Source organism: Heterodontus francisci, chromosome 29 (genome assembly GCF_036365525.1).
Source record: "Heterodontus francisci isolate sHetFra1 chromosome 29, sHetFra1.hap1, whole genome shotgun sequence".
NCBI classification, from domain to species: Eukaryota; Metazoa; Chordata; class Chondrichthyes; order Heterodontiformes; family Heterodontidae; genus Heterodontus; species Heterodontus francisci.
Genome location: NC_090399.1, coordinates 64,963,057 through 65,100,089, shown reverse-complemented (window position 1 = coordinate 65,100,089; position 137,033 = coordinate 64,963,057). Strand labels below are relative to the sequence as shown.

The following is a 137,033-nucleotide window of genomic DNA, read 5'->3' as shown; positions in this document are numbered from 1 at the left end:
TGAACAATATATAGTGTCCCTGTAAGATAGAGTGTGATAATATAGTGTGCATGCATACACAATGCATACATTATATGTAAAGTAACTGTGTAATATACAGATCATACAACATCATGTAATATAAACAGAAACTGCTGGATATACTTACCTGATCTGGCAGCATATGTGCAGAAGGAAATAGAACATAGAACATTACAGCGCAGTACAGGCCCTTCGGCCCTCGATGTTGCGCCGACCTGTGAAACCATCTGACCTACACTATTCCATTTTCATCCATATGTCTATCCAATGACCACTTAAATACCCTTAAAGTTGGCGAGTCTACAACTGTTGCAGGCAGGGCGTTCCACGCCCCTACTACTCTCTGAGTAAAGAAACTACCTCTGACATCTGTCCTATATCTATCACCCCTCAACTTAAAGCTATGTCCCCTCGTGTTTGCCATCACCATCCGAGGAAAAAGACTCTCACTATCCACCCTGTCCAACCCTCTGATTATCTTATATGTCTCTATTAAGTCACCTCTCCTCCTCCTTCTCTCTAACGAAAACAACCTCAAGTCCCTCAGCCTTTCCTCGTAAGACCTTCCCTCCATACCAGGCAACATCCTAGTAAATCTCCTCTGCACCCTTTCCATAGCTTCCACATCCTTCCTATAATGCGGTGACCAGAACTGCACGCAATACTCCAGGTGCAGCCGCACCAGAGTTCTGTACAGCTGCAGCATGACCTCATGGCTCCTAAACTCGATCCCCCTACTAATAAAAGCTAACACACCATATGCCTTCTTAACAGCTCTATTAACCTGGGTGGCAACTTTCAGGGATTTATGTACCTGGACACCAAGATCTCTCTGCTCATCGACACTACCAAGAATCTTCCCATTAGCCCAGTATTCTGCAATCCTGTTACTCCTTCCGAAGTGAATCACCTCACACTTTTCCGCATTAAACTCCATTTGCCATCTCTCAGCCCAGCTCTGCAGCCTATCTATGTCCCTCTGTAACCTACAACATCCTTCGGCACTATCCACAACTCCACCGACCTTAGTGTCATCCGCAAATTTACTAACCCACCCTTCTACACCCTCATCCAGGTCATTTATAAAAATGACAAACAGCAGTGGCCCCAAAACTTGTTCCATTTCTCCTGTCTTCCACCCGATCACAGACCTTCCCTTTTTGTTCTTTCCTCCTCTTCCCCCTTTCCCTGTCTCTGTAACTGGTTAAAACCTGTTCCCAGTTCAAACAACAGGTCATTGGCCTGAAATGTTAGCCTACCGTGGGGAACTTTATCAAACGCCTTACTGAAATCCATATAGACCACATCCACGGCTTTACCCTCATCCACCTGTTTGGTCACCTTGTCAAAAAAACTCAATAAGGTTTGTGAGGCACGACCTACCCTTCACAAAACCGTGCTGACTATCTCTAATGATCTTATTCTTTTCAAGATGATTATAAATCCTATCTCTTATAACCTTTTCCAACATTTTACCCACAACCGAAGTGCAGAGGAGATTTACCCGAATGGTTCCAGGGATGGAAGATTTTAGTTCCAAGGTTAGATTGGAAAAGCTGGCATTGTTTTCCTTGGAGTAAAGGAGATTGAGGGGAGATTTGATAGAGGTGTAGAAGATTATGACAGGCTTAGATAAGATAGACGAGGAAAAACTGTTCCCATGAACTAATAGTACAAGTACTAGGGGATACAGATTGAAGTTTTGCACCAGAGATGCAGGGGGAATAGGAGGAAGCACTTTTTTACACAGTGGCGGGGGTGGGGGGGGGGAATGACCTGGAATTTACTGCCCACAAGGCTGCTGGAAGTGAAGTGGAGACAATCAATGATTTCAAAAGGAAACTGGATGGGCATGTGAAGGAAATAAACTTGCAGGAACATGGGGATCGAGCGGGGGAGTGGCAATGACTGGATTGCTCCGTGGAGAGCTGGCATGGACTCGATGGGCTGAATGGCCTCATTCTGTGCCATAAATGATTCTACGACTGTCTGAGTCCAGCAGGTGTAAATGGGTATAACAGAACAATCACCAATAGCTGCTGTCCAAAAGCAAACAAAAACACACACAAAAAAACCCCACAAGATTAGAAAAGAAATGAAGGCAGAGGCTGTGGTCTGAAATTGTTGAACTCAATGTTGAGTCCAGAAGGCTGTAAAGTGTCTAATTGAAAGATGAGATGCTGTTCCTCGAGCTTGCGTTGAGCTTCACTGCAACACTGCAGGAGACTGAGGACAGTGAGGTCAGAGTGAGAGCAAGGTGGAGAATTAAAATGACAGGCGACAGGAAGCTCGGGGTCGTGTTTACGGACTGAGTGGAGGTGTTCCTCAAAATAGTCACCCAGTCTGTCTTTAGTCTTCCAACTGCAGAGGCGACTGCATTGTGAACAGTGAACACAGTATACCAAATTGAAAGAAATACAAGTAAAACGCTGCTTCACCTGGAAGGAGTGTTCGGGGCTATGGACAGTGAACAGCTCACACCCACCCTGACACACGACACTGTTACTCCCACAGTGTGAGCGGCTCACACCCACCCTGACACACAACACTGTCAATCCCACAGTGTGAACCGCTCACACCCACCCTGACACACAACACTGTCAATCCCACAGTGTGAACCGCTCACACCCACCCTGACACACGACACTGTCACCCCCACAGTGTGAGCAGCTCACACCCACCCTGACACACAACACTGTCACTCCCACAGTGTGAGCGGCTCACACCCACCCTGACACACAACACTGTCACTCCCACAGTGTGAACCGCTCACACCCACCCTGACACACGACACTGTCACTCCCACAGTGTGAGCGGCTCACACCCACCCTGACACACAACACTGTCAATCCCACAGTGTGAGCAGCTCACACCCACCCTGACACACGACACTGTCACCCCCACAGTGTGAGCAGCTCACACCCACCCTGACACACGACACTGTCACTCCCACAGTGTGAGCAGCTCACACCCACCCTGACACACTGTTACTGCAGCTCAATACAGTCTTGAGTGGAGAGAGACCAATCAGAATAAAGATCTGACCGTGATCATCTGTTGCTGGGCAGAGTGTGGGAATTCAGGTTTGTTCCAGTCATTCTGACAGCTCTCACAGCCGCTGCTGCCCCCTACCGACAACAACAACAACAACTCCCACTGCTCTGCACCACTGGCAAGAGGAACAGGAATGGTGCAGGGAGGGAGGGCTTCCCATTGCTGGGGCATTGGGACCAGTTCTGGGGCAGGAGGGAGCTGTACAAGATGGACGGGTTGTATCTCACTGGGGCCGGAATCAATGTCCTGGCTGGGAGGTTAACTAGTGCTGTGAGCGAGGATTTCAATTAAATTTGCAGGGGAAGGGGAACCAGAATAAATCATACCAGAGAAGGAAGAAAATAGACAGAGGAGTAGGAAAGACAGACAACATTAGAATAAAGAGTTATTTAGAAATAGAAGGGATGAGACAGGGGGAAAACCGAAGGCAGACTGAGCTGGTATTGGAGCACATGTGTGTAAATGCACTGGGTGTGGTAAATAAGGTTCGTAAGGTAAAGGCTCAGGTTGCCACATGGGATTATAGAATCATACAGCTCAGCAGGAGGTCATTCAGCCCATCGACCCTGTGCTGGCTCTTTGGTAGATCCCCTGGCCATTGCCCTGCAAGTACTATCCTCCAAGTATTTATCCAATTCCCTTTTGACAGTTACTATTGAATCTGCTTCCACTGCCCTTTCAGGCAACATGTTCCAGATCACAATAACTCACTGCATAATATTTATTCCCCCCTCCTCCGCGTCTTTTGACAATTCCCTTAAATCTGTGTCCTCTGGTTACTGACCCACCTGCCATTGGAAACTGTTTCCCCTCATTTACTCTGTCAAAGCTCTTCAAGGTTTTGAACACCTCTGTCAAATCTCCCCTTAACCTTCTCTGATCTAAGGAAAATGCTCCCCTCATCCTAGGTACCATTCTAGTAAATCTTCTCTGCACCCTCTCCAAGGCCTTGACATCCTTCCCAAGGAGTGGTGCCCAGAACTGGACACAGTGCTCCAGCTGAGGCCAAACCTTTTGCTCTGTAAATATTCAGCATAATTTCCTTTCTTTTGTACTCTTTGCCTCTATTGATTAAACCCAACATCCCTAAAGATAGAGAGGTGAGTACGGACGGAGAGATGAGGACAGATGGTGAGACTGTGGATGGGAGAGAGAGTAGAGAAGGGGTTTCTGCTATCTCTTCATGTCAGAGGAGGAGGAAGAGGGAGTGGGAAAGACAAAGAAAACATCTACCTGGGAGGAGGGAGAGGCAACTGAAAGAAAGTCACCAATTGCAGGGGTATGTGGAGCCACCAACACAGGCCGGGAGGAGGAACAGGAGCAGTGGGAGTTGGTGTCGGGACAATGATTCAGAGAATGTTACCTGGAGGAGAGGGAGGGAAGGAGAAAGAGGGCGGAACATCACAGGGGTGTGTGCGTGTGATAAAAATAAACTGAGCCACACGATACTAAAGCCTCCTCCAGCCCCCACTCTCCCATTCCTGGCCCGGAACAGCTGAAAGCGCCTGGGTGAAGTGGTGTGCTATTTCTGATCCAGACAAAGTCTTTTTTCCTTTAACAGAGGGAAAGGCCCCTCTTCCATTTTTCCAATACAAGGAAAGGTGGGTCTTCCTTTCAAACCCTTCCCAGAATAAGGCCGGACAGGATTATAATCATGCCTGAGACTCGGGCTGTGTGGAACCCTTAACTAAAAGGGCGACTCGACCTCTGCTGGTGACAGGGCGTGCAAGGACATCCATGGATATGAGTGCTGTTACTGCTCCCTTTGCTGGCAGGTCTACTGTGGATATGATCGTCTCCATACACCAGCTACAAGAGAAGTATACAAGAGTAGGGAACAGAGTATACCCCTTTACCTTACTTTTGTAGATCTCACTAAGGCATTCGACACCGTCAGCAGAGCAGGGCTCTACAAGATTTCGGGAAAAGTTGGCTGTCCGCCGAAACTCCTTAGTCTCATCCACTCCTTCCATGACAACATGCACTGCACTGTATAGTTTGATGGCTTCACTTCGACAGCTTCGGAGTTAAGAATGGAGTGAAACAGGGTTGTGTCCCAGACCCCACTCTGTTTGGTATCTTCTTCTCCATGCTCCTGACCTTCACCTTCCCTGCAGATATGGAAGGAGTCTACTTGCACACTAGGTTAGACGGCCAGCTCTACAATCTATCAAGGCTAAAAGCGAAGACAAAAACACACCGTGTCCTGATCAGAGAACTCCTCTATGCTGATGATGCTGCACTAGCCACTCACACAGAAACTCAGCTACATAGACTCATGGACTGACTCTCCCGTGCCTGTAACTTGTTCTCCTTGACTATAAGCATCAAGAAAACCGTGGTCATGGGACAAGGTGTTACATCTCCACCCCTGATCACATTAAATAACACCCCACTGGAAGTGGTTAAAAAATTCTGCTACCTGGGGTCCACGGTGACAGACAATCTGTCCCATGATGCAGAGCTCGATACACGCATAGGGAAAGCAGCTACCACCTTTGGCCAACTCTCAAAATGAACATGGGATAACACCAAGCTGACCCTTAGGACCAAGCTGATGGTTTATAAGGCCTGCGTTCTCAGCACCTTACTGTATGGCTGTGAAACATGGGCGAATTACAGCTACCAGGAAAAGAAGCTCAATAATTTCCATCTTCGCTGTCTGTGGTGCATTGTGGGTATATCCTGGCAGGACAAAATCACAAATGTGGCAGTCTTCTCAAAGACAGAGCTCCCTAGTGCATTGGCAGTAAACAAACAGAAGCGGCTTCTGTGGATCGGACAAGCCCGCAGGATGGAAGATGGTTGCATACCCAAGGACCTTCTGTATGGTGAGGTAGCCGGGGCCAGATGACCAGTGGGGCGTCCAAAGCTCTGCTTCAAGGATGCTTACAGGAGTGACATGAAGGCCCTAACTGTAGACTATCACACGCGGGAGTCACTAGTTGGCGACACAGCCTGTGGACTGGTGGGCACTACCAGCATGACCAGTTGCTGCAGCAGCTTGGCAACAGGTGCCAACATCAAACATAATGACTCAGAGTGTCACTTGGTAGCTTCACGTGTGGCATTTGTGGCAGAACCTGCCTCTCGGAGATTGGCCTTCACAACCATCAGTAAAGGTGCTCCAAGCCAAGACACCTCACATAAATGGATTGTTTGTGGCATGTCCATCATCCTTCATTGCCGGTGATGGGTGTGTGAAGACATACATGGACGTGAGTGCTGTCGCATTGCCCCTCTGCTCTGTCAGAAAGTTCCGTTCCATTTGGAGACAGGGCTCACGAAGTGCTGGTACAGATCCCCCTGCCACCCCCAAATAGAGTGGAAGTGTGAAGATCTCTCCAAACCACTGAATAAGTCTGATCCAAAACAAAGAAGCACAAAGTGACATCTATTTTGCGGCGTGTCTCCTGACAACACAGAGCATGTGCAGAGCAATCACTGAGGTCAACAGTGCGTATGAATATTTGCCGCTTATCAGTATCTATTCGCAAATGTGGGCAGTGACATCATCACGTAATGACGTCAGACGGAATAACGTCTGAGTGTTCCTTCGCCCCTCAATGGCCACGATCACCACCTCCATCCCCTCAACAGTACCCTGCTCCCTCCCTCGATCATCACCTCCATCCCCTCAACAGTACCCTGCTCCCTCCCTCGATCACCACCTCCATCCCCTCAACAGTACCCTGCTCCCTCCCTCGATCACCACCTCCATCCCCTCAACAGTACCCTGCTCCCTCCCTCGATCACCACCTCCATCCCCTCAACAGTACCCTGCTCCCTCTCTCGATCACCACCTCCATCCCCTCAACAGTACCCTGCTCTCTCACTCGATCACCACCTCCATCCCCTCAACAGTACCCTGCTCTCTCACTCGATCACCACCTCCATCCCCTCAACAGTACCCTGCTCCCTCCCTCGATCACCACCTCCATCCCCTCAACAGTACCCTGCTCCCTCCCACGATCACCACCTCCATCCCCTCAACAGTACCCTGCTCCCTCCCTCGATCACCACCTCCAACCCCTCAACAGTACCCTGCTCCCTCCCACGATCACCACCTCCATCCCCTCAACAGTACCCTGCTCCCTCCCTCGATCACCACCTCCATCCCCTCAACAGTACCCTGCTCCCTCCCTCGATCACCACCTCCATCCCCTCAACAGTACCCTGCTCCCTCCCTCGATCACTACTTCCATCCCCACAACAATACCCAGCTCGCTCTGCGATCACTGTCTCCATCCCCCTCAACTGTATCCCTCTGGGCGGCACAGTGGCGCAGTGGTTAGCACCGCAGCCTCACAGCTCCAGGGACCCGGGTTCAATTCTGGGTACTGCCTGTGTGGAGTTTGCAAGTTCTCCCTGTGTCTGCGTGGGTTTTCTCTGGGTGCTCCGGTTTCCTCCCACAGTAATGTGATAACCTCACATTTTTCCACATTATATTCCATCTGCCACGTTCTTGTCCACTCACCAAGTCTGTCCAAATCCCCTTGAAGCCGCTTTGCATCTTCCTTACAACACACATTTCCACCTAGTTTTGTGTCATCCGCGAACTTGGAAATATTACATTTGGTCCCCACATCCAAATCATTGATATATATTGTGAACAGCTAGGGCCCAAGCACTGATCCCTGTGATACCCCACTAGTTACAACCTGACAATGCAAGAATGACCTGTTTATTCCTACTCTCTGCTTTCTGCCTGTTAACTAAATCCTTAATCCAAGTCAGTATATTAGCGCCTATTACATGTGCTTTAATTTTGCTAACCAACCTCCTATGGGGGACTTTATCAAAAGCCTTCTGAAAATCCAAGTATACCACGTCCATCAACTCTCCTTTATCAATTCTGTTAGTAACATCCTCAAAAAACTCTAACAGGTTTGTCAAGCATGATTTCCCATTCATAAATCATTGTTGACTATGCCCAATCTCAATGCTTCCCATTTCAACACACATCCCTGCTCTCATGCCCATATTTCTGTCCTTGGCCTGCTATAGTGTTCCATTGAACATCAATGCAGTGGCGCAGTGGTTAGCACCGCAGCCTCACAGCGCCAGGGACCCAGGTTCGATTCTGGGTACTGCCTGTGTGGAGTTTGCAAGTTCTCCCTGTGACCACGTGGGTTTCCGCTGGGTGCTCCGGTTTCCTCCCACAGCCAAAAAGTTGCAGGTTGATAGGTAAATTGGCCATTATAAATTTCCCCTAGTGTAGGTAGGTAGTAGGGAAGGTGGGGATGTGGCAGGAATGTAGGATTAGTATAAATGGGTGGTTGATGGTTGGCACAGACTCGGTGGGCCAAAAGGCCTGTTTCAGTGCTGTTTCTCGAAACAAATGCAATCTCAAGGAACAGCACCACGTTTTCTGATTAGGAGCTCTAGAGCCTTCTGGACTGAACATTGAGTTCAATAATTTCAGAGCTTTATTTTGTTTCATAATGTTTTTACCATGTGCCTGCCTACTGGGTTTTTCATATTTGTGCTTTTGGCTAGAGCTGTTCATTATTCTGTCATTAACACTCTCTCTGCACTAATGCTTTGTCAATCACCACACCATTAGCACACTAGCTTTGCCTTTGCCCCATGACCTCCTTGTTAGTTAATCGCTCCTGCCCATTATCCGATCACGCACCTTCCCTTTTGTTCTCTTTCCCCCCCACCCTCGCATTACTTGCTTAAAACCTATTACATTTCAACCTTTGCCAGTTCCGTAGAAGGGTCACTGACCTGAAATGTTAACTCTGCTTCTCTCTCCACAGATGCTGCCAGACCTGCTGAGCATTTCCAGCACTTTCTGTTCTATTTTAAGATTTCCAGCATCTGCAATATTCTGCTTTTATAATATGATTGTGAGGGACATGGGCTGGTAAATAGAGACTGTCCCATTGTGACAGACATGGGCTGATGAATGGAGACTGTCCCATTGTGACGGACATGGGCTGGTGAATGGAGACCGTCCCATTGTGACGGGCATGGGCTGGTGAATGGAGACTGTCCCATTGTGACGGGCATGGGCTGATGAATGGAGACTGTCCCATTGTGACGGGCATGGGCTGATGAATGGAGACTGTCCCATTGTGACGGACATGGGCTGGTGAATGGAGACTGTCCCATTGTGACGGACATGGGCTGGTGAATGGAGACTGTCCCATTGTGACGGGCATGGGCTGACGAATGGAGACTGTCCCATTGTGACGGACATGGGCTGGTGAATGGAGACTGTCCCATTGTGACGGGCATGGGCTGATGAATGGAGACTGTCCCATTGTGACAGATATGGGCTGGTGAATGGAGACTGTCCCATTGTAACGGACATGGGCTGGTGAATGGAGACTGTCCCATTGTGTTGGACATGGGCTGATGAATGGAGACTGTCCCTTTGTGACGGACTTGGGCTGGTGAATGGAGACTGTCCCATTGTGACGGGCATGGGCTGATGAATGGAGACTGTCCCATTGTGACAGACATGGGCTGGTGAATGGAGACTGTCCCATTGTGACGGACATGGACTGGTGAATGGAGACTGTCCCATTGTGTTGGACATGGGCTGATGAATGGAGACTGTCCCATTGTGACGGACATGGGCTGATGAATGGAGACTGTCCCATTGTGATGGGCAAGGGCTGGTGAATGGAGACTGTCCCATTGTGACGGGCATGGGCTGATGAATGGAGACTGTCCCATTGTGACAGGCATAGGCTGATGAATGGAGACTGTCCCATTGTGACGGGCATGGGCTGATGAATGGAGACTGTCCCATTCTGACAGGCATGGGCTGGTGAATGGAGACTGTCCCATTGTGTTGGACATGGGCTGGTGAATGGAGCCTGTCCCATTGTGACAGACATAGGCTGGTGAATGGAGACTGTCCCATTGTGACGGACATGGGCTGGTGAATGGAGCCTGTCCCATTGTGACAGACATAGGCTGGTGAATGGAGACTGTCCCATTGTGACGGGCATGGGCTGGTGAATGGAGACTGTCCCATTGTGACGGGCATGGGCTGATGAATGGAGACTGTCCCATTGTGACGGACATGGGCTGGTGAATGGAGACTGTCCCATTGTGACGGGCATGGGCTGATGAATGGAGACTGTCCCATTGTGACGGACATGGGCTGATGAATGGAGACTGTCCCATTGTGTTGGACATGGGCTGATGAATGGAGACTGTCCCATTGTGACGGACATGGGCTGGTGAATGGAGACTGTCCCATTGTGACGGGCATGGGCTTCTGAATAGAGACTGTCCCATTGTGACAGACATGGGCTGGTGAATGGAGACTGTCCCATTGTGACGGATATGGGCTGGTGAATGATGACTGTCCTATTGTGACGGACATGAGCTGGTGAATGGACACGGTTCCATTGTGAGGGACATGGGCTTCTGTATAGAGACTGTCCCATTGTGACAGACATGGGCTGGTGAATGGAGACTGACAGATTGTGTTGGACATTGGCCAATGAATGGAGACAGATGCATCTGTCCATGACAATCTTGGTAGGAGTGACCACCGCACAGTCCTTGTGGAGACGAAATCCCATCTTCACACTGAAGACATGCTCAAATGTGTTGTGTGGCACTACAGCTGTGCTAAATGGGACAGATTTCGAACAGATCTAGCAACTCAAAACTGGGCATCCATAAGGCGCCATGGGCCATCAACAGTAGTAGAATCGTATTCAGCCACAATCTCTAACCTCATGGCCCAGCAAATCCCCCACTCTACCATTACCATCAAGCTAGGGGACAACCCTGGTTCAATGAGGAGTCTAGGATAGCATGCCAGGAGCAGCACTAGGCATACCTAAAAATGGTGTCAGCCTGGGTGAATGGAGGACTACTTGCATGCCAAGCAGTGGAACAGCATGTTATTCTGTTAAGACCAAGGCGGGAGTAATGCACTGTTAATTCAGTCCCACTACTCCACAGGTCATAGTATATTAGTAAAGTTTCCCACCTACTGGAAAGAAGATAAATTTTAAAATCTATTAGCCCCCTAGAATAAACCACACCAAACCAGATTTCTTTAAACAACAACAAAATTAACTATTTCTTAATAACTAAGTTATAAACAATAATGAGATAACTCTATCTGTGAAAAAAGATTCTTTTTAAACTACTTATTCTTCCTAACTCTCAGGCATACACACATAAATTCAAAAACACCGGTTAACAGGGGAAAAAGGCATTTTTGGTTTGCAACTGTTTCTTAGGAATAATAACATAATTGGTTGTCATGGTCTGGTAGGATATTTCCAGGACGGTGAGGTGTCCTAGAGTCGTATAGTCATGTGCCACTCGAAGTCTCTCCAGGCGAGGTTGTTGAATAGTGTTATAGGTTGGCACTCAAGGCACTTAGTCTGCAGCAGGGGTCACACAGTTCTTTCAGCAAAGGGTGCAGCAACAGATCTACTTGGGTTTTGAAGCAGCAGTTTAACAATAGAAGCTTTTTTGAGCTTTCAGGAACTCCAAAAACACAAGAGGCAACAGGAATCACTCTTGAGGCGGAGATTTTCCAGAGACTGGAGGCAATAGGAATTTGTTACCTTTTAAATTGCAGGGGATTTCTCTCTGCAAAGCAGTTTTCCTCCACCGAGAGCAGCAACTTCTCTTTTCTTGTTTTTTTTTCCTCTCTCCGGGTTTTTTCCTCTCTCTAGACAGACCCCAACCACACCACAAATTTAGGATCTCCTTTTCCAAGAGAGGCAAGTCTTCTTTTACAGAGACTAGGTCTTCTCTCTGGTCTGCAAAAACAGGTCCCAGCCAGGTCTCACTGCATGCTGCTGCTCCTGCCCACACTTCTTTCAAAGTGAAAGTAAAACCCACAATCAAGTCATGTGACAGTCATAAATCTTCCTGTCATTTCCCTGTTGAGTTGCTTGGAACAGGTGCCTTGCAGTCGTGCCCACTTCACTCAGTCCACTATTCAAGTATCAAGCCCTAAAGAACTTTTTGCAAAGAAAAATAGAAACACTCACATAACAATAGACAGGGCTAAGTGATCCCACAACTAATAGATCAGATCTAAGCTCTGCAGTCTTGTCACATCCAGTCGTGAATGGTGGTGGACAATTAAACAACTAACAGGAGGCGGAGGCTCCACACATATCCCCATCCTCACTGATGGGGGAGCCCAGCACATCAGTGCAAAAGACAAGGCTGAAGCATTTGCAATCATTATCAGCCAGAAGTGATGAGTGGATGATCCATCTTGGCCTTCTCCTTGGCCTTCTCTCAGCATCACAGATGCCAGTCTTCAGCCAATCCGATTCACTCTACGTGATGTCAAGAAACGGCTGATGGTACTGCATACTGCAAAGGCTATGGGCCCTGACAACATCCACGCTTTTAGCCAATCTGTTCCCATACAACCAGCTACAATACTGGCATCTACGTGACAATGTGAAAATTGCCAGGCATGTCCTGTTCACAAAGGAAACTCTCCTGAATACTCATTATGAACCCATCCTCCAAGCTACCTTTGCTAATTTGACTCGTCTAATCTATATAAAATTGTCCACAATTATTGCAGTACCTTTCCTCCAAGCCCCCATTATTTCTTGATTTGTACTCTGTCCTACTTTGGAGGCCTATAAACTATTCCCATCAGTGACTTCTTTCCTTTGCTATTTCTTATCTCCACCCAAACTGATTCGACATCGTGATCTTCGGAGCCAAGATCATTTCGCACTGCTGTACTGATCTTATCCTTCATTAATAGAGCTACCCCACTTCCTTTTCCTTTCTTCCTACCCTTGAATATTTAGTTCCCAGCCTTGGTCACCTTGCAGCCATTTCTCTGTAATGGCTATCATATCATGCTCATTTATTTCTATTTGTGCTATCAATTCATCCATTTTGTGATGAATGCTGCGTGCATTCAGATAAAGAGCCTTTAATTCTGCCTTTTTACTAATTTTCCCTCATATGACCCTATCTGCTGGTGCACGTTTATGTTTGTATGCTCTGTCCCTTCTTGTCACACTCTGGTTATCATTACCCTCATTGCTGCCCTGCACTATAGCCTTGTCCTTTCTTATTAATGTTTTAAAGTTCCCCTCCCCTGAACTATTTCGTTTAAAGCCCTCTCCAAAACCCTAGTTATACAATTCCCCAGGACACTGAGAGAGAGGATGAACTGTCACCTAGAAAGGCACAGATTAATCAAGGACAGTCAGCATGGATTTGTTAAGGGAAGATCTTGTTTGACTAACTTGATTGAATTTTTTGAAGAAGTAACAAGGAAGATAGATGAGGGTAGTGCAGTTGATGTGGTCGACATAGATTTTAGCAAGGCTTTTGACAAGGTCCCACAGGGCAGACTGGTTAAAAAAATAAAATCCCTTGGGATCCAGGGAAATGTAGCAAGGTGGATACAAAATTGGCTCAGTGGCAGGAAATAAAGGGTAATTGTTGACAGGTGTTTTTGCAACTGGAGGGCTGTTTCCAGTAGCATTCCACTGGGCTCAGTACTGGGTCCCCTGTTTTTTGTTGTATATATTAATGATTTAGACGTAAATGTAAGCGGCATGATCAAGAGGTTTGCAGATGACACAAAGATTGGCCGTGTGGCAGATAGTGAGGTGGATAGCTGTAGGCTGCAGGAAGATATTGATGGTCTGGTTAGGTGGACAGAAAAGTGGCAAATGGAATTCAACCTGGAGAAGTGTGAGGTGATGCATTTGGGGAGGTCAAACAAAGCAAAGGAATACACGTTTAATGGGAGAATACTTAGAGATGTAGAGGTAGTGAGGACCTTGGAGTGAATATCCACAGATCCTTGAAGGTAGCAGGACAGGCCAATAAGATGGTTAAGAAGACATATGGAATCCTTTCCTTTATTAGCCAAGATACAGAGTATAAGAGCGGGGAGGTTATGCTGGAACTGTATAAATCATTAATTAGGCCACAACTTGAGTACTGTGTGCAGTTCTGGTCACCTCATTACAGAAAGTATGTAACTGCACTAGAGAGGGTACAGAGGAGATTTATGAGGATGTTACCAGGACTGGAAAAATGCAGCTATGAGGAAAGATTGCATAGGCTGGGGTTGTTCTCCTTGGAACAGAGAAAGCTGAGGGGAGATTTGATTGAAATGTACAAAATTGTGAGGAACCTGGATAGAGGGAGGAGAAGGATCTATTCACCTGAGCAGAGAGGTCAGTAACTAGCGGATACAGATTTTAAATGACTGGTAGAAAGATTAGAGGGGAGATGAGGAAAGAATTTTTCACCCAGAGGATGGTGGGGGTCTGGAACTCACTGTCTGAAAGGGTAGTAGAGGCAGAAACCCTCAACTCATTCAAAAGGATATGCATCTCAAGTGCCATAATCTGCAGGGCTACGGCCCAAATGTTGGAAAGTGGGATTAGGCTAGGTGGCTCATTTTTCAGCCAGCGCAGACACGATGGGCCAAGTGGCCTCTTTCTGTGCTGTAAGCTTTCGATGATTCAACTGGTACCAGCACGGTTCAGGTGAAGGCCATCCCAACAGTACAGCTCCTACTTTCCCCAGTACTGTGCAAGTGCCCCATGAATCGAAACTCATTTCTCCCACACCAACCTTTGAGCCACACATTCAACTCTCTGATCTGACTTACACTTTGCCAATTTGCTCGTGGCTCAGATAGTAATCCAAAAATTATTACCTTTGTGGTTATGCTTTTTAATTTAGCCTCTAGCTGCTCATACACCCTCAGCAGAACCTCTTACTGAGTATTCCATCTTCTTCTTCTTTGGCCTCTTTGTCTCGGGAGACAATGGTTAAGCGCCTAGAGGTGGTCTGTGGTTTGTGAAGCAGCGCCTGGAGTGGCTATAAAGGCCAATTCTACAGTGACAGACTCTTCCACAGGTGCTGCAGATAAAATTGGTTGCCAGGGCTGTTACACAGTTGGCTCTGTCCTTGTGTTTCTGTCTTTTTTCCTGTCAACTGCTAAGTCTCTTCGACTCGCCACTCTTTAGCCCCGCCTTTATGGCTGCCCGCCAGCTCTGGCGATCACTGCAACTGACTCCCACGACTTGTGATCAATGTCACAGGACTTCATGTCGCGTTTGCAGACGTCTTTAAAGTGGAGACATGGATCTGATACCAGTGACGAGCTCGCTGTACAATGTGTCTTTGGGGATCCTGCCATCTTCCATGCAGCTCACATGGCCAAGCCATCTCAAGCGCCGCTGGCTCAGTAGGATGCATATGCTGGAGGTGTTGGCTGCCTCGAGGACTTCTGCGTTGGAGATATGGTCCTGCCACCTGATACAAAGGATTCTCCGGAGGCATCGAAGGTGGAATGAGTTGAGACATCGCTCTTGGCTGATATACATTGTCCAGGCCTCGCTGCCGTAGAGCAAGGTACTGAGGACACAGTCTTGATACACTCGGACTTTTGTGTTCCGTGTCAGTGCGCCATTTTCCCACACCCACTTGGCCAGTCTGGACATAGCAGTGGAAGCCTTTCCCATGCACTTGTTGATTTCTGCATCGAGAGACAGGTTACTGGTGATAGTTGAGCCTAGGTAGGTGAACTCTTGAACCACTTCCAGAGCGTGGTCGCCGATATTGATGGATGGAGCATTTCTGACATCCTGTCCCATGATGCTCATTTTCTTGAGGCTGATGGTTAGGCCAAATTCATTGCAGGCAGCTGCAATCCTGTCAATGAGTCTCTGCAGGCACTCTTCAGTGTGAGATGCTAATGCAGCATCGTCAGCAAAGAGGAGTTCCCTGATGAGGACCTTCCGTACTTTGGTCTTCGCTCTAAGATGGGCAAGGTTGAACAACCTGCCATCTGATCTTGTGTGGAGGAAAATTCCTTCTTCTGAAGACTTGAATGCATGTGAGAGCAGCAGTGAGAAGAAGATCCCAAACAGTGTAGGTGCAAGAACACAGCCCTGCTTCATGCCACTCAGGATTGGAAAGGGGTCTGATGAGGCACCGCTATGCTGAATTGTGCCTTTCATATTGTCATGGAATGAGGTGATGATACTTAGTAGCTTTGGTGGACATCCAATCTTTTTTAGTAGTCTGAAGAGACCACATCTGCTGACGAGTTCAAAGGCTTTGGTGAGATCTATGAAAGCAATGTAGAGAGGCATCTGTTGTTCACGGAATTTCTACTGTAGCTGGCGAAGGGAGAACAGCATGTCAATGGTGGATCTCTCTGCTTGAAAGCCACACTGTGCCTCAGGGTAGACATGCTCAGCCAGCTTCTGGAGTCTGTTTAAAATGACTTGAGTGAAGACTTTCCCCACTATGCTGAGCAGGGAGATTCCACGGTAGCTGTTGCAGTCACCATGGTCACCCTTGTTCTTATAGAGGGTGATGATATTGGCATTGCGCATGTCCTGTGGTACTGCTCCCTCATCCCAGCACAGGCAAAGCAGTTCATGTAGTGCTGTGAGTATAGCAGGATTGGCACTCTTGATTATTTCAGGGGTAATGCCATCCTTCCCAAAGGCTTTTCCACTGGCTAGAGAATTAATGGCATCACTGAGTTCCGATTTTGTTGGCTGTACGTCCAGCTCATCCATGACTGGCAGAGACTGGGCTGCATTGAGAGCGGTCTCAGTGACACCATTTTCCCTGGAGTACAGTTCTAGGTAGTACTCAACCCAGCGGTCCAATTGCTTGCGTTGGTCAGTGATTGTGTCCCCTGATTTAGATTGGAGGGGGGGCGATCTTCTTGATGGTTGGCCCAAGAGCTCTCTTAATGCCATCATACATTCCTCTGATGTTTCCGGTGTCTGAGGCCAGCTGAATATGACTGCATAGGTGTTGCCAGTAGTCATTTGCGCAGCGCCTGGCTGTTCTTTGTGTAGTGCTTCTGGCTACTTTAAGTGCTACGGATGTTAACTCGCTGGGGGCTTTCTTGTAGTTCAACAGTTCAATGCGCTTAGCGACTATGACAAGTTCCAGCTCTTCAAAGTGAGATAGAAACCAGTCTGCATTCCGCTTCACACGTTTGCCATAGGTGGTCACAGCTGTTTCATAGATGGTGTCTCTGATGTGGGCCCACTTGGTCTCAGCATCCCCTGTAGGAGTGTTTTGAAGGGCTTTTTCAAGTGAATTTAGAAACTTATGTAAGAGCTGTGGATAAGAAATTCTGTTAGTGTTGATGCGCGGGCGGCCCTTCCGCTTGGAGTGATGTAACTTCTTTGGTTTGAGTCTAACTTTGCTGCACACCTGAGCCACGTGCCAACTGGCACAGGGTCAAGCAGATTACAGAATTAAACGGGTGGCTCAAAGAGTGGTGTGGGAAGAAGGGGTTTTGATTCATGGGGCACTGGCACCGGTGCTGGGGAAAGAGGGAGCTGTTCCGTTGAGAAGGGTTCCACTTAAAGCAGGCTGGAATCAGTGTCTTGGTGAATTGTATAAATAGCGCTGTGGACAGAGCTTTAAACTAAAAGAGGGAAGGAGGGACCAGGTGAAGGGAGACTCAGAAATCTAATAAGAAAAGTTGAGACAATAAAGCAGTTTAGCGACTTGGGTATCAAATATGAGTTTGCACTTTTTTTTACGCAGCGGGTGGTATTTACCTGGAACTTGCTGCCCACAAGGGTGGTGGAAGCAGAGACAATTGCTAACTTCAAAAGAAAGCTGGATGGCCACCTGAGAGAAGCAGACTTGCAATTCGAGGATTGAGCTGGGGAGTGGGACTGACTGCATAGCTCCGTGGAGAGCTGGCATGGACAGGATGGGCTTCTTCTGTGCTCTAAATAAATCTATGAGTCAATGACTGGGACAGGAAAGGACAGAGAGTTTAACAGTAATAGAGCATCAGTGGATAAGGCCCATGCAAAGAATAGTAGTATGACAAAGAGGTGCAAGAACTACAGTGCGGTGATATTGGGGGACTTTAATTATCCAAATATCGATTGGGATATTGTGAAAGAGAAAGTGGGGGGAGGAAGTTCTGAAATGTGTTTCGAAGAAATTCCTTGACCAGTTTGTTCTCAGTCCAACTAGGAAGGAGGCATTGCTGGATCAGGTGCTGGGGAGTGAGGCAGGCGAATTGGACCAAGTGTCTGCGGGAGACACTTGGGTAAGAGTGAACATTATATCATCAGCTTTAGACAAGCAATGGAGAAGAGTAAGGAAAAATCTAAAGTCGAAGTTCCAAATTAGAAGAGGGCGAACTTCAATGGGATGAGAGGGGATCCAGCCAGGAAAAAATAGAACCAAAGATTGACAGGAAAAACTGTAACAGAACAATGTGTGATCTTTAACAAGGAGACGTTTCAGGTACAGGCTAGGTACGTTCCAACAAGGGCAACAGGTAAGGGAACCAACGCCAGGGCTCCTTGGTTGATGAGAGAGATAGAGATTATGATGAAACAAAAAAAATGTTGTATGATGCATGTCAGGTGAATTCTTCAAGAAAGAACCAGGCCAAAAACAATAAGTTGAGAGGGGAAGTAAAGAGGAAAATAAGACCGGAAAAGAATATGAGAATAGAATAGCAGTTAACAGAAAAGGGAACCCAAAAATCTTCTAATGGCATGTAAGTAGTAAGCCGGTAGGATAGGGCCTATTAGGGACAAAGAGGGTAGTGTATGTTTAGAGGCGCAGAGCACAGCTAGAATACTTAATGAGTACTTTGTATTGGTGTTTACTAAGGAAGAGGGCGCTGACAAAATATCAGCAGAACAGAGATGGCAGAGGTAATGGATGGAGTGAAAATTGAGAGGGCAGATGTACTGGAAAGCTGGCTATGCTTAGAGTAGATGAGTCACCTGGTCTGGATGGCTTGTATCCTTGCTAAAGGAGTTGGGGTGGAGGTAGCGGAAAGTCTTGCCAAAATCTTCCAATCTTCCCTAGATACTGGGGAGGTACCAGAGGACTGGAGAGTGACAAATGTGACATCCTTATTCAAGAAAGGGTATAAGGAAATTCCAAATAAATACTGGCCGGTCAGCTTACCATCTGCGGTGGGGGTTCAGGTTTAAGAAACAATAATCAGCAATGTGGTTGACTCTTAACTGTCCTCTGAAATGGCCTAGCAAGTTATTCAGTTGGCAAGGGCAATGAGGGATGGGCAACAAATAAAAACAAGAAATGCTGGAACCACTCAGCAGGTCTGGCAGCATCTGTGAAAAGAGAAGCAGAGTTAACGTTTCGCGTCAGTGACCCTTCTTCGGAACTGACAAATATTAGAAAAGTCACAGGTTATAAGCAAGTGAGGTGGGGGTGGGGCAAGAGATAACAAAGGAGGTCTAGATTTTAACTTTCCTTTTTACATTTTTTACAATCTTTTTTTTGCATTTATTTCATTTCATCTTAATTTGTTCAGTTTGCTTGCCCACTGTTTTTTTTCAGGCTTGTACTTGCTGCTGTTCAATATTCAGTGTATTAACACCTAATCTGTACTAATGCTTTGTCTTTCAACACACCATTAACATATTGTTTGCCTTTGCTCCGTGCCCTTTTGGTCAGCTATGTGGCCTGGTCCAATCGAGACCTCCTTTGTTATCTCTTGCCCCACCCCTACCTCACTTGCTTATAACCTGTGACTTTTCTAATATTTGTCAGTTCCGATGAAGGGTCACTGACCCGAAACGTTAACTCTGCTTCTCTTTTCACAGATGCTGCCAGACCTGCTGAGTGGTTCCGGCATTTCTTGTTTTTATTTCAGATTTCCAGCATCCGCAGTATTTTGCTTTTATTTTGATGGGCAACAAATGCTGGCCTTGCCAGTGACACCCACATCCTGTGAAAGAATAAAAGTCAACAGGCACAGGGAGAGGTTTGAGTTAATTAGGGAGAGCCGACATGGATTTGTAAAAGGCAGATTGTGCTTTAACTAATCAAATTGATTTTTTTGATGAAGTAACAGAGAAGATTGATGAACGGAATGCAGTGGATATTGTTTATATGGATTTGAAGAAAGCCTTTGACAAAGTACCACATAAAAGGCTGATTAACAAAATTGAGGCTCTCAGTGTCAGCTTGGATAAAAAAGAATTGTCTCAAGTACAGGAAACAGTGAGTCATGGTAAATAGTTGTTTTTCAAACTGGAAGATGGTAGACAGAGGTGTTCCCCAAGTTTCACTTTTTTTTTTGATAGGCATAAATAAGTTGGATATTGGAATAAAGAGTCAAATTTCAAAATTTGTGGATGATATGAAACTTGGAGGCATAACAGACAATGAGGATTGATACCTGTCAACTGCAACAGGACATAGATAGGACAACAGAGTTAACAGACCATTGGCATATGGAATTTAATAGAAAAGTGTGAGGTGATGCTTTTGGCAGAAGGGATAGGGAGAGGCAATATAGACTTAATGGCACAGTTCTGAAGAGTATTCAGGGACAGATGGTCCTGGGGGTTCATGTGCATAGATCTTTACAGGTGGCAGAACATATTGAGAGAGTGGTTAGCAAAGCATATGGGCTTTATAAAGTAGAGGTATTGAGTGCAAGAGCAGGGACGTTATGCTGAAGCTGTATAAAGTTCTGGTTAGGCCACAATAGGGTATTGCATGCAGTTCTGGTCACCACTGTTTAGGAGGTGAGGGTCCTTGAGAGCGTGCAGAGGAGATTTACCAGAATGATTCCAGGGATGAGGATTTTAACTACAAGATTAGGTTGGAGAACTGGGATTGTCCTCCTTGGAGCAAAGAAGATTGTGGGGAGATTTCAAAGAGGTGTACAAGATTCTGACAGGTTTGGATAGGGTAGACAAAGAACAGCTGTTCCCATTGGTTGATGGGAGAAGGACTAGGGGACACAGATTGAAGATTTTGGGCAAGTGATGCAGGATGAATGTGAGGAAGAACTTTTATATGCAGTGAGTGGTAATAATCTATAACTCGCTGCCTAAGAGGGTAGTGGAACGAGAGATGATGAATGATTTCAAAAGGAAATTTGGATGGGCACTTCAGGAAATAAACTTAGAGGGCAATGGGGATAGCGACAGGGAATGGGACGGATTATATTGCACAGGGAATCAAGGAATATGGGGAGCGGCAAGGAATGTGGATTCTAGGTAGAAGATCAGCCATGTTCGTATTGAATGGCTGAGCAGGTTCGAAGGGCTGTATGGTCTACTTCTGCTCCTATTTCTCATGTTCTTTTGGCTTCTTGGCCATTTTATTTACCTGCCCTGTTACTTTCAGGGATCTGTGGACATGCACTCCAAGGACTCTCTGTTCCTCTACACTTCTTACTGCCCTATCATTTATTGTGTATTCCCTTGCTTTGTGTGGCCTCCCCAAATGAATTACCTCACACTCCTCCTCCTTAACTATAATGTCAGCATTGTTCCCCATTTGTTTGTGAAAACAGATGCAAAGTATTCATTAAGAACCATGCCAATGTCCTCTGCCTCCACACACTGGTTACCCTTTCAGTCTCTAATAGGTCCTACACTTTCTTCAGTTATTCTCTTGCTCTTTATGTAGTTATAAAACATCTTTGAGTTTCCTTCATTTTACTCACTGATATTTCTTCACCCCTTCGCTTTGCTTTCCTAATTTCCTCTCTAATTGTACCCCTTCACTTTCTATACCCCTCTAGTCTTTCTGCAATATTGAACTGTTGGTTTCTGACATGGGCCTCCCTTTTTTAGCCTTATCCCACCCTGTATGCCGCTTGGCATCCAAGGGGCTTTAGATTTGGGAGTCGCAGCCTTTTTCTTTGTGGGAACATATTTGTTCTGAACACTCACTATTTCCTCCTTGAACATTTTGCCACTGTTTTACCTTCAAGTAGCTCTTTCTAGTCCACTTTTGCTAAATCAGGTCTCCGCTTAGTAAAATTGGCCTGACCCCAATTGAGAACTTATACTCTGTCTATCTTTGTCCTTTTCCGTGACTGGAATAATTTTAACTGAATTATGATATTATGATCATCACCACCAAAATGCTCTCCCACAGATACCTCTTCCACTTGTCCAGCTTCATCCCCTAAAACTAGTCCAGGACTGCCCCAGTCATGTTGAATCTTTGTAAATCACTCGGTAGGCCTCAACAGCAACAACCTGTATTTATATAATGCTGCTAGCATAGTAAAACATCCCAAGGCTCTTTGCACGAGTGTTATCAAAGAAAGTTTGACACTGAACCATAAGGACATACTAGGGCAGATGACCAAAAGCTTGGTCAAAGTGGTAGGCTTCAATGAGCATCTTAAGAAAAAAGAGCAGTGGGCGGAGAGGTGTAGTGAGGGAATTCCAGAGCTTAGGACCTAGGTAGCTGAAGACGTGGCCACCAATGGTGGAATGATTAAAATCAGAGATGCTCAAAAGGCCAGAATTAGAGGAGTGCAGATATCTCGGAGGGTTGTGGGGCTGGAGGAGATTAGAGAAAGGGAGGGGCAAGGCCATGGAGGGATTTGAGAACAAGAATGAGAATTTTAAAATTGAGGCATTACTTAACCGGGAGCCAGTGTAGGTCAGCGAGCACAGGGGTGATAGGGGAACAGGCCTTGGTGCGAGTTAGGTCACAGGCAAGAGCTTGGATGACCTCAAGTTTGTGGAGGGTGAACGATGGGAGGCTGGCCAGGAGTGCAATGGAATAGTCAAGTTTAGAGGTAACAAAGACCTGGATGACGGTTTCAGCAGTAGATGAGCTCAGGTGGAGCGGAGAATGGGAAACGTTACAAAGGGGGAATAAATGGTCATAATGATGGTGCAGATATGTGGTCAGAAGCTCAGCTCAGGTTCAAATACGACACCAAGGTTGCGAACAGTCTAGTTCAGCCTCAGACATTTGCCAGAGAGAGGGATGGAGTTGGTGGTTGGGGAATGGAGTTTGTAGCGCGGACAGAAGACAATGTCTTCAGTCTTCCCGTTATTTAGTTGGAGGAAATTTCTACTCATCCAGTACTGGATACCAGACAATTAGTGTGCCAACTTAGAGACAGTGAGATGAGGGGTCGAGAGATGGTGGTGAGGTACAGCTGGCTGTCGACCGCGAACACGTGAAAACTGACACCGTGCTTTTGGATGACATCGCTGAGGGGCAGCATGTCGCTGAGAAATAAGAGTTGGGTAAGTATAGATACTTGGGGGACACCAGAGGTAATGGTGCAGGAGTGGAAGAGAAACTAGTGATACTCTGGCTATGAGTAGATAAGAATAGAACCAGGTGAAATCAGTTCCCACCCAGCTGAATGACAGTGGAGAGGCATTGGAGGAGGGTGATGTGGTCAACCATGTCAGAGGCTGTAGACAGGTTAAGATGGACAAGGACGGATAGTTTATCTTTGTTGCAGTCACATAAGATGTAATTTGTGACTTTGATAACCATTTTGGTAATGTGGCAGGAGCAGGATCCTGATTGGAGGGATTCAAATATGGGGTTCTGGGAAAGATGGGCATGGATTTGGGAGGCAACAGCACATACCAGGACTTTGGAGAGGATTGCATAGGATTACATAGGATATATGGCATAGAAACAGGCCATTCAACCAACCAGTCCATGCCTGTGTTTATGTTTCACTAGAACCTCCTCCTCACCTAAATCTATCATTGCAACCCTCTATTCCCTTCTCCCTCATATGCTTGTTTCACTTCCTCTTAAATGTATCTACACTATTTGCTTCAACCACTCCCTATGGTAGCGAGTTCGACATTCTCACCACTCTTTGGTTAAAGAGGTTTCTTCTGAATTCCCGATTGGATTTCTTTGTGACTATCTTACATCAATGGCCTCTACTTATGCTCTTCCCCACAAGTGGAAAAGTTTTCTTTGTATCCACTCTATCAAAACCTTTCATAATTTTAAAGACCTCTATCAGGTCACCCCTAAGCCATTTTCTTTCAAAAGAGACCCAGCCTGTTTATCTTTTTTTTTTATTTCCAAAATATACTTTATTCATAAAAATCTGTAAAAATTACATTCCCAAACAGTTTAAAACAGCATCAAGTCAAAGAATACAGACAGTGCAAAGGTGATCAGTTACCTTCTATACAATCATGAGTTGCCTCACAACCCTTCCATTTCATTGTCATGCCATATACATTTTTACATTTACAGCACACAAAATTTCTCCGATACAGTTCGAGGGGTTTCCCATGGATCCAGCCCCTCAGTTCAGCTTGGTGGGGGGACCTTACACTGTGGTCTTTCCCCATTGAGCCTTTGCTGCGGCTGTCCCAAGCTTTAGTGTGTCCCTCAGCACATAGTCCTGGACCTTGGAATGTGCCAGTCTGCAACATTCGGTGGTGGACAACTCTTTGCGCTGGAAGACCAGCAAGTTTCGGGCAGACCAAAGGGCGTCTTTCACCGAATTGATAGTCCTCCAGCAGCAGTTGATGTTTGTCTCGGTGTGCGTCCCTGGGAACAGCCCGTAGAGCACAGACTCCTGTGTTACAGAGCTGCTTGGGATGAACCTTGACAAAAACCACTGCATCTTTTTCCACACCTGCTTTGTAAAGACACATTCCAGGAGAAGGTGGGCAACCGTCTCTTCCCCACCACAGCCACCGTGAAGGCATTGTGCGGAGGGGGCGAGACTTCGGGCGTGCATGAAGGATCTGACGGGGAGGGCCCTTCTCACCACCAGCCAAGCTACATCTTGGTGCTTGTTTGAAAGTTCTGGTGATGAGGCATTCCGCCAACCTGTTTATCTTTTTTTTTTATTTCCAAAATATACTTTATTCATAAAAATCTGTAAAAATTACATTGCCAAACAGTTTCCAAACAGCACCAAAAAATACAAACATTGCAAGGTAGATCAGTTTCCTTCAATACTGTCATGAGTTTCTTCCCAACCCTTCCGTTTCACAATTGTCATGTCAATTACAGTTTTACATTTACAGCAATTGAGAATATTAACGATACAGTTCGAGGGGTTTCCCATGGATCCAGCCCCTCAGTCCAGCTTGGTGGGGGAACCTTACACTGCGGTCTTTCTCCATTGAGCCTTTGCTGCGGCTGCCCCAAGCTTTAGTGTGTCCCTCAGCACGTAGTCCTGGACCTTGGAATGTGCCAGTCTGCAACATTCGGTGGTGGACAACTCTTTGCGCTGGAAGACCAGCAAGTTTCGGGCAGACCAAAGGGCGTCTTTCACCGAATTGATAGTCCTCCAGCAGCAGTTGATGTTTGTCTCGGTGTGCGTCCCTGGGAACAGCCCGTAGAGCACAGACTCCTGTGTTACAGAGCTGCTTGGGATGAACCTTGACAAAAACCACTGCATCTCTTTCCACACCTACCTGTTTATCCTTTCCTGATACGTACACCCTTGCATTTCTGGTATCATCCTTGTAAATCTTCCAAGCACCCTCTCCAGTGTCTCTGTATCCTTTTTATAATATGGCGACCAGAATTGCACCAGTACTCTAAGTGTGGTCTAACCAAGGTTTGATACAGGTTTAGTATAACCTCCCTACTTTTCAATTCCATCTCTCTAGAAATAAAGCATAGTGCTTGGTTTGCTTTTTTATGGCTTTGCTAACCTGTGGCACAACTTTCAATTGGTGTATTTGTGCTCCGAGATACCATTGTTCTGCTAGCCCACCTGGACTTGCACCTTCCAAGTAATAAGTGGCCTCTCTATTCTTCCTACCAAAATGTACTACCCCATATTTATCTGTGTTGAACTTCATTTGCCAATTATTTGCCTATTCTACAAGTTTATTAATGTCCTCCTGTAATTTGTTGCAGTCCTCCTCAGTATTGACTAACCTGCAAATTTGGTGTCATCTGCTAATTCAGAAATTATGTTTTTGATTTCAAAGTCCAAATCATTAATGTAAATTGTAAACAGCAGTGGTCCCAGCACTGATCCTGTGGAACACCACTTCCCACCTTCTGCCACTCTAAATAACTACCCATTACATTCAATCTCTGCTTCCTATCTTGAATCCATTCTGCCACTTGTCCCCTAATTCCACATTCTCAGACCTCATTCATTAGTCTATTACAGGGCACCTTATTGAAGGCCTTTTGAAAATCCTGTTAAGTTGCATCTACTGCATTACCAATATCTACTCTCCCTGTTACCTCTGCAAATAATTCAGTAAGGTGGGTCAAGCTTTTTCCTTTTGAAATCCAGCTGACTATTCATTATTACATTTTTCATTTCTTGCTGTTTTTCTATTCTCTCCTTCAGTAGGGATCCCATTACTTTTCCTACCACTGATGTCAAGCTGACTGGTCTATAATTCCTTGTCTCCCTTCTTAAATATAGGTACTACGTTAGCTATCCACCGGTCTTCTGGCACTACATCTTTTTCTAATGAATTGTTAAATATGTGTAATAATGCCTCTGCTATCTCTTCCCTAGATTCTTTTAAAATGCGTGGATGAAATCGATGCCTAGTGTCAGCTGTGGCTCAGTTGATGGCACTCTTGTCTCTACGCCATAAGATTCTGAGTTCAAGATCCACTCCAGGGCTTATGCACAAAAGTCAAGTGACATTCCAGTTGGAGGTTTCATCCTTTGGAAGAGATGTTAAACCAAGGCCCCATCTGCTTGCGAGGGTGGATGTAAAAGATCCCATAGCAGTCTCGTGAAGAAGAGCAGGGGAGCTATCTCTGGTGTTCTAGCCAATATTTATCTCTCAATTAACATTTCAAAAACAGATTATCTGGTCATTATCACATTGCTGTTTGTCGGAGTTTGCTGTGGGCCTACTGGTTGCTGCACTTCCTACATCTGTGATTACACTTCAAAAGTATTTCATTGGCTGTAAAGCACTTTGAAATGTCCGGTGGTCTTGAAAAGCACAATATATATGCAAGTCTATTTTTATCCGGACCAAGGGTTTTTAACTTCTTTGAGTTTGATTAGTGTATTTATTACATTGCCGTTTCTATTTTAAATGTATGTATCTCATTACTCATTTCATCATTCAATATCATGTCAACCTGTTCTATCTTCCTGGTAAACACCAAAGTGAAATAATTTAATATTTGTGCATCTCTCTATTGTTCCCTGAGGTATTATCATGTCTATCCCTTAATGGCCCTATTCCCAACCCAGCCTTCCTTTTTTATTGAGGTGCCTGTAAAATATTTTACTATTTTATGTTTCTTGGTAATTTAGCTTCATAGTTCCTCTTTGCCTTCTAATTGTGTTTTTGTTGACTTCTTTCCGAATCTCTTCATATTCCCTCTTATCATGCACTCCTCTGCTGTTTATGTATTTAATGTATGCCTCTTTCCAAACCCTCAATTATTCCCTTTTATCTTTATTCATCCATGGAGTCACATTCGTGTCTCGTCTGTTCTTTCCTTTTAACGGAATATATTTTTCCTGCACTCTGTTGGACACAGTTTTAAATGTAATCCATTGTTTTTCTACATCATTATTTGCCAGTTCTGCTTCGCATTATATTTTCCCAAGTTCTGTTCTCAGCCCCTCAAAATCAGCTTTTCAACTATCTATTAACCTGGTTTTCATCATACTTATGTCCTATATTATCATCTTAAAGCGTATTATATTATGGTATTACCCAGATGTTCCCCTACTTTTACTTCTCTTATCTGTTCTAGTTCATTCTCCATTAATAGATTCAATAGCAAATCTTCCCTTGTTGACCTTTTTACATATTGGGTTAGAAAGGAGTCCTGTACACATTGTCGGAATTCCATTCCCTTATTCTCTTTACTTACCTCTTCTGTCCAATTAATGTCAGAATAGCTGAAATCCTGCATGGATTATTATTCTGTGTTTTTCAAAATCTATTTCCTAATTTGTCTGCATATTTCTTCCTCCACCTCCCTTCCATTGTTAGGTAATCTGCAGAGTACACCTATTATTGAAAGGGAGGTTGGAGATGGGGCAGTAGCTTGCAAGGACAGAGGGGCCTGTTGTGGAATGACCTTAAGAAGGGATTACTTTAAGATCAAACTACCTTAAGGATTGCAAGTGCAGATCATCAGAAGAAGTGATGTTGAGTCACACGTGACCAGGGAGTTGTGGATCGAGCCTGACATATTAAGAGTTCTTTAGATGTGCTCGTGCAGTTACTACTTGTGTATGTATGTATGTTCCAGTTCAGTTATAATAAAACCCCACCTTTATTTTGGATATTACTTGTAATCCTGAGTCTTAACAACAGATCACGCACCAAGGGACAAGTAATATTACAGGGACAAGGATTGTTTTTTGAGGAGAGGAGGATGACAACAGATTTGAAAGAGGGGGACAGTCCCTAACGAGAGAACCATTTATAATATCAGCTAACATGGGGGCTAGGAAAAGAGGTTAGGTGTTCAAAAGTTTAATGGGAGTAGGGTTGAGTGTGCAGGAGGTAGGTCTCATGGATAAAATGAGCTCAGACAGTGCATGAGGAGAAAGAAACTAGAGAAAGATGCGAGTGACGTTGGGAACCTTAGAGGAAGTTTGGCCCAGTGAGCTTGGGGAAGGCAGGGAAGTGGCAGAGGCCGCTGATCAGATGGTCTTGATCTTAGTGGCAAAGAACTCCATGAACTGTGCACAATTGTTGGAGTTGTGGGTAGAGGAGACGGGGAGAAGGGTTTAAGACGATGGTTTGGGAAGTAGAGGAAAGAAGGCAGGGGTTATCTATGCATTCCAGGATGGTTCAGCAGACGAGAGCAGAAGCCGATCGTGCTGTATGTGGTCCAGCCAGATCTGGCAGTGGATAGTTCACTCAGTTGTCTGCCACATCCTTTTAAGTCCGCTTCTCTTGGACTTACGAGAGTGCAGATGAGGGTCGTACTGAGGGAATGGCCAGGGTGAGAGAGTGTTGCTGTAGTCTGGGATGCACTGCCTGAAAGGGTGATGGAAGCAGATTCAATAGTAACTTTCAAAAGGGAATTGGATAAATACTTGAAGAAAAAGAAACCACAGGGCTATGGAGAACAAGCAATGGAATAGGATTAATGGGTGGCACTTCTAAAGAGCTGCACAGGCACAATGGGCCGAATAGCTTCCTTCTGTACCATATCATTCTACGATTCTATGCACCTAGACTCAATAAAATCAGGGTGGTGCAATAATATGATTAGCTGTAAACCTGTTAATAGTTCATTCAATTGTATTGCAAATGAACATCAAGGGCCTGATCCTCTGGTCAAGTTTCGCCTCAGTGTCATTGAAGTGCATGGGTAAAATGGCAAACAGCAGGGAAAGAGAGTTAGCTATTCCATTGGATGGGAATAACACATCGTTAATACCAGAGATGAAAATAAAATGAAATGCCAAAGGCCTGGAATGTGAAATAGCAGTGAAGGCTGGGAGTCCTGTAGTCTCTGAGCCAAAACAGTGTTACAGTTTCAGTTATCGATCCTTCAGGGGTAGAAGAGTGCTGCTCAGAGTGTTACACACCTCTTCCTCCATTGCCTATTTTGATACTTTGGCACTTTTAAAATAGGAACATAGGAACAGGAGTAGGACATTTAGCTCCTCAAACCTTTTCTGCCATTCAATGAGCTCATGGCAGATCTGTGACCTAACTCCATCTTTGCCCCATATCCTTAATACCTTTGGTTAACAAAAATCCACCAATCTCAGTTTTAAAAGTTACAATTATTTGCTGGAGATTTCCAAGCTTCTACCACTCTTTGCGTGAAGCGTTTCCGAATTTCACTCCTGAAAGGTCTGGCTCTAAACTTTAGACTATGCCCCCTGGTCCTAGACTCCCTAACCAGTGGAAGTAGTTTCGGTCTATCTACCCTATCAGTTCCCCTTAATATCTTGAAAACTTCAATTTAAGCACCATTTAACCTTATAAATTTCAGGGAATACAACCCAGGTTTATGTAATCTCTCCTCATAACTCCCTCCAAGACCAATATATCCTGCATAAGGTGCCGTGCCCAGAATGACTCACAGTAATCCAGATGCAGTCTCATCACACTGCAGCATGACTTTTACCCCCTTGTAATCTAGTCCTCTAGATATAAAGGCCAGCAAATGTTGTTTTGTCGAGACCAATTAAGTATCCATTCATGAAGTTACAACATAGTTTTCAAGTTATGTTTTCAAATAGTGTCAGTTTTCAGAGGGGCTTAAAATTGGAATCAATCCTTTCTTTGAATGGTTGCAGTAGAAGTGGTTACAGGGTCGACACCAGAGGTTTTGCACTGGAGGTCATGAAGAATGGCATCAGCAATGATCCACAGGCACATTTAAAAAAAAAATTCGTTCATGGGATGTGGGCGTCGCTGGCTTGGCCAGCATTTATTGACTATCCCTAATTGCCTTGAGAAGGTGGTGGTGAGCTGCCTTCTTGAACCACTGCAGTCCTTGGGATGTAGGTACACCCATAATGCTGTTAGGAAGGGAGCTCCAGGATTTTGATAGCAAAGGAATGATGATACAGTTCCAAGTCAGGACGGTGTGTGCCCTGGAGGGGAACTTGCAGGTGGTGTTGTTCCCATGCATCTGCTGCCTTGTCCTTCTAGATGGTAGAGGTCGCGGGTTTGGAAGGTGCTGTCAAAGGAGCCTTGGTGAGTTGCTGTAGTGCCTTTTGTAGTTGGAACACTCTGGTGCCACTGTGCGATGGTGGTCAAGGGAGTGAATGTTTGTGGATGGGGTACCAATCATTTGGGCTGCTTTGTCCTGGATGGTGTTGAGCTTCTTGAGTGTTGTTAGAGCTGCATCCTTCACTTGCTTAAAACCTAATTCTTTTCTAACTGTTGCCAGTTCTGATGAAAGGTCACAGACCTGAAACGTTAACTGTTTCTCTCTTCAGAGATACTGCCTGACCTGCTGAGTTATTCCAGCACTTTCTGTTTTTATTTCAGATTTGCAGCATCTGCAGTATTTTACTTTTATTTTAATGCTAGATAGAAACAGAGTGTTTCCAGTAGCTGAGGGATTAAGAATCAGGGGCCAAAGATACGAGATTAAATGTATGAGATTGAGAACAGAAATCAGGAGAAATGTCTTCACAGAGTTAAGCGATTGTGGGCTTCACTTCCATTGTTAGTAGTTTCTGCCTCAATAATGTGCTGTAATTTGTTACTGTGGTGTGCTCGGTGGCATCCATGCTAATCATTCCTTTGTGCTCTCCATTCATCTCACACTATACTTTGAACAACATTACTGGAAAATCGAGCTGGCTACAGGAGCGTAGAATAGCATGCCAGGAGCAGCATCCGGAATATGCGGCCAACCTAGGAAAGATACAACACAGGACTGCGTGCGTGCTAAACAACAGAAGCAGCTTGTAATAGACAGAGCTAAGTAAACTCAGAACCAACAAATCAGATCAAACTCATGTAACCCTGCCACATCCAGTTGCAAATGGAGATGAACAATTAAGCAGCTTGCAGGAGGAGGCAGCTCGATCAACATCTCCATCCTCAACCATGGCAGAGCCCAGCATGTGTTGACAGACACTCAATCATCAGCACAGTGATGGAAGGAGCAGTCAACAGTGCTTTCAAATGGCACTTATTCATTAATAACCTGCTCACTGATGCTCAGTTTAGGTTCTACCAGGACCACTCAGCTCATTACAGCCTTACTTCAAAGAGCTGAATTCCAGAGGCGAGGTCAGTGACTGTCCTTGACATCAAGAAGCCCTAGTAAAACTGTAGTGAATGGGGTTTGTGGGGGGCTGGGGAGCGGGGGTGGATGTGGTGGTGGTTGGATTCATACCTAGCACAAAGGAAGATGGTTATGGTTGTTGAAGGCCACTCATCTCAGTCCCAGGACATCACTGCAGGAGTTCCTCAAGGTAGTGTCCTAGGCCCTATCGTCTTCAGCTGCTTCATCAATGACCTTTCCTCCGTCATAAGGTCAGAAATGGGAATGTTCGCTGATGAATGCAGTACTTAGTTCCATTCACAATTTAACACATGCAGCAAGACCTGGACAAGATTCAGGCTTGGGCTGATAAGTGTCAAGTAATATTTGCAGCACACAAGTGCCAGGCAATGACCATCTCCAACAAGAGAGAATCTAACCACCCTTATCTGGACATTCCATGGCATCATTATCATTGAATCCCCCACCATCAACATCCTGGTGGGGGGGGGGGGGTCACCATTGGCCAAAAACTCAACTGGCACATAATGCTGTGATTCAGATCATAAGAAATAGGAGCAGGAGTAAACGAAATGGCCCCTCGAGCCTGATCTGCCATTCAATATGATCATGACTGATATTCTGCCTCACCCGCTCCCCATATCCCTTGATTCTCTGAAAAATCAAAAATCTGCCTATTTCAGCCTGAAATACACTCAACAATGGAGCACCACAATGCACTGAGGTAGACAATTCCAAAGAATCACCATGATCTGCGTGAAGAAATTTCTTATGCTCATCAGTCCTAAATAAGCAATCCCTTTTCCTGACACTGTGCCCTTGTGTTCTAGATTTCCCAATCTTTGTGACACAATCTTTATGTCTATCCTGTCAAGCCCCTGTAGAATCTTGTATGCTTCAATGAGATAATCTCTCAATCTTCTAAACTCCAGAGAGAATAGGCCCAATTTACTCAGACGCTCATCATAGGACAACCCTCTTATCCTAAGGATCAATCTAGTGAACCTTTGCTGTACCAACTCCAATGTAAGTATATCTTTCCCTCAATACGGAGACCAAAACTGCACACAGTACTCCAGGTGTACTCACCAAAGCCCTGTACAATTGTAGCAATACTTCCTTATTCTTGTGTTCCAATCCCTTTGCGATAAAGGCTAACATACCATTTTATCTTAATTGCTTGCTGTATCTGCATGCTAACTTTGTTTTCCTTTTACAAATACACCCAAGGCCCTCTGAACTTCAACATTTAAAAGCTTTCTGCCCTTTCAAAAATATTCTGCTTTGCTATTCTTACTACAAAAGTGAATAACCTCACACTTCTTCACATTTACTCCATCTGCCACCTTGTTGCCCACTCACTTAACCTGTCTCTATCTCTTTTCAGCCTCTTTGTGTCCTCCTCACAGCTAACATTTCCACCTAGCTTTGTATCAACAGCAAACTTAGATACATTTCTCTTGGTCTCTTCATCCAAGTATATAGAGTGTAAATAGCTAAGGCCCCAGCACTCCACAAGTTACTGCATGTCAACTTGAAAATACCCCTTTTACCCTACTTTTTGCTTCCTGTCTGTTAACTAATCCTCTATCCATGCTAATATATTACCCCCCAAATGCGCATTCGTCTTTTATGTGGCATCTTAGCGAATGCCTTTTGGAAATCCAAGTATACTACAACTGCTGGTTCCCCTTTATCTACCCAACTAGTTACATCCTCAAAAAACTCGAATAAATTTGTCAAACACAATTTCGCTTTCGGAACACCATGTTGACTTCAGCTGCTCATACTATGATTTTCTCAGTGCATTGTTAAGACTTACTTAATAATAGATTCCAGCATTTTTCTGATGACTGATGTCAGACTAACTGGTCTGTAGTTCCCTGTTTTCTCTTTTCAGCCTTTCCTGAATAGCGGTGTTACATTTGTGAACTTCCAATCCACCGGGACTGTTCTAGAGTCTAGGGAATTTTGGAAAAACATAACCAGCGCATCCACTATCTCTGCAGCTATCTCTTTTAGAACTCTATGATGTAGGCCATGAGGTTGTGAGGATTTGTCAGATTTTAGTCCCTTAAGGTTATTCAGTACTTTTTCTCCACTCATATTAATTACCTTAAGTTTCTCACTCATATTAGCCCTTTGGTTACCCACTATTCCTGGTATGTCATTTCTGTGTTCTACGGTGAAGACAAAGTATTTGTTCAAGGTCTCTGCCATTTCCTCATTCTGCATAATTTTTCCTGTCCCTGTCTCTATGGGACCAACGGTTACTTTAGCGACTCTCCTTTTTATATACTTACAATCTGATTTTGTATTCCTGGCAAATTTACTCTCATATTCTACTTTTTCCCTTATCATCAACTTTTTAAACAAAGAACAAAGAACAAAGATAATTACAGCACAGGAACAGGCCCTTCGGCCCTCCAAGCCTGCGCCGATCCAGATCCTCTCTCTAAACATGTCGCCTATTTTCTAAGGTTCTGTATCTCTTTTCTTCCTGCCCATTCATGTATCTGTCTAGATACATCTTAAAAGACTCCATCGTGCCCGCATCTACCACCTCCGCTGGCAATGCGTTCCAGGTGCCCACCACCCTCTGCGTAAAGAACTTTCCACGCATATCCCCCCTAAACTTTTCCCCTTTCACTTTGAACTCGTGTCCTCTAGTAATTGAAACCCCCACTCTGGGAAAAAGCCTCTTGCTATCCACCCTGTCTATACCTCTCATGATTTTGTACACCTCAATCAGGTCCCCCCTCAACCTCCGTCTTTCTAATGAAAATAATCCTAATCTGCTCAACCTCTCTTCATAGCTAGCGCCCTCCATACCAGGCAACATCCTGGTGAACCTCCTCTGCACCCTCTCCAAAGCATCCACATCCTTTTGATAATGTGGCGACCAGAACTGTACGCAGTATTCCAAATGTGGCCGAACCAAAGTCCTATACAACTGTAACATGACCTGCCAACTCTTGTACTCAATGCCCCGTCCGATGAAGGAAAGCATGCCGTATGCCTTCTTGACCACTCTATTTACCTGCGTTGCCACCTTCAGGGAACAGTGGACCTGAACACCCAAATCTCTCTGGACATCAATTTTCCCCAGGACTTTTCCATTTACTGTATAGTTCACTCTTGAATTGGATCTTCCAAAATGCATCACCTCGCATTTGCCCTGATTGAACTCCATCTGCCATTTCTCTGCCCAACTCTCCAATCTATCTATATTCTGCTGTATTCTCTGACAGTCCCCTTCACTATCTGCTACTCCACCAATCTTAGTGTCGTCTGCAAATTTGCTAATCAGTCCACCTATACTTTCCTCCAAATCATTAATGTATATCACAAACAACAGTGGTCCCAGCACGGATCCCTGTGGAACACCACTGGTCACACGTCTCCATTTTGAGAAACTCCCTTCTACTGCTACTCTCTGTCTCCTGTTGCCCAGCCAGTTCTTTATCCATCTAGCTAGTACACCTTGGACCCCAAGCGCCTTCACTTTCTCCATCAGCCTGCCATGGGGAACCTTATCAAACGCCTTACTGAAGTCCATGTATATGACATCGACAGCCCTTCCCTCATCAATCAACTTTGTCACTTCCTCAAAGAATTCTATTAAGTTGGTAAGACATGACCTTCCCTGCACAAAACCATGTTGCCTATCACTGATGAGCCCATTTTCTTCCAAATGGGAATAGATCCTATCCCTCAGTATCTTCTCCAGCAGCTTCCCTACCACTGACGTCAGGCTCACCGGTCTATAATTACCTGGATTATCCCTGCTACCCTTCTTAAACAAGGGGACAACATTAGCAATTCTCCAGTCCTCCGGGACCTCACCCGTGTTTAAGGATGCTGCAAAGATATCTGTTAAGGCCCCAGCTATTTCCTCTCTCGCTTCCCTCAGTAACCTGGGATAGATCCCATCCGGACCTGGGGACTTGTCCACCTTAATGCCCTTTAGAATACCCAACACTTCCTCCCTCCTTATGCCGACTTGACCTAGAGTAATCAAACATCTGTTCCTAACCTCAACATCCGTCATGTCCCTCTCCTCGGTGAATACCGATGCAAAGTACTCGTTTAGAATCTCACCCATTTTCTCTGAGTCCAAGCATAACATTCCTCCTTTGTCCTTTAGTGGGCCAATCCTTTCTCTAGTTACCCTCTTTCTCCTTATATATGAATAAAAGGCTTTGGGATTTTCCTTAACCCTGTTTGCTAAAGATATTTCATGACCCCTTTTAGCCCTCTTAATTCCTCGTTTCAGATTGGTCCTACATTCCCGATATTCTTTCAAAGCTTCGTCTTTCATCAGCCGCCTAGACCTTATGTATGCTTCCTTTTTCCTCTTAGCTAGTCTCACAATTTCACCTGTCATCCATGGTTCCCTAATCTTGCCATTTCTATCCCTCATTTTCACAGGAACACGTCTCTCCTGCACGCTAATCAACCTCTCTTTAAAAGCCTCCCACATATCACATGTGGATTTACCTTCAAACAGCTGCTCCCAATCTACATTTCCCAGCTCCTGCCGAATTTTGGTGTAGTTGGCCTTCCCCCAATTTAGCACTCTCCCTTTTGGACCACTCTCGTCTTTGTCCATGAGTATTTTAAAGCTTACGGAATTGTGATCACTATTCCCAAAGTAGTCCCCTACTGAAACTTCAACAACCTGGCCGGGCTCATTCCCCAACACCAGGTCCAGTATGGCCCCTTCCCGAGTTGGACTATTTACATACTGCTCTAGAAAACCCTCCTGGATGCTCCTTACAAATTCTGCTCCATCTGGACCTCTAACACTAAGCGAATCCCAGTCAATGTTGGGAAAATTAAAATCTCCTATCACCACCACCCTGTTGCTCCTACATCTTTCCATAATCTGTTTACATATTTGTACCTCTATCTCACGCTCGCTGTTGGGAGGCCTGTAGTACAGCCCCAACATTGTTACCGCACCCTTCCCATTTCTGAGTTCTGTCCATATTGCCTCACTGCTCGAGTCCTCCATAGTGCCCTCCTTCAGCACAGCTGTGATATCCTCTTTGACCAGTAATGCAACTCCTCCACCCCTTTTACCTCCCTCTCTATCCCGCCTGAAGCATCGATATCCTGGGATATTTAGTTGCCAATCATGCCCTTCCCTCAACCAAGTCTCAGTAATAGCAATAACATCATACTCCCAGGTACTAATCCAAGCCCTAAGTTCATCTGCCTTACCTACTACACTTCTTGCATTAAAACAAATGCACCTCAGACCACCAGTCCCTTTATATTCATCATCTGCTCCTTGCCTGCTCTTCCCCTTAGTCACACTGACTTCATTATCTAGTTCCTTACAGGCTTTTGTTACTACCTCCTTACTGTCAACTGACCTCAATTGGTTCCCATCCCCCTGCCACATTAGTTTAAACCCTCCCCAACAGCGTTAGCAAAAGCACCCCCAAGGACATTGGTTCCAGTCCGGCCCAGGTGTAGACCGTCCAATTTGTAATAGTCCCACCTCCCCCAGAACCGGTTGCTCTTTGCTGGTTTCTAAAGCGCTCCCAATCCTCAGGCTTACTACTATTCTTCACAGCATTATAAGCCCTTTCTTTTAATCTAATATGATCCTTAACCTCCCTAATAAACACAGATGGATCTTTCTCAATGGGTTTTTGTTTTTTAACTGGAAGGTATTTTTGTTGAAAATTTTGAATCATTTCTTTCAATGTTTCCGACTGTTTCTTTACCACCATAAACTTTTAGTCTCTTTACCATTTAGTCTATTAGCCTGCTCTCCCGTCATATACCAATGTAATTGGCTTTAAGATTAAGATTCATGTTTTGAACTTGAGTATGTCGCTCTAATAGTTAATATGGAAATCAATTATATTATGATCACTTTTTCTCAGCGGATGTTTTGACTATGAGATTATGAATTAACTCTGCCTCATTACACAATACTAGATCTAAAATGGCTTTATCCATGGTGGTTACTAGAGCAGGTCAGAGGAAACCTTCACAGGAATCAGCAAAGACTGGAACCCCAGATGGAACAGATAGCAAATTAGAGGGGTGTGCATTGGGTGATCCCCACAGCACAAGTGATCAGGAGCAGCAATAGCAGAAATAGTAGCCCAGGAGACAGCTTGCCAGAGAGCAAGCTTGGCTCTAAGCTACACTGAGGAGAAATTTCAACGTCAATGCCACGGCCTGCAAAAAAGCTGATTTCTGCACACAGTAATTGTCCAAAGTATTGGAAGGCCAGCCTGGGAGCTGTCTCACCATGTCTGGGAGCATGGGCAATTCCACATCCAACTGGCGTGGTGTCCTGATGTGGGACATGGAGTGTGACTACCTGTACAGAGACTGCCACCTGGCTCTCAGACCAGTTGCTGCAAGCTGAAACTCTCTGGGCCTCTGGACCTTGGAAAGGCTGGTGGGCCATGTGGATCAGAGCTTCAGCTGCATTGCTGATTTGCTGCAGATCAGTGGGAGTGACGGGTCCCAGCCGCAAGTGAATAGCATTGCCACCTCACAATCAAAGCACCATCTGCTCTTTCACCAACCCCTCAACCAATGACCGTGGTAGTGCCTGCTACGCCAATTCGTCCTTGCAACAAGGGAGATGTGCAGCCTGCCGCTAGGCCCCCAGCTTCTAGGATTCAGCTTCCACCGGCTGTGCAGAAACTCCTGGACAAGCCGCTCGTAGGAATGGCAGGGTGGTTTCAAATACATTTAAGAAAAGCACGCTGGGTTGACACGGCTGAGAAACAATGCCAAGGCTTTTTATTGTGTTAGCCATTAACTAAGTCACCTTTTTAAACTTTTCAAATTTGTCCACAGTTTGGTTTCAGAGCAGGTACTGAGCTGAAATGTCTGTACAGCACACGTCTGATCATTGATTCAGAGGATGGAAGAAGAAAGGACTGGAAAAGGCGATAATAAGGACTGTTAGTGAAGTGGGGGAGGGGGGTGGGTTCAGCCAGTTTGAAGGGAATGAGTGGATCAACCGAAGCACTGGGCGATAAACTGATTCCGGACCTCACTGGCTGAAAGCTGTTGATTTTGCTCTCCCTCGTCTATTCCTTCTTCACTTTCATCCAGGTCTTCGTCATCAGATGAGGAGAGGTCTTCAGGCAGTTCTTCCTCCAAGTGCAGCCCCCTTTGCACAGCAAGGTTGTGCAGAATGCAGCAGACAACCACAATGCGGGAGACTCTCTGTGGGCTATATTGCAATGGGCCCCCGGACCTGTCCAGGCAGCGGAAGCGTTGCTTGAGGAGCCCAATTGTGTGCTTGATGACCCGCCTGGTGGTCCCATGGCTCTCATTGTATCTCAGCTCAGCAGGCGTCCTGGGATTGGGGAGGGGTGTCATAAGCCATGTATGGAGGGGGTAGTCCTTGTCCCCTATCAGCCAACCTTTGAAGTTCTGGCATGAGTGAAATAGCGGGGGAATGGTTGACTGGTGCAGAATGAAGGCATCATGACAACTGCCTGGAAACCGGGCACAGACCTGCATGATTCTGTGGTGGTGATCAGTAACCAACTGCACATTGATAGAATAATAACCTTTCCTGTTGAAGGCAGCTGGTTGATTGTCAGGTGCCTTGATGGCTATATGTGTGCAGTCTATGACTCCCTGCACACGAGGGAAACCAGCCACTGCTGCAAATCCCACCGCCCTTTCATTCTGACTGCTAGTGTCCATTGGGAAACAGATGTAGTCATTTGCCCGGGCAAAGAGGGCATTGGTGACCTGTTTGATGCATTTATGAACCGCAGATTGACTGATGTGAGAAATGTCACCGGTAGCACCCTGAAAGGAGCCCGAGGCAAAGAAGTTAAGGGCAGTGGTGACTTTCACTGCCACAGGCAATGCATGGCCCCCTGGCCCAGCAGGCATCAAATCTTGTTGCAGGAGGTTGCACAGGTCGCTGACAGCCTGTCTCGAAAAGCGCAGCCTCTTCAAGCATTCCTCTTCAGATAGTTCCAGGAAAGTGACTCTTGGCCTGTAGACCCTGTTGGCTGGATAAAGCCTTCTCCGCGTGGTCTCCTTCGTGTGCGACCGCCGCTGAGGACCAACTCCTCGAGTTTGAGCAGCCAACTTCCGCTGATGCAGTTGCTCCTGCTGCAGTCGCTGCTGTGCCTGCTGCTCCCGCAGCCTCTGCTGCTGCTCTTCCTCCTCCTCCTCTTCATGCAGCCAAATTAAAGTACCCAAAACAGCACCCATTTAAAGCCCTGAGCCTGTATGGTGCATCAAGGCATACAATAGCTACAGAGCAAACAGAAGCACACCAGGCCAAAGCCACAATGCACACCCAGACCAGACCAAACCAAACTCAGCAATGACCAATCAGCAGCCTGCTTGCAGTCAGGTGTCCCACTCGACCCCGAGCTACCCTGGCCAATCGCGGCGGGTTTTATTCATCCAAGGGGCGGGATTTGCACTCTGACGTGTTAAAATTGCATCGGCGCACATCAGGACCGCCCGACAGCAGCTCAAAATGGCGGCGGTAGCAGCTCCGATTTTAACTCTGGCCTTGCGGCCATAGAGAAGAGCCTGGGCCCGGGAAGTGAGGTGAGGGAGACAGCTCAATGCCAGGTGCTCGAACAGCCGTTCGGTACCTCATACCTGCCTCACCTAGAGCAGGGAGGCAGAGGCCGGCCGCCGGCCGCCGACTCTCACCCCAAACCGCTCCCGCCCGGAGGGAGCCCCGCCTACCGCCGGCAGTTGCTGATGCTGGACCCGCCCTCTGATGTCGTTACTACTGACGACTCCGCCCAACACTGTCAAGCTGAGGCCGCGCCCCCAACGCTGACATCAGAATCCCCGCCCCTTTGTGTTGCCCCATACAACAGGCCCCGCCTATCCTGGCGCTCCGCCCCTCACACGTGACCGCCGCAGCCATCTTGCTGCAGCCGTTCGGCGGCGGCCGTGGATGTGAATGTGGAGTGGGGGAAGAGTGTTGTCATCGCTGTTCCGGTGAGTCCGTGTGCGGCAACACCTTACCCCGGGGATCAGGCCTGGTGCGTCTCATGTGCAGCTGCATTTTACCCCGGGGATCAGGCCTTTAGGGCTTGGTGCGTCCATGCAGCAGCACTTTACCCCGGGTATCAGAACCCCCCGCCCCGGGGATCAGGATACCCCCACCCCCCACCCCCGGGATCAGAGACCTCTCTCCCAGCCCCCCCCCCCCCCCCAATCTGGGGATCAGGGACTTCCCCTCTCCCCCCCCCCCCAGTCTTTCCCGGGGATCAGGGGCCCCCCACCCCCAGGATCAGAGACCTCTCTCCCCGCCCCCCCCCCATCTGGGGATCAGGGACTTGCCCTCTCTTCCCCCCCACCCAGTTTTTCCCGGGGATCAGGGACCCCCCACCCCCGGGATCAGAGACCTCTCTCCCAGCCCCCCCCCCCCCCCAGTCTTTCCCGGGGATCAGGGACCCTCACCACCTCTGCATTGTCTGTTCTCTCTCTTTCTCTCCCCCCCCCCCCCCCCCCCCCCACTTTTTGGAAACCTCTTTGAGGTTCTTTGAACTTGTATGGATGGGGGCGAGGGCTGCAGAGGGGATAAGCAAACTGACCACGGCACTGTGGTGCAGGAAGCCATTCAAGCAGGGGGTAGTAAATAGCAATGTAGTGGTGGTAGCGGACAGTATAGTTGGTGTGGGGGGGGGGTGGGGGGAGGATCGACACTGTTCTCCACTGTGCTAGTCCAGAAGGCTGTGTTGCCTGCTCAGTGCTAAGGTTTGGGACAGTTGCTTTGGATTGGAGAGGAGCTTGCAGTGGGAGGGGGAGGATCCAGGTCTCGTTGCCCACGTGCGTACCAATGACATAGATAGGATTAGGAAAGAGGTTCTGCTTAGTTAGTATGAGCAGCTACGGCCTATTTAAAAAAGCAGAACCTGAAAGGGAATTATCTCTGGATTATTATCTGAGCCACAAACAAATTGAAGTACAGTAAATTTGACAGTTAAATGCTTGGCTCAAAGATTGGTGTGGGAGATATGGGTTTTGATTTATGGGGCACTGGCACCAGTACTGGGGAAAGTGGGAGCTGTACCGTTGGGACAGTCTACATCTGAACTATGCTGGGACCAGTGTTCTGGCGAGTCGTATAACTAAAGCAGTAGGAAGGGCTTTAAACGAAATAGTGGAGCAAGGGATCAAGTGAGGGAAGATGAGAGGACAAGGCAAGATAGCAATAAGGATAATGATAATCATGGTGTGACAGGAAGGGACAGTGCATGTAAACTCGAGTGAGCTAGCACGTAAAACTTGAGGTTGTGAACTGTGAGCGTGGGGGGAGGTTTCAGGAGAAGTGAGATTTAGAAACCCAAAGAGAAAGGCCAAGGCATCGGAACTGTGTAGCATTGTGGGTAAAGGCAAGAAGAATGGGACAGAGAGTTTAACAGAATAGTCGTTTGATAGTACAGAACTTGAGTATTGCTGAAAATAGAGACATCATATTGAAGCTTTTCACCTTGCGCTCATCAGGACAATCTGCAAGAATACCAATGTGAGGGAAAACAAGAAGTTTATACTGTATGAGAAGAGAGTGCTGATTGGTTGGCAAGTGAACTCTGATTGGTAGAGGCGTTGCCATGGAGAATGCACCAATTAACGGTGACTGACAGTTAACTGCCAAGCTTTGTTTGAAATTTTAACCAGGCAGCTTCACTCTCTGGTCAACGCATTGCCCTGAGGAATGAACCAGCAAATGGCTTTCACTTATTTTGTTTAGCTGAGATAAGCGCAATGTTTGTACATAATAAAAGCAAAATACTGCAGGTGCTGGAAATCTGAAAAAAAAAACAAGAAATGCTGGAAATACTCAGCAGGTCTGGCAGCATCTGTGGAGACAGAAGCAGAGTTAACGTTTCAGGTCATTGACCCTTCATCAGAACTGGCAGAGGCTAGAAATGTAATAGATTTTAAGCAAGAAAAGTGGGGGCGGGGCAAGAGATAACAAAAGAGAAGGCGTTGATAGGACAAAGTCACGGAGAATAACTGACTAGACGGTCATGGAGCAAAGGCAAACGGTATGTTAATGGTGTGGTAAAAGACAAAGCGTTAGTACAGAGAGGGTGTTAATTGACAGAAAACTGAACAGCCTGGCCCCAAGCACAAACATGAAAAAAACAGTGGGTAGGTACAGTAGAAACAAACTAAAATAAAATAAATGCATAAAAAAGAAAAAATAACAAAATAATAAGGGGGGCCCATCATACTCTGAAATTATTGAACTCACTGTTCAGTTCAGCAGGCTGTAATATGCCGAATCGGTAAATGAGATGCTGTTCCTCGGGCTTGCATTGATGTTCACTGGAACACTGCAGCAATCCCAGGACAGAGATGTGGGTTTGAGAGCAGGAAATGGCCAGCAACCGAAAGCTCTGAGTCATGCTTTCGGACTGAGCAGAGGTGTTCCGCAAAGTGGTCATCCAGTCTGCGTTTGGTCTCCCCAGTGTGGAGGTGACCGCAGATACCTCGACTACACTTCACACCCTGCCTCCTGTAAGGACTCCATTTCATTCTCCCAGTTTCTCCATCTCTGATGCATCTGCTCTGATGATGCAGCCTTCCATGACAGTGCTTCTGATATGTCTTCCTTTTTCCTCAACCGAGGATTCGAGGATTTCCCCCCCCCCAACTGTGGTTGACAGGGCCCTCAACCACGTCCAGCCCATTTCCCACCTCTACCCTCACCCCTTGCCCTCCCTCCCAGGACCGTGACAGGGTTCCCCTTGTCCTCACTTCCCACCCCACCAGCCTCCACATCCAAAGGATCATCCTCCACCACCTCCAGCGTGATACCACTACCAAATGCATCTTCCCCTCCACTGTCAGCCTTCCGAAGATTTCATTCCATCTGCGACACCCTGGTCCACTCCTCCATTACCCCCACTACCTCATCCCCTTCCCACACCACCTTCCCCTGCAATCGCAGGAGGTGTAATACCTGCCCATTTACCTTCTCTCTCCTCACTATCCAAGTCCCCAAACACTCCTTTCAGGTGAAACAGCGATTTACTTGTACTTCTTTCAGTGTAGTATACTGTATTCGCTGCTCACAATGTGGTCTCCTCTATATTGGGGAGACCAAACACAGACCGGATGACTGCTTTGCGGAACACCTCCGCTCAGTCCGAAAGCATGACCCTGAGCTTCCGGTCGCTGGCCATTTCAACACTCCCCCCTGCTCTCATGCTCACATCTCTGTCCTGGGATTGCTGCAGTGTTCCAGTGAACATCAACGCAAGCTCGAGGAACATCATTTCATTTACCAATTAGGCACACTACAGACTGCCGGACTGAATATTGAGTTCAATAATTTTAGAGCATGACAGGTCCTTTTTTTATTTTTTTCGTTTTTATGTCTTTATTTTATATTAATTTGTTTCTACTGTGCCTACCCATTTTTTTCATGGTTGTGCTAGGGGCCAGGCTGTTCAGTTTTCTGTCAATTAACACCCTATCTATGCTAACGCTTTGTCTTTCACCACACCATTAACATACCATTTGCCTTTGCTCCATGACCTCTTGGTCAGTTCTTCTCTGTGACCATGTCCTATCAACACCTCTTTTGTTATCTCTTGCCCCACCCCCACTTTTCTTCCTTAAATGTATTGCGTTTCTAGCCTCTGCCAGTTCTGATGAAGGGTCACTGACCTGAAATGTTAACTCTACTTCTCTGTCCACAGCTGCTGCCAGACCTGCTGAGTATTTCCAGCATTTCTTGTTTTTATTTCAATGTTTGTACATGTTCTTTCTGTCTGCAAAGAGCAGGGCCCTGTGTATTCATATATGTAGTTTCCTGTAAGCGCAAATGTGCCACACTGCGAGCCCGACTGCCAATCTTAAATTGGTTGTCACTGTAATTCTTAGCACACTGAGGATTATTTAGCAAGTGTTGTCCAAATGCAGTATCATATCTAATGTTGGACACTGTGTTTTGAGTTTTGCAAGCACGGGCTGGTTGGGGTACGGCTTATACCTTGCCCATTGCGAACAGTAGAAGGGGCATGCTGTTTTTGGGATACAGCCAATATACCTAGTATCACACTGGCATTGAAATCCACTCCATTACTGTAGAACGTCTTTTTGGCATGACAGCTGCATCCTGTTAGTGGCGAACACCACACGCGTTGCTACTGCAGAGTAGCAGTGTGGAACAGCTTGCTTCACCTGTTGCTCAGATTTTGGGATACCTTACCCTTCCAGGATAATTTGAGGTAGACTGGGCACTTTTCAGGGCTGGAAATGATGGCCTTAAGCCCGTTCATAAGTTTGCGTGATATACAGCGAGCAATAATCTGATCATTGTCATCCAGGATGTCTTTGGTTTACTCTATTTCAGCATCAATCTTGCATGGTGAGGAAACAACTCTGGCCCTCTTTACGAAGTTGCTGATAGGGCCAATCTTATAGCGCATGGAACTGTAAGAACTGTATTGACCGGTAAAGGTAGGTTTGCAGTAGACGGGTAGAGAACCCCTTAGCAGATTTCTCAACTAGTACGTCAAGGAAAGGGAGCTCATTTGACTGCTCCATTTCAATGGTGAATTTGAGCGCAGGATGGAGCCCATTAGGACATGCAAGGAAATTATTACCTGCAGCTGCGGATTCAAATATAGCGGATGTATCATCTACATATCGGAAGTATGCAAGAGGTCGGAGGTTATGTGTCATTCCCTTAGACACGTTTCTCATGGAACCCAACAAAGATGTTTGCGAGAGCTGGACCTAGAGGGGATCCTATGGCAGCACCATCTATTTGGACATACATGGTGTCGTTAAAACAGAGCTCAACTGTGAATTACCGAGTTCATAAGTTCCATGAATACCTGTTCATGCAATGGTGGCGGGTCTCAATGGCCGTGATATAGTGCTGCAGCGCAAATATTTATGACTTCCTTAAGTGGTACATTGGTGAATAGGCTAGCAATGTCAAATGAGCACATGGACAAGGCATTGCTATCAATATGCAAGTCCAATATGGTTTTCGCAAATGTGAAGGAATCCTTCACCGTGTATGGAGAACTTGCTCAAAACTGGAGTTTTGAATACTCAAGTTTAACAGAAATTGTACATTGGCAAATAAGATCATTGAAGAGAATGGATGCAAAAAATGAGATTAGAGGTTCTATATCTGAATGTGCAAAGAATCTGCAATAAGATAGATGAACTAGTGGCACAAAGAGGTACATGATTTAGGTCTAATCACCATTACAGAGATGTGGTTACATGGTGATCAAGGTTGGGAAATAAATATTTCAGGATATGCAATATTTCGGAAAGACAGACAGAATAGCAAAAGGAGGAGGGGTAGGTAGCCCTGATGGTAAAGGATGACATAAGGGCATTAGTGCGAAAGTATCTGGCCTGAAGTAGAATCAGTATGGGTGGAAATAAGGAATAGCAAGAATCAGAAAACACTGCTGAGAGTAGTTGATAGGGCCTCTGACAGCAGTTGTACTGTTGGAGAGGGCATTAAAGAAGAAATTATTGGAGCTTGTAACAAAGGAAATGTAATTATAGGGTACTTTAATCTTCATATAGACTGGGACAATGACATTGGCAGGAGTGGTCCACAAGATGATTTTGTAGAATGTTTTCTGGACCGTTTCTTGCAGCAATACATGAAGTTATCTTAGATCTAGTATTGTGTAATGAAGCAGGGTTAATAAGCAATGTAATTGTAAAATATCCACAGGGATCATAACACCACTGAATTCCATGTTAATTTTGACCTTCAATCACACCCAAGAATCTTAAACTTAAAGCCAATTAGGTAAGCATGAGGGGAGAACTGGCTAAGGTAAATTGGGTAAATAGACTAAACGTATAGTGATAAATTAAACCTTTAAAGAAATGATTCAAAATGTTCAACAAAAATATATTTCTTTGGTAAACAAAAACTCAGTCAGAAAGACCCATCCGTACTCACTCAGGAAGTTAAGGACAGTATTAGATTTTTCTTTTTATTATTCATTCACGGGATGTGGGCATCACTGGCTCAGCCAGCATTTATTGCCCATCCCTAATTGCCTTTGAAAAAGGTGGTGGTGAGCTGCCTTCTTGAACTGCTGCAGTCCATTTGGGGTAGGTACACCCACAGTGCTGTTATGTTAATTAGCAAGATAAGGGCTCGTGGAGTTGGTGGTAATATATTAGCATGGATAGACGATTGGTAAATAGAGAGGAAGCAACGAGTGGGAGTAAACGGGGCATTTTCAAGTTGGCAGGCAGTAAATAGTGGAGTGCCGTAAGGATCAGTGCTGGGGCTTCAGTTATTTGCAATTTATATGAATGACTTAGATATATTACTCTTTGTCTCTTCATCTAAGTTTGCTGATGGTGTAGGTAGAAAGGTAAGCTGTGGAGAGGGCACTTGCCCCCTCCACACCCCCTTCCCAGGGATCAGGGACACTTGCCCCCTCCACCTCCCCGAGGGTCAGGGACACTCACGCCTCACCACCTCCCTACCCTGCTGTGCATCAGCAATAATCATCTAATCATCCCTTCGCCCCGAGGTCAGCGAGACGCACCTCCTTCCCACTTCTCTCACTCAGAGGATCTGTGCTGTCCAGGGTCAGTATTGTACAGGGTCAGTGATTCACAGGATCTGTACTGTACAGGGTCAGTAGTTCAGGATCTGTACTGTACAGGGTCAGTGATTCACAGGATCTGTACTGTACAGGGTCAGTAATTCAGGATCTGTACTGTACAGGGTCAGTAGTTCAGGATCTGTACTGTACAGGGTCAGTAGTTCAGGATCTGTACTGTACAGGGTCAGTAGTTCAGGATCTGTACTGTACAGGGTCAGTGATTCACAGGATCTGTACTGTACAAGGTCAGTGATTCACAGGATCTGTACTGTACAGGGTCAGTGATGCACAGGATCTGTACTGTACAGGGTCAGTAGTTCAGGATCTGTACTGTACAGGGTCAGTGATTCAGGATCTGTACTGTACAGGGTCAGTAATTCAGGATCTGTACTGTACAGGGTCAGTAATTCAGGATCTGTACTGTACAGGGTCAGTAATTCAGGATCTGTACTGTACAGGGTCAGTAGTTCAGGATCTGTACTGTACAGGGTCAGTGATTCACAGGATCTGTACTGTACAGGGTCAGTGATTCACAGGATCTGTACTGTACAGGGTCAGTAGTTCAGGATCTGTACTGTACAGGGTCAGTAGTTCAGGATCTGTACTGTACAGGGTCAGTGATTCACAGGATCTGTACAGGGTCAGTGAGTCAGGATTTATACTGTACAGGGTCAGTGAGTCAGGATCTGTACTGTACAGGGTCAGTAGTTCAGGATCTGTACTGTACAGGGTCAGTAGTTCAGGATCTGTACTGTACAGGGTCAGTGATTCACAGGATCTGTACAGGGTCAGTGAGTCAGGATTTATACTGTACAGGGTCAGTGAGTCAGGATCTGTACTGTACAGGGTCAGTAGTTCAGGATCTGTACTGTACAGGGTCAGTAATTCAGGATCTGTACTGTACAGGGTCAGTAGTTCAGGATCTGTACTGTACAGGGTCAGTGATTCACAGGATCTGTACTGTACAGGGTCAGTAATTCAGGATCTGTACAGGGTCAGTGAGTCAGGATTTATACTGTACAGGGTCAGTAGTTCAGGATCTGTACTGTACAGGGTCAGTAGTTCAGGATCTGTACTGTACAGGGTCAGTGATTCACAGGATCTGTACTGTGCAGGGTAAGTGATTCACAGGATCGGTACTGTGCAGGGTCAGTGATTCACAGGATCGGTACTGTGCAGGGTCAGTGATTCACAGGATCTGTACTGTGCAGGGTCAGTGATTCACAGGATCTGTACTGTGCAGGTTAAGTGATTCACAGGATCTGTACTGTGCAGGGTAAGTGATTCACAGGATCTGTACTGTGCAGGGTCAGTGATTCACAGGATCTGTACTGTGCAGGGTCAGTGATTCACAGGATCTGTACTGTGCAGGGTCAGTGATTCACAGGATCTGTACTGTGCAGGGTCAGTGATTCACAGGATCTGTACTGTGCAGGGTCAGTGATTCACAGGATCTGTACTGTGCAGGGTCAGTGATTCACAGGATCTGTACTGTGCAGGGTCAGTGATTCACAGGATCTGTACTGTGCAGGGTCAGTGATTCACAGGATCTGTACTGTGCAGGGTCAGTGATTCACAGGATCTGTACTGTGCAGGGTCAGTGATTCACAGGATCTGTACTGTGCAGTGTCAGTGATTCACAGGATCTGTACTGTGCAGGGTAAGTGATTCACAGGATCTGTAGCGTGCAGGGTAAGTGATTCACAGGATCTGTAGCGTGCAGGGTCAGTGATTCACAGGATCTGTAGCGTGCAGGGTCAGTGATTCACAGGATCTGTACTGTGCAGGGTCAGTGATTCACAGGATCTGTAGCGTGCAGTGTCAGTGATTCACAGGATCTGTACTGTGCAGGGTAAGTGATTCACAGGATCTGTACTGTGAGGGTAAGTGATTCACAGGATCTGTACTGTGAGGGTAAGTGATTCACAGGATCTGTAGCGTGCAGGGTAAGTGATTCACAGGATCTGTACTGTGCAGGGTCAGTGATTCACAGGATCTGTACTGTGCAGTGTCAGTGATTCACAGGATCTGTACTGTGCAGTGTCAGTGATTCACAGGATCTGTACTGTGCAGTGTCAGTGATTCACAGGATCTGTACTGTGCAGTGTCAGTGATTCACAGGATCTGTACTGTGCAGTGTCAGTGATTCACAGGATCTGTACTGTGCAGTGTCAGTGATTCACAGGATCTGTACTGTGCAGGGTCAGTGATTCACAGGATCTGGAGAGAGCAGGGTAAGTGATTCACAGGATCTGTACTGTGCAGGGTAAGTGATTCACAGGATCTGTACTGTGCAGGGTAAGTGATTCACAGGATCTGTACTGTGCAGGGTCAGTGATTCACAGGATCTGTACTGTGCAGGGTCAGTGATTCACAGGATCTGTACTGTGCAGGGTCAGTGATTCACAGGATCTGTACTGTGCAGGGTCAATGATTCACAGGATCTGTACTGTGCAGGGTCAATGATTCACAGGATCTGTACTGTGCAGGGTCAATGATTCACAGGATCTGTACTGTGCAGGGTAAGTGATTCACAGGATCTGTACTGTGCAGGGTAAGTGATTCACAGGATCTGTACTGTGAGGGTAAGTGATTCACAGGATCTGTACTGTGAGGGTAAGTGATTCACAGGATCTGTACTGTGAGGGTAAGTGATTCACAGGATCTGTAGCGTGCAGGGTAAGTGATTCACAGGATCTGTAGCGAGTAGGGTAAGTGATTCACAGGATCTGTACTGTGCAGGGTCAGTGATTCACAGGATCTGTACTGTGCAGTGTCAGTGATTCACAGGATCTGTACTGTGCAGTGTCAGTGATTCACAGGATCTGTACTGTGCAGTGTCAGTGATTCACAGGATCTGTACTGTGCAGTGTCAGTGATTCACAGGATCTGTACTGTGCAGTGTCAGTGATTCACAGGATCTGTACTGTGCAGTGTCAGTGATTCACAGGATCTGTACTGTGCAGTGTCAGTGATTCACAGGATCTGTACTGTGCAGTGTCAGTGATTCACAGGATCTGGAGAGAGCAGGGTAAGTGATTCACAGGACCTGTACTGTGCAGGGTAAGTGATTCACAGGATCTGTACTGTGCAGGGTAAGTGATTCACAGGATCGGTACTGTGCAGGGTCAGTGATTCACAGGATCTGTACTGTGCAGGGTCAGTGATTCACAGGATCTGTACTGTGCAGGGTCAATGATTCACAGGATCTGTACTGTGCAGGTTAAGTGATTCACAGGATCTGTACTGTGCAGGTTAAGTGATTCACAGGATCTGTAGCGTGCAGGGTCAGTGATTCACAGGATCTGTTGCGTGCAGGGTAAGTGATTCACAGGATCTGTTGCGTGCAGGGTAAGTGATTCACAGGATCTGTTGCGTGCAGGGTAAGTGATTCACAGGATCTGTACTGTGCAGTGTCAGTGATTCACAGGATCTGTACTGTGCAGGGTCAGTGATACACAGGATCTGCACTGTGCAGGGTCAATGATTCACAGGATTTGTACTGTGCAGGTTAAGTGATTCACAGGATCTGTACTGTGCAGGGTCAGTGATACACAGGATCTGTACTGTGCAGGGTCGGTGATTCACAGGATCTGTCGCGTGCAGGGTCAGTGATTCACAGGATCTGTAGCGTGCAGGGTCAGTGATTCACAGGATCTGTAGCGTGCAGGGTCAGTGATTCACAGGATCTGTAGCGTGCAGGGTAAGTGATTCACAGGATCTGTACTGTGCAGGGTCAGTGATTCACAGGATCTGTACTGTGCAGGGTAAGTGATTCACAGGATCGGTACTGTGCAGGGTCAGTGATTCACAGGATCTGTACTGTGCAGGGTCAGTGATTCACAGGATCTGTACTGTGCAGGGTCAGTGATTCACAGGATCTGTACTGTGCAGGGTCAGTGATTCACAGGATCTGTACTGTGCAGGGTCAGTGATTCACAGGATCTGTACTGTGCAGGGTCAGTGATTCACAGGATCTGTACTGTGCAGGGCAAGTGATTCACAGGATCTGTACTGTGCAGGGTCAGTGATTCACAGGATCTGTACTGTGCAGGGTCAGTGATTCACAGGATCTGTACTGTGCAGGTTAAGTGATTCACAGGATCTGTACTGTGCAGGTTAAGTGATTCACAGGATCTGTACTGTGCAGGTTAAGTGATTCACAGGATCTGTACTGTGCAGGTTAAGTGATTCACAGGATCTGTAGCGTGCAGGGTCAGTGATTCACAGGATCTGCACTGTGCAGGGTCAGTGATTCACAGGATCTGCACTGTGCAGGGTCAGTGATTCACAGGATCTGTACTGTGCAGGGTCAGTGATTCACAGGATCTGTACTGTGCAGGGTCAGTGATTCACAGGATCTGTAGCGTGCAGGGTCAGTGATTCACAGGATCTGCACTGTGCAGGGTCAGTGATTCACAGGATCTGTACTGTGCAGGGTCAGTGATTCACAGGATCTGTACTGTGCAGGGTCAGTGATTCACAGGATCTGTACTGTGCAGGGTCAGTGATTCACAGGATCTGTAGCGTGCAGGGTCAATGATTCACAGGATCTGTACTGTGCAGGGTAAGTGATTCACAGGATCTGTACTGTGCAGGGTCAGTGATTCACAGGATCTGTACTGTGCAGGGTCAGTGATTCACAGGATCTGTAGCGTGCAGGGTCAATGATTCACAGGATCTGTAGCGTGCAGGGTCAGTGATTCACAGGATCTGTAGCGTGCAGGGCAAGTGATTCACAGGATCTGTACTGTGCAGGGCAAGTGATTCACAGGATCTGTACTGTGCAGGGTCAGTGATTCACAGGATCTGTACTGTGCAGGGTCAGTGATTCACAGGATCTGTACTGTGCAGGGTCAATGATTCACAGGATCTGTACTGTGCAGGTTAAGTGATTCACAGGATCTGTACTGTGCAGGTTAAGTGATTCACAGGATCTGTACTGTGCAGGTTAAGTGACTCACAGGATCTGTAGCGTGCAGGGTCAGTGATTCACAGGATCTGCACTGTGCAGGGTCAGTGATTCACAGGATCTGCACTGTGCAGGGTCAGTGATTCACAGGATCTGTAGCGTGCAGGGTCAGTGATTCACAGGATCTGCACTGTGCAGGGTAAGTGATTCACAGGATCTGCACTGTGCAGGGTCAGTGATTCACAGGATCTGCACTGTGCAGGGTCAGTGATTCACAGGATCTGTACTGTGCAGGGTCAGTGATTCACAGGATCTGTACTGTGCAGGGTCAGTGATTCACAGGATCTGTAGCGTGCAGGGTCAATGATTCACAGGATCTGTACTGTGCAGGGTAAGTGATTCACAGGATCTGTAGCGTGCAGGTTAAGTGATTCACAGGATCTGTAGCGTGCAGGTTAAGTGATTCACAGGATCTGTACTGTGCAGGGTCAGTGATTCACAGGATCTGTAGCGTGCAGGGTCAGTGATTCACAGGATCTGTACTGTGCAGGGTCAGTGATTCACAGGATCTGTACTGTGCAGGGTCAGTGATTCACAGGATCTGTACTGTGCAGGGTCAGTGATTCACAGGATCTGTACTGTGCAGGGTCAGTGATTCACAGGATCTGTAGCGTGCAGGGTCAATGATTCACAGGATCTGTAGCGTGCAGGGTCAATGATTCACAGGATCTGTACTGTGCAGGGTCAGTGATACACAGGATCTGCACTGTGCAGGGTCAATGATTCACAGGATTTGTACTGTGCAGGTTAAGTGATTCACAGGATCTGTACTGTGCAGGGTCAGTGATTCACAGGATCTGTACTGTGCAGGGTCAATGATTCACAGGATCTGCAGCGTGCAGGGTCAGTGATTCACAGGATCTGTAGCGTGCAGGGTCAGTGATTCACAGGATCTGTACTGTGCAGGGTCAGTGATTCACAGGATCTGTACTGTGCAGTGTCAGTGATTCACAGGATCTGTACTGTGCAGTGTCAGTGATTCACAGGATCTGTACTGTGCAGTGTCAGTGATTCACAGGATCTGTACTGTGCAGTGTCAGTGATTCACAGGATCTGTACTGTGCAGTGTCAGTGATTCACAGGATCTGTACTGTGCAGTGTCAGTGATTCACAGGATCTGTACTGTGCAGGGTCAGTGATTCACAGGATCTGTACTGTGCAGGGTCAGTGATTCACAGGATCTGTACTGTGCAGGGTCAGTGATTCACAGGATCTGTAGCGTGCAGGGTCAGTGATTCACAGGATCTGTACTGTGCAGGGTCAGTGATTCACAGCATCTGTACTGTGCAGGGTCAGTGATTCACAGGATCTGTACTGTGCAGGGCAAGTGATTCACAGGATCTGTACTGTGCAGGGTCAGTGATTCACAGGCTCTGTACTGTGCAGGGTCAATGATTCACTGGATCTGTACTGTGCAGGTTAAGTGATTCACAGGATCTGTACTGTGCAGGGTCAGTGATTCACAGGATCTGTACTGTGCAGGGTCAGTGATTCACAGGATCTGTACTGTGCAGGGTCAGTGATTCACAGGATCTGTAGCGTGCAGGGTCAATGATTCACAGGATCTGTACTGTGCAGGGTAAGTGATTCACAGGATCTGTACTGTGCAGGGTCAGTGATTCACAGGATCTGTACTGTGCAGGGTCAGTGATTCACAGGATCTGTAGCGTGCAGGGTCAATGATTCACAGGATCTGTAGCGTGCAGGGTCAGTGATTCACAGGATCTGTAGCGTGCAGGGCAAGTGATTCACAGGATCTGTACTGTGCAGGGCAAGTGATTCACAGGATCTGTACTGTGCAGGGTCAGTGATTCACAGGATCTGTACTGTGCAGGGTCAGTGATTCACAGGATCTGTACTGTGCAGGGTCAATGATTCACAGGATCTGTACTGTGCAGGTTAAGTGATTCACAGGATCTGTACTGTGCAGGTTAAGTGATTCACAGGATCTGTACTGTGCAGGTTAAGTGACTCACAGGATCTGTAGCGTGCAGGGTCAGTGATTCACAGGATCTGCACTGTGCAGGGTCAGTGATTCACAGGATCTGCACTGTGCAGGGTCAGTGATTCACAGGATCTGTAGCGTGCAGGGTCAGTGATTCACAGGATCTGCACTGTGCAGGGTAAGTGATTCACAGGATCTGCACTGTGCAGGGTCAGTGATTCACAGGATCTGCACTGTGCAGGGTCAGTGATTCACAGGATCTGTACTGTGCAGGGTCAGTGATTCACAGGATCTGTACTGTGCAGGGTCAGTGATTCACAGGATCTGTAGCGTGCAGGGTCAATGATTCACAGGATCTGTACTGTGCAGGGTAAGTGATTCACAGGATCTGTAGCGTGCAGGTTAAGTGATTCACAGGATCTGTAGCGTGCAGGTTAAGTGATTCACAGGATCTGTACTGTGCAGGGTCAGTGATTCACAGGATCTGTAGCGTGCAGGGTCAGTGATTCACAGGATCTGTACTGTGCAGGGTCAGTGATTCACAGGATCTGTACTGTGCAGGGTCAGTGATTCACAGGATCTGTACTGTGCAGGGTCAGTGATTCACAGGATCTGTAGCGTGCAGGGTCAATGATTCACAGGATCTGTAGCGTGCAGGGTCAATGATTCACAGGATCTGTACTGTGCAGGGTCAGTGATACACAGGATCTGCACTGTGCAGGGTCAATGATTCACAGGATTTGTACTGTGCAGGTTAAGTGATTCACAGGATCTGTACTGTGCAGGGTCAGTGATTCACAGGATCTGTACTGTGCAGGGTCAGTGATTCACAGGATCTGCAGCGTGCAGGGTCAGTGATTCACAGGATCTGTAGCGTGCAGGGTCAGTGATTCACAGGATCTGTACTGTGCAGGGTCAGTGATTCACAGGATCTGTACTGTGCAGTGTCAGTGATTCACAGGATCTGTACTGTGCAGTGTCAGTGATTCACAGGATCTGTACTGTGCAGTGTCAGTGATTCACAGGATCTGTACTGTGCAGTGTCAGTGATTCACAGGATCTGTACTGTGCAGTGTCAGTGATTCACAGGATCTGTACTGTGCAGGGTCAGTGATTCACAGGATCTGTACTGTGCAGGGTCAGTGATTCACAGGATCTGTACTGTGCAGGGTCAGTGATTCACAGGATCTGTACTGTGCAGGGTCAGTGATTCACAGGATCTGTAGCGTGCAGGGTCAGTGATTCACAGGATCTGTACTGTGCAGGGTCAGTGATTCACAGCATCTGTACTGTGCAGGGTCAGTGATTCACAGGATCTGTACTGTGCAGGGCAAGTGATTCACAGGATCTGTACTGTGCAGGGTCAGTGATTCACAGGCTCTGTACTGTGCAGGGTCAATGATTCACTGGATCTGTACTGTGCAGGTTAAGTGATTCACAGGATCTGTACTGTGCAGGTTAAGTGATTCACAGGATATGTAGCGTGCAGGGTCAGTGATTCACAGGATCTGCACTGTGCAGGGTCAGTGATTCACAGGATCTGTAGCGTGCAGGGTCAGTGATTCACAGGATCTGTACTGTGCAGGTTAAGTGATTCACAGGATCTGTTGCGTGCAGGGTAAGTGATTCACAGGATCTGTACTGTGCAGGGTCAATGATTCACAGGATCTGCACTGTGCAGGGTCAGTGATACACAGGATCTGCACTGTGCAGGGTCAGTGATACACAGGATCTGCACTGTGCAGGGTCAATGATTCACAGGATTTGTATTGTGCAGGTTAAGTGATTCACAGGATCTGTACTGTGCAGGGTCAGTGATTCACAGGATCTGTACTGTGCAGGGTCAATGATTCACAGGATCTGTAGCGTGCAGGGTCAGTGATTCACAGGATCTGTAGCGTGCAGGGTCAGTGATTCACAGGATCTGTACTATGCAGGGTCAGTGATTCACAGGATCTGTACTATGCAGGGTCAGTGATTCACAGGATCTGTAGCGTGCAGGGTAAGTGATTCACAGGATCTGTACTATGCAGGGTCAGTGATTCACAGGATCTGTAGCGTGCAGGGTAAGTGATTCACAGGATCTGTACTATGCAGGGTCAGTGATTCACAGGATCGGAACTGTGCAGGGTCAATGATTCACAGGATCGGTACTGTGCAGGGTCAGTGATTCACAGGATCTGTACTGTGCAGGGTCAGTGATTCACAGGATCTGTACTGTGCAGGGTCAGTGATTCACAGGATCTGTAGCGTGCAGGGTCAATGATTCACAGGATCTGTACTGTGCAGGGTCAGTGATTCACAGGATCTGGAGAGAGCAGGGTAAGTGATTCACAGGATCTGTACTGTGCAGGGTAAGTGATTCACAGGATCTGTACTGTGCAGGGTAAGTGATTCACAGGATCTGTAGCGTGCAGGGTCAGTGATTCACAGGATCTGTACTGTGCAGGGTCAATGATTCACAGGATCTGTACTGTGCAGTGTCAGTGATTCACAGGATCTGTACTGTGCAGGGTCAGTGATTCACAGGATCTGTAGCGTGCAGGTTAAGTGATTCACAGGATCTGTACTGTGCAGGGTCAGTGATTCACAGGATCTGTACTGTGCAGGGTAAGTGATTCACAGGATCTGTACTGTGCAGGGTCAGTGATTCACAGGATCTGTACTGTGCAGGGTCAGTGATTCACAGGATCTGTACTGTGCAGGGTCAGTGATTCACAGGATCTGTACTGTGCAGGGTCAGTGATTCACAGGATCTGTACTGTGCAGGGTCAATGATTCACAGGATCTGTACTGTGCAGGGTCAATGATTCACAGGATCTGTACTGTGCAGGGTCAATGATTCACAGGATCTGTACTGTGCAGGGTCAGTGATTCACAGGATCTGTAGCGTGCAGGGTAAGTGATTCACAGGATCTGTAGCGTGCAGGGTCAATGATTCACAGGATCTGTACTGTGCAGGGTCAGTGATTCACAGGATCGGTACTGTGCAGGGTCAGTGATTCACAGGATCTGTACTGTGCAGGGTCAGTGATTCACAGGATCTGTACTATGCAGGGTCAGTGATTCACAGGATCTGTACTGTGCAGGGCAAGTGATTCACAGGATCTGTACTGTGCAGGGTCAGTGATTCACAGGATCTGTACTGTGCAGGGTCAGTGATTCACAGGATCTGTACTGTGCAGGGTCAGTGATTCACAGGATCTGTACTGTGCAGGGTCAATGATTCACAGGATCTGTACTGTGCAGATTAAGTGATTCACAGGATCTGTACTGTGCAGGTTAAGTGATTCACAGGATCTGTAGCGTGCAGGGTCAGTGATTCACAGGATCTGCACTGTGCAGGGTCAGTGATTCACAGGATCTGCACTGTGCAGGGTCAGTGATTCACAGGATCTGTAGCGTGCAGGGTCAGTGATTCACAGGATCTGTACTGTGCAGGGTAAGTGATTCACAGGATCTGTAGCGTGCAGGGTCAGTGATTCACAGGATCTGTAGCGTGCAGGGTCAGTGATTCACAGGATCTGCACTGTGCAGGGTCAGTGATTCACAGGATCTGTAGCGTGCAGGGTCAGTGATTCACAGGATCTGTACTGTGCAGGGTCAGTGATTCACAGGATCTGTAGCGTGCAGCGTCAGTGATTCACAGGATCTGTACTGTGCAGGTTAAGTGATTCACAGAATCTGTACTGTGCAGGGTAAGTGATTCACAGGATCTGTACTGTGCAGGGTTAAGTGATTCACAGGATCTGTACTGTGCAGGGTCAGTGATTCACAGGATCTGTACTGTGCAGGGTCAGTGATTCACAGGATCTGTACTGTGCAGGGTCAGTGATTCACAGGATCTGCACTGTGCAGGGTAAGTGATTCACAGGATCTGTACTGTGAGGGTAAGTGATTCACAGGATCTGTAGCGTGCAGGGTAAGTGATTCACAGGATCTGTAGCGTGCAGGGTAAGTGATTCACAGGATCTGTACTGTGCAGTGTCAGTGATTCACAGGATCTGTACTGTGCAGTGTCAGTGATTCACAGGATCTGTACTGTGCAGTGTCAGTGATTCACAGGATCTGTACTGTGCAGGGTCAGTGATTCACAGGATCTGTACTGTGCAGGGTCAGTGATTCACAGGATCTGTACTGTGCAGGGTCAGTGATTCACAGGATCTGTACTGTGCAGGGTCAGTGATTCACAGGATCTGTACTGTGCAGGGTCAGTGATTCACAGGATCTGTAGCGTGCAGGGTCAGTGATTCACAGGATCTGCACTGTGCAGGGTCAGTGATTCACAGGATCTGTAGCGTGCAGGGTCAGTGATTCACAGGATCTGTAGCGTGCAGGGTAAGTGATTCACAGGATCTGTAGCGTGCAGGGTCAGTGATTCACAGGATCTGTAGCGTGCAGGGTCAGTGATTCACAGGATCTGTAGCGTGCAGGGTCAGTGATTCACAGGATCTGTAGCGTGCAGGGTCAGTGATTCACAGGATCTGTAGCGTGCAGGGTAAGTGATTCACAGGATCTGTAGCGTGCAGAGTCAGTGATTCACAGGATCTGTAGCGTGCAGGGTCAGTGATTCACAGGATCTGTAGCGTGCAGGGTCAGTGATTCACAGGATCTGCACTGTGCAGGGTCAGTGATTCACAGGATCTGTAGCGTGCAGGGTCAGTGATTCACAGGATCTGTACTGTGCAGGGTCAGTGATTCACAGGATCTGTAGCGTGCAGGGTCAATGATTCACAGGATCTGTAGCGTGCAGGGTCAATGATTCACAGGATCTGTACTGTGCAGGGTCAGTGACACGCAGGATCTGCCCTGTGCAGGGTCAATGACACACAGGATTTGTATTGTGCAGGTTAAGTGATTCACAGGATCTGTGCTGTGCAGGGTCAGTGATTCACAGGATCTGTACTGTGCAGGGTCAATGATTCACAGAATCTGTAGCGTGCAGGGTCAGTGATTCACAGGATCTGTAGCGTGCAGGGTCAGTGATTCACAGGATCTGTACTATGCAGGGTCAGTGATTCACAGGATCTGTACTGTGCAGGGTCAGTGATTCACAGGATCGGTACTGTGCAGGGTCAGTGATTCACAGGATCTGTACTGTGCAGGGTCAGTGAATCACAGGATCTGTACTGTGCAGGTTCAGTGATTCACAGGATCTGTACTGTGCAGGTTAAGTGATTCACAGGATCTGTACTGTGCAGGTTAAGTGATTCACAGGATCTGTACTGTGCAGGGTCAGTGATTCACAGGATCTGTACTGTGCAGGGTCAGTGATTCACAGGATCTGTACTGTGCAGTGTCAGTGATTCACAGGATCTGTACTGTGCAGTGTCAGTGATTCACAGGATCTGTACTGTGCAGGGTCAGTGATTCACAGGATCTGTACTGTGCAGGGTCAGTGATTCACAGGATCTGTACTGTGCAGGGTCAGTGATTCACAGGATCTGTACTGTGCAGGGTCAGTGATTCACAGGATCTGTACTGTGCAGGGTCAGTGATTCACAGGATCTGTACTGTGCAGGGTCAGTGATTCACAGGATCTGTACTGTGCAGGGTCAGTGATTCACAGGATCTGTACTGTGCAGGGTCAGTGATTCACAGGATCTGTACTGTGCAGGGTCAGTGATTCACAGGATCTGTACTGTGCAGGGTCAGTGATTCACAGGATCTGTACTGTGCAGGGTCAGTGATTCACAGGATCTGTACTGTGCAGGGTCAGTGATTCACAGGATCTGTGCTGTGCAGGGTCAGTGATTCACAGGATCTGTACTGTGAGGGTAAGTGATTCACAGGATCTGTACTGTGAGGGTAAGTGATTCACAGGATCTGTAGCGTGCAGGGTAAGTGATTCACAGGATCTGTACTGTGCAGGGTCAGTGATTCACAGGATCTGTACTGTGCAGTGTCAGTGATTCACAGGATCTGTGCTGTGCAGTGTCAGTGATTCACAGGATCTGTACTGTGCAGGGTCAGTGATTCACAGGATCTGTACTGTGCAGGGTCAATGATTCACAGGATCTGTACTGTGCAGGGTCAGTGATTCACAGGATCTGTACTGTGCAGGGTCAATGATTCACAGGATCTGTAGCGTGCAGGGTCAGTGATTCACAGGATCTGTAGCGTGCAGGGTCAGTGATTCACAGGATCTGTACTGTGCAGGGTCAATGATTCACAGGATCTGTACTGTGCAGCGTCAGTGATTCACAGGATCTGTACTGTGCAGGGTAAGTGATTCACAGGATCTGTACTGTGCAGGGTCAGTGATTCACAGGATCTGTACTGTGCAGTGTCAGTGATTCACAGGATCTGTACTGTGCAGGATCAGTGATTCACAGGATCTGTACTGTGCAGGGTTAAGTGATTCACAGGATCTGTACTGTGCAGGGTCAGTGATTCACAGGATCTGTACTGTGCAGGGTCAGTGATTCACAGGATCTGTACTGTGCAGGGTCAGTGATTCACAGGATCTGTACTGTGCAGGGTCAGTGATTCACAGGATCTGCACTGTGCAGGGTAAGTGATTCACAGGATCTGTACTGTGAGGGTAAGTGATTCACAGGATCTGTAGCGTGCAGGGTAAGTGATTCACAGGATCTGTAGCGTGCAGGGTAAGTGATTCACAGGATCTGTACTGTGCAGGGTCAGTGATTCACAGGATCTGTACTGTGCAGTGTCAGTGATTCACAGGATCTGTACTGTGCAGGGTCAGTGATTCACAGGATCTGTACTGTGCAGGGTCAGTGATTCACAGGATCTGTACTGTGCAGGGTCAGTGATTCACAGGATCTGTACTGTGCAGGGTCAGTGATTCACAGGATCTGTACTGTGCAGGGTCAGTGATTCACAGGATCTGTAGCGTGCAGGGTCAGTGATTCACAGGATCTGCACTGTGCAGGGTCAGTGATTCACAGGATCTGCAGCGTGCAGGGTCAGTGATTCACAGGATCTGTAGCGTGCAGGGTAAGTGATTCACAGGATCTGTAGCGTGCAGGGTCAGTGATTCACAGGATCTGTAGCGTGCAGGGTCAGTGATTCACAGGATCTGTAGCGTGCAGGGTCAGTGATTCACAGGATCTGTAGCGTGCAGGGTCAGTGATTCACAGGATCTGTAGCGTGCAGGGTAAGTGATTCACAGGATCTGTAGCGTGCAGGGTCAGTGATTCACAGGATCTGTAGCGTGCAGGGTCAGTGATTCACAGGATCTGTAGCGTGCAGGGTCAGTGATTCACAGGATCTGCACCGTGCAGGGTCAGTGATTCACAGGATCTGTAGCGTGCAGGGTCAGTGATTCACAGGATCTGTACCGTGCAGGGTCAGTGATTCACAGGATCTGTAGCGTGCAGGGTCAATGATTCACAGGATCTGTAGCGTGCAGGGTCAATGATTCACAGGATCTGTACTGTGCAGGGTCAGTGACACACAGGATCTGCACTGTGCAGGGTCAATGATTCACAGGATTTGTATTGTGCAGGTTAAGTGATTCACAGGATCTGTGCTGTGCAGGGTCAGTGATTCACAGGATCTGTACTGTGCAGGTTCAATGATTCACAGAATCTGTAGCGTGCAGTGTCAGTGATTGACAGGATCTGTAGCGTGCAGGGTCAGTGATTCACAGGATCTGTACTATGCAGGGTCAGTGATTCACAGGATCTGTACTGTGCAGGGTCAGTGATTCACAGGATCGGTACTGTGCAGGGTCAGTGATTCACAGGATCTGTATTGTGCAGGGTCAGTGAATCACAGGATCTGTACTGTGCAGGGTCAGTGATTCACAGGATCTGTACTGTGCAGGTTAAGTGATTCACAGGATCTGTACTGTGCAGGTTAAGTGATTCACAGGATCTGTACTGTGCAGGGTAAGTGATTCACAGGATCTGGACTGTGCAGGGTCAGTGATTCACAGGATCTGTACTGTGCAGTGTCAGTGATTCACAGGATCTGTACTGTGCAGTGTCAGTGATTCACAGGATCTGTACTGTGCAGGGTCAGTGATTCACAGGATCTGTACTGTGCAGGGTCAGTGATTCACAGGATCTGTACTGTGCAGGGTCAGTGATTCACAGGATCTGTACTGTGCAGGGTCAGTGATTCACAGGATCTGTACTGTGCAGGGTCAGTGATTCACAGGATCTGTACTGTGCAGGGTCAGTGATTCACAGGATCTGTACTGTGCAGGGTCAGTGATTCACAGGATCTGTACTGTGCAGGGTCAGTGATTCACAGGATCTGTACTGTGCAGGGTCAGTGATTCACAGGATCTGTACTGTGCAGGGTCAGTGATTCACAGGATCTGTACTGTGCAGGGTCAGTGATTCACAGGATCTGTGCTGTGCAGGGTCAGTGATTCACAGGATCTGTACTGTGAGGGTAAGTGATTCACAGGATCTGTACTGTGAGGGTAAGTGATTCACAGGATCTGTACTGTGAGGGTAAGTGATTCACAGGATCTGTAGCGTGCAGGGTAAGTGATTCACAGGATCTGTACTGTGCAGGGTCAGTGATTCACAGGATCTGTACTGTGCAGTGTCAGTGATTCACAGGATCTGTACTGTGCAGGGTCAGTGATTCACAGGATCTGTACTGTGCAGGGTCAGTGATTCACAGGATCTGTACTGTGCAGGGTCAGTGATTCACAGGATCTGTGCTGTGCAGGGTCAGTGATTCACAGGATCTGTGCTGTGCAGGGTCAGTGATTCACAGGATCTGTGCTGTGCAGGGTCAGTGATTCACAGGATCTGTACTGTGAGGGTAAGTGATTCACAGGATCTGTACTGTGAGGGTAAGTGATTCACAGGATCTGTAGCGTGCAGGGTAAGTGATTCACAGGATCTGTACTGTGCAGGGTCAGTGATTCACAGGATCTGTACTGTGCAGGGTCAGTGATTCACAGGATCTGGAGAGAGCAGGGTAAGTGATTCACAGGATCTGTACTGTGCAGGGTAAGTGATTCACAGGATCTGTAGCGTGCAGGGTAAGTGATTCACAGGATCTGTACTGTGCAGGTTAAGTGATTCACAGGATCTGTCGCGTGCAGGGTCAGTGATTCACAGGATCTGCACTGTGCAGGGTCAGTGATTCACAGGATCTGTAGCGTGCAGGGTCAGTGATTCACAGGATCTGTAGCATGCAGGGTCAGTGATTCACAGGATCTGTAGCATGCAGGGTCAGTGATTCACAGGATCTGTACTGTGCAGGGTAAGTGATTCACAGGATCTGTAGCGTGCAGGGTCAGTGATTCACAGGATCTGTAGCGTGCAGGGTCAGTGATTCACAGGATCTTCACTGTGCAGGGTCAGTGATTCACAGGATCTGTAGCGTGCAGGGTCAGTGATTCACAGGATCTGTACTGTGCAGGGTCAGTGATTCACAGGATCTGTAGCGTGCAGGGTCAGTGATTCACAGGATCTGTAGCGTGCAGGGTAAGTGATTCACAGGATCTGTAGCGTGCAGGGTAAGTGATTCACAGGATCTGTAGCGTGCAGGTTAAGTGATTCACGGGATCTGTACTGTCCAGGGTCAGTGATTCACAGGATCTGTACTGTGCAGGGTCAGTGATTCACAGGATCTGTACTGTGCAGGGTCAGTGATACACAGGATCTGCACTGTGCAGGGTCAATGATTCACAGGATTTGTACTGTGCAGGTTAAGTGATTCACAGGATCTGTACTGTGCAGGGTCAGTGATTCACAGGATCTGTACTGTGCAGGGTCAATGATTCACAGGATCTGTAGCGTGCAGGGTCAGTGATTCACAGGATCTGTAGCGTGCTGGGTCAGTGATTCACAGGATCTGTAGCGTGCTGGGTCAGTGATTCACAGGATCTGTAGCGTGCAGGGTCAGTGATTCACAGGATCTGTAGCGTGCAGGGTCACTGATTCACAGGATCTGGAGCGTGCAGGGTAAGTGATTCACAGGATCTGTACTATGCAGGGTCAGTGATTCACAGGATCTGTACTGTGCAGGGAAAGTGATTCACAGGATCGGTACTGTGCAGGGTCAGTGATTCACAGGATCTGTACTGTGCAGGGTCAATGATTAACAGGATCTGTACTGTGCAGGGTCAGTGATTCACAGGATCTGTACTGTGCAGGTTAAGTGATTCACAGGATCTGTACTCTGCAGGGTCAGTGATTCACAGGATCTGTACTGTGCAGGGTCAGTGATTCACAGGATCTGTACTGTGCAGTGTCAGTGATTCACAGGATCTGTACTGTGCAGTGTCAGTGATTCACAGGATCTGTACTGTGCAGGGTCAGTGATTCACATGATCTGTACTGTGCAGGGTCAGTGATTCACAGGATCTGTACTGTGCAGGGTCAGTGATTCACAGGATCTGTACTGTGCAGGGTCAGTGATTCACAGGATCTGTACTGTGCAGGGTCAATGATTCACAGGATCTGTACTGTGCAGGGTCAGTGATTCACAGGATCTGTAGCGTGCAGGGTCAGTGATTCACAGGATCTGTACTGTGCAGGGTCAGTGATTCACAGGATCGGTACTGTGCAGGGTCAGTGATTCACAGGATCGGTACTGTGCAGGGTCAGTGATTCACAGGATCTGTACTGTGCAGGGTCAGTGATTCACAGGATCTGTACTGTGCAGGGTCAGTGATTCACAGGATCTGTACTGTGCAGGGCAAGTGATTCACAGGATCTGTACTGTGCAGGGTCAGTGATTCACAGGATCTGTACTGTGCAGGGTCAGTGATTCACAGGATCTGTACTGTGCAGGGTCAGTGATTCACTGGATCTGTACTGTGCAGGGTCAATGATTCACAGGATCTGTACTGTGCAGGTTAGGTGATTCACAGGATCTGTACTGTGCAGGTTAAGTGATTCACAGGATCTGTAGCGTGCAGGGTCAGTGATTCACAGGATCTGCACTGTGCAGGGTCAGTGATTCACAGGATCTGCACTGTGCAGGGTCAGTGATTCACAGGATCTGCACTGTGCAGGGTCAGTGATTCACAGGATCTGTACTGTGCAGGGTCAGTGATTCACAGGATCTGTACTGTGCAGGGTCAGTGATTCACAGGATCTGTAGCGTGCAGGGTCAGTGATTCACAGGATCTGTACTGTGCAGGGTAAGTGATTCACAGGATCTGTAGCGTGCAGGGTCAGTGATTCACAGGATCTGTAGCGTGCAGGGTCAGTGATTCACAGGATCTGCACTGTGCAGGGTCAGTGATTCACAGGATCTGTAGCGTGCAGGGTCAGTGATTCACAGGATCTGTAGCGTGCAGGGTCAGTGATTCACAGGATCTGTACTGTGCAGGGTCAGTGATTCACAGGATCTGTAGCGTGCAGGGTCAATGATTCACAGGATCTGTACTGTGCAGGGTAAGTGATTCACAGGATCTGTAGCGTGCAGGGTAAGTGATTCACAGGATCTGTAGCGTGCAGGATAAGTGATTCACAGGATCTGTAGCGTGCAGGGTCAATGATTCACAGGATCTGTTGGGTGCAGGGTAAGTGATTCACAGGATCTGTACTGTGCAGGGTCAATGATTCACAGGATCTGTACTGTGCAGGGTCAATGATTCACAGGATCTGTACTGTGCAGGGTCAATGATTCACAGGATTTGTACTGTGCAGGTTAAGTGATTCACAGGATCTGTACTGTGCAGGGTCAGTGATTCACAGGATCTGTACTGTGCAGGGTCAATGATTCACAGGATCTGTAGCGTGCAGGGTCAGTGATTCACAGGATCTGTAGCGTGCAGGGTCAGTGATTCACAGGATCTGTACTGTGCAGGGTCAATGATTCACAGGATCTGTACTGTGCAGGGTCAGTGATTCACAGGATCTGTACTGTGCAGGGTCAGTGATTCACAGGATCTGTACTGTGCAGGGTCAGTGATTCACAGGATCTGCACTGTGAGGGTAAGTGATTCACAGGATCTGTAGCGTGCAGGGTAAGTGATTCACAGGATCTGTAGCGTGCAGGGTAAGTGATTCACAGGATCTGTAGCGTGCAGGGTAAGTGATTCACAGGATCTGTACTGTGCAGGGTCAGTGATTCACAGGAGCTGTACTGTGCAGTGTCAGTGATTCACAGGATCTGTACTGTGCAGTGTCAGTGATTCACAGGATCTGTACTGTGCAGGGTCAGTGATTCACAGGATCTGTACTGTGCAGGGTCAGTGATTCACAGGATCTGTACTGTGCAGGGTCAGTGATTCACAGGATCTGTACTGTGCAGTGTCAGTGATTCACAGGATCTGTAGCGTGCAGGGTCAGTGATTCACAGGATCTGCACTGTGCAGGGTCAGTGATTCACAGGATCTGTAGCGTGCAGGGTCAGTGATTCACAGGATCTGTAGCGTGCAGGGTAAGTGATTCACAGGATCTGTAGCGTGCAGGGTCAGTGATTCACAGGATCTGTAGCGTGCAGGGTCAGTGATTCACAGGATCTGTAGCGTGCAGGGTCAGTGATTCACAGGATCTGTAGCGTGCAGGGTCAGTGATTCACAGGATCTGTAGCGTGCAGGGTAAGTGATTCACAGGATCTGTAGCGTGCAGGGTCAGTGATTCACAGGATCTGTAGCGTGCAGGGTCAGTGATTCACAGGATCTGTAGCGTGCAGGGTCAGTGATTCACAGGATCTGCACTGTGCAGGGTCAGTGATTCACAGGATCTGTACTGTGCAGTGTCAGTGATTCACAGGATCTGTACTGTGCAGGGTCAGTGATTCACAGGATCTGTACTGTGCAGGGTCAGTGATTCACAGGATCTGTACTGTGCAGGGTCAGTGATTCACAGGATCTGTACTGTGCAGGGTCAGTGATTCACAGGATCTGTACTGTGCAGGGTCAGTGATTCACAGGATCTGTACTGTGCAGGGTCAGTGATTCACAGGATCTGTACTGTGCAGGGTCAGTGATTCACAGGATCAGTACTGTGAGGGTAAGTGATTCACAGGATCTGTACTGTGAGGGTAAGTGATTCACAGGATCTGTAGCGTGCAGGGTAAGTGATTCACAGGATCTGTAGCGTGCAGGGTCAGTGATTCACAGGATCTGTAGCGTGCAGGGTCAGTGATTCACAGGATCTGTAGCATGCAGGGTCAGTGATTCACAGGATCTGTACTGTGCAGGGTAAGTGATTCACAGGATCTGTACTGTGCAGGGTAAGTGATTCGCAGGATCTGTAGCGTGCAGGGTCAGTGATTCGCAGGATCTGTAGCGTGCAGGGTCAGTGATTCACAGGATCTTCACTGTGCAGGGTCAGTGATTCACAGGATCTTCACTGTGCAGGGTCAGTGATTCACAGGATCTGTACTGTGCAGGGTCAGTGATTCACAGGATCTGTACTGTGCAGTGTCAGTGATTCACAGGATCTGTACTGTGCAGTGTCAGTGATTCACAGGATCTGTACTGTGCAGTGTCAGTGATTCACAGGATCTGCACTGTGCAGGGTCAGTGATTCACAGGATCTGGAGAGAGCAGGGTAAGTGATTCACAGGATCTGTACTGTGCAGGGTAAGTGATTCACAGGATCTGTAGCGTGCAGGGTAAGTGATTCACAGGATCTGTACTGTGCAGGGTCAGTGATTCACAGGATCTGGACTGTGCAGGGTCAGTGATTCACAGGATCTGTACTGTGCAGGGTCAGTGATTCACAGGATCTGTACTGTGCAGGGTCAATGATTCACAGGATCTGTACTGTGCACTTTAAGTGATTCACAGGATCTGTACTGTGCAGGTTAAGTGATTCACAGGATCTGTCGCGTGCAGGGTCAGTGATTCACAGGATCTGCACCGTGCAGGGTCAGTGATTCACAGGATCTGTAGCGTGCAGGGTCAGTGATTCACAGGATCTGTACTGTGCAGGGTCAGTGATTCACAGGATCTGTACTGTGCAGGGTCAGTGATTCACAGGATCTGTACTGTGCAGGGCAAGTGATTCACAGGATCTGTACTGTGCAGGGTCAGTGATTCACAGGATCTGTACTGTGCAGGGTCAGTGATTCACAGGATCTGTACTGTGCAGGGTCAGTGATTCACTGGATCTGTACTGTGCAGGGTCAATGATTCACAGGATCTGTACTGTGCAGGTTAGGTGATTCACAGGATCTGTACTGTGCAGGTTAAGTGATTCACAGGATCTGTAGCGTGCAGGGTCAGTGATTCACAGGATCTGCACTGTGCAGGGTCAGTGATTCACAGGATCTGCACTGTGCAGGGTCAGTGATTCACAGGATCTGCACTGTGCAGGGTCAGTGATTCACAGGATCTGTACTGTGCAGGGTCAGTGATTCACAGGATCTGTACTGTGCAGGGTCAGTGATTCACAGGATCTGTAGCGTGCAGGGTCAGTGATTCACAGGATCTGTACTGTGCAGGGTAAGTGATTCACAGGATCTGTAGCGTGCAGGGTCAGTGATTCACAGGATCTGTAGCGTGCAGGGTCAGTGATTCACAGGATCTGCACTGTGCAGGGTCAGTGATTCACAGGATCTGTAGCGTGCAGGGTCAGTGATTCACAGGATCTGTAGCGTGCAGGGTCAGTGATTCACAGGATCTGTACTGTGCAGGGTCAGTGATTCACAGGATCTGTAGCGTGCAGGGTCAATGATTCACAGGATCTGTACTGTGCAGGGTAAGTGATTCACAGGATCTGTAGCGTGCAGGGTAAGTGATTCACAGGATCTGTAGCGTGCAGGATAAGTGATTCACAGGATCTGTAGCGTGCAGGGTCAATGATTCACAGGATCTGTTGGGTGCAGGGTAAGTGATTCACAGGATCTGTACTGTGCAGGGTCAATGATTCACAGGATCTGTACTGTGCAGGGTCAATGATTCACAGGATCTGTACTGTGCAGGGTCAATGATTCACAGGATTTGTACTGTGCAGGTTAAGTGATTCACAGGATCTGTACTGTGCAGGGTCAGTGATTCACAGGATCTGTATTGTGCAGGGTCAATGATTCACAGGATCTGTAGCGTGCAGGGTCAGTGATTCACAGGATCTGTAGCGTGCAGGGTCAGTGATTCACAGGATCTGTACTGTGCAGGGTCAATGATTCACAGGATCTGTACTGTGCAGGGTCAGTGATTCACAGGATCTGTAGCGTGCAGGGTCAATGATTCACAGGATCTGTACTGTGCAGGGTAAGTGATTCACAGGATCTGTAGCGTGCAGGGTAAGTGATTCACAGGATCTGTAGCGTGCAGGATAAGTGATTCACAGGATCTGTAGCGTGCAGGGTCAATGATTCACAGGATCTGTTGGGTGCAGGGTAAGTGATTCACAGGATCTGTACTGTGCAGGGTCAATGATTCACAGGATCTGCACCGTGCAGGGTCAGTGATTCACAGGATCTGTAGCGTGCAGGGTCAGTGATTCACAGGATCTGTACTGTGCAGGGTAAGTGATTCACAGGATCTGTAGCGTGCAGGGTCAGTGATTCACAGGATCTGTAGCGTGCAGGGTCAGTGATTCACAGGATCTTCACTGTGCAGGGTCAGTGATTCACAGGATCTGTAGCGTGCAGGGTCAGTGATTCACAGGATCTGTACTGTGAGGGTAAGTGATTCACAGGATCTGTACTGTGAGGGTAAGTGATTCACAGGATCTGTAGCGTGCAGGGTAAGTGATTCACAGGATCTGTAGCGTGCAGGGTAAGTGATTCACAGGATCTGTACTGTGCAGGGTCAGTGATTCACAGGATCTGTACTGTGCAGTGTCAGTGATTCACAGGATCTGTACTGTGCAGTGTCAGTGATTCACAGGATCTGTACTGTGCAGTGTCAGTGATTCACAGGATCTGGAGAGAGCAGGGTAAGTGATTCACAGGATCTGTACTGTGCAGGGTAAGTGATTCACAGGATCTGTACTGTGCAGGTTAAGTGATTCACAGGATCTGTCGCGTGCAGGGTCAGTGATTCACAGGATCTGCACTGTGCAGGGTCAGTGATTCACAGGATCTGTAGCGTGCAGTGTCAGTGATTCACAGGATCTGTACTGTGCAGGGTCAGTGATTCACAGGATCTGTAGCGTGCAGGGTCAGTGATTCACAGGATCTGTAGCGTGCAGGATAAGTGATTCACAGGATCTGTAGCGTGCAGGGTAAGTGATTCACAGGATCTGTAGCGTGCAGGTTAAGTGATTCACAGGATCTGTACTGTCCAGGGTCAGTGATTCACAGGATCTGTACTGTGCAGGGTAAGTGATTCACAGGATCTGTACTGTGCAGGGTCAGTGATTCACAGGATCTGTACTGTGCAGGGTCAGTGATTCACAGGATCTGTAGCGTGCAGGGTCAATGATTCACAGGATCTGTAGCGTGCAGGGTCAATGATTCACAGGATCTGTAGCGTGCAGGGTCAATGATTCACAGGATCTGTACTGTGCAGGGTCAGTGATTCACAGGATCTGTACTGTGCAGGGTCAGTGATTCACAGGATCTGTACTGTGCAGGGTCAGTGATACACAGGATCTGCACTGTGCAGGGTCAATGATTCACAGGATTTGTACTGTGCAGGTTAAGTGATTCACAGGATCTGTACTGTGCAGGGTCAGTGATTCACAGGATCTGTACTGTGCAGGGTCAGTGATTCACAGGATCTGTAGCGTGCAGGGTCAGTGATTCACAGGATCTGTAGCGTGCTGGGTCAGTGATTCACAGGATCTGTAGCGTGCAGGGTCAGTGATTCACAGGATCTGTAGCGTGCAGGGTCACTGATTCACAGGATCTGTAGCGTGCAGGGTAAGTGATTCACAGGATTTGTACTATGCAGGGTCAGTGATTCACAGGATCTGTACTGTGCAGGTTAAGTGATTCACAGGATCTGTACTGTGCAGGGTCAGTGATTCACAGGATCTGTACTGTGCAGGGTCAGTGATTCACAGGATCTGTACTGTGCAGTGTCAGTGATTCACAGGATCTGTACTGTGCAGGGTCAGTGATTCACAGGATCTGTACTGTGCAGGGTCAGTGATTCACAGGATCTGTACTGTGCAGGGTCAGTGATTCACAGGATCTGTACTGTGCAGGGTCAGTGATTCACAGGATCTGTACTGTGCAGGGTCAGTGATTCACAGGATCTGTACTGTGCAGGGTCAGTGATTCACAGGATCTGTACTGTGCAGGGTCAGTGATTCACAGGATCTGTACTGTGCAGGGTCAGTGATTCACAGGATCTGTACTGTGCAGGGTCAGTGATTCACAGGATCTGTACTGTGCAGGGTCAATGATTCACAGGATCTGTAATGTGCAGGTTAAGTGATTCACAGGATCTGTACGGTGCAGGTTAAGTGATTCACAGGATCTGTTGCGTGCAGGGTCAGTGATTCACAGGATCTGTACTGTGCAGGGTAAGTGATTCACAGGATCTGTAGCGTGCAGGGTCAGTGATTCACAGGATCTGTAGCGTGCAGGGTCAGTGATTCACAGGATCTGCACTGTGCACGGTCAGTGATTCACAGGATCTGCACTGTGCAGGGTCAGTGATTCACAGGATCTGTACTGTGCAGGGTCAGTGATTCACAGGATCTGTACTGTGCAGGGTCAGTGATTCACAGGATCTGTAGCGTGCAGGGTAAGTGATTCACAGGATCTGTAGCGTGCAGGGTAAGTGATTCACAGGATCTGTAGCGTGCAGGGTAAGTGATTCACAGGATCTGTAGCGTGCAGGTTAAGTGATTCACAGGATCTGTACTGTGCAGGGTCAGTGATTCACAGGATCTGTACTGTGCAGGGTCAGTGATTCACAGGATCTGTAGCGTGCAGATTAAGTGATTCACAGGATCTGTACTGTGCAGGGTCAGTGATTCACAGGATCTGTACTGTGCAGGGTCAGTGATTCACAGGATCTGTACTGTGCAGGGTCAGTGATTCACAGGATCTGTTGCGTGCAGGGTCAATGATTCACAGGATCTGTAGCGTGCAGGGGAAGTGATTCACAGGATCTGTACTGTGCAGGGTCAATGATTCACAGGATCTGTACTGTGCAGGGTCAGTGATACACAGGATCTGCACTGTGCAGGGTCAATGATTCACAGGATTTGTACTGTGCAGGTTAAGTGATTCACAGGATCTGTACTGTGCAGGGTCAGTGATTCACAGGATCTGTACTGTGCAGGGTCAATGATTCACAGGATCTGTAGCGTGCAGGGTCAGTGATTCACAGGATCTGTAGCGTGCAGGGTCAGTGATTCACAGGATCTGTAGCGTGCAGGGTCAGTGATTCACAGGATCTGTAGCGTGCAGGGTCAGTGATTCACAGGATCTGTAGCGTGCAGGGTCATTGATTCACAGGATCTGTAGCGTGCAGGGTCAGTGATTCACAGGATCTGTAGCGTGCAGGGTCAGTGATTCACAGGATCTGTACTGTGCAGTGTCAGTGATTCACAGGATCTGTACTGTGCAGGGTCAGTGATTCACAGGATCTGTACTGTGCAGGGTCAGTGATTCACAGGATCTGTACTGTGCAGTGTCAGTGATTCACAGGATCTGTACTGTGCAGGGTCAGTGATTCACAGGATCTGTACTGTGCAGGGTCAGTGATTCACAGGATCTGGAGAGAGCAGGGTAAGTGATTCACAGGATCTGTAGCGTGCAGGGTAAGTGATTCACAGGATCTGTAGCGTGCAGGGTAAGTGATTCACAGGATCTGTACTGTGCAGGGTCAGTGATTCACAGGATCTGTACTGTGCAGGTTCAGTGATTCACAGGATCTGAACTGTGCAGGGTCAGTGATTCACAGGATCTGTAGCGTGCAGGGTCAGTGATTCACAGGATCTGTAGCGTGCAGGGTCAGTGATTCACAGGATCTGTAGCGTGCAGGGTCAGTGATTCACAGGATCTGTAGCGTGCAGGGTCAGTGATTCACAGGATCTGTAGCGTGCAGGGTCAGTGATTCACAGGATCTGTCGCGTGCAGGGTCAGTGATTCAAAGGATCTGTACTATGCAGGGTCAGTGATTCACAGGATCTGTACTGTGCAGGGTCAGTGATTCACAGGATCGGTACTGTGCAGGGTCAGTGATTCACAGGATCTGTACTGTGCAGGGTCAATGATTCACAGGATCTGTACTGTGCAGGGTCAGTGATTCACAGGATCTGTACTGTGCAGGGTAAGTGATTCACAGGATCTGTAGCGTGCAGGGTAAGTAATTCACAGGATCTGTACTGTGCAGGGTCAGTGATTCACAGGATCTGTACTGTGCAGTGTCAGTGATTCACAGGATCTGTACTATGCAGTGTCAGTGATTCACAGGATCTGTACTGTGCAGTGTCAGTGATTCACAGGATCTGTACTGTGCAGTGTCAGTGATTCACAGGATCTGTACTGTGCAGGGTCAGTGATTCACAGGATCTGGAGAGAGCAGGGTAAGTGATTCACAGGATCTGTACTGTGCAGGGTAAGTGATTCACAGGATCTGTAGCGTGCAGGGTCAGTGATTCACAGGATCTGTAGCGTGCAGGGTCAGTGATTCACAGGATCTGTAATGTGCAGGGTCAGTGATTCACAGGATCTGTAGCGTGCAGGGTAAGTGATTCACAGGATCTGTACTGTGCAGGGTAAGTGATTCACAGGATCTGTACTGTGCACGGTCAGTGATTCACAGGATCTGTACTGTGCAGTGTCAGTGATTCACAGGATCTGTACTGTGCAGGGTCAGTGATTCACAGGATCTGTACTGTGCAGGGTCAGTGATTCACAGGATCTGTACTGTGCAGGGTCAGTGATTCACAGGATCTGTACTGTGCAGGGTCAGTGATTCACAGGATCTGTACTGTGCAGCGTCAGTGATTCACAGGATCTGTACTGTGCAGGGTCAGTGATTCACAGGATCTGTACTGTGCAGGGTCAGTGATTCACAGGATCTGTACTGTGCAGGGTCAGTGATTCACAGGATCTGTACTGTGCAGGGTCAGTGATTCACAGGATCTGTACTGTGCAGTGTCAGTGATTCACAGGATCTGTACTGTGCAGTGTCAGTGATTCACAGGATCTGTACTGTGCAGGGTCAGTGATTCACAGGATCTGGAGAGAGCAGGGTAAGTGATTCACAGGATCTGTAGCGTGCAGGGTAAGTGATTCACAGGATCTGTAGCGTGCAGGGTAAGTGATTCACAGGATCTGTAGCGTGCAGGGTAAGTGATTCACAGGATCTGTACTGTGCAGGGTCAGTGATTCACAGGATCTGTACTGTGCAGGGTCAGTGATTCACAGGATCTGAACTGTGCAGGGTCAGTGATTCACAGGATCTGTAGCGTGCAGGGTCAGTGATTCACAGGATCTGTAGCGTGCAGGGTCAGTGATTCACAGGATCTGTAGCGTGCAGGGTCAGTGATTCACAGGATCTGTAGCGTGCAGGGTCAGTGATTCACAGGATCTGTAGCGTGCAGGGTCAGTGATTCACAGGATCTGTACTGTGCAGGGTCAGTGATTCACAGGATCTGTACTGTGCAGGGTCAGTGATTCACAGGATCGGTACTGTGCAGGGTCAGTGATTCACAGGATCTGTACTGTGCAGGGTCAATGATTCACAGGATCTGTACTGTGCAGGGTCAGTGATTCACAGGATCTGTACTGTGCAGGGTTAGTGATTCACAGGATCTGTAGCGTGCAGGGTAAGTGATTCACAGGATCTGTACTGTGCAGGGTCAGTGATTCACAGGATCTGTACTGTGCAGTGTCAGTGATTCACAGGATCTGTACTGTGCAGTGTCAGTGATTCACAGGATCTGTACTGTGCAGTGTCAGTGATTCACAGGATCTGTACTGTGCAGGGTCAGTGATTCACAGGATCTGTACTGTGCAGGGTAAGTGATTCACAGGATCTGTAGCGTGCAGGGTCAGTGATTCACAGGATCTGTACTGTGCAGGGTCAGTGATTCACAGGATCTGTACTGTGCAGGGTCAGTGATTCACAGGATCTGGAGAGAGCAGGGTAAGTGATTCACAGGATCTGTACTGTGCAGGGTAAGTGATTCACAGGATCTGTAGCGTGCAGGGTCAGTGATTCACAGGATCTGTACTGTGCAGGGTAAGTGATTCACAGGATCTGTAGCGTGCAGGGTAAGTGATTCACAGGATCTGTAGCGTGCAGGGTAAGTGATTCACAGGATCTGTACTGTGCAGGGTCAGTGATTCACAGGATCTGTACTGTGCAGGGTCAGTGATTCACAGGATCTGTACTGTGCAGGGTCAGTGATTCACAGGATCTGTACTGTGCAGGGTCAGTGATTCACAGGATCTGCACTGTGCAGGGTCAGTGATTCACAGGATCTGCACTGTGCAGGGTCAGTGATTCACAGGATCTGCACTGTGCAGGGTCAGTGATTCACAGGATCTGCACTGTGCAGGGTCAGTGATTCACAGGATCTGCACTGTGCAGGGTCAGTGATTCACAGGATCTGTACTGTGCAGGGTCAGTGATTCACAGGATCTGTACTGTGCAGGGTAAGTGATTCACAGGATCTGCACTGTGCAGGGTCAGTGATTCACAGGATCTGCACTGTGCAGGGTCAGTGATTCACAGGATCTGCACTGTGCAGGGTCAGTGATTCACAGGATCTGCACTGTGCAGGGTCAGTGATTCACAGGATCTGTACTGTGCAGGGTCAGTGATTCACAGGATCTGGAGAGAGCAGGGTAAGTGATTCACAGGATCTGTACTGTGCAGGGTAAGTAATTCACAGGATCTGTAGCGTGCAGGGTCAGTGATTCACAGGATCTGTAGCGTGCAGTGTCAGTGATTCACAGGATCTGTCATGTGCAGGGTCAGTGATTCACAGGATCTGTAGCGTGCAGGGTAAGTGATTCACAGGATCTGTACTGTGCAGGGTAAGTGATTCACAGGATCTGTACTGTGCAGGGTCAGTGATTCACAGGATCTGTACTGTGCAGTGTCAGTGATTCACAGGATCTGTACTGTGCAGGGTCAGTGATTCACAGGATCTGTACTGTGCAGGGTCAGTGATTCACAGGATCTGTACTGTGCAGGGTCAGTGATTCACAGGATCTGTACTGTGCAGGGTCAGTGATTCACAGGATCTGTACTGTGCAGGGTCAGTGATTCACAGGATCTGTAGCGTGCAGGGTAAGTGATTCACAGGATCTGTACTGTGCAGGGTCAGTGATTCACAGGATCTGTACTGTGCAGGGTCAGTGATTCACAGGATCTGTACTGTGCAGGGTCAGTGATTCACAGGATCTGTACTGTGCAGTGTCAGTGATTCACAGGATCTGTACTGTGCAGTGTCAGTGATTCACAGGATCTGTACTGTGCAGGGTCAGTGATTCACAGGATCTGGAGAGAGCAGGGTAAGTGATTCACAGGATCTGTAGCGTGCAGGGTAAGTGATTCACAGGATCTGTAGCGTGCAGGGTAAGTGATTCACAGGATCTGTAGCGTGCAGGGTAAGTGATTCACAGGATCTGTACTGTGCAGGGTCAGTGATTCGCAGGATCTGTACTGTGCAGGGTCAGTGATTCACAGGATCTGTACTGTGCAGGGTCAGTGATTCACAGGATCTGAACTGTGCAGGGTCAGTGATTCACAGGATCTGTAGCGTGCAGGGTCAGTGATTCACAGGATCTGTAGCGTGCAGGGTCAGTGATTCACAGGATCTGTAGCGTGCAGGGTCAGTGATTCACAGGATCTGTAGCGTGCAGGGTCAGTGATTCACAGGATCTGTCGCGTGCAGGGTCAGTGATTCACAGGATCTGTACTGTGCAGGGTCAATGATTCACAGGATCTGTACTGTGCAGGGTCAGTGATTCACAGGATCGGTACTGTGCAGGGTCAGTGAATCACAGGATCTGTACTGTGCAGGGTCAGTGATTCACAGGATCTGTACTGTGCAGGTTAAGTGATTTTCAGGATCTGTACTGTGCAGGTTAAGTGATTCACAGGATCTGTACTGTGCAGGGTAAGTGATTCACAGGATCTGGACTGTGCAGGGTCAGTGATTCACAGGATCTGTACTGTGCAGTGTCAGTGATTCACAGGATCTGTACTGTGCAGTGTCAGTGATTCACAGGATCTGTACTGTGCAGGGTCAGTGATTCACAGGATCTGTACTGTGCAGGGTCAGTGATTCACAGGATCTGTACTGTGCAGGGTCAGTGATTCACAGGATCTGTACTGTGCAGGGTCAGTGATTCACAGGATCTGTACTGTGCAGGGTCAGTGATTCACAGGATCTGTACTGTGCAGGGTCAGTGATTCACAGGATCTGTACTGTGCAGGGTCAGTGATTCACAGGATCTGTACTGTGCAGGGTCAGTGATTCACAGGATCTGTACTGTGCAGGGTCAGTGATTCACAGGATCTGTACTGTGCAGGGTCAGTGATTCACAGGATCTGTACTGTGCAGGGTCAGTGATTCACAGGATCTGTACTGTGCAGGGTCAGTGATTCACAGAATCTGTACTGTGCAGGGTCAGTGATTCACAGGATCTGTACTGTGCAGGGTCAGTGATTCACAGGATCTGTACTGTGCAGGGTCAGTGATTCACAGGATCTGTACTGTGCAGGGTCAGTGATTCACAGGATCAGTACTGTGAGGGTAAGTGATTCACAGGATCTGTACTGTGAGGGTAAGTGATTCACAGGATCTGTAGCGTGCAGGGTAACTGATTCACAGGATCTGTAGCGTGCAGGGTCAGTGATTCACAGGATCTGTAGCGTGCAGGGTCAGTGATTCACAGGATCTGTAGCATGCAGGGTCAGTGATTCACAGGATCTGTACTGTGCAGGGTCAGTGATTCACAGGATCTGTAGCGTGCAGGGTCAGTGATTCACAGGATCTGTAGCGTGCAGGGTCAGTGATTCACAGGATCTTCACTGTGCAGGGTCAGTGATTCACAGGATCTGTAGCGTGCAGGGTCAGTGATTCACAGGATCTGTACTGTGCAGGGTCAGTGATTCACAGGATCTGTACTGTGCAGTGTCAGTGATTCACAGGATCTGTACTGTGCAGTGTCAATGATTCACAGGATCTGTACTGTGCAGTGTCAGTGATTCACAGGATCTGCACTGTGCAGGGTCAGTGATTCACAGGATCTGGAGAGAGCAGGGTAAGTGATTCACAGGATCTGTACTGTGCAGGGTAAGTGATTCACAGGATCTGTAGCGTGCAGGGTAAGTGATTCACAGGATCTGTACTGTGCAGGGTCAGTGATTCACAGGATCTGTACTGTGCAGGGTCAGTGATTCACAGGATCTGTACTGTGCAGGGTCAGTGATTCACAGGATCTGTACTGTGCAGGGTCAGTGATTCACAGGATCTGTACTGTGCAGGGTCAGTGATTCACAGGATCAGTACTGTGAGGGTAAGTGATTCACAGGATCTGTACTGTGAGGGTAAGTGATTCACAGGATCTGTAGCGTGCAGGGTAACTGATTCACAGGATCTGTAGCGTGCAGGGTCAGTGATTCACAGGATCTGTAGCGTGCAGGGTCAGTGATTCACAGGATCTGTAGCATGCAGGGTCAGTGATTCACAGGATCTGTACTGTGCAGGGTAAGTGATTCACAGGATCTGTAGCGTGCAGGGTCAGTGATTCACAGGATCTGTAGCGTGCAGGGTCAGTGATTCACAGGATCTTCACTGTGCAGGGTCAGTGATTCACAGGATCTGTAGCGTGCAGGGTCAGTGATTCACAGGATCTGTACTGTGCAGGGTCAGTGATTCACAGGATCTGTACTGTGCAGTGTCAGTGATTCACAGGATCTGTACTGTGCAGTGTCAGTGATTCACAGGATCTGTACTGTGCAGGGTCAGTGATTCACAGGATCTGCACTGTGCAGGGTCAGTGATTCACAGGATCTGGAGAGAGCAGGGTAAGTGATTCACAGGATCTGTACTGTGCAGGGTAAGTGATTCACAGGATCTGTAGCGTGCAGGGTAAGTGATTCACAGGATCTGTACTGTGCAGGGTCAGTGATTCACAGGATCTGGCCTGTGCAGGGTCAGTGATTCACAGGATCTGTACTGTGCAGGGTCAGTGATTCACAGGATCTGTACTGTGCAGGGTCAATGATTCACAGGATCTGTAGCGTGCAGGTTCAGTGATTCACAGGATCTGTAGCGTGCAGGGTCAGTGATTCACAGGATCTTCACTGTGCAGGGTCAGTGATTCACAGGATCTGTAGCGTGCAGGGTCAGTGATTCACAGGATCTGTACTGTGAGGGTAAGTGATTCACAGGATCTGTACTGTGAGGGTAAGTGATTCACAGGATCTGTAGCGTGCAGGGTAAGTGATTCACAGGATCTGTACTGTGCAGGGTAAGTGATTCACAGGATCTGTACTGTGCAGGGTCAGTGATTCACAGGATCTGTACTGTGCAGTGTCAGTGATTCACAGGATCTGTACTGTGCAGTGTCAGTGATTCACAGGATCTGTACTGTGCAGTGTCAGTGATTCACAGGATCTGGAGAGAGCAGGGTAAGTGATTCACAGGATCTGTACTGTGCAGGGTAAGTGATTCACAGGATCTGTACTGTGCAGGTTAAGTGATTCACAGGATCTGTCGCGTGCAGGGTCAGTGATTCACAGGATCTGCACTGTGCAGGGTCAGTGATTCACAGGATCTGTAGCGTGCAGGGTCAGTGATTCACAGGATCTGTACTGTGCAGGGTCAGTGATTCACAGGATCTGTAGCGTGCAGGGTCAGTGATTCACAGGATCTGTAGCGTGCAGGATAAGTGATTCACAGGATCTGTAGCGTGCAGGGTAAGTGATTCACAGGATCTGTAGCGTGCAGGTTAAGTGATTCACAGGATCTGTACTGTCCAGGGTCAGTGATTCACAGGATCTGTACTGTGCAGGGTAAGTGATTCACAGGATCTGTACTGTGCAGGGTCAGTGATTCACAGGATCTGTACTGTGCAGGGTCAGTGATTCACAGGATCTGTAGCGTGCAGGGTCAATGATTCACAGGATCTGTAGCGTGCAGGGTCAATGATTCACAGGATCTGTAGCGTGCAGGGTCAATGATTCACAGGATCTGTACTGTGCAGGGTCAGTGATTCACAGGATCTGTACTGTGCAGGGTCAGTGATTCACAGGATCTGTACTGTGCAGGGTCAGTGATACACAGGATCTGCACTGTGCAGGGTCAATGATTCACAGGATTTGTACTGTGCAGGTTAAGTGATTCACAGGATCTGTACTGTGCAGGGTCAGTGATTCACAGGATCTGTACTGTGCAGGGTCAGTGATTCACAGGATCTGTAGCGTGCAGGGTCAGTGATTCACAGGATCTGTAGCGTGCTGGGTCAGTGATTCACAGGATCTGTAGCGTGCAGGGTCAGTGATTCACAGGATCTGTAGCGTGCAGGGTCACTGATTCACAGGATCTGTAGCGTGCAGGGTAAGTGATTCACAGGATCTGTACTATGCAGGGTCAGTGATTCACAGGATCTGTACTGTGCAGGTTAAGTGATTCACAGGATCTGTACTGTGCAGGGTCAGTGATTCACAGGATCTGTACTGTGCAGGGTCAGTGATTCACAGGATCTGTACTGTGCAGGGTCAGTGATTCACAGGATCTGTACTGTGCAGGGTCAGTGATTCACAGGATCTGTACTGTGCAGGGTCAGTGATTCACAGGATCTGTACTGTGCAGGGTCAGTGATTCACAGGATCTGTACTGTGCAGGGTCAGTGATTCACAGGATCTGTACTGTGCAGGGTCAGTGATTCACAGGATCTGTACTGTGCAGGGTCAGTGATTCACAGGATCTGTACTGTGCAGGGTCAGTGATTCACAGGATCTGTACTGTGCAGGGTCAGTGATTCACAGGATCTGTACTGTGCAGGGTCAGTGATTCACAGGATCTGTACGGTGCAGGTTAAGTGATTCACAGGATCTGTTGCGTGCAGGGTCAGTGATTCACAGGATCTGTACTGTGCAGGGTAAGTGATTCACAGGATCTGTAGCGTGCAGGGTCAGTGATTCACAGGATCTGTAGCGTGCAGGGTCAGTGATTCACAGGATCTGCACTGTGCACGGTCAGTGATTCACAGGATCTGCACTGTGCAGGGTCAGTGATTCACAGGATCTGTACTGTGCAGGGTCAGTGATTCACAGGATCTGTACTGTGCAGGGTCAGTGATTCACAGGATCTGTAGCGTGCAGGGTAAGTGATTCACAGGATCTGTAGCGTGCAGGGTAAGTGATTCACAGGATCTGTAGCGTGCAGGGTAAGTGATTCACAGGATCTGTAGCGTGCAGGTTAAGTGATTCACAGGATCTGTACTGTGCAGGGTCAGTGATTCACAGGATCTGTACTGTGCAGGGTCAGTGATTCACAGGATCTGTAGCGTGCAGATTAAGTGATTCACAGGATCTGTACTGTGCAGGGTCAGTGATTCACAGGATCTGTACTGTGCAGGGTAAGTGATTCACAGGATCTGTACTGTGCAGGGTCAGTGATTCACAGGATCTGTTGCGTGCAGGGTCAATGATTCACAGGATCTGTAGCGTGCAGGGGAAGTGATTCACAGGATCTGTACTGTGCAGGGTCAATGATTCACAGGATCTGTACTGTGCAGGGTCAGTGATACACAGGATCTGCACTGTGCAGGGTCAATGATTCACAGGATTTGTACTGTGCAGGTTAAGTGATTCACAGGATCTGTACTGTGCAGGGTCAGTGATTCACAGGATCTGTACTGTGCAGGGTCAATGATTCACAGGATCTGTAGCGTGCAGGGTCAGTGATTCACAGGATCTGTAGCGTGCAGGGTCAGTGATTCACAGGATCTGTAGCGTGCAGGGTCAGTGATTCACAGGATCTGTAGCGTGCAGGGTCAGTGATTCACAGGATCTGTAGCGTGCAGGGTAAGTGATTCACAGGATCTGTACTGTGCAGTGTCAGTGATTGACAGGATCTGTACTGTGCAGGGTCAGTGATTCACAGGATCTGTACTGTGCAGGGTCAGTGATTCACAGGATCTGAACTGTGCAGGGTCAGTGATTCACAGGATCTGTAGCGTGCAGGGTCAGTGATTCACAGGATCTGTAGCGTGCAGGGTCAGTGATTCACAGGATCTGTAGCGTGCAGGGTCAGTGATTCACAGGATCTGTAGCGTGCAGGGTCAGTGATTCACAGGATCTGTCGCGTGCATGGTCAGTGATTCACAGGATCTGTACTATGCAGGGTCAATGATTCACAGGATCTGTACTGTGCAGGGTCAGTGATTCACAGGATCGGTACTGTGCAGGGTCAGTGATTCACAGGATCTGTACTGTGCAGGGTCAATGATTCACAGGATCTGTACTGTGCAGGGTCAGTGATTCACAGGATCTGTACTGTGCAGGGTAAGTGATTCACAGGATCTGTAGCGTGCAGGGTAAGTAATTCACAGGATCTGTACTGTGCAGGGTCAGTGATTCACAGGATCTGTACTGTGCAGTGTCAGTGATTCACAGGATCTGTACTATGCAGTGTCAGTGATTCACAGGATCTGTACTGTGCAGTGTCAGTGATTCACAGGATCTGTACTGTGCAGTGTCAGTGATTCACAGGATCTGTACTGTGCAGGGTCAGTGATTCACAGGATCTGGAGAGAGCAGGGTAAGTGATTCACAGGATCTGTACTGTGCAGGGTAAGTGATTCACAGGATCTGTAGCGTGCAGGGTCAGTGATTCACAGGATCTGTAGCGTGCAGGGTCAGTGATTCACAGGATCTGTAGCGTGCAGGGTCAGTGATTCACAGGATCTGTAATGTGCAGGGTAAGTGATTCACAGGATCTGTACTGTGCAGGGTAAGTGATTCACAGGATCTGTACTGTGCAGGGTCAGTGATTCACAGGATCTGTACTGTGCAGTGTCAGTGATTCACAGGATCTGTACTGTGCAGGGTCAGTGATTCACAGGATCTGTACTGTGCAGGGTCAGTGATTCACAGGATCTGTACTGTGCAGGGTCAGTGATTCACAGGATCTGTACTGTGCAGGGTCAGTGATTCACAGGATCTGTAGCGTGCAGGGTCAGTGATTCACAGGATCTGTACTGTGCAGGGTCAGTGATTCACAGGATCTGTACTGTGCAGGGTCAGTGATTCACAGGATCTGTACTGTGCAGGGTCAGTGATTCACAGGATCTGTACTGTGCAGTGTCAGTGATTCACAGGATCTGTACTGTGCAGTGTCAGTGATTCACAGGATCTGTACTGTGCAGGGTCAGTGATTCACAGGATCTGGAGAGAGCAGGGTAAGTGATTCACAGGATCTGTAGCGTGCAGGGTAAGTGATTCACAGGATCTGTAGCGTGCAGGGTAAGTGATTCACAAGATCTGTAGCGTGCAGGGTAAGTGATTCACAGGATCTGTACTGTGCAGGGTCAGTGATTCACAGGATCTGTACTGTGCAGGGTCAGTGATTCACAGGATCTGAACTGTGCAGGGTCAGTGATTCACAGGATCTGTAGCGTGCAGGGTCAGTGATTCACAGGATCTGTAGCGTGCAGGGTCAGTGATTCACAGGATCTGTAGCGTGCAGGGTCAGTGATTCACAGGATCTGTAGCGTGCAGGGTCAGTGATTCACAGGATCTGTACTGTGCAGGGTCAATGATTCACAGGATCTGTACTGTGCAGGGTCAGTGATTCACAGGATCGGTACTGTGCAGGGTCAGTGATTCACAGGATCTGTACTGTGCAGGGTCAATGATTCACAGGATCTGTACTGTGCAGGGTCAGTGATTCACAGGATCTGTACTGTGCAGGGTTAGTGATTCACAGGATCTGTAGCGTGCAGGGTAAGTGATTCACAGGATCTGTACTGTGCAGGGTCAGTGATTCACAGGATCTGTACTGTGCAGTGTCAGTGATTCACAGGATCTGTACTGTGCAGTGTCAGTGATTCACAGGATCTGTACTGTGCAGTGTCAGTGATTCACAGGATCTGTACTGTGCAGGGTCAGTGATTCACAGGATCTGTACTGTGCAGGGTCAGTGATTCACAGGATCTGTAGCGTGCAGGGTCAGTGATTCACAGGATCTGTACTGTGCAGGGTCAGTGATTCACAGGATCTGTACTGTGCAGGGTCAGTGATTCACAGGATCTGGAGAGAGCAGGGTCAGTGATTCACAGGATCTGTACTGTGCAGGGTAAGTGATTCACAGGATCTGTAGCGTGCAGGGTCAGTGATTCACAGGATCTGTACTGTGCAGGGTAAGTGATTCACAGGATCTGTAGCGTGCAGGGTAAGTGATTCACAGGATCTGTAGCGTGCAGGGTCAGTGATTCACAGGATCTGTACTGTGCAGGGTCAGTGATTCACAGGATCTGTACTGTGCAGGGTCAGTGATTCACAGGATCTGTACTGTGCAGGGTCAGTGATTCACAGGATCTGCACTGTGCAGGGTCAGTGATTCACAGGATCTGCACTGTGCAGGGTCAGTGATTCACAGGATCTGCACTGTGCAGGGTCAGTGATTCACAGGATCTGCACTGTGCAGGGTCAGTGATTCACAGGATCTGCACTGTGCAGGGTCAGTGATTCACAGGATCTGCACTGTGCAGGGTCAGTGATTCACAGGATCTGGAGAGAGCAGGGTAAGTGATTCACAGGATCTGTACTGTGCAGGGTAAGTGATTCACAGGATCTGCACTGTGCAGGGTCAGTGATTCACAGGATCTGCACTGTGCAGGGTCAGTGATTCACAGGATCTGCACTGTGCAGGGTCAGTGATTCACAGGATCTGCACTGTGCAGGGTCAGTGATTCACAGGATCTGTACTGTGCAGGGTCAGTGATTCACAGGATCTGGAGAGAGCAGGGTAAGTGATTCACAGGATCTGTACTGTGCAGGGTAAGTAATTCACAGGATCTGTAGCGTGCAGGGTCAGTGATTCACAGGATCTGTAGCGTGCAGGGTCAGTGATTCACAGGATCTGTCATGTGCAGGGTCAGTGATTCACAGGATCTGTAGCGTGCAGGGTAAGTGATTCACAGGATCTGTACTGTGCAGGGTAAGTGATTCACAGGATCTGTACTGTGCAGGGTCAGTGATTCACAGGATCTGTACTGTGCAGTGTCAGTGATTCACAGGATCTGTACTGTGCAGGGTCAGTGATTCACAGGATCTGTACTGTGCAGGGTCAGTGATTCACAGGATCTGTACTGTGCAGGGTCAGTGATTCACAGGATCTGTACTGTGCAGGGTCAGTGATTCACAGGATCTGTACTGTGCAGGGTCAGTGATTCACAGGATCTGTAGCGTGCAGGGTCAGTGATTCACAGGATCGGTACTGTGCAGGGTCAGTGATTCACAGGATCTGTACTGTGCAGGGTCAGTGATTCACAGGATCTGTACTGTGCAGGGTCAGTGATTCACAGGATCTGTACTGTGCAGTGTCAGTGATTCACAGGATCTGTACTGTGCAGTGTCAGTGATTCACAGGATCTGTACTGTGCAGGGTCAGTGATTCACAGGATCTGGAGAGAGCAGGGTAAGTGATTCACAGGATCTGTAGCGTGCAGGGTAAGTGATTCACAGGATCTGTAGCGTGCAGGGTAAGTGATTCACAGGATCTGTAGCGTGCAGGGTAAGTGATTCACAGGATCTGTACTGTGCAGGGTCAGTGATTCACAGGATCTGTACTGTGCAGGGTCAGTGATTCACAGGATCTGTACTGTGCAGGGTCAGTGATTCACAGGATCTGAACTGTGCAGGGTCAGTGATTCACAGGATCTGTAGCGTGCAGGGTCAGTGATTCACAGGATCTGTAGCGTGCAGGGTCAGTGATTCACAGGATCTGTAGCGTGCAGGGTCAGTGATTCACAGGATCTGTCGCGTGCAGGGTCAGTGATTCACAGGATCTGTCGCGTGCAGGGTCAGTGATTCACAGGATCTGTACTGTGCAGGGTCAATGATTCACAGGATCTGTACTGTGCAGGGTCAGTGATTCACAGGATCGGTACTGTGCAGGGTCAGTGATTCACAGGATCTGTACTGTGCAGGGTCAGTGATTCACAGGATCTGTACTGTGCAGGGTAAGTGATTCACAGGATCTGTAGCGTGCAGGGTAAGTGATTCACAGGATCTGTACTGTGCAGTGTCAGTGATTCACAGGATCTGTACTGTGCAGTGTCAGTGATTCACAGGATCTGTACTGTGCAGTGTCAGTGATTCACAGGATCTGTACTGTGCAGTGTCAGTGATTCACAGGATCTGTACTGTGCAGTGTCAGTGATTCACAGGATCTGTACTGTGCAGGGTCAGTGATTCACAGGATCTGTACTGTGCAGGGTCAGTGATTCACAGGATCTGTACTGTGCAGGGTAAGTGATTCACAGGATCTGTAGCGTGCAGGGTAAGTGATTCACAGGATCTGTACTGTGCAGTGTCAGTGATTCACAGGATCTGTACTGTGCAGTGTCAGTGATTCACAGGATCTGTACTGTGCAGTGTCAGTGATTCACAGGATCTGTACTGTGCAGGGTCAGTGATTCACAGGATCTGTACTGTGCAGGGTCAGTGATTCACAGGATCTGGAGAGAGCAGGGTAAGTGATTCACAGGATCTGTACTGTGCAGGGTAAGTGATTCACAGGATCTGTAGCGTGCAGGGTAAGTGATTCACAGGATCTGTACTGTGCAGGGTCAGTGATTCACAGGATCTGTACTGTGCAGGGTCAGTGATTCACAGGATCTGTACTGTGCAGGGTCAGTGATTCACAGGATCTGTACTGTGCAGGGTCAGTGATTCACAGGATCTGTACTGTGCAGGGTCAGTGATTCACAGGATCTGTACTGTGCAGGGTCAGTGATTCACAGGATCTGTACTGTGCAGGGTCAGTGATTCACAGGATCTGTACTGTGCAGGGTCAGTGATTCACAGGATCTGTACTGTGCAGGGTCAGTGATTCACAGGATCTGTAGCGTGCAGGGTAAGTGATTCACAGGATCTGTAGCATGCAGGGTAAGTGATTCACAGGATCTGTACTGTGCAGGGTCAGTGATTCACAGGATCTGTACTGTGCAGGGTCAGTGATTCACAGGATCTGTACTGTGCAGGGTCAGTGATTCACAGGATCTGTACTGTGCAGGGTCAGTGATTCACAGGATCTGTACTGTGCAGGGTCAGTGATTCACAGGATCTGCACTGTGCAGGGTCAGTGATTCACAGGATCTGCACTGTGCAGGGTCAGTGATTCACAGGATCTGCACTGTGCAGGGTCAGTGATTCACAGGATCTGTAGCGTGCAGGGTCAGTGATTCACAGGATCTGTACTGTGCAGCGTAAGTGATTCACAGGATCTGTAGCGTGCAGGGTCAGTGATTCACAGGATCTGTAGCGTGCAGGGTAAGTGATTCACAGGATCAGTACTGTGCAGGGTCAGTGATTCACAGGATCTGTACTGTGCAGGGTCAGTGATTCACAGCATCTGTACTGTGCAGGGTCAGTGATTCACAGGATCTGTACTGTGCAGGGTCAGTGATTCACAGGATCTGTACTGTGCAGGGTCAGTGATTCACAGGATCTGTACTGTGCAGGGTCAGTGATTCACAGGATCCGTACTGTGCAGGGTAAGTGATTCACAGGATCTGTAGCGTGCAGGGTAAGTGATTCACAGGATCTGTAGCGTGCAGGGTAAGTGATTCACAGGATCTGTACTGTGCAGGGTCAGTGATTCACAGGATCTGTACTGTGCAGGGTCAGTGATTCACAGGATCTGTACTGTGCAGGGTCAGTGATTCACAGGATCTGTACTGTGCAGGGTCAGTGATTCACAGGATCTGCACTGTGCAGGGTCAGTGATTCACAGGATCTGCACTGTGCAGGGTCAGTGATTCACAGGATCTGTAGCGTGCAGGGTCAGTGATTCACAAGATCTGTACTGTGCAGCGTAAGTGATTCACAGGATCTGTAGCGTGCAGGGTCAGTGATTCACAGGATCTGTAGCGTGCAGGGTAAGTGATTCACAGGATCAGTACTGTGCAGGGTCAGTGATTCACAGGATCTGTACTGTGCAGGGTCAGTGATTCACAGGATCTGTACTGTGCAGGGTCAGTGATTCACAGGATCTGTACTGTGCAGGGTCAGTGATTCACAGGATCTGTACTGTGCAGGGTCAGTGATTCACAGGATCTGTACTGTGCAGGGTCAGTGCTTCACAGGATCTGTACTGTGCAGGGTCAGTGATTCACAGGATCTGTACTGTGCAGGGTCAGTGATTCACAGGATCTGTACTGTGCAGGGTAAGTGATTCACAGGATCTGTAGCGTGCAGGGTCAGTGATTCACAGGATCTGTAGCGTGCAGGGTCAGTGATTCACAGGATCTGTACTGTGCAGGGTCAGTGATTCACAGGATCTGTACTGTGCAGGGTCAGTGATTCACAGGATCTGTACTGTGCAGGGTCAGTGATTCACAGGATCTGTACTGTGCAGGGTCAGTGATTCACAGGATCTGTACTGTGCAGGGTAAGTGATTCACAGGATCTGTACTGTGCAGGGTCAGTGATTCACAGGATCTGTAGCGTGCAGGGTCAATGATTCACAGGATCTGTTGCGTGCAGGGTAAGTGATTCACAGGATCTGTACTGTGCAGGGTCAATGATTCACAGGATCTGTACTGTGCATGGTCAGTGATACACAGGATCTGCACTGTGCAGGGTCAGTGATTCACAGGATCTGTAGCGTGCAGGGTCAGTGATTCACAGGATCTGTAGCGTGCAGGGTCAGTGATTCACAGGATCTGTAGCGTGCAGGGTAAGTGATTCACAGGATCTGTAGCGTGCAGGGTAAGTGATTCACAGGATCTGTACTGTGCAGGGTAAGTGATTCACAGGATCTGTACTGTGCAGGGTAAGTGATTCACAGGATCTGTACTGTGCAGGGTCAGTGATTCACAGGATCTGTACTGTGCAGGGTCAGTGATTCACAGGATCTGTACTGTGCAGGGTCAGTGATTCACAGGATCTGTACTGTGCAGGGTCAGTGATTCACAGGATCTGTACTGTGCAGGGTCAGTGATTCACAGGATCTGTACTGTGCAGGGTCAGTGATTCACAGGATCTGTACTGTGCAGGGTCAGTGATTCACAGGATCTGTACTGTGCAGGGTCAGTGATTCACAGGATCTGTACTGTGCAGGGTCAGTGATTCACAGGATCTGTACTGTGCAGGGTCAGTGATTCACAGGATCTGTACTGTGCAGGGTCAGTGATTCACAGGATCTGTACTGTGCAGGGTCAGTGATTCACAGGATCTGTACTGTGCAGGGTCAGTGATTCACAGGATCTGTACTGTGCAGGGTCAGTGATTCACAGGATCTGTACTGTGCAGGGTCAGTGATTCACAGGATCTGTACTGTGCAGGGTCAGTGATTCACAGGATCTGTACTGTGCAGGGTCAGTGATTCACAGGATCTGTACTGTGCAGGGTCAGTGATTCACAGGATCTGCACTGTGCAGGGTCAGTGATTCACAGGATCTGCAGGGTCAGTGATTCACAGGATCTGTACTGTGCAGGGTCAGTGATTCACAGGATCTGTACTGTGCAGGGTCAGTGATTCACAGGATCTGTACTGTGCAGGGTCAGTGATTCACAGGATCTGTACTGTGCAGGGTCAGTGATTCACAGGATCTGTACTGTGCAGTGTCAGTGATTCACAGGAACTGTACTGTGCAGGGTCAGTGATTCACAGGATCTGTACTGTGCAGGGTCAGTGATTCACAGGACCTGTACTGTGCAGGGTCAGTGATTCACAGGATCTGTACTGTGCAGGGTCAGTGATTCACAGGATCTGTACTGTGCAGGGTAAGTGATTCACAGGATCTGTACCGTGCAGGGTCAGTGATTCACAGGATCTGTACCGTGCAGGGTCAGTGATTCACAGGATCTGTACTGTGCAGGGTCAATGATTCACAGGATCTGTGCTGTGCAGGGTAAGTGATTCACAGGATCTGTACTGTGCAGGGTCAGTGATTCACAGGATCTGTAGCGTGCAGGCTAAGTGATTCACAGGATCTGTAGCGTGCAGGCTAAGTGATTCACAGGATCTGTACTGTGCAGGGTCAGTGATTCACAGGATCTGTACTGTGCAGGGTCAGTGATTCACAGGATCTGTACTGTGCAGGGTCAATGATTCACAGGATCTGCAGTGTGCAGGATCAGTGATTCACAGGATCTGTAGCGTTCAGGGTCAGTGGTTCACAGGATCAGTAGCGTGCAGGGTCAGTGGTTCACAGGATCTGTAGCGTGCAGGCTAAGTGATTCACAGGATCTGTAGCGTGCAGGCTAAGTGATTCACAGGATCTGTAGCGTGCAGGCTAAGTGATTCACAGGATCTGTAGCGTGCAGGCTAAGTGATTCACAGGATCTGTAGCGTGCACGGTCAGTGATTCACAGGATCTGTAGCGTGCACGGTCAGTGATTCACAGGATCTGTAGCGTGCAGGGTCAGTGATTCACAGGATCTGTAGCGTGCAGGGTAAGTGATTCACAGGATCTGTACTGTGCAGGGTAAGTGATTCACAGGATCTGTAGCGTGCAGGCTAAGTGATTCACAGGATCTGTAGCGTGCAGGGTCAGTGATTCACAGGATCTGTAGCGTGCAGGGTCAGTGATTCACAGGATCTGTAGCGTGCAGGGTCAGTGATTCACAGGATCTGTACTGTGCAGGGTCAGTGATTCACAGGATCTGTAGCTTGCAGGGTAAGTGATTCACAGGATCTGTCGCGTGCAGGGTAAGTGATTCACAGGATCTGTAGCGTGCAGGCTAAGTGATTCACAGGATCTGTAGCGTGCAGGCTAAGTGATTCACAGGATCTGTAGCGTGCAGGCTAAGTGATTCACAGGATCTGTAGCGTGCAGGGTCAGTGATTCACAGGATCTGTACTGTGCAGGGTCAGTGATTCACAGGATCTGTAGCGTGCAGGGTCAGTGATTCACAGGATCTATAGCTTGCAGGGTAAGTGATTCACAGGATCTGTCGCGTGCAGGGTAAGTGATTCACAGGATCTGTAGCGTGCAGGGTAAGTGATTCACAGGATCTGTACCGTGCAGGGTCAGTGATTCACAGCATCTGCAGTGTGCAGGGTCAGTGATTCACAGGATCTGTACTGTGCAGGGTCAGTGATTCACAGGATCTGTACTGTGCAGGGTCAGTGATTCACAGGATCTGTACTGTGCAGGGTCACTGATTCACAGGATCTGTACTGTGCAGGGTCACTGATTCACAGGATCTGTACTGTGCAGGGTCAGTGATTCACAGGATCTGTACTGTGCAGGGTCAATGATTCACAGGATCTGCAGTGTGCAGAATCAGTGATTCACAGGATCTGTAGCGTTCAGGGTCAGTGGTTCACAGGATCAGTAGCGTGCAGGGTCAGTGGTTCACAGGATCTGTAGCGTGCAGGCTAAGTGATTCACAGGATCTGTAGCGTGCAGGCTAAGTGATTCACAGGATCTGTAGCGTGCAGGCTAAGTGATTCACAGGATCTGTAGCGTGCACGGTCAGTGATTCACAGGATCTGTAGCGTGCAGGGTCAGTGATTCACAGGATCTGTAGCGTGCAGGGTAAGTGATTCACAGGATCTGTACTGTGCAGGGTAAGTGATTCACAGGATCTGTAGCGTGCAGGCTAAGTGATTCACAGGATCTGTAGCGTGCAGGGTCAGTGATTCACAGGATCTGTAGCGTGCAGGGTCAGTGATTCACAGGATCTGTAGCGTGCAGGGTCAGTGATTCACAGGATCTGTACTGTGCAGGGTCAGTGATTCACAGGATCTGTAGCTTGCAGGGTAAGTGATTCACAGGATCTGTCGCGTGCAGGGTAAGTGATTCACAGGATCTGTAGCGTGCAGTGTCAGTGATTCACAGGATCTGTAGCGTGCAGGCTAAGTGATTCACAGGATCAGTAGCGTGCAGGGTCAGTGATTCACAGGATCTGTAGCGTGCAGGGTCAGTGATTCACAGGATCTGTAGCGTGCAGGGTCAGTGATTCACAGGATCTGTAGCTTGCAGGGTCAGTGATTCACAGGATCTGTAGCTTGCAGGGTAAGTGATTCACAGGATCTGTCGCGTGCAGGGTAAGTGATTCACAGGATCTGTACTGTGCAGGGTCAGTGATTCACAGGATCTGTACTGTGCAGGGTCAGTGATTCACAGGATCTGTACTGTGCAGGGTCAGTGATTCACAGGATCTGTCGCTTGCAGGGTAAGTGATTCACAGGATCTGTCGCGTGCAGGGTAAGTGATTCACAGGATCTGTACCGTGCAGGGTCAGTGATTCACAGGATCTGTAGCGTGCAGGGTCAGTGATTCACAGGATCTGTACTGTGCAGGGTCAATGATTCACAGGATCTGCAGTGTGCAGGGTCAGTGATTCACAGGATCTGTAGCGTGCAGGGTAAGTGATTCACAGGTTCTGTACTGTGCAGGGTCAGTGATTCACAGGATCTGCAGCGTGCAGGGTCAGTGATTCACAGGATCTGTAGCTTGCAGGGTAAGTGATTCACAGGATCTGTCGCGTGCAGGGTAAGTGATTCACAGGATCTGTAGCGTGCAGGGTCAGTGATTCACAGCATCTGCACTGTGCAGGGTCAGTGATTCACAGGATCTGTACTGTGCAGGGTCAGTGATTCACAGGATCTGTACTGTGCTGTGTCAGTGATTCACAGGATCTGTACTGTGCAGGGTCAGTGATTCACAGGATCTGTACTGTGCAGGGTCAGTGATTCACAGGATCTGTACTGTGCAGGGTCAATGATTCACAGGATCTGCAGTGTGCAGGGTCAGTGATTTACAGGATCTGTAGCGTGCAGGGTAGGTGATTCACAGGATCTGTAGCGTGCAGGGTCAATGATTCACAGGATCTGTACTGTGCAGGGTCAGTGATTCACAGGATCTGTACTGTGCAGGGTCAGTGATTCACAGGATCTGTAGCGTGCAGGGTCAGTGATTCACAGGATCTGTAGCGTGCAGGGTCAGTGATTCACAGGATCTGTCCCGTGCAGGGTCAGTGATTCACAGGGTCTGTCCCGTGCAGGGTCAGTGATTCACAGGATCTGTACCGTGCAGGGTCAGTGATTCACAGGATCTGTACCGTGCAGGTTAAGTGATTCACAGGATCTGTACTGTGCAGGGTCAGTGATTCACAGGATCTGTACCGTGCAGGTTAAGTGATTCACAGGATCTGTACCGTGCAGGTTAAGTGATTCACAGGATCTGTACTGTGCAGGGTCAATGATTCACAGGATCTGTACTGTACAGCGTCAGTAATTAAGGATCTGTGAAGTACAGGGTCAGTAATTGAGGATCTGTGAAGTACAGGGCCAGTAATTCAGGATCTGTACTGTACAGGGTTAATAATTCAGGATGTGTACTGTGCAGGGTCAGTAATTCAGGACTGTACTATACAGGGTCAGTAATTCAGGATGTGTACTGTACGGGGGGGGAGGGGTGTGGTGGCTGGGTGCAGTAGTTCAGAGGATCTGCAGTGTGCAGGGTCAATGATTCACAGGATCTGCAGGGTAAGTGATTCACAGGATCTGTACTGTGGAGGGTCAGTGATTCACAGGATCTGTACTGTGCAGGGTCAGTGATTCACAGGATCTGTACTGTGCAGGGTCAGTGATTCACAGGATCTGTACTGTGCAGGGTCACTGATTCACAGGATCTGTACTGTGCAGGGTCAGTGATTCACAGGATCTGTACTGTGCAGGGTCAGTGATTCACAGGATCTGTACTGTGCAGGGTCAGTGATTCACAGGATCTGTACTGTGCAGGGTCAGTGATTCACAGGATCTGTACTGTGCAGGGTCAGTGATTCACAGGATCTGTACTGTGCAGGGTCAGTGATTCACAGGATCTGTACTGTGCAGGGTCAGTGATTCACAGGATCTGTACTGTGCAGGGTCAGTGATTCACAGGATCTGTACTGTGCAGGGTCAGTGATTCACAGGATCTGTACTGACCGCCTCTACATTTCGCAGGCGTACGTCTCCCGCGTTTCGGCGGCCTCCATGCGGCTGGTGCCGTGCTCGGACCACCGCCTGGTGTGGGCGGAGTTCACTCCGCTCCGCACGCGGGCGGGGTCCGCGTACTGGCACTTTAACATCCGGCTGCATTAGGACGTGCGATTTCGGAACTCGTTCTGTTGATTCTGGGCCGACTGGAGAAGGAAGCAGGGGGGCTTCCCCTCCTTGACGCTATGGTGGGATGTGGGCAAGACTCACATCCGCGTCTTCTGTCAGGAGTATACGAAGGGGTCGACCAAGAGGCGGGAAGCCGAGATCGGGCGCCTTGAGAGGGAGGTGCTCGACTTGGATTCCCGCCTCGGTCATGCCATCACGGATCCGGACCTGTGGCAGGCGTACAAAGAGAAGAAGGGCGCGCTGAGGAACCTGCAGCTCATAGGGTCCCGAGGCGCGTACGTGAGGTCGCGGATCCAGATCCTGGAAGATTTGGACCGCGCCTCACCCTTCTTCTACTCGCTGGAAAAATGGCGGGGGGTCCGTAAGCAGCTCGTCGAGCTGCTGGCCGACGACGGATCCTCCATCACGGATCCGGAGGGAAGGGGCCTTCTGGTCCGGACGTATTACAGTGCGTTGTTCTCTCCGGATCCGTCGAGCGAGGATGCGCGCAGAGTTTTGTGGGAGGACCTGTCGCAGGTCAGCCCAGAGGGCGCCGAAGGATTGGAGGCTCCGCTCACGTTGGCGGAGCTGACTGGCGCCCTCCCCCAGCTCTCGAGGGGCAAATTCCCAGGGCTGGATGGGTTGACCGTCGAGTTCCTCAGGGCGTTCTGGGACGTCCTGGGGGACGATTACGCGCGGGTCCTGGGGGAAAGCCTGGCGACCGGGGAGATGCCCCTCTCGTGGCGCAGGGCGGTCATCGTCCTGCTGCCGAAGAGGGGCGATCTCCGCCTGCTTAAAAACTGGCGTCCGGTCTCCCTCCTCAGCACGGATTATAAGATCTTTGCCCGGGCTGGCCCACATGATCCACCCCGACCAGTCCTGCACGGTCCCGGGCCGGTCCATCCAGGACAACATCCACCTGGTCCGGGACCTGATCCATCTTTCCCAGAGGACTGGTCAGTCGGTCGCCTTTCTCTCCCTCGATCAGGAGAAGGCGTTCGACAGGGTGGATCACGATTACCTTTTCGGGACTCTGCGCGCTTTCGGACTCGGGCCGCATTTCGTGGCCCGGGTCTGACTTTTATACGCCGCCGCAGAGTGTCTAGTCAAAGTTAACAGGTCCTTGACGGCGCCCCTTCGATTTGGGAGAGGAGTGCGTCAGGGGTGCCCCATGTCCGGCCAATTGTATACCATCTGCGTGGAGCCCTTCCTGTGCCTGCTTCGCAGGAGGTTGACGGGATTGGCTCTGTGCGAGCCGGCCATGCGGGTCGTCCTCTCGGCTTACGCCGACGACGTGCTCCTCGCAATCACAGATCCCGTTGACTTGCGGAGGATGCGCGACTGCCAGCAGACCTTTTCTGCCGCGTCCTCCGCGAGGATCAATTGGGAGAAATGTTCCGGACTCCTGGTTGGTCAGTGGCGGGTGGACTCCCTGCCGGAGTAGATGACACTTTTTGCGTGGAGCACCACGCACCTCCTCTATCTGGGAGTCCACCTTAGCCCCGCTGAGGAAGCCTGGCCGGCAAACTGGCAGGAGTTGGAGGCGAAAGTCACCGCTCGGCTGGGGCGCTGGACAGGACTGCTCCGAGTGCTTTCCTACAGGGGCGTTGGTCATAAACCAACTGGTGGCCTCCATGCTGTGGTACCGGTTGGTCACTTTGGCCCCGCCCCCTGTGTTTGCCACCAAGATCCAGAAGAAACTCGTCGATTTCTTCTTGGGCAAGAGGAAACACTGGGTCTCTGCCACGGTCCTGAGTCTCCCAATCGAGGAGGGCGGTCAGTCGCTGGTGTGCGTCCGCACCCAGGCTGCGACTCTCCGCCTTCGGACCCTGCAGAGATACCTGTACGTCGAGCGTCCTCCCAGATGGTGTGCGCTGGCGAAGTATTTTTTCCGCTAGTGTCACTGCCTTCAAGACGACACGCAGCTCCCGGTGGAGTCCGTTAGCCGCGCCTCTCTGAGGGAGTTGCCTGTCTTCTACCGGGATCTTTTCCGAGTCTGGAACATGGTCGCCTCCAGTCAGGGCGCTCCCCCGCCGGCGGAGGGGAGCGCCTCGGCTGTCCGGGCGGCCGGCTCCGGGGACGGTCCGGCGGGCGGAGGAGTAGCCGAAACCCCCGGGACGCCCCTCACTGCGGGTGGCGAGGGGGCTCGGGAGTGCGGAGCGATCCCGGCCGAGCTGACTCCCGCTCGGCCGGAACTGCTCATCGGACCCAGGCCCCGAAACCCTCCTCGGGAGCCGGTCCCGCACAACCCGAGCCGCCTCTCGGAAACGCCCTCCGTGCCATTCCAATCGGCGCGGAGGGGTTTCCTGTACGGGCTGCTCCTGCACACTCTCCGCTTCCTCGCCCTCGTCAGCCGGCCGGACACGCCCTGGCGGTCCGCGTTGCCATCTGGCGGCGAGGGGAAACCCCGATGGAGGTCTCTCCACGTGGGAGTCTTCCCCCTTTACATCGGGGACCTGGGGTGGAGGGTGCTGCACAGAGCAGTCCCGTGCAATAGGCTTTTAAGTAGGTTCACGGACTCCCAGGCCACCTGTACTTTCTGCGGCCTGGACGAGTGCGTGTTCCACATTTATACGGAGTGTGCGAGGTTGCAGCCCCTATTTGAGTATCTGAAGGGGATGCTCCTCAAATTCTGGCTGCACTTCAGTCCCACGCTCCTGATCTTTGGGCACCCGGTGCGGAGGGGCTTGGGCCGGGAGGAGGATCTCCTCGTCGGTCTGCTCCTGGGCCTGGCCAAGGTGGCAATTCACAGGTCCAGGTTGCGGGCCGTCGGGGGGTCCGTCCTCCCCGATTGCCTGCCCCTCTTCCGCGGTTACGTTCGCGCCCGGGTGTCCCTGGAAAAGGAGCATGCGGTGTCCGCCGGTACGCTTGAGGCCTTCCGCGACCGGTGGGCACCGCAGGGACTGGAGTGCATCGTTGACGCCGAGAATGGCATTTTAATTTGAGATTTTTGTTGATTTCTCTGGTTTTAATAAAGTTATTTTAAAAATATAAGTGTGCATATAAAGGGGGCCTGAGGACTAAAGGCCCCCTCGACATAAAAAATATATAAAGGGGGCCTGAGGAATAAAGGCCCCCTCGACATAAAAAATATATAAAGGGGGCCTGAGGGATAAAGGCCCCCTCGACATAAAAAATATATAAAGGGGGCCTGAGGAATAAAGGCCCCCTCGACATAAAAAAAACCAGGATCTGTACTGTGCAGGGTCAGTGATTCACAGGATCTGTACTGTGCAGTGTCAGTGATTCACAGGATCTGTTGCGTCCCGGGTTTGGTGAAGACGACAGGTCTGTCATGTCCCGGGGTCAGGGGAGATGGCAGGTCTGTCTTGTCCCGGTGTCGGAGAAGCCTGCGAGTCTCTGGCGTCCCGGGGTCAGCTGAGTATAACTTTGCCGTTCAGGGTCAGGAGTGCGGGGGATCTGTACTGTACTGGGTCAGTAATAGAGTATCTGTATCATGCATGGTCGGTAACTCAGGACCGGTACCGTGCATGGTCGGTAACTCGGGACCAGTACCATGCATGGTCGGTAACTCGGGACCGGTACTGTGCAGGGTCAGTAACCTGGGATCTGTACCATGCAGCGACATTAATTCAGCAGGTTCTGCACTGTTTAACCCAATTCATTTGTGTTAAAATGCAAACATACAGTATAATAGAGGAATGTCCATGGCTGTGACCACTGCCCCCCCCCCCTCCCCACCCCCACCCCACTTGGCTGTAGCAGTGTCTCCTGTGATGCCTGTAGCTATATTCCATGAAAGATCATTATCCATTTCCTAACAGCTGCTGGTGAATTCACTGGTTCTTTTGTTCTTGTTTGGTAGACAGTCTGTACTCATACTTTGGAACAAAGGATCAATATGGAAGTACAGAAAGGAACTGAAAGGTTAACCAGTGATAGATGTGAATCATCTGAAGCAGCTGGACCCAGTCAGCCGGTATCTGGGAATCGGAAAATGGATGCTTTTCAGTGCAATGTGTGTGGAAAGGGATTCCGCTGGCCCAGTCTGCTGGACACACACCTGCGTGTTCACACCGGAGACAAACCCTTTGAATGTACCGTGTGTAAGATGCGATTTTACACATCCAGCGAGGTGACCAAACACCAACGGTTTCACACAGGAGAGAAACCGTTTGAATGTACCGTGTGTAAGAAACGATTTCACACGTCCAGTAACTTGATCCAGCATCAGAAAATTCACACGGGGGAAAAACCCTTTGAGTGTCCTATATGCACAAAGAAATTTTACAGGTCTTGTGACTTGAGCAAACATCAGCGAATTCACACAGGAGAAAAACCTTTTGAATGTACTGTGTGTAAAAAGAGATTTCACACATCCAGTAACCTGATCCAACATCAGCAAATTCACGCTGTTGTGAAACCTTTTGAATGCACTGTGTGTAAAAAGCGATTTTATACATCAAGCCTCTTAACACAGCATCAGAAAATACACACAGGAGAGAAGCCATTTGAATGTACAGTGTGTAGAAAGCGGTTTTACAGATCTGGTTACTTGATTGAGCATCAGCGAATTCACACAGGAGAGAAGAGGTTTCAATGTACAATGTGCAAGAAGAGATTTCACACATCGAGCAACTTGAATAAACATTCGAAAATTCACACTGGAGAGAAGCCATTTAAATGTTCAGTGTGTGAAAAGAGATTCTATACATCCAGTAATTTGACACAGCATCAGCAAATTCACACTGGGGAGAAAGCATTTGAATGCCGAGTGTGTAGAAAGAGATTTAAAAGTTTCAGATACCTGTTGCAGCATCAAACAAAACACACTGGGGAGAAAACCTTGAATGTGCTGGTTTAGACTGGGGATTGCTGCCTGCAGTTGGTGTATTTTTGCCTTTCCGATGAATTTTGCTTTTCAGTGTTTCAATTTCCGACACTGTTTTGCTTCAGTAAATTTCCCTTCTGCAATGGTTGTGAAGATATCACAGGGTCAGATCCCTGGCAGACTAGGCTCACAATTCCCGAATATCCAGAATCCAAGTTAAATGCGAATAGTTTGAAGAGCACGGGGGAATGGAACAACATGGATTGCTCTTTTGGCCTGCGGGTGGACAATTGACCAGCCAGTCTTCTATGCTGTAAATGCAGTGTCAGAGTTTGCAGCCGATGGTGTCTGTGCCAGCTGTTTGCAAGAGGATCACTCAGAGGCTTTCTCCATAGCCCTCCATCATGCTCTGTCTCAGACATTCATCCCAGTTTCCCCCAAACAAATCTCTGTCTCAACCACCCCATACGGCAAAGCATTACATCCTCAAACAACCCTCTGTGTAACGAAATGTCACCCAACCCCCTCCCCTCACCCCCACTTTCTTAGTCACCATTTGAAATTGATGACTTTCATATCATTATATTAAATTCTACAATTGTACATAATTGAGTCTCTCAAAATCCAAAACATAGTTACAGTATTCACTTTACAGTGTTCAACCAGGACTTATTTCTCCGTGTCTCCCGCCCTCATTTGTGCTAAATTCTAAAATGGCTGCAGTAAGGACTGATATAAATGTGACAATGTGCCAAGGATATTACTTATTCCAGCTCCCAAGAGAGAAATATTGAATAACAGAATGAAAAAGCACTTGTCAGTAGATTTGAAGTTGTTGGTGCGTGTGTGTGTGTGGCAGAATTTGACTCCGTTGTTGGGGAGGATCTGACAGTTTTCGATTTCAGTGGCAGAAACAAAATAACGATTACTGCCCGCAGAAGGTCAGACTTGGCATCCCAAATCAATTTGAATTTGGTCAGGGTAGACCACGCTCAGTTTCTTCTGGTGTCTCACCCCGTGAATCTTTTTACTATCATCTGAAGCAACAGTGTTTCAAACAGCCGCTTCCCACTGCTGCATGACCTTCAAACAATAGCGTTCTGCCGGTGCAGTTTTTATATTCATCCATTGTGATTCCCTGGGGAGTATCCACATGCTGAATAACTTGTCTCCATGTGGAAACCCAGTCATCAGCAACAGCTCTTTCAATATTGCCTCAGGAAACAATTAAACTATTGGAATTCACACCTCAAGGCTTTGCCAACAGAAATGTCACCTTTCACCCATCTCAACACCTAGATCTCAATTTATTGCTGACTATATCCGTGTCCGGTCCTGTTTTTTTGTATATCTGTATGTCCATGTGTTTTTGCTGCCACTTCAGACCCAAACCCATCAATTCAATTTCCTCTTTTCTCTTTATCCATCCTGTTAACCTGCCTCCTTTCTTTCCTCTGTCCCCGGGTACTGTACCCTCACAAACCACTCATTGTCTTTCCTACTCTCCTGCCGCCGTCCTAGTCTTGACTTCTTCTTGCCTCTCGGGATTTTCTGAAGGGCCTGCCGAGGCACGCGTTGCTGCCTCCAAACAAGCAGCGAACAAGATTGCCCCATTCAACTCTGTCCGCACCCTGCTTGCCTGCCAAGGGCTAATCTTGCCAAGCCTCCTTCCCTTCCCTCTGATCACTGCCATTGCTGGCCCTGTGGACTCTGCCCTGCATCGGCTATCATTTAAATGTCTTTGACAGACAACTGGTTTATTGATCCATTGGGTGAATCGTATAAAGCATAATTGGGTCCTGTACGCCATTGTTAAAACTGCCCACTATTCAAAGATTATCCAGGAAGGGAAAGATTCTTCACCACAAACTGTCTTTTAAACCACCCACAACTTCAAGAACAAAGAACAGTACAGCACAGGAACAGGCCATTCGGCCCTCCGAGCCTGCACCGACTTTGATGCCTGTCTAAACTAAAACCTTCTGCTCTTCCGGGGTCTGTCTCCCTCTATTCCCATCCTATTCATGTATTTGTCAAGATGTCTCTTAAAAGTCACTATCGTACCTGCTTCTACCACCTCCCCCGGCAGCAAGTTCCAGGCACTCACCACCCTCTGTGTAAAAAAAACTTGCCTCGCACATCCCCTCTAAACTTTGTCCCTCGCACCTTAAACCTATGTCCCCTAGTAACTGACTCTTCCACCCTGGGAAAAAGCTTCTGACTATCCACTCTGTCCATGCCGTTCATAACTTTGTAAACCTCTTATCATGTCGCCCCTCCACCTCCGTCGTTCCAGTGAAAACAATCTGAGTCTATCCAACCTCTCCTCATAGCTAATGCCCTCCAGACCAGGCAACATCCTGGTAAACCTCTTGTGTACCCTCTCCAAAGCCTCCATGTCCTTCTGGTAGTGTGGTGACCAGAATTGCATGCAATATTCAAAGTGTGGCCTAACTAAGGTTCTGTACAGCTGCAGCATGACTTGCCAATTTTTATACTCAGTGCCCCAACCGATGAAGGCAAGCATGCCGTATGCCTTCTTGACTACCTTATCCACCTGCAAAGTGTGAGGAGCCCAGAGAATTTTTGTCTCAGATTCAGACCATCTGTTCAGCTGCCTCTTGCTTCCCTCCATTCCCCGAGCTCACTGTGTCAAGCTTCCTCTAAGGTTATCTCTGTCCTACCCCTGAATTTGCATCTTTCTCTGGTTTTCATTGTATCTCCCCTCATGCCTTCTTGTTGATGAGACCCTATTCTGATTAAACTACTGACCACCCAACTCCCCTTCCTGGCTCCCAGGTTAGCTGCTATTAACTGTTCTTTCTCCTCAAGTACTGTTTCCTCCCTCCTTCAGACCTTTTGTCATCACATCTTTCCTCTTTAACAAAAAATACCCTTAACCCCTCTGTCCTTGCAAATTACTGCCCCATCTCTAACCACCCCCACTTCTCTCCAAGGTCCTTGAGGATGGTGTCGCTTCCCAAAGTCATGCCCATCTTCCTTGGAACTTCATGGTTGAATCCCTTCAGCCAGATTTCTGCCCTCCTGTGGTACCAAAACAGTTCTTAACAAAGTCATAAATGATGTGCTATGTGACTATGACCAAAGTAAACTATATCCCTCCTCTTCTTTCTCTACCTGTCTCATGAAATTCTGCTCCAATGCCTGTCCGGCTGAGTAGTCCTATACTCTCTTTTGTTCCACTTTTACCTAGCCTGTCATTGCCAGAGTGTCACCTGCAGTTGCTCTCTTCCATGATCACTGGTGTCCCCCGAGGAACTACCATTGTCTCCCTTCTATTTCCCATCTACATGCTGTCCCTCAGCAACATCATCTAAAAACATGTCAGTTTGCGCAAGTATACTGATGATACCCAGCTCTACCTCATCTCCACTTCTCTTGACAACCCCCCCACTGTCTCGAAACTGTCAGACGACCTGTCTGATATCCAGTACTGGATGAGCAGATATTTTCTCCCAACCGAATGTTGGGGTGACAGAACCAATATTTTCATTCCCCACCACAAATTCCCCCAATTCCATCCCTCTCCATGGCAACTGTGTGCGTCTGAACCAGACTATTTGCAACCTTGGTGTTGTATTTGACCCTGAGATCGTTTTACCTTACATCTGCACCATCACTACAACTGCCTATTTCCACATCTCTCATATCCCCTGATTCTATCCTCATCTCAGCTCATCTGCTGCTGAAACCCTCCTCATGTCTGGACTTGACTCTTCCAATGCACTCATGGCCAGCCTCATTAGTTTTACCCTCCAGAAACTTGAGGTCCTTCAAATATCTGCTGCCTTTGTCCTAACTCCCACTCACCCTTCTCCCAGTGCTCACCGATCTTCGTTGGCTCCCGGTTAAGGTATGCCCTGATTTTTAAATTCGCATTCTTGTTTTCAGGTCCTTCCATGGTCTCGCCCCTTCCTATCTCCGTAATCTCCTCCAGCCCTCTCACCCTCCGAGATAGCTGCACTTCACCAATCCTACTCTCTTGGGCATTCCTGATTTTAATTGCTTCATTATTGGTATCCGTGCTTTCAGCTGCCAAGGGCCTAAGCTCTGGAATTACCTCTCTGCCTCACCACCTCGCTTGCCCCCTTTAAGACACTCCTTAAAACCTACCTCTGACCAAGCTTTTGGTCATCTTGCCTAATATCTCCTTGTGTGGCTCGATGTCAAATTTTGTTTGATAATGCTGCTGTAAAGCACTTTGGAGCATTGTATTATGTTAAAGGCAGTACGTAAATGCAAGTTGTTGCTGTTAATAATTGCAGGAGCAGACTGGAATTTGCAGGTACTCCTATGCAAGTATAGCACTGTAGGACCAATCAGTGCTCCCCTTTTTTCCACAAGGGGTAACTTTTTACTTTTAAGTGATTTGAGGATTTCCAGCCCCACTCTTCGCTGCAGGGAACCGTTTCATTAATAGAGAGATACAGCACTGAAACAGGCCCTTCAACCCACTGAGTCTGTGCCAACCATCAAGCACCTATTTATACTCATCCTACATGAATCCCATATTCCCTACCACATTCCCCCCCCTTCCCTCAATTCTCTTCTCCCCCCCCCCCCCCGCCACCTTCCCTCAATTCTCCTACCACCTACCTACACTAGGGGCAATTTACAATGGCCAATTTACCTATCAACCTGCAAGTCTTTGGCTGTGGGAGGAAACCGGAGCACCCAGCTGAAACCCACACGGTCACAGGGAGAACTTGCAAACTCTGCACAGGCGGAACCCAGAACCGAACCTAGGTCGCTGGAGCTGTGAGGCTGCAGTGCTAACCACTGCGTCACCACCTAGCCTGAGTCCTGAATTTGCAGTTTACTAGTTTTGACATGTGACCTCAACTTGCTGTCACAATTATGTTCCGCATTTACCTTACCATTTCCTTAACTATTTCATAACTCCATTGAGATCACCTCTACAGACCTATAACTCAGGCCTTCAACCCAAGGGTTCAGCCTGCACTTTTTCCACCGCTTCTGTCTCAATCATCAGATTTGGAGACAGTTCTCTAGCAGTGGTCTCACCGGAGCACACTACAGTTTCATCACAACCTGTATCCTGCTGCTTTGGGTATTACTGTTCCCTATCCTGTTGGTTTTGCTATCTGCCACTCTGCATAGTTTGGACATGGTGATGGTTCAGTCTCCTAGGAGTCAACGACCACTTCAAAAGAAGGATGAAGATTTCGTTGGATGTGATGACTCATTGTGAAAGTCGATTTCAGTATTTTGTATTTGCTGAAACTAACTGGCAGTGTTGCAGCAGAGAGGCTCAATGTGTCCATCCTTAAATCTAGTGTTGTGATTTCAGATCAGTGCATCTTAGGGTTATAGCCAGTACTAGTTATACTCTTCTTTTGGAATGTTACATTGAGTATAAAAAGTATGAACTTTATTTATTTGGAATGTAATGAGTGTGTTATTAAGTATTTAGTGGTTGTATTGACAGGGATGTCCATCTGTAAGATACTGTATTAAAGGTATTTATCTCCCTTTCTACCACTGCATATCTATCCTAATTTTGCTATGTAGTGACGCCTATGCAGCTTGAGTTTCTATGTATCCATTTGGGTGTGCGTTTTGGCTGCTGCTCTGAACTAAGCCCTTCACTTCTGTTTCCTGTTTTTGCACCTTTTCTCTTTACCCCTCCTAGGCTCCTCACTCTTGTTATCATGAATTCTGTCATTTCTCCCCTCTCGGATACTCTGCTCCTGCCATTTCTGTACCCCAACCTTTCAGCACTCCTCGATCTCCCTACTCACCTGCCGCTATCCCAGGCTTGACTCCCTCTTTGATAAGCCCACAGCTTCCCTTGTGCCTATGTCATCCTGGAAAGCGTCCATCGAGGCACTTGTCGCTGGCTCATTGCAAGCAGCAACTCCAACTGCCCCATCCTACTCTCTTACTGACCTCCCCATCCAGTATGCCCGCTGGAGACTAGTCTTTCCTACCTCCTTCCCATTCCATTGACAGCTCCCAGCTATGAGCCTTTGGACTTCTCCAGTCGACCAGTCATCATCACCCTCCAGAACAAGGCCCTTGTCATCCATGAGTTTATTGTGGATTATGGCATTAATTTTATGACCTTGACGGGAGATTGGTTGGCTGATGATGACACCTTTCTCCCTAAACGAAACCTCCCTGACTGGCTATAACTTCCAACAACAGTCCAGGCCAAACCTCCATGGTGGCGGATTATCCCTTATCACTAAATCATACCTTGGTCTGTTCCCCTACCCGTCTGGCACCTTCTCCTTTGGGCATTGACTTTGTTCCACCCTTCTTGCCGCCTTTAAAATCCTCTTCTCTCCCACCCATTCAAGTACCATGCCAAGTTTCTCACCTAGATAGCTTCACTGTTTTCCTCTCTGAGTCTCTACACCATTTGACTTCTCATCCTCAGTGATTTCAGTCTCCACCTTGCCCTCTCCTCTATGTTCACTGCCCTCCTATCCTCCCTTAATCTTTCCCTCTATGTAAACTCCCCAACCCATATTCATGGCCACCCCTCGACTTTTCCATCTCATCTGCCCTCTATTCCAGTGTCAGTCCACAGATAAGATCACTTCCTTCTATTGCTCTGCACACACATTTCCACCTCCTCCTCCCAAATGTAATTGCACAGAGAGTTGTCAAGCTCTGAAATTAACTTCCAGGTTAGTGCTGGAAGCCAAAACCACTTTAATGCTGAAGATTAGATCCGATAGGTGGAAGTTGGGTAAGTGATTGAGGGGATATGGAAACAGTCTGAGTGCATGTGAACTATTTGCTGTTGTGGTAATGAACACCCGTACTGACTGACTGAGCCCAAAGATTTGTTTAACTTCTCTGTATTTCTGTAGTTGGAAGAACAAATGAATGTGGGAATTTGCAAGTAAAATCTTAAAGAGGAAATTAACTTTAGCTATGATTTTCTGGACTTTGCTCGAGAATAAACATGGTTTAGGTTTGTGTTAAATTACATCAGGCTTTCAGTAAAGTGTTGGATGAAAGAGTTTGAGTTTGAGATTTCACCACGATTTCACCACAGGGTTCGGTCCTCGGGCCTCAACCATTTACAATCTAAAAAATGACTTGGATGCGGGGTTAGAAGGGACTATAGTCAAATTTGCAGATGACACTAAAATAGGTGGGATAGTAAGTTGCAATAAAGAAATAAGAAATCTACAAATGGATATAGATAGATTAGATAAATGGGCCAAAATTTGGCAAATGGATTTTAACATGGATAATTGTGAGGTTATCCATTTTGGTCAGAAGAATAGAAAGGCAAATTAGTATCTAAATGGAGAGAAACTTCAGAGTGCTTCAGTTCAGTGGGATCTGGGTGTCCTTGTCCATGAATCGGAGAAAACTAGTTTGCAGGTGCAGCAGGTGATAAGGAAGGCAAATGGAATTTTGGCATTTATTGCTAATGGAATAGAGTATAAAAGTAGGGAAGAGTTGCTGCAACTGTACAAGGCATTAGTGAGACCGCACCTGGAGTATTGCGTACAGTTTTGATCCCCTTACTTGAGGAGGGATGTAGTTGCTTTGGAGGCAGTTCAGAGGATGTTCACTAGATTGATTCCAGAGATGAGGGGTTTGTCTTATGAAGACAGATTGAGCAGTTTAGGCCTTTACTGTCTGGAGTTTAGAAGAATGAGAGGAGATCTAATTGAGGTATATAAGATGATTAAGGGGATTGACAAAGTAGACGTAGAGAGGATGTTTCCTCTGGTGGGGCAATCTAGAACGAGAGTTCATTGTTTCAGGATAAAGGGTATCAGATTTAAAACAGAGATGAGGAGAAATTACTTCTCTCAAAGGGTCGTGAGTCTGTGGAATTCACTATCCCAGAGTGCGGTGGATGCCGGGACATTGGGTAAATTTAAGGAGGAGATAGACAGATTTTTAATTAGTAATGGGTTGAAGGGTGATGGAGAACGGGCAGGAAAGTGGAGTTGAAGCTGAGATGAGATCAGCCATGATCGTATTGAATGGCGGAGCAGGCTCGAGGGGCTGAATTGCCTACTCCTGTTCCTATGTCTTATGATCATGATATTTAATGTGAGCCCGATCGTTTTCAATTCACCAACTTGGGTGAAAACATTTCTCCAGTTAGTTCATTAAAAGTTTTCTCTAGTCTGCGTTCATAATTAAATATCTCTCATTGTTGTTAACATCTTAACTCGGTCATTGTTAATACCTGTTAACACATCAAGTTTAACTGGGCATTTATCGTATTGCTGTTTGTGAGACCTTGTGTTCAGATTTGCTGTCAGACTTACCTCCAGGAACCCTAGCGACTGCAATTCAAGAGCAAACCAATGGTAATGAAGATCTGTGACAGCTTTGGAAGATGTGATGTGCTGTATAAATGGAAGATCAGAAGTTTCATGTCTTTCAGCTGCTCAATCCATTTCATTTCATTCTGCAATGTATTTTTCCTATTTTCTCTGTGCCCAATCTACTAAAATGTCAACATCCTCCTGAAATCTCTTACACACCAACTGATAGTGAATTCTTTTCACTTGTACATTTTGATAATTTGTCCAGTACAAAGCTCCAGTGTATTTGTGTTCTGGGAATAACACTTGTGCTGAACCATTCACGGTGACTCCTCTATGTCTCTACTTTGAGGCCCTGTGACCACCGGTGACAACGCTGTGACCTTCTAGCATCATAGAATCATGGAATGTTTCATGGCACAGATGGAAGCCATTCGGCCTGTCCAGTCCCATGCCAGCTCCCTGCAAGAGCATCTCGGCTAGTTTCACACCCCCACCCTTTCCACATAACCAGGCACTTTTTAAAAAATCTTCAGGTGCTTATCCATTTCCCTTTTGAAAGTCACAATAGAATCTGCCACCACTACACTCTCAGGCTGTGTATTCCAGGCCCTTAACCACTTGGTGCATTAAAAAAGTCGCCTTTGGTTCTTTTACTGATCACCTAAAATCTGTGTCCTCTGATTCTCGACAGCTCTGCCAAGGAGAACAATACCTCCCCATTTTGATTTTGAACACCTCAGTTGAATCTCCTCTTAACCTCTTTTTTAAGGAGAACAATTCCAACTTCTCCAATCTCTCCTCAAAAATGCCATCCCTCATGTTGTATGATTGTTTTAAGAGTGATATAACCATCGTCACTCTGCATGATAACACCCTGGACAAAGGTTCTGTATATAGTTTGCTCCATCTTGTATGTACCAGTTTAGCTGTTAATAAACCTTCCAGAGATCTTCAAGGAACTGGAAACCATGTACCTCACTGTGTTGCTCAAGATAACACAAAGAAACTCATGATACATCACTCCTGGAATCATTCTCATAAATCTTTTCTGCACCCTCTCCAATCCTTCACAACCATCCTAAAGTGCAGTGCCCGGAATTGGACGCAATCCTCCAGTTGAGGCCGAACTACTGTTTTATAAAGTGACCTGTGACCTCAGTCCCTCCATCTATTAATCAGTATTTTCTGTTGAATGTCCTGAATCAACTTTGTTCTCAAACTACCGGATTCATTAATACACTGTCAGTCTGTAGCAATCAGTACGCACAAAATAAACTGTATTTTCCTGAACAGGAGACTCTTTTATGTGTTTTCAAAGAATGGTGTCGAATTTGAACAACACCATCTCTGTATTCCTGTAATCAATTGGTGTATTGCCAACTGAGTATTAATTTTACTCTATATTTAGAGTGATTGCCCCACCTTTCCTTTTGAACATAGGCGTTGTAACTGGAAACACAGTAAAAAACTAACTTGCATTTGTATAGCACCTTTCACAAAGAAAAAGTTACCAAAAGGAACCATAGAGACATAATCAGAAATAAATGTTTGCTGGGACATAGACGATGGTTGGTTAAAAATGACCATTGATATCTTGATGGGTCTGGATACAGTCGATAGGGAGAAACTGTTCCCATTGTGGAAGGACCGAGAATCAGAGGAGACTGAGTTTAAGTGATTGGCAAAATAAGCATTGGTGACAGAATGAAAAGCTTTTTACACAGTGTGTGATTAGGATCTGGAATGCACTGCCTGAGAGTAGAGTTATAGAGTTTTACAGCACAGAACAGGCCCTTCGGCCCAATGTGCCTACGCCGACCATCAAGCACTCGCCCAAAACTAATCCCACTTCCCCACACTTGACCCATAGCCTTGTATGTTATGGCGTTTCAAGTACTCTTCTAAATACTTCTTTAGTGCCGTGAGTGTTCCAGTATGATGAAGGCAGATTCAATCTGTGCAGAGTTTGCAAGTTCTCCCTGTGACCGAGTGGGTTTTCGCCAAGTGCTCCGGTTTCCTCCCACAGCCAAAGACATGAAGGTTGATCGGTAAATTGTCTCGAGTGTAGGTAGGTGGTAGGGAATATGGGATTACTGTAGGGTTGGCATGAATGGGTGGTTGTTGGTCGGCACAGACTCGATGGGCCAAAGGGCCTGTTTCTATGCTGTATCTCTAAATAAATAAATAAATCGTGGCTTTCAAAAGAATTGAATGAGAAAAAAAATGCAGTGATACAAAGAAAAGGCGGGGGAGTGGGACTAGATGAATTTCTCTTGGAGAGTGCGGGCACAGACACAATGGGCCAAATGGCCTCCTCTGTGCAATAACCAGTCGATGATAATATTGAGTTTAACGGAGTGTTTGAAATGGAGAATCGCAAAACAGTTACTAAGATTCTAGATTTAAGTAAGGCTGACTCAATGGGATGAAACAGACAGTGTCCACTGTAAACTGGACAAGTCTGTTCATGGGTAAAATGACATAAGAACAGTGGAAGATGATCAAAAAGTATTTAACATGATACAGAACCAGTTTATACCCCTCAGGGGCAAAAGACAAACTTGCCAATTAACAGCCATGAGCAACTAAAGATTTAAGAGGAAAAATAAAACTGAAAGAGAAAGCAGACAAAAATGTAAAAAAAAACACATTTCCTGGCCATTGGGAAAGATAGAATAACAGCAAACAATGTAAAACAGATAGTAAAGACTGCTAAAATTGTGTATGAAAAGACCAATGCAAGAGATATCTACACCAACACAAAAAACTTTCAGTTACATTGGGGAAAAGAGGATCAACGTGGGTCCCTTGAAAACATTTAGTGGTGATATTGTCATTGAAAATAAGGAAAGGGCCGACAAGCTGAATAATTATTTTGCGTCAGTATTTACATCAGAGGAAGGGGTCAGCATGACAGACATTCCTCATAAATTAATATGGAATCAGGGGCAGGCATGCGTCAAAATTAACACACAAAATAACAGAAATGAAGAAAATAATCGTGTTTAAGAGTGAGAAATCCCTCGGACCAGATGGTTTGCATGCTAGAACTTTCATAGGAATTAAGTGATAAGATTGCAGATGTCTAACTATAATCTTCCAAAGTTTTCTCAATTTGGGAACTGTTCCTTTAGATTAGAAAACTATGTGTGGCAATCCACTATTTAAGAAAGTAGAGAGCAGAAACACAGAGAATTAAAGAGCAGTCAGGAAATGTTAGAGTACATTACCCTTATCATTCAGGATAGTGTGACTGAACACAGGGCAGCACAGTGGTGCAGTGGTACGCACAGCAGCTTCACAGCTCCAGTGACCTGGGTTTGATTCTGGGTACTGCCTGTGTGGAGTTTGCAAGTTCTCCTTGTGACCGTGTGGGTTTTCGCCGGGTGCTCTGGTTTCCTCCCACAGCCAAAGACTTGCAGGTTGATAGGTAAATTGGCCATTATAAATTGCCCCTCGTGTAGGTAGGTGGTAAGGGAATTGAGGGAAGGTGGGGATGTGAGAGGGTAATGGGATTAATGTCGGATTAGTATAAATGGGTTGTTGATGGTCGGCACAGACTTGGTGAGCCAAAGGGCCTGTTTCAGTGCTGTATCTCTAAATAAATAAATAAACAACTTGAAAATTTTCAGCTGATCAGAGGGAGTCAGTGTGACTTTGTCAAGGTTAGGTCATGCCTGACAAATCAAGAGGTGACTAAAGTAGTGGGCAGGGGAATGTCTATAAATTGTACCTATATAGATTTTCAGAAGAAATTTGATAAATGCAACAGCTAGCTAAATTTGAAGCTTATGAAATTGAAGGTAAATTACTGAGCTGCTTCGGAAATTGGGAAAGTGACAGGACACAGAGAGTAGGGACATTGGGCTGGTACTCTAATTGTCAGGATGTGACTAGTGGTGCCTCACAGGGACCTCAACTATTTACTGTGTTTATCACAATCTTAGATGACGGAATAGAAAGGCACATTACGTTGATGACATAAAAATTGGCAGCATTGTAAGTAGTGCAGATGGAAGGATAAAAATATAAAGACATATTGATAGATTAAGTGAATAGACAAAACTGTGGTAAATGGTTTTCAATGTGGGAAAATGTGAGGTCATCAACATTAGACATTAAAAGGATAGAACAGGTTAGTTCCTAAATGGTGAAAAGCTGGAAACAAAGAGACATGTGCAGACATTGATCATTAAAATGACATGAACAGGTACAAATCACAATCAAAACGTCTAATGGAATGCTGGCTCTTATATCTGGAGGAGTAGAGTATAAGAGAGTAGACGTCATGCTTCAGGTATACAAAGCCCTGGTTAAACCACGCCTGGAGTACAGTGAGCAGTTCGGGGCACCACAACTTACAAAGGATATATTAGCCTTGTAGGGAGTGTTGTGTCGATGATTTACCAAGAAGGTACCTGGACTACAATGGTTAATTTACAACTGGATATTACACAAACTACGTTTGCATTTACTGCAATTTAGAAGTTTAAGAGTTGATTTGATCGATATTTTCAATATATTAAGAGGAAAAGGTGGGGTAGATAGAGATTAACTACTTCTGCTGGTTGGCAAGTTTAAGGCTAGAGGGGCATAGTCTAAAACAAAACCCAGGCCTTTGAAGTGAGAAATCAGGAAACACGTCTTCATGAAGTGGATCAGAGACATTACAGGAGATGGTGTAGTCAACCGCATCATAGGTTGCAGAGAGATTGAGGAGGTCCTGGAGAGGGATTGTACATCACCCACAGAGAGTGTGATTGAAGAGAATCAAGTGTGGAATTTTCAGAAATATGAGCTTGGATATGGAAGGAAGTAACATGTTGAAGGAATTTGAAGAGGAAATGGAGGTTCGCCATGGGGTTACAGTTTGGAAGAACAGAGGAGTTGAGGATTGACATTTGAGGAAAGGCTTTCAATATTGGTTTTGAAAGGGGGAGTGCAGAAGCTGAGAAGAGGGTCAGGTGTTAAATATCAACTAATATTGGAGCAAATTGAGTTGTTATTAAAGTGGAACTAGCTCAAGACAGCAGGCGGTGGGTTTTGTGGACACGACAAGTTTGAATAGAGACAGGGAAAACCAGCAAAAGCAATTGATTCAGTGCCAGCACATGGGGAGCCTTGGATAGGTTTGGTTTGATGGGATGCAAACATGAACTTCAACAGAAGCAGGTGAATGGATGTTCTTAACTAAGTGGTAAAGACATTCATGCGCCTGTCATTGGAGGTGAGACAGGAGGAGGCAGGGGATCAGGCTATAAAAAGGCTAATGGCAATGAAAAAGACACAGGGGTTATCTTTGCATTTCAGGGTGACCCTGGAGAATTAGGTGCTTAGAGAAAGTGAGGCCTGCTTCATGTGCTCCAGCAAGACCCAGTTGTGTAGCAATAATGCTCAAGTATCTGTCCCTTGGAGTTAGCTAACAAATATGGGGCAATACCATGAAATTCTGTTAGGGAAAGAGAGAGAGTCAAGGTACTGTCAATGAACAGATGTTTTCCTAACATTTGATAACCTTTAGGCATCTTTTTTGAGGCATCTTTTTTCCTGCAATTTTCCCTTTTATAAACTATGTGAGTTTGTTCTGGAAACAAAATGTTTACATGTGTTCATTCAACAGTGCATTATAGTGCATGTCAGAACATTTTTATTTAGCAATATCTCTCCTTTATGTGGAATAAATTAGATGGTGTATTGTTGCTCTAAAACCACAAACTTAGTGGCCAAATTAATGATGGAATATTTCATGAAAAACCACGTTATCCATTTTTACATTCTTTACCTTTCATTTGCCCACCTTAGAATCCATTTTTAATATTCTATGATACTTATATAAAATCTCATTGAAGATAACCAATCTTCTATTTGCTCTTCACCTGCCCACAGATGGCCGAAAAAGTTATTTGCCCGGTTCCAGGTCAATGCTAGTTATTTGTTTTTAACATAATTTCCTGTTCAGTGTAAAAACAAAAATCACCCCATTCTTCAGCTCCTCTCTGAATTTCCTCTGTGTCAGTCCATAGATACAAGTGTTTGTGCAGGAACTGAGAAGCTGCAGCATAAACCCAACTTGTTGGGCAATATATATTGGGTTACTGTAATATTTGTCTGTGTAAAAGAAATTTGCCACTGGCCAGATTAATGAATGCACAACATACAACATCCACAAAAGGATGAAATTGGAAGAAATAGCAAAAAGTAAAATCATGGATTTCCTCCGATTCATCACCTCTGGATCATTCTGATTCTCACTGTTGTTCCGGAGTTCTCTGCGCACTCTATTTGCCAGTATAATGTTTCTGACAGTTAGTGCATTGAACAACAGAATTAGAAGGATTGGTAATAGAGGGGTTATGATGCTGTCGATCCACTCATATGCCTTCCACAAGGGGGAAGTGAAATAATCAGCTGTGGCAGCACAGAACCATGGCACGTCATCAATTATAAAGGCAGCTTCATTCATGTAGTAAAAGGGGATGGTCCTCAGACAGCTCACCACAAAAACAGTAGTGATAACCACTCTTGCTGTTTTCCTGGTGCAATATTTTGACTGGAGCTTCTGACAGCAAATAGCTACGAAGCGATCAAAAGTAAAGGTGACAGTAAACCAGACAGAACAGTCTACAGCTACAATGTATGCAACCAGGTTTACCTTGCACACAGGAGTCAGAGATAGGAAATTAATTGGCAAGTACATGATGTTAATCCGTTGTAATATCACATGGACGATAACCACTGTCAGATCGGCCGCTGCCATGGCCACCAGGTAGTGAGTGATGCATTTGGAGAGACCGCACTTCCCTCGGGACAGGATCACAATTGCCACCAAGTTCACTGTAAGAAACAGGAAACATAAAAATTACCTCAAAACTTTCCCAAAACCTTGTATTCGAAGAATTATCTAAAGTTGATTAAGAAAGTATTGACATATCAGTTTTCTAGTTCTGAACAAAATAGAAATTTTAATACAAAGCTGAACTGTTCACCGGTGGGCAGGGAAATCTATTTTTTGATCAGCGGTAGCGGTGATAGTGCGAGCCAAGGGGCAGCCGGGAAGGTAAGTTTCACTATAAAGTACTTACCTCGTGATTCGGCAACTTCCTTTTGATCAGCGGTAGCGGTGATAGTGCGAGCCAGGGGGCAGCCGGGAAGGTAAGTTTCACTATAAAGTACTTACCTCGTGATTCGGCGGACGTGGACACAAGGACTGCTGGGTAAGTGAACTTATATATTCGGGCAGTGGCTAAACCCGAAACACTACACGTGTAGTATCTCCCACCCATCCTCCTCCTCTAACCAAAAAAAAAGGACTCTTGTGTGGAGGGTTTGGTAAGGTAAGGTTTTCCTTTATTTGTTTTTATTCTCTGTTGTCAATTTAGAGCAGAGGGGATGGAAGCTGGGGCAGTTGCATGCTCCTCTTGCAGGATGTGGGAGGTAAGGGTCACCACTTGTGTCCCTGCTGACTTCACCAGTGAGAAGTGCACCCAACTCCAGCTCCTCACAGACTGCGTTAGGGAACTGGAGCTGGAGCTGGATGAACTTCGGATCATGCGGGAGGCTGAGGGGGTGATAGAGAGCAGTTATAGGGAAGTACTGACACCTAATTCACAGGATAAAGGTAGCTGGGTGACCGTCAGGGGAGGGAAAGGGAATAGACGCGCAGTGCAGGGAACCCCTGTGGCCCTTCCCCTCAATAATAAGTATACCGTTTTGGATACGGTTGGGGGGGACGACCTACCAGGGGAAAGCCACAGTGGCCAGGTCTCTGGCACTAAGCCTGGCTCTGCGGCTCAGAAGGGAAGGGGGGAGAATAGGAGAGCGATAGTGATAGGAGATTCAATGGTTAGAGGAACAGACAGGGGATTCTGTGGTCGCGAACGAGACTCCCGGATGGTATGTTGCCTCCCGGGTGCCAGGGTCAGGGATGTCTCGGATCGAGTCTACCGGATTCTTAAGGGGGAGGGGGAGCAGCCAGAAGTTGTGGTACATATCGGTACCAATGACATAGCGAGGAAAAGGGATGAGGACCTGAAGAGCGAATATAGGGAGTTAGGTTGGAAGCCAAAAGGCAGGACGAGCAGATTATTAATCTCAGGATTGATACCAGTGCCACGTGCTAGTGAGGCGAGAAACAGAGAGCGAGTGCAGCTGAACACGTGGCTACAGAGCTGGTGTAGGAGGGAGGGCTTCAGTTATGTGGATCATTGGGATACCTTCTGGGGAAGGTGGGACCTGTACAAGAAGGACGGGTTGCATCTGAACTGGAGGGGCACCAATATCCTGGGCGGGAGGTTTGCTAGAGCTCTTTGGGAGGGTTTAAACTAGTTTGGCAGGGGGATGGGAACTGGAGCTACAGAACAGTGGATGGGGTAGCTGTTGAACAGGCAGATACAGAGTGCAGAGAGTCTGTGAGGAAGGTTAGACAGTTGACAGGGCAAAGTTGCAGCCAGTATGATGGGTTGAAGTGTCTCTATTTTAACGCAAGAAGTGTCAGGAATAAGGGTGATGAACTTAGAGCATGGATCTGTACTTGGAGCTACGATTTTTTTTAGAATTAGAATATTACAGCGCAGTACAGGCCCTTCGGCCCTCGATGTTGCGCCGATCATCTGACCTACACTATTCCATTTACATCCATATGTCTATCCAATGACCACTTAAATGCCCTTAAAGTTGGTGAGTCTACTACTGTTACAGGCAGGGCGTTCCACGCCCCTACTTCTCTCTGCGTAAAGAAACTACCTCTGACATCTGTCCTATATCTTTCACCCCTCAACTTAAAGCTATGTCCCCTCGTGTTTGCCATCCTCATCCGAGGAAAAAGACTTTCACTATCCACCCTATCTAACCCTCTGATTATCTTGTATGTCTCTATTAAGTCACCTCTCCTCCTCCTTCTCTCTAACGAAAACAACCCCAAGTCCCTCAGCCTTTCCTCGTAAGACCTTCCTTCCATACCAGGCAACATCCTAGTAAATCTCCTCTGCACCCTTTCCAAAGCTTCCACATCCTTCCTATAATGCGGTGACCAGAACTGCACGCAATACTCAAGGTGCGGCCTCACCAGAGTTTTGTACAGCTGCATCATGACCTCGTGGCTCCGAAACTCGATCCCCCTACTAATAAAGGCTAACACACCATATGCCTTCTTAACAGCCCTATTAACCTGGGTAGCAACTTTCAGGGATTTATGTACCTGGATACCAAGATCTCTCTGCTCATCTACACAACCAAGAATCTTCCCATTAGCCCAGTACTCTGCATTGCTGTTACTCCTTCCAAAGTGAATCACCTCACACTTCTCCGCATGAAACTCCATTTGCCATCTCTCAGCCCAGCTCTGCAGCCTATCTATGTCCCTCTGTACCCTACAACACCCTTCGACACTATCCACAACTCCACCGACCTTCGTGTCATCCGCAAATTTACTAACCCACCCTTCTACACCCTCATCCAGGTCGTTTATAAAAATGACAAACAGCAGTGGCCCCGATGTTGTGGCCATTACGGAGACTTGGATATCACAGGGGCAGGAATGGATGTTGGATGTTCCGGGGTTTAGATGTTTCAAAAGGAATAGGGAGGGAGGTAAAAGAGGTGGGGGAGTGGCATTGCTAATCAGGGATAGTATCACAGCTGCAGAAAGGGAGGTCGTCGAGGAGGGTTTGTCTACTGAGTCATAATGGGTGGAAGTCAGAAACAGGAAAGGAGCAGTCACTTTATTGGGAGTTTTCTATAGACCCCCCAATAGCACAGAGACACGGAGGAACAGATTGGGAGGCAGATTTTGGAAAGGTGCAGAAGTAACAGGGTTGTTGTCATGGGTGACTTCAACTTCCCAAATATTGATTGGAACTTCCTTAGTGCAAATAGTTTGGTTGGAGCAGTTTTTGTCAGGTGTGTCCAGGAAGGTTTCCTGACTCAATATGTGGATAGGCCGACGAGAGGGGAGACTATGTTGGATTTGGTGCTTGGCAACGAACCAGGCCAGGTGGCAGATCTCTCGGTGGGAGAGCATTTCGGTGATAGTGATCACAACTCCCTGACCTTTACTATAGTCATGGAGAGGGACAGGAGCAGACGGGATGGGAAAATATTTAATTGGCGGAAGAGAAATTACAATGCTATTACGCAGGAACTGGGGAGCATAAATTGGGAACAGATGTTCTCAGGGAAATGCACGACAGAAATGTGGAGGTTGTTTAGGGAGCACTTGCTGCGACTGCTGGATAGGTTTGTCCCGATGAGGCAAGGAAGGGATGGTAGGGTGAAGGAACCTTGGATGACAAGAGATGTGGAACAGCTACTCAAGAGGAAGAAGGAAGCTTACTTAAGGTTGAGGAAGCAAGGATCAGACAGGGCTCTAGAGGGTTACAAGGTAGCCAGGAAGGAACTGAAGAATGGACTTAGGAGAGCTAGAAGGGGACATGAAAAAGTCTTGGTGGGTAGGATTAAGGAAAATCCCAAGGCGTTCTACACTTATGTGAGGAACAAGTGGATGGCCAGAGTGAGGGTAGGGCCTATCAGGGATAGTGGAGGGAACTTGTGCCTGGAGTCGGAGGAGGTAGGGGAGGTCCTAAATGAATACTTTGCTTCAGTATTCACTAGTGAGAGGGACCTGGTCATTTGTGAGGACAGCGTGAAACAGGCTGATATGCTCGAACAGGTTGATGTTAAGAGGGAGGATGTGCTGGAAATTTTGAAAGACATGGGGACAGATAAGTCCCCGGGGCCAGACGGGATATACCCAAGGATATTAAGGGAAGCGAGGGAAGAGATTGCTGCGCCTTTGGCGATGATCTTTGCGTCTTCACTGTCCACTGGAGTAGTACCAGATGATTGGAGGGTGGCAAATGTTATTCCCTTGTTCAAGAAAGGGAATAGGGATAACCCTGGGAATTATAGACCAGTCAGTCTTACGTCGGTAGTGGGCAAATTATTGGAGAGGATTCTGAGAGACAGGATTTATGATTATTTGGAAAAGCATAGTTTGATTAGAGATAGTCAGCATGGCTTTGTGAGGGGCAGGTCATGCCTCACAAGCCTTATTGAATTCTTTGAAGATGTGACAAAACACATTGATGAAGGAAGAGCAGTGGATGTGGTGTATATGGATTTTAGCAAGGCGCTTTATAAGGTTCCCCATGGTAGGCTCATTCTGAAAGTAAGGAGGCATGGGATGCAGGGAAAGTTGGCTGTCTGGATACAGAATTGGCTGGCCCATAGAAGACAGAGGGTGGTAGTAGATGGAAAGTATTCAGCCTGGAGCTCGGTGACCAGTGGTGTTCCGCAGGGATCTGTTCTGGGACCTCTGCTCTTTGTGATTTTTATAAATGACTTGGATGAGGAAGTGGAAGGCTGGGTTAGCAAGTTTGCCGATGACACGAAGGTTGCTGGAGTTGTGGATAGTGTGGAAGGCTGTTGTAGGTTGCAACGGGACATTGACAGGCTGCAGAGCTGGGCTGAGAAGTGGCAGATGGAGTTCAACCTGGAAAAGTGTGAAGTAATTCATTTTGGAAGGTCGGATTTGAATGCAGAATACAGGCTTAAAGACAGGATTCTTGGTAGTGTGGAGGAACAGAGAGATCTTGGGGTCCAAGTCCATAGATTGCTCAAAGTTGCCACCCAAGTTGATAGGGTTGTTAAGAAGGCGTATGGTGTGTTGGCTTTCATTAACAGGGGGGTTGAGTTTAAGACCTGCGAGGTTATGCTGCAGCTCTATAAGGCCCTGGTTCGACCAGACTTGGAATATTGTGTTCAGTTCCGGTCGCCTCATTATAGGAAGGATGTGGAAGCTTTAGAGAGGGTGCAGAGGAGATTTACCAGGATGCTGCCTGGGCTGGAGGGCATGTCTTACGAAGAAAGGTTGAGGGTGCTAAGGCTTTTCTCATTGGAACGAAGAAGGATGAGAGGTGACTTGATAGAGGGGTACAGGATGATGAGACGCATAGATAGAATGGATAGCCAGAGACTTTTTCCCAGGGCGGAAAGGGCTATCACCAGGGGGCATAATTTTAAGGTGATTGGAGGAAGGTTTCGGGGAGATGTCAGAGGTAGGTTCTTTACACAGAGAGTGATGGGTGCGTGGAATGCACTGCCAGCGGTCGTAGTAGAAGCAGATACATTAGGGACATTTAAGTGACTCTTGGATAGGTACATGGATGATAGTAGAATGAAGGGTATGTCGGTTGTTTGATCTTAGAGTAGGTTAAAGGTTCGGCACAACATCGTGGGCCGAAGGGCCTGTACTGTGCTGTACTGTTCTATGTTCCATGTTCTATGTTCAAATGTAAAAAATGAAACGACAGGATGAGTGAAAATGTGAATAAAGATGCTGATGTCAAATGGGAGGTAAAGGTGCTGAGGTAAAAAATATATATACTGCAGTATTTCTGGAGAATTCATGTGTGTGAAACACACAGTTACTCTTTTATAAGGAACAAGTTTCTCCAAAATGCAAAAAAAATCTGCTCTGCCCCGTTGCGCTATGGTCTGTACAACTTGCAGAGGGCTCTCTTGTCCTGTTGGGCTATGGTCTGTTCAACCTGTACATTGCTCTCTTGTCCTGTTGGGCTACGGTCTGTACAACTTGTAGAGGGCTGTCTTGTCCTGCTGGGCTATGATCTTTACAACTTGGAGTGCGAATTCTCACATCCTGCTACAACAGTGAGATTTTGATTTTCTGCAATATTGTGAGTCAGGAGAAATGGATAGCTAGATACGGATTCAATGTGTCCTGTTTAACACTATCACATGATGTCAAAATCTAAGCAACAAGTGAGACTTCCACAGTAAAAAAAGAACATATTTATGCATAAAACAATGTTAAAAATTGATCATTATTCAAATAACCACGTTACACGTGTAACCCACTTAACAAATTTGGGACATTAAACTACTAACTTATTTCTGATCTGATACCAGTGCAACCTTTTTGGAGGATTTTGTACTACAAACAATAAATGGGATTGTTGTTTCAATGTTGTGGTGAAAATTGAAGAATTGTTATTTTTACAATTAAAAACCACATTAAGAAAAGAAGAGAATTACTGCACACTTAGCTTATATGACAGAACAGGGTGAGCTGGATGAACGCATAACATTGACAGGTACAAATTGATATTTAACTTTTACTGTCTCATTTCACTGTCTTACCTGGAATACCGACAGCTGCAAGAAGAGGATAGTAAATGAGGTCCAACTGGTAAATTACAGGGTATCCCATTTCTTGTGTGAAACACCAAAGTCTGTTCTGCCAGGTATGGGACCCTGACCGTGTAATGTCGAGATACATTCAGAGGAACCCTTATTAATACTACAGAGGACTCTCCATGGAGACAGTCATCTAGGGAATGTGACAAAGGACATTAATTACATTCCACTGAACAAACTGAATTAATGAACCATATTTACTCCAAGGATTTGTGTGCAATATAATGTATTCATGAAAGGGTATGCAAAACAAAATAATTTTATATTTTCTTGAAATTTCTTCAAAAAATTGCAAATTCTTTTGCGATGATCCCTGGTGCGAAACTGGATGAACAGCCTAAATTACAGTAAACCTGGTGTTGAGATGTATGAACAGTGTCATTTACTGTATCACTGGTATTCAGCTGGAAAACAAAAAGTCTAACTTATAATCACCTTGTGTTGAGTTGGATGACGACATCATTTATAATAATCTTGGTGAAAAATTAGATGAACATTTGGATTTACAATAACCCCAGGGTTGAACTGGATGAAAAGTCTCACTTACAATAGCTCTCATGTTGAACTGGATGAACAGTCTCATTTACAATAACTCTAGTGTTGAACTGGATGAACAGTCTCATTTACAATAACTCCAGTGTTGAACTGGATGAACAGTCTCATTTACAAAAACTCCAATGTTGAACTGGATGAACAGTTTCATTTATAATAGCTCTAGTGTTGAACTGGATGAACAGTTTCATTTACAATAACTCCAGTGTTGAACTGGATGAACAGTCTCATTTACAATAACTCCAGTGTTGAGCTGGATGAACAGTCTCATTTACAATAACTCCAGTGTTCAACTGGATGAACAGTCTCATTTACAATAACTCCAGTGCTGAACTGGATGAACAGTCTCATTTACAATAACTCTTGTGCTGAACAGGATGAACAGTCTCATTTACAATAACTCTAGTGTTGAGATGGATGAACAGTCTCATTCACAATAGCTCTAGTGTTGAACTGGATGAACAGTCTCATTTACAATAACTCTAGTGTTGAACTGGATGAACAGTCTCATTCACAATAACTCTGGTGTTAAACTGGATGAACAGTCTCTATTACAATAACTCTAGTGTTGAGCTGGATGAACAGTCTCATTTACAATAACTCTAGTGTTGAACTGGATGAACAGTCTTATTCACAATAACTCTGGTGTTAAACTGGATGAATAGTCTCATTTACAATAGCTCTAGTGTTGAACTGGATTAACAGTCTCATTTACAATAACTCTAGTGTTGAACTGGATGAACAGTCTCATTTACAATGACTCTAGTGTTAAACTGGATGAACAGTCTCTTTTACAATAACTCTAGTGTTAAGCTGGATGAACAGTCTCATTTACAATAACTCTAGTGTTGAACTGGATGAACAGTCTCATTTACAATAACTCTAGTGTTTAACTGCATGAACAGTCTTATTCACAATAACTCTGGTGTTAAACTGGATGAATAGTCTCATTTACAATAGCTCTAGTGTTGAACTGGATGAACAGTCTCATTTACAATAACTCTAGTGTTGAACTGGATGAACAGTCTCATTTACAATAACTCTAGTGTTGAACTGCATGAACAGTCTTATTCACAATAACTCTGGTGTTAAACTGGATGAATAGTCTCATTTACAATAGCTCTAGTGTTGAACTGGATGAACAGTCTCATTTACAATAGCTCTAGTGTTGAACTGGATGAGCAGTCTCATTTACAATAACTCTAGTGTTGAACTGGATGAACAGTCACATTTACAATAACTCTAGTGTTGAACTGGATGAACAGTCTCATTTACAATAACTCTAGTGTTGAAGTGGATGAACAGTCTCATTCACAATAACTCTGGTGTTAAACTGGATGAATAGACTCATTTACAATAGCTCTAGTGTTGAACTGGATGAACAGTCTCATTTACAATAACTCTAGTGCTGAGCTGGATGAACAATCTCATTTCCAATAACTCTCGTGTTGAGCTGGATGAACAGTCTCATTTACAATAACTCTCGTGTTGAGATGGATGAACAATCTCATTTACAATAACTCTGGTGTTGAGCTGGATGAACAGTCTCATTTACAATAACTCTAGTGTTGAACGAGATGAACAGTCTAATTTACAATAACTCTAGTGTTGAGCTGGATGAACAGTCTCATTTACAATAACTCTAGTGTTGAGCTGCATGAACAGTGTCATTTACAATAACTCTCGTGTTGAGCTGGATGAACAGTCTCATTTACAATAACTCCAGTGTTGAACTAGATGAACATTCTCATTTACAATAACTCTAGTGTTGAACTGGATGAACAGTCTCATTTACGATATCTCTGGTTTTGAACTGGATGAACAGTCTCATTTACAATTACTCTAGTGTTGAGCTGGATGAACAGTCTCATTTACAATAACTCTAGTGCTGAGATGGATGAACAGTCTCATTTACAATAGCTCTAGTGTTGAACTGGATGAACAGTCTCATTTACAATAACTCTAGTGTTGAACTGGATGAACAGTCTCACTTACAATAACTCTAGTGTTGAACTGGATGAACAGTCTCTTTCACAATAACTCTCGTGTTGAGCTGGATGAACAGTCTCATTTACAATAACTCTAGTGTTGAACTGGATGAGCAGTCTCATTTACAATAACTCTAGTGTTGAACTGGATGAACAGTCTCATTTACAATAACTCTAGTGTTGAACTGGATGAACAGTCTTATTCACAATAACTCTGGTGTTAAACTGGATGAATAGTCTCATTTACAATAACTCTAGTGTTGAGCTGGATGAACAGTCTCATTTACAATAACTCTAGTGTTGAACTGGATGAACAGTCTCATTTCCAATAACTCTCGTGTTGAGCTGGATGAACAATCTCATTTACAATAACTCTAGTGTTGAGCTGGATGAACAGTCTCATTTACAATAACTCTAGTGTTGAGATGGATGAACAATCTCATTTACAATAACTCGAGTGTTGAGCTGGATGAACATTCTCATTTACAATAACTCTAGTGTTGAACTGGATGAACATTCTCATTTACAATAACTCTCGTGTTGAACTGGATGAACAGTCTCATTTACGATATCTCTGGTTTTGAACTGGATGAACAGTCTCATTTACAATTACTCTAGTGTTGAGCTAGATGAACAGTCTCATTTACAATAACTCTAGTGTCGCTGCCTTCGGAGAATACTTGGCATCAGGTGGCAGGACTATATCTCCAACACAGAAGTCCTTGAAGCGGCCAACACCCCCAGCTTATACACACTACTGAGTCAGCGGCGCTTGAGATGGCTTGGCCATGTGAGCCGCATGGAAGATGGCAGGATCCCCAAAGACACATTGTACAGCGAGCTCGCCACTGGTATCAGACCCACCAGCCGTCCATGTCTCCGTTATAAAGACGTCTGCAAATGCGACATGAAATCGTGTGACATTGATCACAAGTCGTGGGAGTCAGTTGCCAGCATTCGCCAGAGCTGGCGGGCAGCCATAAAGACAGGGCTAAATTGTGGCGAGTCGAAGAGACTTAGTAGTTGGCAGGAAAAAAGACAGAGGCGCAAGGGGAGAGCCAACTGTGCAACAGCCCCAACAAACAAATTTCTCTGCAGCACCTGTGGAAGAGCCTGTCACTCCAGAATTGGCCTTTATAGCCACTCCAGGCGCTGCTTCACAAACCACTGACCATCTCCAGGCACGTATCCATTGTCTCTCGAGATAAGGAGGCCCAAAGAAGTGTTGAGATGGATGAACAGTCTCATTTACAATAGCTCTAGTGTTGAACTGGATGAACAGTCTCATTTACAATAACTCTAGTGTTGAACTGGATGAACAGTCTCATTTACAATAGCTCTAGTGTTGAACTGGATGAACAGTCTCATTTACAATAACTCTAGTGTTGAACTGGATGAACAGTCTCATTTACAATAACTCTAGTGTTAAGCTGGATGAACAGTCTCATTTACAATAACTCTAGTATTGAACTGGATGAACAGTCTCATTTACAATAACTCTAGTGTTGAACTGCATGAACAGTCTTATTCACAATAACTCTGGTGTTAAACTGGATGAATAGTCTCATTTACAATAGCTCTAGTGTTGAACTGGATGAACAGTCTCATTTACAATAACTCTAGTGTTGAACTGGATGAACAGTCTCATTCACAATAGCTCTAGTGTTGAACTGGATGAGCAGTCTCATTTACAAGAACTCTAGTGTTGAACTGGATGAACAGTCACATTTACAATAACTCTAGTGTTGAACTGGATGAACAGTCTCATTCACAATAACTCTGGTGTTAAACTGGATGAATAGACTCATTTACAATAGCTCTAGTGTTGAACTGGATGAACAGTCTCATTTAGAATAACTCTAGTGCTGAGCTGGATGAACAATCTCATTTCCAATAACTCTCGTGTTGAGCTGGATGAACAGTCTCATTTACAATAACTCTCGTGTTGAGATGGATGAACAATCTCATTTACAATAACTGTGGTGTTGAGCTGGATGAACAGTCTCATTTACAATAACTCTCGTGTTGAGATGGATGAACAGTCTCATTTACAATAACTCTAGTGTTGAGCTGGATGAACAGTCTCATTTACAATAACTCTAGTGTTGAGCTGCATGAACAGTCTCATTTACAATAACTCTCGTGTTGAGCTGGATGAACAGTCTCATTTACAATAACTCCAGTGTTGAACTGGATGAACATTCTCATTTACAATAACTCTAGTGTTGAACTGGATGAACAGTCTCATTTACGATATCTCTGGTTTTGAACTGGATGAACAGTCTCATTTACAATTACTCTAGTGTTGAGCTGGATGAACAGTCTCATTTACAATAACTCTAGTGTTGAGATGGATGAACAGTCTCATTTACAATAGCTCTAGTGTTGAACTGGATGAACAGTCTCATTTACAATAACTCTAGTGTTGAACTGGATGAACAGTCTCATTTACAATAACTCTAGTGTTGAACTGGATGAACAGTCTTATTCACAATAACTCTGGTGTTAAACTGGATGAATAGTCTCATTTACAATAGCTCTAGTGTTGAGCTGGATGAACAGTCTCATTCACAATAGCTCTAGTGTTGAGCTGGATGAACAATCTCATTTCCAATAACTCTCGTGTTGAGCTGGATGAACAGTCTCATTTACAATAACTCTCGTGTTGAGATGGATGAACAATCTCATTTACAATAACTCTGGTGTTGAGCTGGATGAACAGTCTCATTTACAATAACTCTCGTGTTGAGATGGATGAACAGTCTCATTTACAATAACTCTAGTGTTGAGCTGGATGAACAGTCTCATTTACAATAACTCTAGTGTTGAGCTGCATGAACAGTCTCATTTACAATAACTCTCGTGTTGAGCTGGATGAACAGTCTCATTTACAATAACTCCAGTGTTGAACTGGATGAACATTCTCATTTACAATAACTCTAGTGTTGAACTGGATGAACAGTCTCATTTACGATATCTCTGGTTTTGAACTGGATGAACAGTCTCATTTACAATTACTCTAGTGTTGAGCTGGATGAACAGTCTCATTTACAATAACTCTAGTGTTGAGATGGATGAACAGTCTCATTTACAATAGCTCTAGTGTTGAACTGGATGAACAGTCTCATTTACAATAACTCTAGTGTTGAACTGGATGAACAGTCTCATTTACAATAACTCTAGTGTTAAACTGGATGAACAGTCTCTTTTACAATAACTCTAGTGTTAAGCTGGATGAACAGTCTCATTTACAATAACTCTAGTGTTGAACTGGATGAACAGTCTCATTTACAATAACTCTAGTGTTGAACTGCATGAACAGTCTTATTCACAATAACTCTGGTGTTAAACTGGATGAATAGTCTCATTTACAATAGCTCTAGTGTTGAACTGGATGAACAGTCTCATTTACAATAACTCTAGTGTTGAACTGGATGAACAGTCTCATTTACAATAACTCTAGTGTTGAACTGCATGAACAGTCTTATTCACAATAACTCTGGTGTTAAACTGGATGAATAGTCTCATTTACAATAGCTCTAGTGTTGAACTGGATGAACAGTCTCATTTACAATAGCTCTAGTGTTGAACTGGATGAGCAGTCTCATTTACAATAACTCTAGTGTTGAACTGGATGAACAGTCACATTTACAATAACTCTAGTGTTGAACTGGATGAACAGTCTCATTTACAATAACTCTAGTGTTGAACTGGATGAACAGTCTCATTCACAATAACTCTGGTGTTAAACTGGATGAATAGACTCATTTACAATAGCTCTAGTGTTGAACTGGATGAACAGTCTCATTTACAATAACTCTAGTGCTGAGCTGGATGAACAATCTCATTTCCAATAACTCTCGTGTTGAGCTGGATGAACAGTCTCATTTACAATAACTCTCGTGTTGAGATGGATGAACAATCTCATTTACAATAACTCTGGTGTTGAGCTGGATGAACAGTCTCATTTACAATAACTCTAGTGTTGAACGAGATGAACAGTCTAATTTACAATAACTCTAGTGTTGAGCTGCATGAACAGTGTCATTTACAATAACTCTCGTGTTGAGCTGGATGAACAGTCTCATTTACAATAACTCCAGTGTTGAACTGGATGAACATTCTCATTTACAATAACTCTAGTGTTGAACTGGATGAACAGTCTCATTTACGATATCTCTGGTTTTGAACTGGATGAACAGTCTCATTTACAATTACTCTAGTGTTGAGCTGGATGAACAGTCTCATTTACAATAACTCTAGTGCTGAGATGGATGAACAGTCTCATTTACAATAGCTCTAGTGTTGAACTGGATGAACAGTCTCATTTACAATAACTCTAGTGTTGAACTGGATGAACAGTCTCACTTACAATAACTCTAGTGTTGAACTGGATGAACAGTCTCTTTCACAATAACTCTCGTGTTGAGCTGGATGAACAGTCTCATTTACAATAACTCTAGTGTTGAACTGGATGAGCAGTCTCATTTACAATAACTCTAGTGTTGAACTGGATGAACAGTCTCATTTACAATAACTCTAGTGTTGAACTGGATGAACAGTCTTATTCACAATAACTCTGGTGTTAAACTGGATGAATAGTCTCATTTACAATAACTCTAGTGTTGAGCTGGATGAACAGTCTCATTTACAATAACTCTAGTGTTGAACTGGATGAACAGTCTCATTTCCAATAACTCTCGTGTTGAGCTGGATGAACAATCTCATTTACAATAACTCTAGTGTTGAGCTGGATGAACAGTCTCATTTACAATAACTCTAGTGTTGAGATGGATGAACAATCTCATTTACAATAACTCGAGTGTTGAGCTGGATGAACATTCTCATTTACAATAACTCTAGTGTTGAACTGGATGAACATTCTCATTTACAATAACTCTCGTGTTGAACTGGATGAACAGTCTCATTTACGATATCTCTGGTTTTGAACTGGATGAACAGTCTCATTTACAATTACTCTAGTGTTGAGCTAGATGAACAGTCTCATTTACAATAACTCTAGTGTCGCTGCCTTCGGAGAATACTTGGCATCAGGTGGCAGGACTATATCTCCAACACAGAAGTCCTTGAAGCGGCCAACACCCCCAGCTTATACACACTACTGAGTCAGCGGCGCTTGAGATGGCTTGGCCATGTGAGCCGCATGGAAGATGGCAGGATCCCCAAAGACACATTGTACAGCGAGCTCGCCACTGGTATCAGACCCACCGGCCGTCCATGTCTCCGTTATAAAGACGTCTGCAAACGCGACATGAAATCGTGTGACATTGATCACAAGTCGTGGGAGTCAGTTGCCAGCATTCGCCAGAGCTGGCGGGCAGCCATAAAGACAGGGCTAAATTGTGGCGAGTCGAAGAGACTTAGTAGTTGGCAGGAAAAAAGACAGAGGCGCAAGGGGAGAGCCAACTGTGCAACAGCCCCAACAAACAAATTTCTCTGCAGCACCTGTGGAAGAGCCTGTCACTCCAGAATTGGCCTTTATAGCCACTCCAGGCGCTGCTTCACAAACCACTGACCACTTCAAGGCACGTATCCATTGTCTCTCGAGATAAGGAGGCCCAAAGAAGTGTTGAGATGGATGAACAGTCTCATTTACAATAGCTCTAGTGTTGAACTGGATGAACAGTCTCATTTACAATAACTCTAGTGTTGAACTGGATGAACAGTCTCATTTACAATAACTCTAGTGTTGAACTGGATGAACAGTCTTATTCACAATAACTCTGGTGTTAAACTGGATGAATAGTCTCATTTACAATAGCTCTAGTGTTGAACTGGATGAACAGTCTCATTTACAATAACTCTAGTGTTGAACTGGATGAACAGTCTCATTTACAATAACTCTAGTGTTAAGCTGGATGAACAGTCTCAATTACAATAACTCTAGTGTTGAACTGGATGAACAGTCTCATTTACAATAACTCTAGTGTTGAACTGCATGAACAGTCTTATTCACAATAACTCTGGTGTTAAACTGGATGAATAGTCTCATTTACAATAGCTCAAGTGTTGAACTGGATGAACAGTCTCATTTACAATAACTCTAGTGTTGAACTGGATGAACAGTCTCATTCACAATAGCTCTAGTGTTGAACTGGATGAGCAGTCTCATTTACAAGAACTCTAGTGTTGAACTGGATGAACAGTCACATTTACAATAACTCTAGTGTTGAACTGGATGAACAGTCTCATTTACAATAACTCTAGTGTTGAACTGGATGAATAGTCTCATTCACAATAACTCTGGTGTTAAACTGGATGAATAGACTCATTTACAATAACTCTAGTGCTGAGCTGGATGAACAGTCTCATTTACAATAACTCTAGTGTTGAACTGGATGAACAGTCTCATTTCCAATAACTCTCGTTTTGAGCTGGATGAACAGTCTCATTGACAATAACTCTCGTGTTGAGATGGATGAACAATCTCATTTACAATAACTCTGGTGTTGAGCTGGATGAACAGTCTCATTTACAATAACTCTAGTGTTGAACGAGATGAACAGTCTCATTTACAATAACTCTCGTGTTGAGCTGGATGAACAGTCTCATTTACAATAACTCTAGTGTTGAGCTGCATGAACAGTCTCATTTACAATAACTCTCGTGTTGAGCTGGATGATCGGTCTCATTTACAATAACTCCAGTGTTGAACTGGATGAACATTCTCATTTACAATAACTCTGGTTTTGAACTGGATGAACAGTCTCATTTACAATTACTCTAGTGTTGAGCTGGATGAACAGTCTCATTTACAATAACTCTAGTGTTGAGATGGATGAACAGTCTCATTTACAATAGCTCTAGTGTTGAACTGGATGAACAGTCTCATTTACAATAACTCTAGTGTTGAACTGGATGAACAGTCTCATTTACAATAACTCTAGTGTTGAACTGGATGAACAGTCTTATTCACAATAACTCTGGTGTTAAACTGGATGAATAGTCTCATTTACAATAGCTCTAGTGTTGAGCTGGATGAACAGTTTCATTCACAATAGCTCTAGTGTTGAACTGGATGAACAGTCTCATTCACAATAACTCTAGTGTTGAACTGGAAGAACAGTCTCATTCACAATAACTCTGGTGTTAAACTGGATGAACAGTCTCTTTCACAATAACTCTCGTGTTGAGCTGGATGAACAGTCTCATTTACAATAACTCTCGTGTTGAACTGGATGAGCAGTCTCATTTACAATAACTCTAGTGTTGAACTGGATGAACAGTCTCATTTACAATAACTCTAGTGTTGAACTGGATGAACAGTCTTATTCACAATAACTCTGGTGTTAAACTGGATGAATAGTCTCATTTACAATAACTCGAGTGTTGAGCTGGATGAACAGTCTCATTTACAATAACTCTTGTGTTGAGCTGGATGAACAGTCTCATTTCCAATAACTCTCGTGTTGAGCTCGATGAACAATCTCATTTACAATAACTCTAGTGTTGAGCTGGATGAACAGTCTCATTTACAATAACTCTAGTGTTGAACTGGATGAACAGTCTCATTTCCAATAACTCTCGTGTTGAGCTGGATGAACAATCTCATTTACAATAACTCTAGTGTTGAGCTGGATGAACAGTCTCATTTACAATAACTCTAGTGTTGAGATGGATGAACAATCTCATTTCCAATAACTCTAGTGTTGAACTGGATGAACAGTCTCATTTCCAATAACTCTCGTGTTGAGCTGGATGAACAATCTCATTTACAATAACTCTAGTGTTGAGCTGGATGAACAGTCTCATTTACAATAACTCTAGTGTTGAGATGGATGAACAATCTCATTTACAATAACTCTTGTGTTGAGCTGGATGAACAGTCTCATTTACAATAACTCTAGTGTTGAGATGGATGAACAATCTCATTTACAATAACTCTGGTGTTGAGCTGGATGAACAGTCTCATTTCCAATAACTCTCGTGTTGAGCTGGATGAACAATCTCATTTCCAATAACTCTAGTGTTGAGCTGGATGAACAGTCTCATTTACAATAACTCTAGTGTTGAACTGGATGAACATTCTCATTTACAATAACTCTCGTGTTGAACTGGATGAACAGTCTCATTTACGATATCTCTCGTGTTGAGCTGGATGAACAGTCTCATTTACAATAACTCTAGTGTTGAGCTGGATGAACAATCTCATTTACAATAACTCTAGTGTTGAGATGGATGAACAGTCTCATTTACAATAACTCTAGTGTTGAACTGGATGAACAGTCTCATTTACAATAACTCTAGTGTTGAGCTGGATGAACAATCTCATTTACAATAACTCTTGTGTTGAGCTGGATGAACAGTCTCATTTCCAATAACTCGAGTGTTGAACTGGATGAACAGTCTCATTTACAATAACTCTTGTGTTGAGCTGGATGAACAGTCTCATTTACAATAACTCCAGTGTTGAACTGGATGAACAGTCTCATTTACAATAACTCTAGTGTTGAGATGGATGAACAGTCTCATTTACAATAACTCTAGTGTTAAACTGGATGAACAATCTCATTTACAATAACTCTTGTGTTGAGCTGGATGAACAGTCTCATTTACAATAACTCTAGTGTTGAGATGGATGAACAGTCTCATTTACAATAACTCTAGTGTTGAACTGGATGAACAGTCTCATTTACAATAACTCTAGTGTTGAGATGGATGAACAGTCTCATTTACAATAACTCTAGTGTTGAGCTGCATGAACAGTCTCATTTACAATAACTCTCGTGTTGAGCTGGATGAACAGTCTCATTTACAATAACTCCAGTGTTGAACTGGATGAACATTCTCATTTACAATAACTCTAGTGTTGAACTGGATGAACAGTCTCATTTACGATATCTCTGGTTTTGAACTCGATGAACAGTCTCATTTACAATTACTCTAGTGTTGAGCTGGATGAACAGTCTCATTTACAATAACTCTAGTGTTGAGATGGATGAACAGTCTCATTTACAATAGCTCTAGTGTTGAACTGGATGAACAGTCTCATTTACAATAACTCTAGTGTTGAACTGGATGAACAGTCTCATTTACAATAACTCTAGTGTTGAACTGGATGAACAGTCTTATTCACAATAACTCTGGTGTTAAACTGGATGAATAGTCTCATTTACAATAGCTCTAGTGTTGAGCTGGATGAACAGTCTCATTCACAATAGCTCTAGTGTTGAGCTGGATGAACAATCTCATTTCCAATAACTCTCGTGTTGAGCTGGATGAACAGTCTCATTTACAATAACTCTCGTGTTGAGATGGATGAACAATCTCATTTACAATAACTCTGGTGTTGAGCTGGATGAACAGTCTCATTTACAATAACTCTCGTGTTGAGATGGATGAACAGTCTCATTTACAATAACTCTAGTGTTGAGCTGGATGAACAGTCTCATTTACAATAACTCTAGTGTTGAGCTGCATGAACAGTCTCATTTACAATAACTCTCGTGTTGAGCTGGATGAACAGTCTCATTTACAATAACTCCAGTGTTGAACTGGATGAACATTCTCATTTACAATAACTCTAGTGTTGAACTGGATGAACAGTCTCATTTACGATATCTCTGGTTTTGAACTGGATGAACAGTCTCATTTACAATTACTCTAGTGTTGAGCTGGATGAACAGTCTCATTTACAATAACTCTAGTGTTGAGATGGATGAACAGTCTCATTTACAATAGCTCTAGTGTTGAACTGGATGAACAGTCTCATTTACAATAACTCTAGTGTTGAACTGGATGAACAGTCTCATTTACAATAACTCTAGTGTTGAACTGGATGAACAGTCTTATTCACAACAACTCTGGTGTTAAACTGGATGAATAGTCTCATTTACAATAGCTCTAGTGTTGAACTGAATGAACAGTCTCATTTACAATAACTCTAGTGTTGAACTGGATGAACAGTCTCATTTACAATAACTCTAGTGTTAAACTGGATGAACAGTCTCTTTTACAATAACTCTAGTGTTAAGCTGGATGAACAGTCTCATTTACAATAACTCTAGTGTTGAACTGGATGAACAGTCTCATTTACAATAACTCTAGTGTTGAACTGCATGAACAGTCTTATTCACAATAACTCTGGTGTTAAACTGGATGAATAGTCTCATTTACAATAGCTCCAGTGTTGAACTGGATGAACAGTCTCATTTACAATAACTCTAGTGTTGAACTGGATGAACAGTCTCATTTACAATAACTCTAGTGTTGAACTGCATGAACAGTCTTATTCACAATAACTCTGGTGTTAAACTGGATGAATAGTCTCATTTACAATAGCTCTAGTGTTGAACTGGATGAACAGTCTCATTTACAATAGCTCTAGTGTTGAACTGGATGAGCAGTCTCATTTACAATAACTCTAGTGTTGAACTGGATGAACAGTCACATTTACAATAACTCTAGTGTTGAACTGGATGAACAGTCTCATTTACAATAACTCTAGTGTTGAACTGGATGAACAGTCTCATTCACAATAACTCTGGTGTTAAACTGGATGAATAGACTCATTTACAATAGCTCTAGTGTTGAACTGGATGAACAGTCTCATTTACAATAACTCTAGTGCTGAGCTGGATGAACAATCTCATTTCCAATAACTCTCGTGTTGAGCTGGATGAACAGTCTCATTTACAATAACTCTCGTGTTGAGATGGATGAACAATCTCATTTACAATAACTCTGGTGTTGAGCTGGATGAACAGTCTCATTTACAATAACTCTAGTGTTGAACGAGATGAACAGTCTAATTTACAATAACTCTAGTGTTGAGCTGCATGAACAGTGTCATTTACAATAACTCTCGTGTTGAGCTGGATGAACAGTCTCATTTACAATAACTCCAGTGTTGAACTGGATGAACATTCTCATTTACAATAACTCTAGTGTTGAACTGGATGAACAGTCTCATTTACGATATCTCTGGTTTTGAACTGGATGAACAGTCTCATTTACAATTACTCTAGTGTTGAGCTGGATGAACAGTCTCATTTACAATAACTCTAGTGCTGAGATGGATGAACAGTCTCATTTACAATAGCTCTAGTGTTGAACTGGATGAACAGTCTCATTTACAATAACTCTAGTGTTGAACTGGATGAACAGTCTCACTTACAATAACTCTAGTGTTGAACTGGATGAACAGTCTCTTTCACAATAACTCTCGTGTTGAGCTGGATGAACAGTCTCATTTACAATAACTCTAGTGTTGAACTGGATGAGCAGTCTCATTTACAATAACTCTAGTGTTGAACTGGATGAACAGTCTCATTTACAATAACTCTAGTGTTGAACTGGATGAACAGTCTTATTCACAATAACTCTGGTGTTAAACTGGATGAATAGTCTCATTTACAATAACTCTAGTGTTGAGCTGGATGAACAGTCTCATTTACAATAACTCTAGTGTTGAACTGGATGAACAGTCTCATTTCCAATAACTCTCGTGTTGAGCTGGATGAACAATCTCATTTACAATAACTCTAGTGTTGAGCTGGATGAACAGTCTCATTTACAATAACTCTAGTGTTGAGATGGATGAACAATCTCATTTACAATAACTCGAGTGTTGAGCTGGATGAACATTCTCATTTACAATAACTCTAGTGTTGAACTGGATGAACATTCTCATTTACAATAACTCTCGTGTTGAACTGGATGAACAGTCTCATTTACGATATCTCTGGTTTTGAACTGGATGAACAGTCTCATTTACAATTACTCTAGTGTTGAGCTAGATGAACAGTCTCATTTACAATAACTCTAGTGTCGCTGCCTTCGGAGAATACTTGGCATCAGGTGGCAGGACTATATCTCCAACACAGAAGTCCTTGAAGCGGCCAACACCCCCAGCTTATACACACTACTGAGTCAGCGGCGCTTGAGATGGCTTGGCCATGTGAGCCGCATGGAAGATGGCAGGATCCCCAAAGACACATTGTACAGCGAGCTCGCCACTGGTATCAGACCCACCGGCCGTCCATGTCTCCGTTATAAAGACGTCTGCAAACGCGACATGAAATCGTGTGACATTGATCACAAGTCGTGGGAGTCAGTTGCCAGCATTCGCCAGAGCTGGCGGGCAGCCATAAAGACAGGGCTAAATTGTGGCGAGTCGAAGAGACTTAGTAGTTGGCAGGAAAAAAGACAGAGGCGCAAGGGGAGAGCCAACTGTGCAACAGCCCCAACAAACAAATTTCTCTGCAGCACCTGTGGAAGAGCCTGTCACTCCAGAATTGGCCTTTATAGCCACTCCAGGCGCTGCTTCACAAACCACTGACCACTTCAAGGCACGTATCCATTGTCTCTCGAGATAAGGAGGCCCAAAGAAGTGTTGAGATGGATGAACAGTCTCATTTACAATAGCTCTAGTGTTGAACTGGATGAACAGTCTCATTTACAATAACTCTAGTGTTGAACTGGATGAACAGTCTCATTTACAATAACTCTAGTGTTGAACTGGATGAACAGTCTTATTCACAATAACTCTGGTGTTAAACTGGATGAATAGTCTCATTTACAATAGCTCTAGTGTTGAACTGGATGAACAGTCTCATTTACAATAACTCTAGTGTTGAACTGGATGAACAGTCTCATTTACAATAACTCTAGTGTTAAGCTGGATGAACAGTCTCAATTACAATAACTCTAGTGTTGAACTGGATGAACAGTCTCATTTACAATAACTCTAGTGTTGAACTGCATGAACAGTCTTATTCACAATAACTCTGGTGTTAAACTGGATGAATAGTCTCATTTACAATAGCTCAAGTGTTGAACTGGATGAACAGTCTCATTTACAATAACTCTAGTGTTGAACTGGATGAACAGTCTCATTCACAATAGCTCTAGTGTTGAACTGGATGAGCAGTCTCATTTACAAGAACTCTAGTGTTGAACTGGATGAACAGTCACATTTACAATAACTCTAGTGTTGAACTGGATGAACAGTCTCATTTACAATAACTCTAGTGTTGAACTGGATGAATAGTCTCATTCACAATAACTCTGGTGTTAAACTGGATGAATAGACTCATTTACAATAACTCTAGTGCTGAGCTGGATGAACAGTCTCATTTACAATAACTCTAGTGTTGAACTGGATGAACAGTCTCATTTCCAATAACTCTCGTTTTGAGCTGGATGAACAGTCTCATTGACAATAACTCTCGTGTTGAGATGGATGAACAATCTCATTTACAATAACTCTGGTGTTGAGCTGGATGAACAGTCTCATTTACAATAACTCTAGTGTTGAACGAGATGAACAGTCTCATTTACAATAACTCTCGTGTTGAGCTGGATGAACAGTCTCATTTACAATAACTCTAGTGTTGAGCTGCATGAACAGTCTCATTTACAATAACTCTCGTGTTGAGCTGGATGATCGGTCTCATTTACAATAACTCCAGTGTTGAACTGGATGAACATTCTCATTTACAATAACTCTGGTTTTGAACTGGATGAACAGTCTCATTTACAATTACTCTAGTGTTGAGCTGGATGAACAGTCTCATTTACAATAACTCTAGTGTTGAGATGGATGAACAGTCTCATTTACAATAGCTCTAGTGTTGAACTGGATGAACAGTCTCATTTACAATAACTCTAGTGTTGAACTGGATGAACAGTCTCATTTACAATAACTCTAGTGTTGAACTGGATGAACAGTCTTATTCACAATAACTCTGGTGTTAAACTGGATGAATAGTCTCATTTACAATAGCTCTAGTGTTGAGCTGGATGAACAGTTTCATTCACAATAGCTCTAGTGTTGAACTGGATGAACAGTCTCATTCACAATAACTCTAGTGTTGAACTGGAAGAACAGTCTCATTCACAATAACTCTGGTGTTAAACTGGATGAACAGTCTCTTTCACAATAACTCTCGTGTTGAGCTGGATGAACAGTCTCATTTACAATAACTCTCGTGTTGAACTGGATGAGCAGTCTCATTTACAATAACTCTAGTGTTGAACTGGATGAACAGTCTCATTTACAATAACTCTAGTGTTGAACTGGATGAACAGTCTTATTCACAATAACTCTGGTGTTAAACTGGATGAATAGTCTCATTTACAATAACTCGAGTGTTGAGCTGGATGAACAGTCTC

The 137,033-nt window shown here is 46.4% G+C and overlaps 2 protein-coding genes and 1 pseudogene across 2 annotated transcripts; 1 reads left to right on the top strand and 2 right to left on the bottom strand.

Moving 5' to 3' along the window:
- Positions 1 to 38,393: 38,393 nt before the first annotated feature.
- On the bottom strand, positions 38,394 to 40,208 carry LOC137345662 (putative nuclease HARBI1 pseudogene; annotated as a pseudogene).
- LOC137345893 (zinc finger protein ZFP2-like) lies at positions 39,824 to 108,415 on the top strand. The gene is made up of 3 exons (XM_068009138.1): positions 39,824 to 39,853; positions 39,961 to 40,056; positions 97,886 to 108,415. Exons 1-3 carry the CDS (start codon positions 39,824 to 39,826, stop codon positions 98,882 to 98,884), a joined length of 1,125 nt encoding a protein of 374 aa, XP_067865239.1. The 3' UTR covers positions 98,885 to 108,415.
- A 4,668-nt stretch (positions 108,416 to 113,083) lies between these two features.
- Positions 113,084 to 120,370, bottom strand: LOC137345892 (probable G-protein coupled receptor 139). The gene is made up of 2 exons (XM_068009137.1): positions 120,301 to 120,370; positions 113,084 to 113,979 (listed from the first exon to the last, which is right to left on the bottom strand). Exons 1-2 carry the CDS (start codon positions 120,368 to 120,370, stop codon positions 113,084 to 113,086), a joined length of 966 nt encoding a protein of 321 aa, XP_067865238.1.
- Positions 120,371 to 137,033: the final 16,663 nt, after the last annotated feature.

Excerpts from the sequence above, each read along its gene's own strand:
- LOC137345893 (XM_068009138.1), top strand. The coding sequence starts at position 39,824 with ATGACCAATCAGCAGCCTGCTTGCAGTCAG. Across the intron at positions 39,854-39,960 it reads AGCAGCCTGCTTGCAGTCAG|GACCGCCCGACAGCAGCTCA; the intron begins GTGTCCCACTCG and ends GGCGCACATCAG. Across the intron at positions 40,057-97,885 it reads GCCTGGGCCCGGGAAGTGAG|ACAGTCTGTACTCATACTTT; the intron begins GTGAGGGAGACA and ends CTTGTTTGGTAG.
- LOC137345892 (XM_068009137.1), bottom strand. The coding sequence starts at position 120,370 with ATGGGATACCCTGTAATTTACCAGTTGGACCTCATTTACTATCCTCTT. Across the intron at positions 113,980-120,300 it reads TGCAGCTGTCGGTATTCCAG|TGAACTTGGTGGCAATTGTG; the intron begins GTAAGACAGTGA and ends TGTTTCTTACAG.